General features: G+C 59.4%; 16 protein-coding genes across 16 annotated transcripts in view; 7 read left to right on the top strand and 9 right to left on the bottom strand.

The window, feature by feature from the left end:
* BESB_072940 (ThiF family protein) overlaps positions 1–2,206 on the bottom strand; it is a gene marked incomplete at both ends in the record, with an annotated part of 6,183 nt that extends 3,977 nt beyond the window's left edge. The window contains 2 exons of the mRNA XM_029365667.1: positions 200–280; positions 701–2,206. Coding sequence (XP_029218151.1) covers positions 200–280; positions 701–2,206 — 1,587 coding nt within the window. The remainder of the gene's footprint in view (positions 1–199; positions 281–700) is intronic.
* Positions 2,207–8,611: 6,405 nt separating this feature from the next.
* BESB_072950 (uncharacterized protein) lies at positions 8,612–25,848 on the bottom strand (the record flags this gene model as incomplete). The annotated part of the gene is made up of 10 exons (XM_029365668.1): positions 8,612–12,543; positions 12,939–13,726; positions 14,192–14,574; positions 14,870–16,747; positions 17,281–18,026; positions 18,526–19,095; positions 19,422–20,987; positions 21,401–21,890; positions 22,169–25,024; positions 25,222–25,848. 10 exons carry the CDS (start codon positions 25,846–25,848, stop codon positions 8,612–8,614), a joined length of 13,836 nt encoding a protein of 4,611 aa, XP_029218152.1.
* Positions 25,849–30,147: 4,299 nt separating this feature from the next.
* BESB_072960 (uncharacterized protein) lies at positions 30,148–35,130 on the top strand (the record flags this gene model as incomplete). Its single annotated transcript, XM_029365669.1, has 1 exon — positions 30,148–35,130. The coding sequence occupies one exon, from the start codon at positions 30,148–30,150 to the stop codon at positions 35,128–35,130; it is 4,983 nt and encodes a 1,660-aa protein (XP_029218153.1).
* A 2,528-nt stretch (positions 35,131–37,658) lies between these two features.
* Positions 37,659–45,001, bottom strand: BESB_072970 (putative histone lysine methyltransferase, SET; the record flags this gene model as incomplete). Its single annotated transcript, XM_029365670.1, has 6 exons — positions 37,659–37,779; positions 38,140–38,274; positions 38,665–38,793; positions 39,274–39,406; positions 39,718–39,802; positions 40,490–45,001. The coding sequence occupies 6 exons, from the start codon at positions 44,999–45,001 to the stop codon at positions 37,659–37,661; spliced, it is 5,115 nt and encodes a 1,704-aa protein (XP_029218154.1).
* A 3,153-nt stretch (positions 45,002–48,154) lies between these two features.
* BESB_072980 (FUN14 family protein) lies at positions 48,155–49,182 on the bottom strand (the record flags this gene model as incomplete). The annotated part of the gene is made up of 2 exons (XM_029365671.1): positions 48,155–48,364; positions 48,871–49,182. The coding sequence occupies 2 exons, from the start codon at positions 49,180–49,182 to the stop codon at positions 48,155–48,157; spliced, it is 522 nt and encodes a 173-aa protein (XP_029218155.1).
* Positions 49,183–50,869: 1,687 nt separating this feature from the next.
* Positions 50,870–54,582, bottom strand: BESB_072990 (UBA/TS-N domain-containing protein; the record flags this gene model as incomplete). The annotated part of the gene is made up of 6 exons (XM_029365672.1): positions 50,870–50,927; positions 51,226–51,994; positions 52,361–52,440; positions 52,851–52,962; positions 53,678–53,769; positions 54,476–54,582. The coding sequence occupies 6 exons, from the start codon at positions 54,580–54,582 to the stop codon at positions 50,870–50,872; spliced, it is 1,218 nt and encodes a 405-aa protein (XP_029218156.1).
* Positions 54,583–59,312: 4,730 nt separating this feature from the next.
* BESB_073000 (uncharacterized protein) lies at positions 59,313–61,871 on the top strand (the record flags this gene model as incomplete). Its single annotated transcript, XM_029365673.1, has 5 exons — positions 59,313–59,973; positions 60,334–60,482; positions 60,684–60,821; positions 61,469–61,554; positions 61,781–61,871. The coding sequence occupies 5 exons, from the start codon at positions 59,313–59,315 to the stop codon at positions 61,869–61,871; spliced, it is 1,125 nt and encodes a 374-aa protein (XP_029218157.1).
* A 7,726-nt stretch (positions 61,872–69,597) lies between these two features.
* On the top strand, positions 69,598–73,768 carry BESB_073010 (uncharacterized protein; the record flags this gene model as incomplete). Its single annotated transcript, XM_029365674.1, has 2 exons — positions 69,598–72,471; positions 72,779–73,768. The coding sequence occupies 2 exons, from the start codon at positions 69,598–69,600 to the stop codon at positions 73,766–73,768; spliced, it is 3,864 nt and encodes a 1,287-aa protein (XP_029218158.1).
* Positions 73,769–76,044: 2,276 nt separating this feature from the next.
* On the bottom strand, positions 76,045–78,097 carry BESB_073020 (uncharacterized protein; the record flags this gene model as incomplete). Its single annotated transcript, XM_029365675.1, has 2 exons — positions 76,045–77,675; positions 77,824–78,097. The coding sequence occupies 2 exons, from the start codon at positions 78,095–78,097 to the stop codon at positions 76,045–76,047; spliced, it is 1,905 nt and encodes a 634-aa protein (XP_029218159.1).
* A 1,397-nt stretch (positions 78,098–79,494) lies between these two features.
* BESB_073030 (chaperonin protein BiP) lies at positions 79,495–81,907 on the bottom strand (the record flags this gene model as incomplete). Its single annotated transcript, XM_029365676.1, has 2 exons — positions 79,495–81,392; positions 81,793–81,907. The coding sequence occupies 2 exons, from the start codon at positions 81,905–81,907 to the stop codon at positions 79,495–79,497; spliced, it is 2,013 nt and encodes a 670-aa protein (XP_029218160.1).
* Positions 81,908–86,907: 5,000 nt separating this feature from the next.
* On the top strand, positions 86,908–92,458 carry BESB_073040 (uncharacterized protein; the record flags this gene model as incomplete). Its single annotated transcript, XM_029365677.1, has 3 exons — positions 86,908–89,920; positions 90,255–90,284; positions 90,483–92,458. 3 exons carry the CDS (start codon positions 86,908–86,910, stop codon positions 92,456–92,458), a joined length of 5,019 nt encoding a protein of 1,672 aa, XP_029218161.1.
* Positions 92,459–94,399: 1,941 nt separating this feature from the next.
* BESB_073050 (uncharacterized protein) lies at positions 94,400–103,002 on the bottom strand (the record flags this gene model as incomplete). Its single annotated transcript, XM_029365678.1, has 3 exons — positions 94,400–94,446; positions 94,965–95,693; positions 96,180–103,002. 3 exons carry the CDS (start codon positions 103,000–103,002, stop codon positions 94,400–94,402), a joined length of 7,599 nt encoding a protein of 2,532 aa, XP_029218162.1.
* A 1,416-nt stretch (positions 103,003–104,418) lies between these two features.
* On the top strand, positions 104,419–106,787 carry BESB_073060 (mago binding protein; the record flags this gene model as incomplete). The annotated part of the gene is made up of 4 exons (XM_029365679.1): positions 104,419–104,664; positions 105,404–105,783; positions 106,134–106,224; positions 106,710–106,787. 4 exons carry the CDS (start codon positions 104,419–104,421, stop codon positions 106,785–106,787), a joined length of 795 nt encoding a protein of 264 aa, XP_029218163.1.
* Positions 106,788–113,208: 6,421 nt separating this feature from the next.
* On the top strand, positions 113,209–119,808 carry BESB_073070 (uncharacterized protein; the record flags this gene model as incomplete). Its single annotated transcript, XM_029365680.1, has 1 exon — positions 113,209–119,808. One exon carries the CDS (start codon positions 113,209–113,211, stop codon positions 119,806–119,808), a length of 6,600 nt encoding a protein of 2,199 aa, XP_029218164.1.
* A 2,457-nt stretch (positions 119,809–122,265) lies between these two features.
* Positions 122,266–127,463, bottom strand: BESB_073080 (Zn-containing alcohol dehydrogenase; the record flags this gene model as incomplete). Its single annotated transcript, XM_029365681.1, has 10 exons — positions 122,266–122,377; positions 122,725–122,862; positions 123,202–123,301; positions 123,605–123,789; positions 124,424–124,515; positions 124,936–125,005; positions 125,461–125,651; positions 126,277–126,411; positions 126,685–126,768; positions 127,377–127,463. 10 exons carry the CDS (start codon positions 127,461–127,463, stop codon positions 122,266–122,268), a joined length of 1,194 nt encoding a protein of 397 aa, XP_029218165.1.
* A 1,467-nt stretch (positions 127,464–128,930) lies between these two features.
* BESB_073090 (uncharacterized protein) lies at positions 128,931–130,046 on the top strand (the record flags this gene model as incomplete). Its single annotated transcript, XM_029365682.1, has 1 exon — positions 128,931–130,046. The coding sequence occupies one exon, from the start codon at positions 128,931–128,933 to the stop codon at positions 130,044–130,046; it is 1,116 nt and encodes a 371-aa protein (XP_029218166.1).
* Between the last annotated feature and the right edge of the window lie 6,426 nt (positions 130,047–136,472).

A 136,472-nucleotide genomic window follows, 5' to 3' on the forward strand; every position in this document is an offset into this window, starting at 1 on the left:
TGCCGCAGGTGCCAAGGCTGAGGATGCGTTCGTGGCGCTATACGCGGACGCGATACACAATGCACAGCAACAACTCGACAACGCAATGCTGCCGAACAGAAGTGTCTCCCCAAACGCGTTTCTGCAGGTCCGGTCAGCGCGCGTGCGATGCCTGTGGAAGCAACAGGGCGTTTGACAAAAGCAGAGGTGAGAGCTGTACCTGGAGAGAGCCGACGACCGCATTGGTCGCCGCAATTGCGGGAATGATGGAGCCTGCGATGGCCTGGATAGCCCAGCGCGACTGCGCACACACAAGACCAAACGTGCAAGCGAAACTACCAGAACGGAAGCACGCCTCTTTAGGCGATGACTTACCACAACTGCAGCTGTGCTCAGTTCGCCTGCGACGGTTTGGCATGCCAAGCTTCAGACACGGCGTTTAGGGCAAACCTTAATACGGCCTCAAAGAGCGGAACCTCAGCGACGCGCATACGTTGACGGGAAGCTGAAGCATTTTCCAGCGAAGGCCAGTGTCGTGATCCCTCCGACTGAACGTGTCAAAGGATGCGTTGGTCCGCCGCAAAAATCCGATAAAACAAACGAAAGCCTGACCATACTTCATGTTCGACTTCCGGCCTCCTCCCTCCCGCTTCCCCGCCCCACCCCCGCCCCCCCCTGAGCCACCGGCTTGATGGATCTCTTGTCGCAGCGGCCCTCTCACCTTTCGTGGAATGTGGAAGTTGAACATGCGCAGGTTGGCTGCCGCAGCGACAAAATCCATCGCAAGATCGTCATCTTTATCAAACGGGGTCCCTTCTTCGCTCGTTTCACTTCCTTTTGCTTCTGGCTCCCGCTGCGCCTTTCGCTGGCGTTCAAGCAATCCTGCGAAACTCCGCTCAAACACTTCTTGACACTGCCGGATGCTCCACACCCGCTGGCTCTCTAGTCCCCCGCCCTGCGCCTCGCCTGTTGCTTCTTCTGCCTCGTCGTCCCCGCAGCAGCTGCTGGCCTCGTCCGTGAGGCCTGCAACTCCAAGAGGAACGGGAAGGACGTGGTGTTTCTTGGTTGCTTCTTCGTTATCTTTGCTCAGCTTGATAAGCTCGGCAATTTGATCGTGGAAGAGCTCCTTCATCATCTTCCGACTAAGCACTGCGACTTCACCTTGATCGACGCTTGTCTGCGGGCTGGCCTGCGTCGCCTCGCCTCCGTCTGCGTTGGCAGTTTTCCCGTCCGTTCCTTCTGGGCCCCCGAGCGAAGAGACGCTCAGAAACGTCCTCAGTTGCTCCTTCAAATCGGTGAGCAGATTTTCGTTATCTTCTACCCCGAAGAGAAGCTCGTAGATCATTTTCGCCCAGGCAATACAATGTTCAGGTCTCTCGGGACGCTGGCGCAGAGTACATATAGGGAAACGCTGCTGGTCCCTCGGTTTCGCCTCACAGTCGTAACACAGTGTTTCGTTTTTCATAATCGGTATAACTTGCCCAGAATATCCCGTGCTACCGGCTTCTATGAGGGGGACGTCCGCAGCAATGCAGAGGCCATTCAGATGCCGGCGTGCCTTCTGGTTGTCCAGCGCCGAGATAACGAAGTCGTATGTCTGCAGCAGATGCACTGTGAAGCTGGAAGAAAGGATGTTCATTCTCTGTCCCACAACGCCCCACACGGTTCTGCCATCGATGCAAACTCCGTCCGTGTCTTCTCCTGTCGCTGCCTCGTTTCCGTCTCCTCCGTCTGTATGGTCTGCCCCGTTTTCGAGCCCAGAGGCCGAGGGGCGGGAACGCCCGCCGACGTTTTTATTCCGTCTTTCCAGGTCGCCGGCGCAGCTCTCTTCGTCACTCCCTTCCTCTTCTAGCTCATCGCCTTCCTGCAGCCTCCGAAGCGCTTGAGTTCGCTTTCGGAGCAGGAAGCATCGTTCTTGTGAAGAAAGTAAGGCGGCGCACGAGGAGGCGAGAACAGAGGCCTTGCTCATGCCAACGTGTGCATTCCGGAAGAAGAACTGCCGGTTCAGATTGCTCACGTCAATCGTATCCAGGTCGACTACGCACAGCCGTCTAAAACCAGCCAAGAGAAGATCCTTACACACTTCGCAGCCGATACCTCCTGCGCCCACGACAAGGACTCGAATGTTCGCCAGACGCGGGGCCCCACGAGAAGGCTCCGAAGAGGAGGGCGAGCTGGAGATAAGGAGAGGATTAAACGCTGCACTGGGAGAAGACGCGGGTGCCATGGTTCTGCAACAACGAAGAGCGAGGAAACGACGAAGGAGCAAGCAAGCGGCAGCTTTGGCCGCCAGGTCGGTCCAGGCAAAGCAGACAGACGGACAGCACCGGTATAGGTCACCAAAAACAAGAAGCGGCAGGTCTGGGTTTTCCAACGATTTCAGTCGCAAGAGAGTGTATCTGCGAACGCCAGGAAGGCAGTGAAACGGATTAGCGGACGAAAATAACTTCTGTACGCCGCAGCCATGCGGACGAGGAAACACACACACATCTAGCGCCTGTGGAGAAGCAAAGACCCCCAAAATTGAACCCCATGTATGGCTCACGAAAGCTCCTGTTGTGAGATTTTCGCGCGCAGGCAGGTGCAACCACCATCGATATTGCACACGCTTAGTGTGGAAAACTCTAAGGAAAGAGACGCCCAGCAGCTTGACGGTTGGGTACCGTGGTCCCAGGTCTTCTCGAGGTTCTGTCCTGTCACTGAAGAAATGAGCGGAGACGTGCCATCCCGAACAAGCAGACAGACGAATCTCATGAAATAGGAAATCGTTCGGTCAAGAGGATTCTCTTGTTTTCGTGCGTAGAAAAGGACGCCAGAGACAATGGAGACAGCGCAGGCTAGGCGAGCGAAAGCGTAGAAGAGCGCATGCAACATATTTGCAACTGTAGAACCGATGACGAAGCCTACGAATACCGAACGACAGAGCGTTCCAAATCATTACTTCACTTTTCGAGGAGATCCTCTCTTCTGGGTGTGGTGCGTGAATTGCTGGGCGGACTGAAGGAAGGATGAAAGAGCGTCCGAGGTAGCGTTGCGATGCACACTGGAGTCCGAGGAAGGAGGGAGCCTGCGTCTTCCAGCAACAGGAGAGAAGTGCTGCTGAAAGACGCGGAGAAATACGCCGGTATGTAGGAACAGAACGCGTGCCAGTATCATTTCATCATAGGTCGGTGTCTGTGCCTCCAGTTGAGAGAGGCTGCTACTATAAGCCCGCAGGATGTGGCTCTGCTGCCGTGGCCTCCCTCTGTAACTGCACAGCAAACTCTTCCAGGGGTTGCATGGGCACAGCCGTGCCGAAGCAAGAGACTGCACATTGAGAGACGAAGTAAATAACTGCTGTGGTAGGCGATGATGAGGTGAGCCAGACAAGGCATCTGGCATAGGGAGCAGTCGGGAGTCGATACAAAACACGGGTGGTCGCGCTACGGCCCGGCTACCACCGTTTTCCTCTTTATTTTCTTTACCTTCGTAGCTTCAAGAAGCACGAAGAATAAATTCAAGCTGTCTACAGCATACGGTGTACCTGGCTGGAGAGGAACAGTGAAGTATGCCTCGAGGTTTTGCAATAATATCTTCATGCCTCAGCACTCGTCAGCCCCACCAGCTGGCGACGACCCCATGACGGGGCTCCAGGCGGCATCGGCAGGGCACTGAGCTGCTGCTCGCTCTTCTTTCACTTCGATTGTAACAGTGGAAAACGGTGGCACTCCATTTTACACCGGCTGGTTTACTGAATCTGAACACGCCAGCACACAACTGACTGAACGAGCGCCTTGTTGCCTGGGACTTTTTTTTCAGACGAGCCACTCAAGGATCAGCGCGCGGGAAATATGTTGCCGAGCGAGATGAGCAATCACTTGAACTCCTTACGAATGGAGTATTCGGGTGCTCCACGCAGCTAACCTATTAAAAGAGTCGGAGCAGTCTTCATGGACATCCAACTGAGCGGGCGAACCTCGGGGGAGGGGGAGTGCGAGGAGAGTAGAGTGCTGTGCTCGTTGCTATAGTTTGATGTACAAAGTACGTTTACGGAAGAGTGCGGACAAACTATCGCCGGGCCCCCTCTGTGCCATTATGGTTTACAATATGTGTAATCAAGGAAAGAAGATGAGGATGGCGCCAACCGCACATTGTTTCGTGGGTTCTCAGGGCTGCTGCTGCACAAAGCACCTCTTTTTTTTAACTACTTTATATGAGGAAAACACCGGCTCTCGTGGATGCTACATGCTAATCAGTCCGTCTGGCTGCCGGTCTTGGTGGGCACTCCCGACTAATTACCTCAGATCGCCCGAGCGCGGCTGCTCAAGGACCATCGATTACCCCATCTGTGGACCCTCTACTGAAAAGCACTGGCCCCGTCATACTTCCTCAAGGGCTAAAACTGGTTCTGAACCTTTCTGTCGGTCGCGAGTCGAGCAAGTGAACATAAGGATCTACTGCGTCGTCCTCTAGAAACAGCATGACCGACATCCGTGCGTTTCAAACCATTGACTGGTTGATTGGTACGCATTAGCCTTGAAATTTGCCGCAGCGGAGACAAGGCGCCGGATGGATGCGTTCAAAGAGGGCTCATTCGGAAGACAGGCGCCCTACTACCACGGGCGCACATACCATGTGTTACAGAAGTCGGAGACCCTTCGGACGTAGAGACACATCGTCAGCACCCGGATTTCATTGTCTGTTTCGCTGGCATGTTCTAAAATTGGTTTTCAAAAAACCCCACGCATTTGAGAAACCCGCAGCTCCCATCATGAGAGCAATGAGACCGCGTTAATTAATCACATTAACGGGCGAACTATTCGTCTGCAAAGACGAAATTGGCGCCTGGTCACTCTCCGCCAGAGACTGGAAGCGACGCATGTACACTTCCCATTTATCGAGACGCAGAAGGCGTAAAAACGAGTGGGCGACTGTAGTGCAGCCCTTCCTCTCTCGTTTCTTGAAGCTACTGACTATGTCCGCATCAGATGATTTCGCATCGGTTAGTACCTGGATTGCATTCCTCGCTCAGAACCTTCCGGGCGGCTTCCTGGCCGACAAAATGGCATAGGCTCAGGGCCCAGCAAACGTATTGAAGAGAAACGGTCGAACACGTGTAACATCGTGGTGAATGGTGCGGCAATTTGCCCGCTATGTTTTTACCTAATCTTTCTGGTGCGTCCAAGAAGAAAGTGCACCCCGCATTGAGCCTGTACCGGGTGCCCGAAGGTCGCAGTGAACTGACTGTGACGCATGTGTTTGGGGGCTCAGCATGGGCCTCTAGCGGCGGCTCCTTGTTCCACAGCATCGACGCGGCTGTAGTCGAAGCCTCAATCCCAACAAAAAATCCACAAAAAAGAATAGTGATATTTATCAGACGGACCGCATCGTCATCGCACAACACGTACATCTTCCATGCTAAAAGAGAGGTTGGCTACAACACGGACGCAACTGGTTCCCCTTTCTTTCACGAGAAATTACACTGAACTCTCGAAAGCACGTCATGGCAGGGTCGCGATCTCCAGTCTGCCAGGCGGAGCGCTCTTCTCTGAAAAAAATAGATGCGTTTCCGAGGCGCCAGTGCATCTAGATGATGAGACACAGGAACGCCACAGGCGACGGGAAACCTCAAAGACGGAAACGTTTACGCACAAGTGACAGAAATACGAGCACACAGGAATTGACTCTATAGGACAAAATTGGGAATCGCGTTAGGGATGCCAGCCGACTTTTTCACTTCGCCGAACACTAGTTATTTACTGTGCAAGGCGCGTTCCCGGCGGAACCGGGTTCGACAAGAGGTCTTACGTTACATTGTTTGCCCAATGCTGGCTGCATCGGGCGATGACACGGATGATACCTCGCCACCCACTCTGCATCACACGTGCTTAGCTTTCGCACTCAGCGCCTAGCTGGGCATGCATGGAAATGGAGAAGGCTCCGAGCAGGAATGCCACTACATGGCCAGCGCTCATGGTAGTGCGTGCGTATTTACCTATGTATACGCATAGCTGCTTCTTGCTCTACTATATTACTCTCTCAGCGGCGGCGCAACACTGAGCGTCTGCTCTCTGTGGAGAGGTCGACGCAGCGGAAACCCAAAACAGCCGTGCCTCCGGCCTAACGGGGCCGGGGATCGCTATCCATTGTCTCGGTAGACTGCTGCTGCGACACTGACGCCACAGGTGCAGTGGCTAATGGGCAAATTCGCTCTGTTTCTTTGCTGTTGAGACATATTCCTTTTCTTCTGATGGTCCTAGCTTCAAACGCCGGCAAACTCGTGCGGCTTGTTTCTCCACGCCGCACCACCCTCGGTCCCGACCGTGGGCAGGAAAGCGCACGCATGGGTTAATAACTCTCTGCAACCGGAGGCAAATGGGGGCCCAGTTCTGTACGAATTCGGGCCAGGCGGTAGCCGCCGAGGACAGCCTGCTCCTGGCAGATGCGCGTCATCACTGTATGATACGCCTCTGACAGCCGGTAGGGTAGGACTCCTCCGCTTTGTAGTAGAAGCTCCAGTCGATTTCTGGTTCAGAGAAGAGCAGCAGCAGGGAAGGGAGAGCGAATGAGGCATCCGAGGGGAGGGAAAGGGCGGCACGCAGCGACCGATGTCGAGGAGCCACTCTGCTGCCTGTCAAGTTCTATCTGGCGCTGCACGCCACCCACGCGTGCTTCTTCCCAGGGTGCCAAAGAGAGGACATGCCCCGAGACGCTTGCGAACTGCCTCTCTGCCGGTGTACGGTCGTTTGCTGTGGCTTACCCCATGCGTGACTGTCAACTTCCGTGTGCCTGCTGAGCTCGCGTGCTTCAGTTCGCCCCTAAGGGCTTGCTTGAGTCTGGCCCGGTGACGCACAGCGGTGCAACGGTACTTGGTTCTTCGGTCGGATAAAGTCGTCTATGCGTGCGGCGGTCTTTACCTTGGTAAGCGAAGTCAACTGCAATGCGATGCGCCTCTGGTGCAATGTTCATGAATTCCGTCCCTCGAAGAGGGCCGTGAGAGTCGCCGCTGTCAGGCCGGAAAACGGCACCGCGCCCGAGACGTCGTGCGATTAGTCCTCAACCGGTCTCTAGACGCGCTCCCAGGGTGCCCAGGGCTGCTGCGAACCCAGGCGTCAAAGTCTGGTGACTCGGGTGACTACATATCAGTGAAGTTCCAGCAAAGCTCATCTGCACTTTCGTGTGTGGCTCATTCCGCTGTCAGTCCTCTCCGTCACCAGAAAGAGGCATCGGCGTCGTTTGGGAGCGCGTCTTTGCAGAAACGCGATGGATTTGAAGGATGCCCCCGGCTACGCTCGAAGCGGCAGGCGCCGTATCTCCTCGTGGCGAATCCAACGCCAGTCGCAAAAGACTGGGGAAAGCAGTAGGCAGGTGCAAAGGAACAACACGACAGCACACACGCACAGCGAGGAAGACGCAGAGATACGTCTCTGGAGAGCGAGGTGGAGCATGATGGCGGGAATTTCTCTCCAGCGCGCAGGCGCCCTCGCTGTTCGTTTAAGCGACACTCATCAGCCAGCGCTGCCGCCCAAGGATGCTATCTCAGAACTGAAAGAAAAAGCTACGGTGGATGGAGGGAATCCAGCAGAGGCGACAGCCTTGATGATGAGAAGCAAATGGCCCACGGCCGACGCGGAAACATGTCTAGAGTACGAAAGACAATACAGGAAAGCGAGTAAGCTATTCTCTTTGTAGGGTTCAAGATCTTCACCGCGTCTCCGATGGTCACAACGGGGAACGCCGCTAGGGAATGAAAAGGCGTAGGTGGTCACCGCATCCGAGGGGCAGCGCAGATCCGTACACGAAACGTGGATTTCGGGTACTGAATGACACGAATACCCTGACAGACACGCACATGGTGCCTCGGCGAAAGACATGTCAAGTCGCCAGAGAGACTGCCGTTTATCTGAGCACCGGTCTCACGAGCGCACGCGCTAGCGGAACTGCCAGCCTGTCCGTAGTTGCCTTGTCACGCAGGGAACAATGAGATGAAAGGACACCTGTTCAGTCTGTGGAAACCGCTACCTCAGACGACTTCCCTGGACATCCGCCAGACCATCCCCGCTTGCCCTTCAGCGCCGCTTCCCGGGAGCGAACCCGCCAGGTCTTTCCGATGTGTTGCGGTCTCCGTGGTGACAGCTAAATCTGTGCTGGGCTTCTGTACGCCAGCGCAGTCCAGGTGATCTACATCTATCGATTGCTTTTCGGATAGGGTAAACTCGTCAGCAGTCGTGTTTTTCTCCTTTTCTACCACCTCAAACAGGTAGATTCTCGCTTTCATACCGGGCCGCCCTCATCCGGAGCGCCACCTCCACATCTCTCTCCACTCCCGCACAAGCTTGGTGCGGGCCAAGGAGGCGCGGAATGAAACGCAGCTCGGAATTTGCACGCCGTGAGAAGCAGCGGAACTCTCTCGCGAAAATTTGTGAACGGCCATGCACTTTTCAGGCAGCCTCCATCCACACATACACCGCCACGTGTTTCGCTGTCTCTACAGAGCACCACACGCATTCAGCCAGCCGCGGAGAAGGTCACACAGAAACAAAAGACGCACAGAAGGATGAGAAAGCTGTCACTCTCAACCGCGCACCGCGAGTTTTGTCGCGCTGCGCACCTTCACGGCCCCTGTTGGTCTGAAGCTTTGCATTCTTCTTCATCATCGCTGCGCGTTCTTCGTCCGCGACGGGCGCCGAATGCCTGCGGGCTCTGACTCAGGGGAAGGTCGGGCCGCTACCAGACGGCGGCGCTCGGGCCTTCCTGTTGGAGATAAATCCTCCGCATCGCCGTCAGACCCAGAAAAGAAGGACGAGGAATCGGATCCTGCGCTTCGTCGTCGCTTTCTCGCGCGGAGCGAGCCGCCTAGGTGCGTTTTCCGGCTGCCTCGTCCTCGGCTACCACGCGGGGGCGGCCTCCCTCCCCGGGGCTTGTTCTGCCCTCGCCTCGCGCCTGGCTTTTCGTCCTCGTTGTACTCTTCGTCATCTTCGTCGATCGAGTCCTCTTCGTCCTCCTCGTCCCCGTCTTCGCTCGACTCCGCCAGCGAATCTTCTTCCCCTTTAACCCGGCCCCGCGCCCGTCCTCTCGCCCTAGCTGCAAGGAGGCGGCCGCTTTCCGACGCCATGAGGCCCGACGGCTCCACGAACACCGCTGCGCCGACGCCTCTCTCGCTCTCTCCGCCTTCTGCTACGTGTGCTCGAGTGCCGATCCTCGTGCCGTTCATCGCTTCGATGGGCGTCGCCCCGCGAGAGGTGCAGCTGTCCACGCCCTCGCGGTTCATGGTCGCGTGGGTCGCCCCATTTCCGTCTCCGTCCTTCTTACTCTGCTTCCTGGCCTGTTCTTCCTTGAAGGTCTGCACACTCAGCGCGAGAACCTTTTTAAGGTCTTCGTCTTCCCCGTCATCGCCTCCGGCTCTCGGCTCGTCCCCTTCGGCGTCTCTGGCGCCCGCGCGCGTTCGGCGCCCCCTCCTCCCTGCCCCCGCGACGCTGCCTGCGGGCCTTTCGCTCCGCCCTGAGGCGGTCGCGAGGCTGTCTGCGTCTCGGTGCCTAGAGGCCCTTCTTTCACGGTCCTTAACGCCGCCGCCGCCACCTCGCCCCTTTTCGTCTTCCTCCTCTCGCTCGCTCGCCTCTGAAAACATGACGTTCCTCTTCACGACGCGTCCGCTCCGCGTCGTCCCCAAAACGGGCGCGCCGCTCGCCCTCGCGCCGCTGCAGCCTGCGCCCACGAGGCCCTCGGGGCCGTTGAGCCACGACGACGACGCCGCGCGAGAGTTCTCTGAAGCCGAACTGTCGCGCGGAGAAGCCGAAAACCGATCCCGCAGCCTCGCCTCTCTGCCTAACTCCGCACTCTCCTGAGACACGCCATCCACGTCTCTGAACCCCCCGAGAAACGACGAAGCGGACGAGGCGGAGGCAGACGAAGGAGACGAGGGGGGAGGGTCTCGAACTGTTCGCGGTCGCTTGGTGCGGTTCGCCGGGGAGACATCGTCGCAAGCGCTTTCATCCCCAGTGGGCGCCTCGCCCCCCTCTTCTGGTGACGCTCGCTTCCGCGATGCGCACGCGGCAAACGTCTCGTCCTCAGGCAGAGACGCTTCGCCTCGAGAGCCCTCTCCCGTCAGTCTGCTGGAACCCCCCGCGCCCACTGCTGTTTCTGTGCCCAACGTCGGGCGCACAGCGGAAGCAGAATGGAAATCTCCGTGAGATGGAGCCACGTGCGTGACATCGGGCTTCACGGCTTGTGCTGCCTGACAGGCTGTAGAGTCCTCAGCAGACGCTCTCCCTCCTGCAGCTTCTGAAGCATGATCAGACCTCCTCAGCCCGTTTCGCTCTCCGGGGGGCGCGTCGCGCCATCTAGCTGAGCTCTTCACTTCTTGCGGAGACCCCGAACGGCTTGCCTCCCCTTCAAATCGCCGCAGACGCGCCTGGCGTCGTCGTTCGTCTTCTCTCCTCGTCTCTTCGTCTCCTCGGCCTCGCCCCTCGAGCTTCTCTGGAGCGTCCCCGGAGGTGTGTCGCGCGTGCATTTCGGCCTTCGCCGCCGCCGTTTCCTCCTCCGCGCCGGCAGTCTCCCTAGCTTCCTCGACCCACTCAACGGCGGTGCGCTGGATGCGCGCTTCGAGTTCTCGAGCGAGTGCGAGCTGCGTCTCGGTGTGTCGGCGAAGGTGCGCAAAGAGGTTCTGCGGAGATGGATCCGCGCCGGGCGTCTCTGGCCCCCGGCCTGGCGCAAAGCCCCACGGTTTGTCTGTCGTCGGCGTGAGCGGCGCCTTGGGGAGCAAGTCGCGCCTCATAAGTTCCTCTTCGAGACGGTAAGAGAGTGTGTGAACGGGGTCACCGGGCGGATTAAAGAGTCGGCAGTCGTGGAGGAGAAGGTGGAAGTCAAAGTGAAGAGCAGGTTCGCGCCGATAGTACCCGTTCCACAGGCGCTCGCGGATCAGGGACAAACTGATGGGGAGCGGCACTTCCTTCCAGTATCGCTCGAGCCACGAAGGTGCCGCCCGGCGCGCGCCTCGCGTGTCGCCGATCGTCGCGATGGGGTCGATGAACAACTCAAACACGGGAGATCCTGCCGCCGCAGACGTGTCTCCGCTCTGCAGTGCCGCCGTGGACGCCTCCTCGTCGCCCTCGTCTTTGCCCTCGCTTCTCTCTCGCTCGTGCATCTCTCCACCCTCGTCCTCGTCCTCCTCACCTCCTGCGTCCGCGTCCTCCGCAGCCTGCCTGCGTCTCCGCGACCGCCCCCGTCTCCTCCGCCCCGCGCCTCTCTCGGCGCGCCGCCGTGCCGCCCCCCGCTTGGAGCTCTCGCGGGCGTCTTCCCCCTCGTCGTCCTCCATGAGCATGAGTGCGTCGAGCGCCGCAAACAGCTCCAGCTGGCGCGCGCGGGGGAACTCAGCCTCCTGCAGCTGACGCTGCAGCGTTGCGTGCAAGGTGTCTCGCGCGCCCAAGGCGAAATCGACCTCCCAGGCGTTCAGCCACTGCTCCTGGTCGTCGGCGCCTTCGCTCTCGCCGAGCGGAGTTGCCGACGCCCCCTTTCCTCTGGCGCCCGCCTCCGCCCCTCGGCTGCGGCTCCCCTCGCCGGAGCCCGTTGCAGCCGTCGGGGGGGACGCGCCTTTGAGGCGCGCCTCTTCCTCCTCGTTGTAGTAGTGGACGCGGATGGCCTCGAGGCCGAGGCCCGCGATCTGGCTCCACCGACCCATCTCCTGGGTTCGCTCCGCGAAGAAGGCAGCGCCGAGGCGCGAGGAGTGGGCTTTGTCTCCAAGCTCCTGCAGCACGCGCGCCGTCATCTTCTCGCCGCCGAGGCGGAGGAGCCGCGCGCAGTTCACCACGCCCGGCGTCGGGAAAACTGGCCAGTCGCAGGGCGCCAGAGCGGCTTGAACCGCCAGCGCTCCATCGACAGCCGGCGCGCGGGCCTCGGCGCCTTCGAGCAGCCCTCCCGCGTGCTCTTCGCCGCCATCCTCGCCTTGTGGGGCGCCGTCTACCCTCCCCGCCCTCCCCGCGCTCGCCTCTGAGCCCGAGCTCGACGACGCAGAGACCTCGCGCCCGCCGTCCTGAGCAGCCGTCGTCGCGGGATTCGACGCCGCGACGCCTGAGGACGCCGCCGCAGGTAAAGCCGCCCCGCCCCTGTCTCCAGCCGCCTCGTCCTTCGCGAACGGTCTGGCCTCACCTGCCTTGGGGCCCGCCACCACCCGCACGGCGGAAGCTGCAGCCGCCAAGAGCGAAGGGTGTGGCCTCGCTGCATCCGCGTCTCCCAGCGGCTGAGGCGGCAGCACAGACTCGAGGGCCGCAGTGGCGGAGTCCGTGGGCGCGGGTTTCTTTCCGCAGAGAGCCTCTTTGAGGAGCGCTGGAGGGCCCCGCTTGATGTGCTCCACGCGCGCAGTGTAGAACTTCCCGTCCATGTATGCGCGGCAGTCTTCGCCTTCGCGGAGCTGCGCGAGACGCAGAAGGCCTCTGTTGACGTCGAGGAGTGGAACGAGATAGTCTGCCTCTCCATCCAGCGAAGGCGCGAAGTGGACTTCGAAGCGGCGGCCGTACAGACACTCGGGACGAACGACCGAGAGCTCCAGCACCGCGAAAACCGCAACGGGCTCTTCGTCGACCGGCAGGCCTGACCGCACACACGCATCGAGCGACACACAGAAACGAAACGCACGCAAAACATCTGGGTGAGGTCGGGTGCAGGAGACTGAAATGCGGTTTGTGAAGCAACAGAAAGGGGACGAGAATGAGACACCCCGCGGCGGAGGCAACCCCACCACCGGAAAAGAGACACGACGCCGTTAACGGGGAGGGAGGGGGGGGGAGCCTGCTGACGGCCCCGCGGAGAATCACAAGGGGGCAGCTCAGACTGAGGACCGAGAGACGGCAGCGGACAAAGGACGGCTCAAGAGCCCGCCGGCAAGGAAGGGGAACGACCACGCGATCGAGTAGAGAAAGGAAGAAAGGCGCGACGGAGGGGGGGTAAACGCAGTCTGCCACAGACGAGAGACGTGTGCGCCGCACCTGGAAACTCGTAGCTGATGTTGGTGACCAGCACATCGCAGGGGAGGAAGATCTCGGGCTGCCACAGCTGCACGCGGTCGTGGGGAAGAACAGGATTTTGGTGCAGATGAGGAAAGTACCGAAGAACGTCTCCCAGCTGCGGGACGTAAACGCCGACACTCGTGAAGCAGCAGGGCAACTCGTCTTCAGGCGGAAGCGTGACGGAGTCGAGCAGCGCCTCTGTCTCGCCTCCGTGCTCCTCAATCTCGCTTCTCGAGAAACGGAGACCGGAAACCCTCCCGCCACCTGCTGCTTCGCCATGGTCCTTCGCCGTCTCGCTTGGAGTCGGCTGGTCGCCCTGCGACTCTGGCTGCACCTCCGCTTTCTCGGTTTGACCCGCACGCATCGTTTCGTCCTTGTGAGACTCTGCCGCCGAAAGAGGCTCGCCAGTGCGATCGCACGCCGCCTCCGGCGCCCCGTGTCTCGCTTCTTGCTCCCCAGGGCTCTGCAGCGCCCCGCGGCCCCGGCGTCCCCCTCTCTCGGGCGCCTTCGGCTTCGGGGCGAAGCTGCCGACCGGCGGCAGCGGCAGGACGCGACAGAGCGACGAGGAGGCGCAGCACGAGTAGGGGGGAGAAGGGGAAGCGCGCGGCGGGTCAGCAGACGCGGAGACGAGCGGAGGATTCGACGCAGAAATGAAGCCCGCCGGGCAACGATGCGAGACCGTGAGCCACTCACGACTGCGCGCGGACAGAAAAACTTCGCCAGTCAGGTAAGAAAGGAGCGTCTTCATCTGACGCGACTTGCGACACCTGCGGGAGCGAAACACCGCCAGTGCACGGGAAACAGGGGAGATAGGGACGAACAAACAGACAACTCTCAGGAACGGCGAGCGTTTTGGAAGCAATCAACAGGGGCAGGCAGACGAGGGTGCACGCCATGCAGTCCAGCAGCCAACTACGCTGAGAAGAGTCGGAAGAGAAGTCAAAAAACGCAGAAGAACGAGCAACCCAGAGAGTCCTGCGAACTCCCCCCTCCCCCCCACAGGCAATCTGCGGCAACGCAGGAGGGCGCCAAGTCCGCAGATGCGCTCCAGGGAAACTAAGCGATTGGCAAGGCACTGAACCCCCAGCCGACGGGATTTTATGAAGATGTTAAAATAGAATTTCCGAGTGGGGAAACATCTAAAAAAGTTTTTTAAAAGAACTTATGATCGACCACAAGAGTTCACAAAAGGTACTAGGAAATCTGAGATCGCGTGAGTTCGTGGGGCTTACCAGAAACACACATATCGCCCGTAGTAGAGCGGATCTGGCAGGCACCGCGTTCGCTGCAGAGGTTGGAGTTTGCCGGCAGCGAGGAAGGCTGCCACGCGTGCCTCGCGCATCGCCGGCGAGTCTCCCACGAGGGACGTGGAGCTGAACGCGATCGACAGGTAGGACGAGAACGACGAGGCGGGCAGCGCCACCGCGCTCGCGGGGAGCGCGAACGACGCCGTTGACGCAGGAAACCCGAGTTGGTGAGCAGTCAGCCCAGAGGCAAGATATGATTTCAGCGAACAGGGGTAGTGAAACGTCCGCGGACAGAAAGTGCACTGCACTGTCGGGCCTCTCGTGCTGCAAAATGAGCACGTATGGCTCCGCGCTTCCTCAACCCGCATCTGAGAGGCACACACAAAAACAAGACGCAGAGAAAGTCAAGAAGACCTGTGTGTGACAAACGGGCAAACCCGACCTGACGCGTGGCGGGGCGTCATTCGGCAGCGACTCCGTCTTGCCTTGCGTGTCTGCCTCTCTCTGGAGCCCGCGCCTCCGCATGCGCTCGCGCACGTGGCGGCCAAATCGTCCCCCTCCTTTCCCCCCTCCCCCCCCCCCCCCCCCGCCCCCGCCTCGTGTCTCTCGCTGGCAGGATCTTCTCTCGCCACCGGATCTCGCGGTCTTTGACCGGGAGCCTACCTTGAGGTTGTTGAAGCCGCGGGCGTGGCAGTCGACGTCCAGTTCGCTGACCGCCATGAGGCACCGCGTGTGAACCCAGACGCCCGCCAGCTCTTCCATTTCCCTCTCTTTTTCGTCCCCTCGCGGGCCCCTGCGTCTCGGCTCGCCGCGGGCGCTGCTGGCCCCCGACCCGTCTCTGTGGGCGCCGAGCGAGGCGAGAAAGAAAGGCCCAACGAGCTCGCCGAGCGGCAGATGCAACACGGAGCTGGGCGGCGCTTCGCCCGCGAGGAGTCGGCTGTGGTAGGCTTTCTTGTCTTCCTCCGCGTGACCAGCTTCGTCAAAGTCCTCGAGCGTGTTGATGAAGCGCCAGTCTGGCACCGCCAACGAGCTCGCGCCGAGGCCACAGAGCTTGCAGCGGTGCGCGACGCCGCACAGCGTGCAGTCTTCCAGCGGCGCGGGCGCGTCGCTCGGCGACCTCTGCGCCGCAGTCGAGGAAGAAGAAGAGACAGAGGGAGACGCCGAGGCGGACGACGCCCAGGATGAGGATGCCTGGGTGCGCTCCGAGCGGCGAACGCCTGTAGGCACGAGAGAGGAAGTCGAACCCAGTTCTGCCAACGGCGAGGGCTGAGAAGAGCAGCCATGGGGGGAGGGGCTTCCAGCCGCGCCGCGAGGCTCTGCCATTTCAGCGGCTTGGCTCGCTTCTCCTGCTGGCTTCACGTGACCGGTACTGACCCACTGCGCCTCCAAGGTCGCTGCCGCTGCCTCCCTCTCGGGCTTGAGCAAACTCGCCAGGCAGAGCAGGTGCTGCTCCCTGCCCTCTGCGTCGATGCGGTCGACCGGCAGCTCGCCCCAGAGGCCTTCGGCCTCCTCGTCGTCGTCCGTTCCTGCGGAGCCTCCAGGACCCCCCCGGGCCGCGTGCTTCTTCTTCTCGCGCGCCTGCTTCTCCTTCTGGCTCTGTCGCTCCTGCTGGCGCAGCTGCTTCAGGTCGTCGTCGTCGAGAAGCTGACGCAGGACGCGCTGAACGTTCGCCGGCAGCGTAGGATCCTGAAGCATCGCGATCGGGTTCACCGTTGACTCGCCAGCCAGCCTGCAAGACCGTCGCCCTGCGCGTCGATCGCGCTCAGCCTCGTCTCCTCGCCTGCCGTCGTCGGCGTCGTCGCTCGAGCCCTCGCTGCTCCAGCCCTCGTCTGGCATCAGCCGCCACCGGGAGCCTCGGCGTCGGCTACCGCGTCCCGACGCGACCGCCCCAGGGACGCCGCCGCCCGCGCGGCCTGCGGACCCCGACAAAATGGGCGAGGAAAGGGACTGGAAGTCCGCGACGCCTCGGCGGAGCGCAATACGTGACGAGAGGCGAGTCGACGACGACGCTGGTGGCGAGCTGTGCTCGCCCCCGGCGCGCTGGTGAAGATCTTGAAACCCCACAACGCGTCCCGATCTCGACACCGCCCCTCCCGCGCCGGAGACGCCACCGCTCGAGCCCCAGGCCCCTGTCGTCCCCCCCCTCTGCAAAGAACCGGAGGGAAGAGCACGATGTGACCCTTCCGCATGCTCATCGTCGTGTAACTCGAAATCGCTGTCACTCTCGCGCTCGCTATCGTCCCTGTCTCGCACACGCCTCGATGCCGCCCCCCGCCGCGGGGGCGGAGACACCCGCGACGAGGAGGCGCCGGAGTCGCCCCCGAGGGCGCGTGCGGAGCCCCAGGCTTGGCGCGCGGTCTGCGGCGGCGGGGACGAGAAGGACGAAAAGGCGTTCACCTGCGTCAGCCACGCCTCGTCTTCCAGCGGTGGGCGAACCAGAGCCACGGGCATGCGTCGGCCCTGGAGGAGCGACGCCACGAAAGTCCGCAAGATGAGGATGTTGCCTCGGCTGCTGGAGCGCTGAAGCTTCCAAATGCAGTGCTGCAGAGAAACCAGCGGCAGCAAGAGCCCACAGCGCAGCGACACAGGTGCATAGATCCGACAGAGACCACGCGTAGCGTAGCCCGAAAGCACGCAGACCAGCAGGGGGGGGGGGCAGTGCGCAGGTGCCAGGGAGGGTCGCCGAGTAGCGTGCACAGCGAGCGGTAGCGCCCAGCGTGAGTCGCGCTTCACGTAGAACTACAAGATGAAAGAATTTTGCAACGGAGAGAACGTGCAAAGTCCCAAGTTCCATGCACCGACCCCGGCATTTCGGTCATCGCTCAGGTCGCCCGTCGCAGCGACAGGGCGCTCTGTAGGTCGGCATCAAGCACCGGCGCCCTCGCAGATGTCAGTGTCGCGAAACGAAATCCCAGCGCCGCTACACATCGACACTCAGGAGGCGTTTTTTATTCAAGGCATCAACCAGTCAGAGAGACGCGTGCGCTGGTCCAGGGTCTATCAGTTGCCGCGGAGATCCCACCACTCCCAGCATGAGCGTTCCTTCCTGTATCGCGTCGGCGTTTCCTGCCTACATGCTCAAGTCGATGTCTATGGAGAATCGCCAGGCGCCGGGCCTCGTTGCTGACTGCGACGTCGCTTGTGGCGGAGTAGGCGCGGCCTCCAGGCCTGCCGCCTTCGTGTCGTTCTGGCTGCCGGTCACTTTCCTCAACCCATGGAGCGCCTTGCAAGCTCGCGTGCATGTCTCCTTCCTCGTCGCTGAGAAGGTTGTCTTCGTCTCTCCTCAGCGGTACGCCTGCGGCCAGCTCGCCCCTCGCCCGACTGCGCCCTTCGTCCACTCCTTGTCGCTTCCGCTCCGCTTGCTGGTCCCCGGAATCAACACCGTGCTGCCCGTCTTCCAGTGCCCGTTCCTCGGCGACCTGCGTCTCGCTTGGGTCTCCCCTGCCCTCTCTGGCGGCGTCTGCAGCCCCGCCGCAGTTCCCCGCGTCCCTGTCTCCGACTGGCTTCGCGTCGGTCACTCGCTCGGGCACTTCGGTGCCCTGAGGCGCTTCCACAGTCTCTCGCGCGCCGCCTCTTGGCGCCTCCGCCTGCGCGGGAGAAGCCGGGCAAGCAGAGGGGGCGGAAGAATCCGCCGCGGCGACGCCCGCGGCCACCGCAGGCGCAGGGGACAGGTCCGAGAGGTCTTCGACTTTGCGTTGCTGCGAAGAGCGCAGAAGATGGATCGCCCGGCGCCGAACGCGGCGGCGAAGGAGACTCTCTAGCCGAGAGGCCAGATCCGAAGTGGGCGGCAGGCACTGCCAGAGGCGAAACGCAGTGCGCGCTGCAGAAAGCAGAAAGCAAGCAAAGTCCACACGCGAGTACAAGGCGACTCTCAGAGGAACACGTACGCGCAGGGACTCCTGTAAAACGTGTAAAATCAGATGATAGGCGAAAAAAAGTCTGCATAGAAAACACCAATCCTGGAGCCGCCCGACCCGCGACCTGACATCCGCCGGACTCAAACCGCTTGGGGGTGCCCGCGCAGCTGCAGCGGGTCTGGGGCCGCAGGGCTCTTTTGCAGCCAAGCCGGAATACACTGGCAGGAAATCGAGTGGATTCGTCGATTCGGTAAAGGAATTCCTCGGAGTTTTTTCACACACACTCTCTCCACGCCGTGTTCGCGAGGCTTACCGTCTTGCTCGTCCGCCCATCCCAATTCGTCAGTGTCCCCATCTCCAGCGGCCAGCGCTGCTGCTAGGCGTCCCTCCAGTCGCCTGAGTCTCCTCTCCCTCTCGCCCTCGGCGCCAGCTCTCCTGCGGCTGCCGTCTCCTCCCGCCAACATTCGCCTCGCTGCCCCGAGCCCCCCCCGTCGGTCTCCGCTCGCCGCCCGCGGCCCGCAGGGCCGCCCTGAGCGTCGCCGAGTTCTCGGGTGCCGTCGGGCGCCGCGGCGCCGACCGAACTGTCTCCGTAGCAGAAGGGACACTTGGAGGGGTCCGCGAACTGCCAGGCCTTCTCGGAGCTCGGGCAGCACGGACACGGCGAGATTAGGAGACTGGCGAACGCCGAGGCGTTCCCGCTGGCCTTCTCTCTGCAATACATTTTCTTCAAGAAGAGGGCCGCGTCGCTCCGCAGCGCCCCCGGGAGCCGCCGCCGGAGACAGCGCATGCACATGTGCAGATGCGCGTTTCGGCACCCCACACTGAGGAAGGGCAGGACCAGCGACGCGGGCTGGACGTGAAGCGGATACGGCTGGCGAGCCGCGTCCATCAGAATGCCGCGAGACAAAAGATGAGGCGCCTGGCGCGTCCCTGCGTCGGTCAGAAGCAGCGAGTCGGAGTCGCGGTGCGTGTCGCGGTACTCACTCGACAGAAACTGCTCAAAGAGAGTCACCTCAAACAGAGGCGACGAGCCTGCACAACCGAAGCACAGCCCGGGACAGAAGACGCAACACAGGATATACCGAAAAAGGTTAAAGGGTCAACCAAGTGTCCGGCGACGCGCGACGCACGGAGATATAACTGCAGCGGCACAGAAAGGCCGCAACTCAGAAGCCCACGGGGGGGGGGGGGGGGGGGGGCGGGGGGGGGAGCGGGGAAAGAGAGATGAAAGAAGGGTGTGAACAGGCACCTCGGTGCAAAAGGGGATACCGAGGCAGGGCAAGCACGCTCTGGAAGCGCTGGTTTAAGACCAGCGCGGCGTCGCCGCAGGCCTCGATGGCTGTCTCTGCGTCTCTTACCGTCTGCAAAGATCGACAGGCAGCCTAGGCGATGGGTTCCCGCAAACTGAAGCCCGTTCGGCGCCCAGGCCAAGTCGAGCCAGCTGCACTGCGAGCCCAGTCGCAGCTTGCGCAGGACCACACATCCGCCTTCCCAGTGCCAGGGCAGCGCCTGCTTCTCTTCTTCTTCACTGCCCCCCGCTTCCTCCCACTCAGAGGCCGGCTGAGCAGAGCCCCAGCCGTCGGCGTCTTCTTCGCCGCACGGAGAGGAAGACGCGGCTCTCCCTCCTGCGCTCGCTCGCCCCGCGGGCTCCCCCCACGCCGCGCGCGGGGAGTGGACGACGCCGCCGCCTAAGCCGGCTCTGGCTCGTGCGCGGGCCTCAGACATGTCCAGCAGAAGAATTTCGCCGCGGAAAGTGGAGCACACCATGAGCACAGGTGAGACCGGATGGGGCTTCAGCTGCGACACGAGGCCCTCGGTGACGCCCTGGAAACTCAGCGCGCCCACGCGGCACGTTTTGGGCCTCGGGGGCGGCAGCCGCGCGCCCGGCGCCGCGACCGAGACCGCGGGCGGCGAGGGAAAGATAGACAGCGACTGGTCAAGCGGCTTCAGCGTCTCCATGCGGGCCTTTGACGTTTTGCGCGAGACCGCATCGGCGACGCAGACGAGCGAGTCGTCGCACGTGAAGGCCAGCGCCAGGAGGTTGTACCGAACCCCTGAGGCGTCTGCGGCGTGCCGCGGACTGTCGCCCACGCCTGCCGCGAGGATATCTTTGTCCTCAAAGCCGCCAGACGACCCAGCAGCCGCGCCCGCCGCAGGCCCCCCCTCTCGGCCGCCGGCGCCGCCTCGCACGAACCGCGGAGGGCGACAGGGCGGTCTGCCGCGCCGCCCGCAGCGGCTGCCTCCAGCGGCCTCTCCTTCCGCCCCCTCGTCCGAGTCAGAACTGCCAGAGCCCTCTGACGACGAGGAAGAAATCGAGGAGGACGACGAGTGCCGACCTGAGCCCCCGCCGCCCCCGCCGCGCCCGTGCTGGCTCCTTCCGCCCGCCCCCCAACCGCCGCGACCGCCGGAGCCGTATCTGTGCGAAGAATGGGCCTGCGAGGAGGCCGGCGAGGAGGTCGGCGCAGGGACCGCCCCTCCGCTGCCCCCGGCGGAGCCACTCTGCGGGCGACTCCCGCCCGAGGAAGCCTGCAGAAGCGGAAAGGCACTCGCCGACGAGCACGCGCCGTCGCCGAGGGAGACAGGCGAGAAGGGGAAGAGGGGCGACGACGGTCGCGCGCGCGCAGAGCTCCCTGGAAGGTAGCGACCCTCCAGAAGCCGCTGAATACTCAGCGAAAGCAGGAAAAACTTCGAGGGCGTGTTCGCGGATGCGAGCTCGCCGGCGAACCCCCGTCGCCCCGCTGGCCACGCAGACGAGGCAGAGGACGAAGATCGAAGCCGGGAAGCGTACGGAGATGCAGACGGCGGAGACGACGCGGCCGCGAGAGAGGAAAACGACCAGAGAAACACGTTTCCGTCGTCGCCTCCAGTCACGAGGTCCGCAGAGTGCCACGCAAAGCACACATCCGGGAAGGCGCAGTGGGACGCTGAAAACGCGATACAGCAGTCACAGCGAAAGGAGACGTGTGACTAAAACACAGTGATACACATCGCAGGGCCTCGCCCTTAGTCGAGAGGATGCGGCCAGAAAGGTACGCATCCACGAGAACTCGCGGCGCGGAACGTGTTTGCTGCGCCGCCTGCAAGGCTTCGAATGACTTTCCTCTTATTCCTCTTGCTTCCTAGTCCTAGGAGCTTGAACCTGCGGCCTGGCCTCGCGACCTCATCGCTGACTGAACCACGGTGTGTGGCTACTGGAAAGGACACTCGCCCGCCTCGCCACCCTCGCCCCCCTTGCCGCGATCTCGCCGCGGAGGCGACGGGACTTCAGGCCATGACTGTCGCTAAGACCGTTTTCCTGTGCGTCGCGTCGGCTTTGCTGAAGCCTTTGTCAGCTTACGTGTGAGGTCAGCGAAGAGCAGCCCCGGCTGCGCGTGTTTATCGTTATCGGCCTTGCCGGCTCTTGCGTCGCCGCCGAAGCGCGTCCTTCGCCTCCCGTCGTCCCTGTCCCCCGTCCCCTCTTCCGGACCCTTACGCGCCTCGACGCCGAGGAGCTTCTCGCCGTCTCGCCGCCGTCTCTCCAGGCGATCTCTTTCTTCCTCTTCGCGGCGGAGGCGCCGCAGGGCCCGAAGCTGAGCCGCCGACGGTGTCCTGACTACCAGCGCGCGGTACGCAGAAGACGCCGGCGGAGACGCCGACCGCGTGTGAACGCCCCCGTCGCTCGGGCCTGTCGCGCCTCCACTGGCCAGCAGCGAGCAGGTCAACACGCTGGGAGAAGAGGTCGGGGGCGCGGTGGCGGCGTGCTGCGGACTCCCCGGCGAGTCGCCGCCCGGCTCGGGGGCTTCCAAGCCGAGAGCCAAGAGGAAGGAGCCCGACGCATCCAATGGGACCTGAGGAGCGCAGGATGAGAAGCGCGCGACAAGAAAGACACGAATAAGGGCGCAAAAATGCAGTGACACCCGTCGATCAAAGGCTGTATCTGCGTCGCGTGGCCGCGACGCGTATGCTAGGCTTATATCACGAAACCCAGGGCCGAGGGCGATCCAACCAATCACGCGTTCCACCTCCGGCGTCGTCTGTGTAATATGATTACCATGCGCCGCACGGGTTGAGAGTGTGACTCTTTGAAAAAGCCCTCTGCGTTCCACACCGTCTCCTGATTTCTTACCTTGCTCAGATCCATCGCCCGCGGCAGGAGGGACGTGCCCCACTCGGCTTCCAAAAGTGGCAACACCGGGCTCCTTCCGCCGGGGCCCCCGAGAGGAGGCGTTTCCAGAAGGGCGCGGAGATCGTAGAATCGGATTTTTCGGTCATCGCATCCCACAATGACGAGGGACACAGGGTCGTCGTCATCATCATCGGCTCCTTCCCGCTCTTCTGCGCCCTCGCCCCGCTTCGTCACGGCCGCAAGGGCGTCTGTCTCCTCGCTGTCCATCCCGCCTGCCGGCGCCCCTCCCTGCGCTCTCTGGTGGCCGCCTCGCCACAGCCGCGTTGAATCTCCCTCCTCCCTTCCGCGGACCTGTTCCTGCTCTGAGAACGCTGCTCGGGGGCCGTAACTGCGATCGCCGCGGCCGGCGCGACGGCGCGCGGCAAGGAACCGCGCCCAAGCGACTCTCTCAGGGACAAGCACCGCGCAGACCGGAATCCACCCCGCCGGCAGGATGCGCCAGAGCCGAACTTCGCCCTTTCCGCAGCCCGAAAGGAGGAGGCTGTTGTTCGGATGCAAGTCGATGTCTGTGATGTCCCCCTGGTGCTTGATCAGCGCGTAGATCAGCTGCCCGGTCGCCGCGTCCCAGACCTTCACCAGGCCGTCGTCGCCTCCCGTCAGAATCACTGAGCCCGTGGCGTCGTAGCGCACCACGTAGACCGCGGCTGGCTCGCGGACGAGGCCGATCTGAAATTGGTTGTCCAAGGCCGGACGCTCGCCGCTCAAGAGCTCTTCGTGCGAGATCTGGTGTCCCCAAATGTTGGCCACCCGCTTGACTCGGCGACTCCAGGCGAGCCACGGGCCCGCCGCGACCGCGGTCGGGGCAGCGGCCTGCGTCCCAGCGCCCGAGGCGAACGCGGCCGCCGCGGCTGGCGCGACGCCGCGCGGCATAGCGCCAAGGACGGCGCCATTTTTCACAAGCGAGGCCGACATGAGGAGGGGTGAGGCGGACGGCGAAAACGCATGCGCTGCGCTAGTAAGAATAAAGCCTGAGGACAGCGTGCAGCAGTCCGAGCAGGACGGAAAGGCGGCGCGAGGGGGGAGGGACAGGGCCCGCGAGAAACGCCCGGATCGATGAAGCAGAAAAAGATTACGGCTGAAGGAAAACAGCGGGCCTGGCGAACTGGTCCAAGAATGCGAGGAAACTGGAGAAAACGGCGTGGCACGGCACCTTAGGAGATGGAGTTGCGGCGACGAGAACGACGGCCCTTGAGGCGCCGCCAGCGAGAGGTCTTCGGAGCTTCTTGCACCCGTCGCGACACCGCCGAGGCTCCTGGGCCTCTCGACCGTCGTGGCCAGAAGAGCGAGGTTGGGCGGCCACGAGTGGCGCAGAAAGTCCTCGACAGAAAGTTGACCCGACATCCGCGAGGAGAGAAGAAAAATGAGGTCCGACATGAAGACCTGGAACTCCTGCCTGAGGCCCGGGCTTTCGCAGCTGGAGGCCGCCGCAGACGCGGGCGCTCGCCGCGTAAGCCTCTCCGCCCCCGCAGTCTCCCGGCCTGTGGTGCTTTGTTCCATCCTGCGCCTCCTGTCCCCTTCGGCCCCGGCTTCTTCGCCGTCCAGCCCTCGGCCTGCGGATCCCGGCGTCGTTAGACTCCAGCGCTGCGCTGGGGGTCGCACAGGTCGTGGAAGCACCATGGAGCTTTCTGCGGGAGTCAAAAGACGAACTTCTCCCTGCCAGTTGTGGCATGACGGGAGTTGTTGGGCAGCTGCCTTCTGCCGCGATTTGACCAGATGCCGATACACCGCAGAGGAGAGCTCGTTTTCCCCCTCTGCCACCAGTCTCTCCGCGGCAAGGTAAAGAAGCATCGAGGAGAAAGAAGAAGCAGCCTCGCCCCGCGGGCCTGGCGGGTCCTCCTTCCTCGCTGGCGCCTCCTCCTCCTCTGGCTTGCATTCTCGCTCGCCTCCGTCGTCTGTCTCCTCGCGGGGCCCTCTGGCGCAGGGGACGGGGAGCCGCAACGCGTGAGCCGCATCAGGCAAAACAGCCAGGGCGCCAGGGAAGCGGGAGGCGATCCGCAGGCCTCTCGGCCTCGGTGGCGATTCGTCCCGTCGGGCATCTTCTCTCCTGGGCCTCCGGACGTTCCTGGTGGGGGTGGCACCCCCGGCCGCGGGCCAGCTCGCCCCTGCGGCTTCGCGGCTGCCCGCAAGGTGCCCTCCGCGAACGCCTGCCTCCCCGCTCAGCAGGGCGCCATCGGCCACCGCCCCACCCGGCGCCTTGGGCTCCACGTCCGCGCCCGAACGGGCCGGTGAACGCGCGGCCGAGCGCGCCGACGGGGTCGAACAGCAGGAGACAGAAGAGGAAGACGACGACGGAGGCGGCGGCGAGCAAGCTCCCGCAGCCACCGAGGAGGGGGGTGGAGACGACGGCGCAGAGAAAAAGGTGCACGGCGCCCCAGGCAGAGGACCGGAGGAGGCAGATGCGCACGCAGGCGACTCAGCAGGAAACGACGGCGCGCAGGGAACAGATCCCGTTGCGGGTGCAGACAACCTGAGTGGCTGCTGGAAAAACGCCGGAGGCGGTGTGTCGCACGGCTGGGATGGAGCCTGGGCAGGGGGGAAGGCCGCCGAGGCCGAATACTGCCTGGCGTACCCTGAGTGAGCCATCTCGCCGGGAAGCGCCTGCAGGGGGACGTTGGGGGACGCAGAAGCCGAGAAAGGAAACGGTGACGCCCCACACGGAAGTGGCTGAACGCTGTGTGAGAGGAACCTCTGCGCGAGGCCTGGCTCTCCCGGAGACAGGGGCGCCGAGGGCGCGCCGCCTCCACAAGCCGACCAAGCAGTTGGAGGCGCTGCGGAGGTTGATGAGCCATCGGGCACCTGCGGCAAACCCGCAGCAGGGCCTCCAGGCGATCCTCCGCCGGCAGGGAAGACCCCCTCTCTCGGGCCCTCCATCGCGCTCGCGCCTGCGACTGGGGCAGGCGGGGCTGCAGACCAGAAGGGGGGCGGAGGCCCGCAGGGAGGAGGCGAGAGCGGGTCAACGGGGGGCAAGGCGACGGGGCGGGCAAGGGACTTACGGCGTATAACACGCCCGCGCTGTCGCCTCCCGGAGACGCCAGTGGCGCCGGAGGATGGGCGGATGGCGCAGAGGCGCAGGAGGACAGAGAGGAGCCGCACGGCGAGGCCGACGGGTAGCAGAGAGGCGACGAGTACTGAGGGGGCGCGTGTCCGTGGGAAGACAGCGGAAGGTAGGCAGGAGAGGAAAGCGGGTACGCGAAGGAAGCGCCTCCGGGCTGGAAACCGGATCTGCCCGCTGCAGGAAGCTGCGACAGAGCGGCATCCCCGCGCTCGGGCTCGCTCTGAGACAACGGCGCTCCTGCCCCCGCCTCGCCTTCTTTTCTCGCTGGGCGGTCTCCCTGGCCCCCGCCGGCCTCCTCCAGGTCGAGTGGAAGCGAACAGGCGAGCGGCGAGACGTAGGACGAGGAGGCCGCCAGGGCTCGCAATGTGTCGTCCGCGCGCTCACAGCCAGCGAAAAAACTCAAACCCCCGCTGCTGCGCCGACCTGGATGTGTGCGGGGGTCGCATGTCTTGGGCGGGGAGACGAACGCGAAGGCGCCGTCGCTCCCGCAGAGGTCGTCGTCGCTCTTCTCGTCCCCTCCGCCTCCGGCGAATCCCCGGCCGCCGGGTGGCTCCAGCGGAAGCATCGCAAGAGACAGGTGAGAAACGCCTCTGGATGCCGAAAGAAGAGGGACAGTCTCAAGCTCTATGTAGCCAGCATGCGGTGCCTCTGCTCGCCAGTGAAAAGGCCCGCGAGCTCTCGCTGAGAAATCGACAGGAAACGAAGGACCGCAACAGCGACTCACCGAGACGAGAGGCATAAAGGCCGGTGAGACCACGCGGAAGAGCCTGCGCTTCGCCCCCCTAAAAAAGAACAAATAGACTGTGGAGCAGAACGAACTGCCCTTGGCTAGCAAAATAGTCCGTGAGCCACTCTACGCGGTGAGAAGGGAGACAAAGTATGGAGTTGCTGCAGCGGTCTGCTGGAGCGAAAGACGAGAATCGGCGTTTCAGCCGGCAAAGGCAAGGTCCGAGTCAACGCCCGGGTCTGCAGCTACTAGTGTGGAAGACGGCGACGTCTTTTACCAGCCGACGGGAAAACTGGGAGTAAGGAGAAGAAGGCGGAGGAGACACGAGAGTTGCTCTACAAAACGCGGGGAAACGTCATAGTTGCTCGAGGTAAAAGGCATTGCGCCAACGCTGTGGCGGGGAAACACCTGTCTCCGCGACAGCAAAGCAGCCAATAGAGGAACGCAGGAAACGAAGCAAGTAAGAAAGAAGGTCGGCAGCACAAAAATCAACCAAACTACACAGAACAAGCAACAGCTGCCACGGAGGGTGCCGCACCGCGTTGCAGAGAGACACAGCGACTTCTGGATGGCGGCCGCGCTGCGAACGCGAAAGAGATAAGACGCCGATCCCACGCAGAACAGCGCACGCAGCCTCTTGAGCGGCTCAGAAAACGACAAAAAGTAGAGAGATATTACACAGAGGTCGCTGAAGAAGAGCGAATGTGTGTCGCGAAAAAGGGGGGTGCGACTATGCCGCAAGTAGTGTGTTTGGCAATACCCGCGAAACACAGCCTCCTCGTGACAGGATCAGCGCCTCCTGACCAGTCACTTACCTTTTTCCGCGCGCCATCTCTCTAGAAAAGCTTGCATTCGCCTACCGAACCTGGCAAATGCAGGGACTGTTGAGGGAATGGTGCAAGAAAAGGAAGGGGGAGTCACTCTCGAGGGAAGATGCACCGGAACGTATCTAACTGGACTGCTTCTTCCGCACACCGGCGGCCTTGGCGTGCTGCCCGTGGGGAAGGTACGACCTGCTGCGTCCTCTCAGGTCTCACACGAATATCTGGACTTCAACTGCAAAGAGCTTGTGCTTTTCTGCCTGCGTGAACCGTCCATCCTTCTCACTATCCGGTGGGACGATGCCTCAGGCCGTCTTCCAGTAGTCACCTCTTCTTCAGGATGACGAGACCGTGGAGAAGGCTGGGGGTAGTAGATGCGTGCAACTGGGCGAACATCGGGAGTCGACTAGGGCGCTCGCTTCCCTTCAGAGCCTCGCGAAATCCGAAAACCCGGAAGTGTGTTTTGCTCTGTGAATGCAACAGACTTACCCGCTTAGGCAAGGCACGGGGCAGCGCCGCGTGCGTGTTTGGAGTGCAAAGTGAGGGCCGCAAGACACTTGACCTGTTGCATATCGAAACGCGTCGGTGCGCCACTCGTAGCAACTATTCGAAGTGTGTCGAGTGCCGATGCTGCAGTAACGTGCCCATGCGGCTGCGCGGCGGCCTGTCAGAGTGAACGCCTGAGTTCCCGCGCGGCGCTCTGAAAATGGCGTGACGCCATTTAGCGTCCCCAGTCAACACGCGTGAGACACCCTCTCCAGTCTCGATGGAACCTGGCTGCTGTAGCCGTGGCTGCAATTTCACTCCATTCAGCGAACACGCCTAGCCCTGTGAGGCGCCCGTCGACCGACTGAGCGGCGGTCACCCCTCCGCCCGTGCGCCTCCATACCCCCGCGGTTCGCCGGAATTCCGGTGCGTGGAGGGCCTGCTTGCAGCGCACAGTGTCTCGAAAGGGAGGCGCTGGAGAGAAACCAGATGTAGGATGACCGCGGAGGTCACGGTGTTGCGAGGCGCTGCGATGAAGCAGGCGAGGCGCGGGACTCGAGGTAGCACGCCTCTCAGGATTTAGACAAGATGTCCATCGCAGCCGTCCCAACTGCACCTAAAACGGCTCATAGTTTCGATGTAGTGATTTTTGAACGGGGTAACTACGCGGGCGGGGCTCGTTCCTGACGAGCGGTCGCGCCACCTAGCCGCGAGCGTGCGATCCTTTGCGGGACGCGTGTGGAGGGCTTGCACGAATCGAAAATGAGAAAAATCATGAGTAACTACAGGGTGTCCTCCCCTCACGTGGTTTCCCATCGAAACGGTTCAAATACGTTCCCTAAAAAAAATCTACAGTTCTAAGCCGCGGTGCTGTTCCGACCGGTGGGCGAGGCCGGCTTTCCCCTAATAAAGCTACGAAAGCGAAAAGCACATGGCGTTTTCCGCTTGTCTGCAGCTTGAAGACAATATCAGTTCTCTCAGATCTTTCTTCTTCCGCGCTTGGAGCTTGCGTCGCGCCCGACCGCGTCACTACTCTAGAAGGCCGCCGTCCTCGCAGTAAATCGCCGCAGCCTAGTTGACTCGTTTGGCGCTCGTTTTTGTATGTGGGGCCTAGTAAGGCCGAATTTCGAAGAGAGATCGTCACTGGTCGGAGCCTTCCTGACTCATTGCAGAATGGCCTCAACAGCTCGGCGAATTGAGATGGAACGGGAGTGAATGGCTGCGTAAAGCGTTTCTCTGCCTGCATCCTTCCCACGGGGAGGAGTATTTCCGTCCTTCCTGTCGCGCTCCTCGTTCCAGAAGACACACGTGCTGCACTGCAAAGTTCGCAGCTCGCCGAACCAGGCGCCGCCTCCCCGCCCAGCGCCCGGCGCGCTCGTTTCGGCGCCTTCTCGCTGTCTTCCGAGGTCACCTAGAAAACACGGTTCGCAGCGACCCTGCCTCGCAGTCCGCGCGGTGTGCCGGGGGTGTGCTGCGCAGCTGGTCAGCTTCTTCGCAGCGCCGTTTTTTCGCGCGTTTCACTAAAACAGGTGTTCCGCGGATCCTCTGCTTTTCCGCACCAGAGTTTCCCAAACCTTCTACGGTGCTCTTTGGGAAAACAGTACGAAACATCTGCTAACCCCCGACCTGCTCATCCACGCAAATCTCCGGCCTAGCAGCGGTCCGCGCCTAGTATATTAGCCTTCGCGCAGCACGAAAAGATCCGAGTGAGCGAGACACACGCAGTTTTCACTCTCTTCTCGAGACAAGTGCCTCTCTGATCTACACAGGGTCGCGTTTTTCGCGGGTTCTTTTCTGGTGGCTCCCGTTGAAAGGCCTGGAGCTTCAGAATTCGCTGGCTCGAGTCTTCTCTGCCGCTGGTCAGCGGGAGGAGGGAGAACAGCCACAGTGACACCGGTGCTTTCTTCGTCCTTCTGCTCCCATTTTGGGGGGCTTCTTTTCTCTCCACCTCGGCTGCGAAAAGCAGGCTGTCCTCTGTTCGCCTCTTTCGGCAATAAGAGGCCCTCTCGCCGCGGATGCCCGCCCTCTGCTTGCTTGTATTCTCGCCTTGCTTTGCTTGTATTCTCGCCTCGCTAACGTTAGAGGCGCCTCCTCCGCTCCCCGTCGCAAGGCACGAGGCATCCGGCCTGGCGCTTCGCCTCGTCTGCATTCTTTGTCACCAAGGCTGCTTCGCCTTGATTTGTGGGTTTGAGAGGGCGACTATGCGTTTCTCTCTTCCCTGTGACGACTCTCTTCGCGGGCACGGTGCTCTGCCCATCCAACCCCCCAGCTCACGTCTCTTCTTCGTCCACCATGCCGCCTGTGTGTCATTCTCTCTTCTCCGCGCGTTTGGCCTCCTCAGTCGTTCTTTGGCGCGGCGTCTGCGCAGGGTCTGCTCTTTGCTCGTCTCTGCATCGTTCCTAAAATCCCTGTGTGGCGTCGGTGCCTCCGTGGCAAACAGCTCCCCCCTCCTGTCCGTACACACGAACTCTCGCTGGCGCAGTTGTGCCTCGACGCGCACCGGCGCTTTTCTTCGGCCCGCTCGCGCTCGCCTCTCGATTTTCACTCTCCACTCTGCCCTCCTTTCTCGAGGCTCTGTCCCATCGCGTACGCTGCGTGCGGCTGTCGCAGAGCCGTGCGCGCGCCGCTACTTTACTCCTCCTCCCGGCGACTCGCGGGAACAGAGGGTTGACTACTCGTTAGACGACGAGTCGAGTGTCTTGCAGAGCGCCTCACGGATTTTCGTGCAGATCGTGGCAGTTCTCGGGCAGCGTGAGAGGCGCGGCGGGACGCGCAGGGGGTCGCGCGGTCTCAGTCCGTCGAGGAAGGCGCTGCGAGCAGCACCGCGCAGATGGCGGACTGGGCTTCGTCTCGGGGGGCGGGGGCGGCCGATGCCAGCAGCAGCCCCGTGAATGGGATGGGCACTCGCGGGGGGGAGAGCCTTGAGCGCGAGGCGCTGCAGTCGCCCAGCTCGTCTGTCTCGTCCGCCCCCCCCTCTTGCGCGCGGTCTTCTTCTGGCTGCTCCACCCCTGCGGCCTCCGTCTCGCCGCTCTCCGCCCGCCCGGCTGACACACACGAGGGGGGCCTGAGGGGCGGAGACGGGGAGCGGAAGCCGAGCCGAGGGGAGAGAGTGAAGGGGAGCGCCACCTCTGTCTCAACAGAGACCGTGTCCACGGGTTCTTCCTACGCGTCGTGTGTGTCGTCGTCGTCGCCCTCGCCGGGGGGTTCAGATCCTTCCTCGCCCACGTCGCCCTCTCCTCAGCCGTCGTCTGCCTCCGCGGGGACACGCCCGCCCTCTCCTTCTTCCGGGGGCGGAGGAGGAGAGTCGGCGGCGGGGGCCGCCGCCGCCCACGTCCAGCCTGCGAAGCGGCGGAGCTCCCTGTCGCCCTCCTGTGAGGGGGTCGCGTCCTTTCTGTCTGTCTTCTTCGCTCCGTGCCCGTCTTCGCGGCAGGCCCTGAGTCTACTCCTCCAGCTTCTTTCACTCCGCGAAATCGTGACAGGTCTTCTGCCCGCTTCGCCGCTCCTCCTAGCGCCAGTCGCAGAAGTCTTCCGCTCGCTTCACCGCCGCGCGCCGCCGCGCCGGGTCCGACCCGCCCTTTTTGACTGGAGCGCCCACCTGAGGAAGTCGCATGCGGAGGCGACGAGCATGCGTGCCTCCTCGTCGCCTGCCTCTCCCCCGCCGTCAGAGACTCCCACAGTGGTCTTTTGTACTCCCCGGAGTGCAGGCCTTCTTCCTCTATCTCGGCTCACGTTGTCTCCCCAGCATCTCTCGCTGCTGCCTCGCGACTCGCTGCTCAACCTGCTGGCGCCTCCGGCGGGCGACCGGGGCGAGTGCATCTCACTCGTTCTGGGTCGCGGGAAACGAAGAAAAATACAGCCGTTCGGGCACGAAGGCAGCCACGCGCAGCGAGGCGCATGCGCCTGCTCAGCCTCTGGGCGCGACCGACAGCGCACACGCGTCTCCTCCACAAGGTGCGCGTGTCCCGTGGGGTCGGCAGATGCGCTTGCGGCGGAGGCGAGCCTCTGGGAGATCGACTTTTCCTGCTTCTCTGTGAGGCACTGGAAGCGGCTGGGGGAGGAGGGCGACGATGCAGCGGCCGTCTCTGGCGGTCTCCTCTCGCCGCAGCAGGACCCCGAGGGCGGAGACAGGCACAGAGGCGCACAGAAACCGGCGGCGGCGGGCTATTCGTGTGCCTCAGGAGACGCGGCGCGCAGCGGCGGCGGCGAGCCGAGGCCGTGCGAAGGCCTGCAGGCGTCGCGCGGGGGCGACCTAGACGGCGAAGGAGAGGAGACAGGTCGAGGGTCCCCGTCGGGGGCTCGGCGTAGCCTTGCAGAGGACGCGAAAAAGAAGCGCGCGGAGGGAGGGCGCGACGAGGCTGGTTTTCTGTCTCGTTTTGCGGCGACTGGGAAACTCCGTGGGCTGCGGATTTCGTCCTCCGAAGTGAACATGCACGCCGTGAAGGTGCTGCGCGAGGCCATCACGCGGGAGGGGAGTCAGCGTGGCAGAGAAGGCAGTCCGCAGAGAGGCTCTCCAGGGTTCATCGCTTCGGCTTCGCCTTCGACGTGCTCGCCAGCGGCCTCTGTTGCGGCGCCGTCGCGCGCGGCGTCCACGTCTCGCGGGATTGCGGCATTTTCGCTGCATCACTGCGGAGTGAGTATGGGGGGTTTCCACGCCCTGTGCGTGTCGGTGTTGCCACTTTTCGGCGCGAGTTTGCGCGAACTTTCTGTGGTCAACTGCCGGCTGGCGGCTGCGGACATGTCTGCGCTTTCGCTAGCTCTCGTGCGCCTCCCCAGCGTGGAGGTCCTCGACCTCGCCGACAACCTGCTGCGAGACGAAGGCGCGATCACGCTCCTTCTGGCGCTCATCTCATCGCACCGCTTGTTTTCATTCGAGAATGAAAGAGCGCGAAGCGCAGAGCCTGCAGCGCGCGAAGACGCGGCCGACGAGGCTGAGGCATCTTCCGCGGCGCGGGACGGGGGCGAGGCGCGTCGGCAGTCTCGAGCTGCTGCGGCTCCTCTGAGCGAGGAGGCGCTTCCTGTGCAAGCTGCCGCCGCCTCGCCGGGCTCCGCGGCGGGCTGTGAGCTTTTTCCGGGGGGACGTTTTTCCCAGGTCTCGTCGCCGTCGCCGCCGGCGCCGGCAGGTCTGCGGTCGCTGAATTTGAGCGGCAACGAGATCGAGGGCGAGCGGCTCTTCCGCGTGCTGCTCAAGGCGTACGTGGGCGCATGCGCCGCCGACTTGGAAGTCCTCGATCTCGCCAACAACCGGCTTGACGGCGACGTCGTCCTTTGTCTGCGAGACGCCATGGCGCAGCGAAAGCGCGGGCGACAGCTCTTCCAGGCGCAGCAGCAGCAGACGCGCGACGTCCAAGCCGCCACACAGGTCGAGGCCCTCGTCGCCGAGAGAGACTCAACGAAAGATCTCGACGGCGGCGACTTTCCCCCGCCCGAGCCACGAGGCCGCGCGGCACGCGAGGCGGAGAACGGCGAAGGGGCCTGCGGGGGTCTGGCGAGGAGTTTCCCGGTGAAGTGCCGCGAGTCGGCGAGCGAGCGGGAAGCGGACGCGTGGGCTGGGGCGGTTGTCGACTTGCGAGAGAACTTTTGCGGCTGCGAGCGGAGCAGCAGCGGGGAAGCGCTCGGCTCCCACGCGCGGAAACCCGTCGGGTGTCTCGGCGTCGTGGACAACACGCTCCTCTCCTGCGGCGAGCGGCGGAGACCCTCCAAGCGCCTCCACGGGAAGCAGACGGGGGGCGAGTCCGCCGCGCCGAGCCCGCCAGCGGACGAGAGCGACGCGGCAACAGCAAGAGGCGTGCCCCGGGAGGTAAGCGACCATGGAGGCGGGAATCAGAGAGCAGAGCGAGCCCAGCCGGGCGCGGAGACCCAGGCCCTACCGCCTGCGGTGTGGCGCTGCGGATTTCTTATCGACGTCTGTGACTGCCGGCTGCGGGAGAAAGCGCGCCAAGAGGAGGCTGCGCGGCGCTGCCCATGGGTCGGTCGCCGCAGAGAGAAGTCGCTCAAGGAGTACTTTGCGGCCTGGGGGACTGTTCAGAGGGAGCAGTTCCGCGCGCTGCTCGCCGCCGACGCGGTCTTCACCTCGGCGGTGATTGAGGAGTGCGCCGAAGACGACGAGGCCTGCGACCCGTGCGCGGGAGCCGCGCCGCAGGAGTCTGCCTCTCCCGAACCCGAGACCGGCGCGGAGGAGAAGGAGCTGGTCGCGCAGGGCGAACTGCAACTGTTGGAATATGGCGAAGCGCCGCTGCGACGAGGCGACCGCGAGGGCCCTCTCGCGGTCGGGGGGGAGGCAGAAGAAGAAAAACGTCGCGCTCGGAGTGAGGAGGGGGGGAGGCCTCTCTCTGCGGAGCTGACCCGCTGTGCCGCGGGCCTCCCGCGCCCTCCGGCTGAAGCGCCCGCAGAAGGCGGAGAGGAAGCGGCGGTGTGCCTCGTGCCTGACTACGCGTCTGACGGGCTTGCAGCGAGTTCTGACGCCAGCGAGGACGCCGAAGGAGGCGAGAGAAGCCGCTATGCAGGTCCTCGCCCCGCGTCGCGCCCGTCTTCCCCGTGTCTTGCGCCTCCTTCTCCGTTTTCGGCCTTTTCGTCCGCGTCGCGCGTCCCTCTCGTCGCTGCGCGGAGCGTGTCGTGGTCGCGCGAAGACGCGGCGAGGAGTCAGGACCTCCACGGAAAACATGCCGAGGCTGGCAGCGACGCAGATGCGGCGGACGAGGCGGGCGCGGGGGGGGTCGCGATGGGGCGATACGCTTCTTCTTCGTCAGTCTGCAGCGAACAGAGAGCTGGAGAGCGCTCGAGCTGGACGACGCGCGGCGAAGGCGACGAGGAGGGATACAGCAGCAGCGAGGCGAGCGACCCCGAGGGGGAGAGAGGCTACGAAGAAGACGAGGAGGAAGAAGAAGACGGCGACGAGAGGTGCTTCCTTTTCCGCGGACGCAACCAGGGACCCCCCGCCAGCGTCCTGCTGCGCAAAAAATTCAAGCGCCTCCAGCGGCAACTGGCCAGGTCGGCGGGCGACGAGGACGACCCGCGACTCTCGCCGCGCACGCGGCTGCTGCGTCGGCTTATAGACGGAGAAAGGCGGCGGGGCGCAGAGAGCACTGCAGAGGGCGTCGCGGAGAGCAGCGACTGCGCGGAGACCGACGGCGGAAGCGACGAGGACGATACGGCGCGAGTCGCTGCGCGAGGGGGGATGAAGCGAAGGCACGGAAGGCACGCGGAAGCGGAGAGCGAGTCAGAGGCCACCGAGCTGCGCGGAAAATCGGTGAAGCGACGCGACTGTGGAGGCGACGCCGCGACAGACAGCGAGGGCGAGCGGCTGCTGCGCGGCCATTCAAAGGCGGGGAGAGCAGAAGAGGAAAAAGGAGATGACGCAGACGCGGCAACGCGCAGGCCGCTGACGCTGGCCTCTGGCGATGCAGCGGACGAGCTGGCGCCCATGGGAGCGCGCAAGCGCCAGAAGAAGGCAACCGACGACGACGCAGGATACGAGGCGGAACACTGCCGCGAGGCGCCGAGAGAGGCGAGCGGCACCAGAAGGGGCCCAGCTGCAGCGGGCGCCCCAAGCACCCGGGGGGTCGCGTCGAGGAGCGTGGCGGAGGAAGAAGATGAAGACGAGTCGTACAAGGAAGACGAAGAAGACACCGATGAGGACGAGAGCAGTGAAAGCAGCGAACGCAGCGACGGAGAGGAGGATGAAGCTGTGGACGCCGAAGAGTTGGCAGAGCTGCTCATGGAGGCCACGGCAGCCGCCCAAGAGGCGACTTCGAGCGCTTCAACACGAGGAACGAGGGGGAGAGACGACGGGGGCCGGCGGGACCGGCGACGCTGAGGCACTCTCGACACTGCTGGGTCGGGATCGCGAACGCTCAAGTTGGCAAGCACACGACCCCTGGATGCGAGTCTCCACGATATATGGGCCGTGAAAGGTAGGTCAAGCCCCATTGACATCGCGCTGGACTGATCGCGGAGGGATGCGCTTCAAACACCTGCCCTTCCGCTGCCGGCGCGCATTCTTCGCGTTTTCTTTTGTTCGCTGGCCTCTGCGTCCGCGTGGTTTTCTTGAAGGAGGGTCGCTTTGATTTGACCTTATCCCTGTGTGGGAGCGAACTCATCCGTTGTATCTGACGTGGGCGTGGAGGGGCTCCGCGGCCTCGCCGTCTCTGCGGCGAGGCTGCGCGGACGCCCCCTGGTGCAGGCTGGTGGCGTGGTGTATCTGCATTCACTCGGCGTCTTCGCGTTTTGAAGCGCAGCAAGAGTTGTTTCGGCGTGGCTGCCAGCGAACTCCGTTAGCGCGGCCAGCGTGCTTTTCAAGCACTGAAACGCACAGATGGACTCTCCGCGCGCGGCCTGCTCGCCGCCGGCCCCTAGCCCGACTGAATGGTGCGGCAGAGACTTCGCAGAGGTCTACGCTGGCACGGCCTGGGCTGTTCAGGTGTTCGCTTTGCGTGTGTCTCCTTCTGGTGAAAGCCGCGACCCTCGAAAATAAAGCGATCCGCGATTTTCTGCAGCACGCGCTCTAGCCCAGGGAAGAGACATCCCCCCCCTCCCCTCCAGCACCTAGATAGACATTTATATACATACATATATTTATCTTCACACACTTATATATATTTATTTTCTGGCACATCCCTCTCTTTTAGTCGGGAGTTCGATTCTACCAGCACTGCTCATGGGTAGAGCCGCTCGTGGAAAACGGGGGTGAGATTTTGACCTCTAAGCGTGTTCAGAATGCGGAGTGAGTCCGAGCCGCATACGTCCGCACATACACGCGTCTAGGGTCCTGTCCCATCTACACATCCAGAAGCAGGCACATGCGAAGTGCAAAAGTGAAGACACGCGGCAGGAAACGCGTTGATTGGGCATCCTCGCGGTAGGTACCCCCGTCGCTGCGTGCACTCGATAGGTTTCTCGTCGAGTGTCTGGCGGATAGCGGTCGTATCGCGCATGCGCGCTGCTGTGTCCCGCCGGTCACAGACGCGCATGAATTCGTACAGCGAACTGCGCTGACGTTTTGAAATTACTCTTAAAGCTGCATTACATGCCAATAGATACCGTCATGTGCGACATGGAGCGCATCTCGTGCTGCTTCGGCGCGTTCCATGCTTTTTTTCTAGAGTGCGATACAACTGTAAACTCTTCGAGTTGTCAGTCAACACGCGCGAGAGAGTGGAGGGAGCAGCGATGTTCTCGTCTCCGCTGCGTAGCGCTCCCGACGTGCGTGCAGCGCGTCTCGCAGCTAGGGGCCGTCGCCCGGCAGCACTCGCGATGGCCCGAATACGACGACATCTTCGATATCTGGGATTGAAAGAAGGAAGTTCCCCCTCCTTCGCTTTCGACTTTAGTACAAATATGTATTTCTTCGAAGGCAGCTCAGATCGGAAATATATATCATACATATATGTCGGTGGATGCGTCTTTCGAAACCGGTCACACGGAAGGCGGGCGTGCGTCTCTTCTTGGTTTCCCGTTTCCTCTGTCTCTTTGCGTGTTGCCTCTCGTGTTCTTCGCCCTGCCCTCTATCTGACGACGCCAGTGTTTCGTTCTTTCGCCTCGCGGCTCTCCGCAGACTCCTCTTCTGCATCCTTCGCGAGCTTCTTCGGCGCGCCCTCGTTCTCTCCTGCTGCATTCCTCGCAGTGTTTTTTCGATTTTCTGGCCTCTGCATCTACTCGCTGGCTGGCCTCTCGTCGTCCTGCTCGCCTGCGGCGTCTGTGTCCCGGGGTCACTCCCACCCGCCACTGCTGCGGGGGCGTGGAGCTGCGCATGTAGTCGGCCGCGGCGCACAACCAAGGTAAGTCTGCTGAGCGACGCACTTTCTGGCAGCCGCTCTCGCATCGCCTCGTTCTTTTGCGCGCTTCGTCTCCACCGCTTCTTCTTGCCGGGCTTCACGACGTGGGCGCTGCATCCTTTCGACTGACATGACCTCCGCTCACATGTTCCCGGTGCATGTGCGCGCGCCGCAGAGGCAGACTTCTTTCGACTTATCAGAAAAACTGAAAAGAGACGCAGAGGGCGCAGGCGGAACACGTGGAGGCTCGCCGCCAGCGGCCGGGCAGCCAAGCGCGAACTCGAGAGGCGATGCCCAAGCCCCGCGAGCGAGGAGAGGAAGCGCAGCAAACGACGCGCAACGGGCAAGGGGAGGAGATGACTGGCGCGGCGAGAAGCCGCAATGAAGAAGGAGACAGGAGGCACGAACACACTGCTCAGCCGGCCTCTGAAGCCGCACGGCGGACAGAATGAGGCGGACGGAGAATGAAGCCAGAAAATAGAATTAACAGAGGGGCGACTTGGCGAAGGCAATTGCGGGCGAGGACCGATCGCTAGAGCCTCGCGATGACACTGCGAAGCGAGACAAAGCCTTACTGGTAGTCGTAGAAGAGCTCCTCCCCCGGGAGCAAGTCACGCAGAGCGACGATCGCGACGGCGTTGTGAGGCATCCGCACGGACTCGCAGTTCGGCTCGCAGCTGTGGTTAATGTATCTGAGACGAAACAGACGGCGCAGTGGAGTGCTGAAGAGCGACGCGCCACGAGATCGAGATGAGCGACAAGATCGACACAAACGGCGAGAAAACACGCTGCACTGGAGGCTCGCAGAGGCGCTGCATCCGCGCCTCGCGAGGTTGAACCCTCTCCGCAGTTGCTTGCGCCTCTGCGGGGACCCTTCCTCCCCTTCCTCCCCCCCCCTCCCCCCCCAATCTCTGCAGCGTTGCCTTGGAGCTCGTGCGCTCGCGAGGCAAACGGCTGGAGTGCAGCGACTCCCCGCCTGGCGCCCGCCACGCGAGAAGACAGGCGTCCATTGCGTAGTCCATTGCGTAGTCTGTCAGCATGATCGAAAATACCTTGCCAGGTTGCCGCTGTCTGTAGCGTCGATGAACTTGGTCTTCGAGCTCGCGCCGGCGCCGTCTGTCTGGCCCTTCTCGGAGTCCAGCGAGAAAATGTAGCAGTTGCCGTGTTGCCAGTCGTAGCGCGCTTCTCTGAGAAGAAACGCGAGCACACACTCTCCACGCGCGGTGGAGCATCGAGGCCAGTCGCGCAGGCGCAGGGAGCAGCAGAAGATGCTAGAGCGCCTGCGATGCCGATTCAACTCGCTCTCCATGGTCGCTCCCCCGTCTGACGCCCGTCGCACGAGAAACCAGGCGCATTCTACGGTAGATATATATGTGCCTATGCAAATATATATATACACACATATATATATGTATATAGACTTGAGGAAGCAGGAGGAGGGACAGACACCTGCTGAAGGGCGTCAGTGTAGATCTATGAATGCATGTGTGGGCACTCGGCCGGCCGCGCATGAACCTCGCTCGCGGTCGTTGTCTCCCCCAGCGCAGGTGTGCAGGGAAGGAGTCTGTTCACCGTACCGAATTTCTGCCAGACTGGGCTCCTCGCCGTCGACGCCGCCCTTCCGCTGCTTGTAGGCGTAAGCCTGACCAACGTACTCCATGATGACCTCGCCCGCGCGAATCCAGTCGACAGCGAAGACTCCGTAGCTGCAAGGATAGAAACTCGACGCAGAAAACATCCACAAAGAGACACGCAGTCGCGACGCAGCGCCCGCAAGGTCCACGCTCCGAGCGAAAAGCACACTGGCATCCAAGTTGAGACTCCTGGACATATTACTTAGACTTTAACTTCCCGGCTGAACATCCCTTTTCTTTAAAACACACTTCCCTCCGCGTTTGCAGGCCTCTCGTGGCACCGAGTGCGCGTTCCCTGAGCCTGCGCGCGTTAAGCAAGCGGAGACAAAGAGGCACAGAGAGACATGCGACAGCCGCACATTCCCCCCCTTCCCTCCCCGCTCCCCTACCCCCCTGAAAAGCACACATACAGGTATACGTGCATGTCTTCTGCGGGTTCGATTCGCGATGAAAATCCCGCGACAGACGCATATGCGTTGCAGCAGTTCGCAAGAGAGTGCGTGGAGGCGTTGAATGCGTCGTCTCGTCTCTACGCGGGCGGAGCAGACTCACCCGTGGATTCGCGACTTTTGCAGTTTTACGCGCTTGCCTCTGATGGCGAGTTCGTAGCGTGTCCGCCGGCGATCTGGGAAGCGCTCTGGCGGCGGTACCGCAGGCCACTCGACGGCCTCTGCCTCGAGGAAAGCTGAGAAAAAGAAATGGAAAAAAACTGCATGCAGCTCCGCGCACCGCAGACGCAGCGAAAACAGGCGGAGGCCTTGCCACACCGCACTGGCAAAAGCAGAGGAGAGAGGAAGCAAAAAGAGCGAAGAGAACGAAAGGGAGGCAGGTCAGAACGAGAAACGAGCTCTGCTCTCGTGCTCGCCCCGCTTGTTTGGGTCGCGCCTCCACGACAGGCCCACAGAAGAGAACGGCTAGGACCAGGGCAAGAAAAAGCTTCCCTCGGCGCTCCGCTGCTGCAGATGATTCCTGATCTAGGCGGTTGAGGCTGCGTACCTTGCTGGCGCAGCTGCTCCATTCTAGAAACCTCGCGGTTTCGCAGCAGCTGAGAGGCGAGGTTCTGCGGGAGAGTCCCGTCGTGCTGAGGAGACAAGAGACGGCGAGGCCCGGGCCGTGGAGAGACAGCAGAGACAGGAAAGACTGCGGAAGACGGCGAGCTTGAGGGCGCAGAATAATCAAACGAGACATATGTGCAAAGCCGCGCTTAGAACTCCGCACCGAGGCACGCACGCGTCGACAGTGCAGACAACAGCAAGCGCGGGAAAACGCACACACAGAGACAGAAAGCGTATTTCTGGTAGAACAGAGGTAGAAATCCAAACAGAGAGACAGATGGATACAGATATAGATACATAGATAGAGATAGAGATAGAGAGAGTATGCACACGCTGCAGTCTCGATGAACGGGACGCGGCAGCTGCAAAGGACCCGACAGCCGCCTCAGCCAAGCGACTCCAGAAGGAACTCTCTGCGAACGAAACAAGTCAAGCAAGAGGCCTGTGAGAATCTCACGTTGTCTCATGGCCTTGCTGTTCGGCTTTGCAGCTCGCGGTCGCTACCTCCCCTTTCTGTATGGGGTCTGGCCTTTGCGCGCGCCTGCGCGAAGTCTGTCAGGCGCGCGTCCTTCTATTTCTACTTCCTCACTGAACGCACCGAAACAGATTGTCCCCCCCCCTCAAACGCAGCCTCGCGTTTCCTCCTCAGCCGCGTGCTAACAGTATGCACGAAACTATGAAACGAATGCAAACTCGACGCCTGGCGGCCTTACATTGAGAAGGAAGCCTCGGAAGAGTTTTCTGGGCGGCGGCATGGTGCTGAGACACTGCGGCGCGGCGCCCACGATGTGCGCGGCGTCACCTCCGCCTGTGTCCCCTTCGGGCTCGTCTTCTTCGCCCGTTTTTTCAACGGCGCCTGCGCTCCCAACTCTTGATCCCTCGCTGGCGCTCTCCGCTCCGCGCCTGGCGCCTCGCCTTCCGCGCCCTCCGCGCCTGCCGCGGCCTCGCCCTGCCCGCCCCGCCGCGGCCGCCGGCGCGGAAGGCCCCTCGGACGCGTTGAGCCGTCGCGCCGCGATCTCGGCATCGGGCGGCGGAGACGGCACCAGCCATGACGGGATTGAGTGCTTGCGATAAAGCAACGCGCTCTGCCGCACGTGGAAGTACGGATCCACGAGCGACGCCGCCCCCTGCAGCGACTCGACGAGGACGAAGCTGCGCCGCGGGGGGCGCGGCGCCTCCACGCGCAGCAGCCTCTCGACCGCCAGACGCCGCGGCGGCGACGGCGACCGCCAAGACGGCGGTGGCGCGCCTGAAGGTGCCGACGAGGAAGGTGAAGAGGCTGGAGGAAGCGACGAAGGAGAAGGAGGAAGAAGAGACGGAGACAGAGGACGGGTGAGAAAGGCCGGCGACGTTGAGGAAGCAGACAGAAGCGAGGCCCTCCAGGCCGCCCCGTGGAGGCGCAGGAAGAGCTCAGCGAAAAGAGGATCGCGTTCTTCTCCGCTCTGTCTCGCGGCCTCTGCAGTGGGCCCTCCTGTCCAGCTCGGCGGAAAGGGGGCGCGGCTCGCAGGGGCCCGCACGCCCTCAGAGCCTGTCGGGGACTCGGCTGGCGACGCGCCCGAGGCCGAGGGCGAGGGCGAGGCGGCTCGGAGTGGGTCCCCTTCCGAAGCGCCCGACGTCGGCGCGCCGGCAGCCGGCGCCGAATGGAAGAGCCGATGCGCAATCCAGGTCGCGTCTCGCGCCACCTGCGAGTCCTCAGGCCCTCGGATCCCGCCGTGGGCGCCTGGCGCCTGCGCCTCGCTTCTTCGCTCGCTGGCGGCCTCCTCCGCGGCCGCCTCCCCGCCGCCCCCGTCCCCGGGGCCGGGGGCGCTCTGGGGGCCCCCCGGGCCCGCGGCAGTCCAGGCCGCCGGCTCGCGTCTGCCTTGGTCTCCGTCGGTCTGAGGGCTCTCCTTCGCTGCCTCTTCCTCTCGACAGAAGACGCACAACCTGCGGGAAAGCAGCTCTGCGGCCGCTCCGCGGAGGCGACCTTCGCGCGAGGCGGCAGAGCCGGAGGACGGCGAAGATGCGGAAGGCGCGGACGCCTCTCCGCGTGTCTCTCGCTCGCCGGTTCCCGCCTCGCCTTCCGCCGCCTGTTCATCCAGGCGGAGGTTTGGGCGGCAGCGAGGCGCCCGAAGTCGCAGAGAAAGGGACTCGAGGGCGCGATCGAGACGGCGCCGGACTCTGCACGCACAAGGCGACGCGAGGAGTGTGTGGAGGCGGCATTGAGTCGCGCGAGGAAGCGGCGGCGCTGTCCCCGCTCCGCGGAGAGTCTTTAGATCGCTGACTCGCTCGGCTGCTGCCGCGTGGACTTCGACTGCGTCGCCCTCGTTTTCCTCCTCCTCTTCGAGGTCCCCGCGCGTCCCTCGCGCGTCGCTCGCGCCCTCTGTCTGCTTCAAATTCAAATCCTCTCCCCCCCCTCCTGCCTCCTCAGGCGTTCGCTGTTGTTCATCTTCCACGGGGCCCTCCGCCCTGGCTGCCACGGAGCCGCGTCTCCCACACAGTTCTGCAGGAGCGCCGTCTGGCGTCGCTTCCGCTCGCACCACTTCCTCTCGCGTCTCTACTTCGTGCTTCGTCTTCAACAAGGCACCGAGGTTGGGATGTGTCTCTTCTGCGTGAAGCGAGGCTCTGTGGCTCTCTGCGAGGCCTGGTGACCGCTCTCTGTTGGCTGCCTCCGCGTGGGCGTTTTCCGCTACTTCTGCAGTAAGTTTTGCTGGGCTGCGCGTCGCCTCCGCCTCTGCCGGCGCTGAGGCGGAGGCGGTCTCGAGGGAGGCGCTGAGCGGCTGAGTCGCACCTGGGCTCGAATGCGCCGCGGGAAAGGGAACGAAGAGATCGAAGGCGCCTTCGTCGGTGAGCAGAATTTCGGCGAGCATCTCTGCAGTCTGCGCAGTGACGTCTGGAGGCGCACGCAGGAAGAAGAATTTGTTTCCGCGGTCGCAGCGCCGCAGCTGCTCAATTGTGTACCAGTCCTCAGGCGCCACGACACTCTCGCCGGCCTCGGCGGCGCCCTCGTCGCCGCCCTCGCCGCCGCTCACCTCCGCTCCCGCAACAGCCGTCGGGCGCGGACACGCGGAGGGCGCGCACGCCCGCTCGGCCTGCACGACTGCGCGCCAAGGGAAGAGTTGCTTCGCGGCGCTTGTGATGTGACGACAGAGGTCGCATGCGTCCTCGCAGCAGAGACATTCGGTCCGCGCCTCCTCCGTCTCCTCGTTTCCTCCTCGCATGCGGCCCTTGGCCGCCTGCGCAGGCTTGCTGGCCTCCTCGACGCGCAGCCTCTCCGCATCGCTCGCCAGCAGCGCGTGCAAACGATGCGGCGCCGCGATGAGCCGAATGACCTCGCGCAGCGTCGGTGGGCGGATATCCGCAAACGAAGAAGACGAGGAGGAAGAGAAAGAGGAAGAGGGAGAGGAGGAAGACGTTTTAGAGAACAGAGAGGCAGACGACGATGAAAGGAGAGGGTGAGCCGCGGGCGCGCCTGGCGGCGAGGCAGCCTCCTCCTGCGATCCAGGTGTGTTTGTTGTCGCTTGATTCGGTTCAGACGCCTTCATGCGCGGGACCGGCAGGGCGCGCTGCGGGTCGTCCTCCGCTGCGGAAGAGAGTTTTCTCCCCGCGGCCTCCTCGCCTTTGCATGCGCTCTTCGCCCCCTCCAGGTGCGCGTCCTCAGGCTCGCGTGCCGTCTCGGGTTTTGTCTGCGTCTCCTCCCCCATCTCGGCCTTCACACGTGCGGCAGCCCGTCGGATCTCGCTCGGCTTCAAGGCGGCCGCGGCTGCCTCACTGCTGCTTCGTTCGCCTTCGCCCTCGCGGTGGTCGCGCTCTCGAGAGGCTGCAGCCGCAGGTGAAGCGCCGGCGGCGCACGGGGCCGACGCACGGGGCGGGGGCGGAGCTACGGCCGCGCGCGAGGCAGGAGGCGAGGCCGCGCTTCCAGACATCGTGGGGCTGCTGTCCCAGCAGAGGACCGAGGGAGCGATTTCTTCAGGGTCAGAGGTCTTTTGCGGAGCCAGTCGCTGTCTCTTCCGCTCTCCTGGCGGCCCCTCCCAGCGCGCGCGCCCCGGCGCCGCGCGTCGCGGCTTCACCCCCAGGGACGGCGAAGAAGCGCAGAGAGGCGAGGCCGAGGAGCAGGAGGAGGAGGAGCTGTCAACGCTGGGTCGCGTCGAAGCGCGCTGAGGTGTGGGAGGCGAGGAGGAGGCAGACACTGTGACGAAGCCGGGCATCCAGACCTTGCTTTCCGCTACCTCTTGCGCAGTCTCATTCGTCTGTTGTTCTGCCTGAGCGCGCTCGTCGCCCGCGCGCGTCGTGCCCTCTGCTGCCAGGTCCTCCGCGGCGCCCACAGTTTGCACTTTTCTTCTCTTGGTCTGCAGCAAGCTCGGTCTCCTGTTTCCCCGCTCTCCCCCCCTTTCGCCGGCGGCGCTGCGGCAGGCGACGCTCGCTACTTCCGTCTCCGCGCCCAGTCTCCGCTCGCCGGCCCCTGCGGCTCCACTGCTATCGCGAGCGCCGCGCGACGCCGAAGACGCACAACGACAAGGTGGAGACGCAGGCGACGCAGCGGCGAGGCCCGCGGGGGGCGGGCACAAAGAGCCAGCGACAGCGAAGGGACGCGCAGACGACGGATGCGACGTAGAGGGCAGGGGCGACGGCAAAGCCGACGGAGGAGGAAACGCAGTCAAGCCTCCGCGCGTGGAGTCGCTAAGCAGCTGAAGAGACACGGGGCGGGGCGGAAGGCAAGAGAAGGTGCTTACAGGGGGGTAGGCGCTGTCATGCTTCCCTGCGTCGCCTTCCGGAAGTGCAGTCGGCGCGCAGACAGCAGAAGAAGCGAACGAATGGTCAGGCGGAAGTGCATACGACGGAAGATCGAGGGGAGCTGCACCGGGAGAGGCAGCGAGCGGCAAGCGCGGCGGCGCCAGAGTGAGAGAAGGCGCCTGCACAAGGCTTCCTTGCGGAGCAGTGCGCGAGCGCGGAGGAGACGGGGAAGAAGACGAAGATGACGGAGACGAAGAGTACGCCGAGGACGGAGAGGAGGACGATGAAGACGAATCCGACGAGAGCGAAGACGATGACGGTGACGAAGGCGGTGAGGAAGACGGCGAAGAAGACGGTGAGCAGGGCGGCGAAGAAGACGGTGAGGAGGGCGGCGAAGACGACGGTGAGGAAGACGATGATGACGGTGAGGGAGACGATGATGACGGTGAGCAAGACGATGATGACGGTGAGCAAGACGATGATGACGGGGTGGAGTCTGACGTCTGCAGCGCCATGGTTGAGGAAGTAACATGACAAACGACTCCGCTGCCAGAGTCTCAAAGGTGCGCAGACCGCCGGTCACGAAAAACTAAATAAAGGTGCGTACAGATCTCAGTCTCCACTGTACATCCACTTCGCTGAGTTGTACATACAGCCGATGAATTCGGTCGGTTAAGCACTTGGCACCAGCATTATGCATGTGCAGTCTTTCTTCCTCCAGTCGCCACAGCTCTCGTTCCAGAATGGCCGGAGGCACGCGTAAACTCGGAACGGTTTCCAGCCTCTACGCCAGCTCTCCGGTCCCGCGGCAGTGCGTGAAGGATGACTTTGTGAATATTTAACAGCGCCTAGAAGCCGTTCGGGGTAAAAAGCACGAGAGTGACATATACACGCAGATGGGCTCTACGCATGTATCGGCGGCGAGGCACCGCAGACTGGAACGTTCGGATAGCTCTCTGCGTGCAGTCTTTTCTGCACTCGCAGCTCTGGAAGCCTGACTCTGGGTATGTATCTCGCGCTCAGTGTCCATCGCGGCACGGACGCACACGTGGAGCTGTGAAGACGCAGGCGGTCTTTGAGAAGGGGCCGTCGACGCTCCCGCAGGCCCTTTTCGGCGCCATGCGCACGATGCAGCGAAGCCGTGCGTAGATTATCAATATATCAAGGGTAGGCGTCTTCGGTGCACGAATGACGCCCGAGTCTCTCACAAGACAAAACCGTAAATATCGAGGGCTAAACTCCCGCGTGGACGTGAGGATGCCATCCCACGTGCTGGCGGCCTGCAGATGCTAAGGTGCAGAACGGGAGAGGTCGAGGTCTCATGAGGAAAACGAAAAACTGAGAGTCACACAAAGAGGACGAACGACTGGGAAGAACGTCACCCAGACCGGAAAGGAGAAGCTGGCAACGGGGCGAGGTGACCGTGAGGAGAGAGACAGAGGCGGAGGGGGCAGGGCCTCGCGACGCACCAAGTCCGCAGCGGAAGAGAGTCCACAGCACGGATAGAAACCTCCTCTCGCATGTATGAATGCTGGGAAAGAGCGGAGACCTGCCGCATCCAGGCAGAGAAAAAGGAATTGCCGGCAAGTCTCGGTGTGCGCGAAGTCGAGACCTCCCAGTGAAGCGAGCTGCGCGGCAGAAGGAACGAAGAAACAGAGGGGAAAAGGAGCAGAAGAAAAGAGACCGTTGCGCCTTTAAGAGAGAGCGAACACTCGACCTCTCAGCAGGAAGAAAGCGTCCTGTGCGTTATCGAGCTTTCAAAATCAGCTCTGAAGCCTCGCGTTGTCGCGTGAACTGCATGCGTCAAAACGCGTAAGCGAGCACGCGTGCGTGAGGCCGCCGCGGCTCTCGTCGCCTTTGGCGCTTCGATTTTCTCTTTGCCCCGGGTTAGAGAGAGACAAGAAGAAGAGAGAGGAAAAAAGCCTAGAGCATGTGACCGGAAGCTCTCTCTCCTTCGCTGGCGATTGCCAGCGCCGCGCCGCAGGGAATTCCCTGCGGAGGGGCGTGTCTTGTGAGCAGTGACCCCAGCGGACTTCAAAGGGCCTGCAGGCAGATCGTGGAAACCTGTAGAAACTCTCCCTGCACGTCACCTCCTCGGCAGAAGGGTGACCATCACGCCAACTGTTGACTCTCCGTCTTGAGTCCCGCAGTATTTCCCGTTTTCGAGTGACTGAGGCGAGGCGTATCTCTTCTTGCTCGCGCAGAGCCTGAAACAGATGCCTACGTGTCACTTCATTCATGTTTCTCCTTGCGGCAGACTCTCATCATGTGCCTGTGCGCGGTGCTGGGTCCTCGCTAATCAAGCGCGCAAGAATATCTCAACAGAATCCCCACGACGATCCCGTATATGTGCAAACGTATATGTATATATACATACATCTGTACATATATATATATATATATATATATATATCTATGTATATGTATATGCGTTTATATATCTCGTATGTGGATGGGCTCTTCTCTCTTCCTGTAGTTAGCAACGAGCCTCACGTGCGGGCTGAAATCTACTTTCCTGAATCCTTTACGCCTAAACGAGGGGAGGCGGTGATGCAAAATGTGCAGTGTGCGCGGGCCGCCAGATCTTTCAGCACTCTCGCAGCCTGCCCCCCCCCCCCGCCCCCCGCTGGGCGGTGTGCGGTTCTGGTCGCGCTGCAGGCTTTGACGGTTTTCTCCGCGTAGAAGGACCTGCGGCGGCAGCGGAGACGGAAAGAGCGAGGCCCTGCCACGTAGCAGAATCAGCATTCCTCGGGGCTGTCGCTGTGGGGTGTAAGTCCGAGAAAGTCCGCAAAACGTCAAGACTACCCTCAGACACACGCAAAGGCGTACGACGGCATGGGCGCGCGCGCCTGCAGCCGCATCGGCGCTTACATAGAAATGTATATATTGGGCATGCAGGAGGAGTGTACGTACACGCACATGCACGCGTGTCTGGAGGTGTATCTTGTGAAAAAAAAAACGAGTCACACCCCTCGCGCGTTCGACATACGAAGACGCAGACTCTACCTTCTCGGCCTCCAACTTGACCACACGCAAAAAACAGACGAAAACAGACGCAGGCAGAGAGACACGAAGAGATATCTGGATGTATCGCGATATGTGGATACATCGAAGTATCTGCGTGTATAGCTGTCACTGCACAGCATCACCCCCGCCTGCAGCACGCGCGTCTCTTGTGAGTCCCGAAGAAAGGAGGAGCAGAGGCCTCTCCGCTGGACCGCGATGTGATGCAATGCGCACGAGTCACGTTGCATCGTGTGTTCATTCCATTCTGAAAAACCAAGCCAAGATGCAAAAAGCCGCAATCACGTCGTTTCTTTCATTGAGCTGTAGCGATACAAATCAGCAAAAGACGGGGACGTGCGCACCGAGCTTCTCTCGCGCACTCGCATGCGCCGCCCCGCACCAGAAAATGTCGCAAATCCTCTTCTCCCCGCTCTCTCGCACCCGCCTCTGCGCCGCAGCATCGTTTTCCGCTCGCCTCGATCTTGCCACACACATGCATCCGAGCGACAAGAATACGTGTAAATGTATGCGTGCATCTTTCTGCAGCGCCGCCCTACGCAGACGCGCCAGCGTAGCTGCTGCTGAATAGCAACTCCCCCTTCCCGCCCCCCCCCCCCCCCCCCCCCCGCCCGTCGTGGAGAGTTGACACGGCGGGTGCGGCTCTACCGCGAAGAGCGCAGGCCGTACAGAAGGCCAACGGAGAGGCCTGCAGTGGACGGCAGACCCTGCGCCATCATGCGCATGAAGGAGTTCTTGATGATGGCAATGTCCTCCTGATCGAATTTGCCGTCGCCGTTAACGTCCAGCGGCTTCTTCAGATCCGCCTCCACCTGCTTCCAGTTCACTTTGATGTAGCCGTAGTGGTTTAGAGTCTGCATCCAACGCACGCAATCAAAACAAGCTAGCCAGCAATCATGCACACGCAGCGACCCCCGCGAAAAGACGAGAAAAATGAAGGACACTTATACGCGTGCGTGAGCGTCCGAGTCAAATGCACGGTCCCGAGGTTTCCAAAAGACAGACTCAGGGTGCAGCGAGCAATGGTCGCCATGCAGAATATATGTGCATCGGCAAATGGGGAGGGGACTCCGGCGGAGGTCTCTGGGCTGTCCCCGAGAGATTCGCCCGACAGACACGCGAGGCGAATCTAGTGCGGCAGCCGTAATGCAGAAATCTACTCGAATGCATGCAGAGACGAGTCCAAATGGACAGGAAAACGCAGCTGTAGCAGGCACGCGCGCGAGTAAGAGGTCACATTTACATGCGCACACGTGGGGCGTCTCCTGTCTAGTAGTGAAAATCGAAACAGGTGGTGTACATGACGGAGTTTTCTGCCGGAAATCTAGCGGTTGGCGTGGTGAGAGAGTCCGCGGCGCACCTGGAGGGAGATGAACCCGATTCCGCAAAGGAGGGCGCCGAATCTGAGGGCGCGGTTCATGGCGTAGCCTGCGCAGTATCCAAAGATGAGCCCGGTGCTGATTTCGTCTGTGTAGAGGATGCTAGATCCCAGGTATCTGCTGTTGAGTTGCATCCAGTCTGCAACGGAGGAGACGTTCTGGCAGGCGAGCGCGTACGCCGAGAGGTTTGCTGACACGCGGTTAAAGAAGCTCTCCTCAGAGCGTTCCGCCAGCGGCAAGGCCTCAGCCCGGCCGGGGGAGGTGGCCTCCAGCGCGGAGTTCGACGCGGACATGGTGGTTTTGTCTGGAAAAACGCGGGGAGCAAGTCGGGAGCTGCGAACTGAGCAGCGCGGGCCAGTGCGGCAAAGCCAAGGCAAAACAGGCGAAGAAAACTCCGAAAAACGCGGTCCAACGCGACAGGAAACCTCGCGCGACACTTACCGCCGGCGCTATGGAGTGTATGGACACTGGAGAGGAGCGTTTCCGCGAAAACTTTCGAAAAAAACAAAGCGTCAAGGCAGTAAAAAAGGGGGACAGCCCAAAGATATGGACCGAAAAAGAAGAAGGAAACAAGGATGGAGAACGAAATCAATGATGAGCGTGCGGTGCGCAGAGCACACAACTCTCGGATCTCAGGGCACGTCGCGCAGATGCGCACGCGGAACAGACCGAGAGGGCAAAAGACCGCCGATTCCAAGGCGTGAACCAGATGCAAAAGGGTCGCCAAGAATGTTTTCCCGCAGTTTTTCGATGTTTGTGATCTGCTTGTCGCTTTCTTCAGGGTCTGCTCTTGTGAAGGACCGCATAAAAAAAAGGGCAGTCGCCCAGCCTTTCCGCACTGCTGCATGCCCACGCGCCGCAGGCGCCCCTCCACCCGCGAAGCCGACGCAGTCTTGCAGAGGCGCCTCGCGGAGGAAATTCGTTCTCTGCGATGCAGGCGCAGCTGCCTCGGCGAACGGCCACAGCAGTTTCACGAGAGAGGAGCCCGATTGTCTTCTTTGCATGCGCAGCGCGCAAACCCTCTGAGGCAGCAAATTGGCGAAGCTGGCATACACCAGCACACGCAATAAAGTGCTGCGATGAGGGCACGTATATAGGGCCAGTCGACTAGGGAAGTACGTGAAACAACCCCCCGTCTCGCGAGGATGCGTTACAGAGCGTTAGCTGGCGCTTCCGAGAAGGATATGGTGCCGGTAAATAGCCGCGTATGTCTAAAGGATTTCGCTGCGCAGGTGTGCGCTCGCGATGCCGAGCATGGTGTGCGGCACGGTGCGAGAGTGTATGCAGTTTCTCGTTCGCAGCTCTACGACTTCGCAAAGAAACCAGCTTTCTGCGCTTTGCAGTATCTGCCGAGAAGCAAACACCTGTGGCTGCGGCCTACGCACTGCGCAGAAACGCTGCGAGAAAAAATTACGGAAACAAAAACCTGTAAGCAGAACGACACCCGCAAGTACTCCAGGGGGGTGTATGTAGGAATGGAAAAGGTTCGAGTTCTCTGGAAGGCGAAGAAGCCCTTAACCCATGTAGAGAGTGCCTGCATTCCTTTTTCGACGAGCTTGAGTGCCAGGCCGGACAATAATCATCTTTAAAATCTCTCGCGGATGTCCTCGGGGCCTGCGCGGGTCCAGCCACGAAACTGCCTACGCGGGAAGGACCCTCTCGCTCGTATTTCAGCAGTCATTTTTTTGCTGTGTAGGCAGGTTCAGTGTTTTTGAATCAAACGAGAGGTACGTAGTTTCTGTGGGGCGCGTTTCCCGCAGAGCTGAGAAGAGGGGCCCGACGACAAGGAGTTGTGTGTGGCGTCGGCCGGTATCTCGCGACAAATCTAGCAGACCAAAAATGAGCAGAATCGCATATTCGTCGCAGATTACATGACGGAGTTTCCTTTGAACCCAGTGCCGCTGGCGATCCGCTCCCTCCACAGCTCGCAAGGCCCAGCGGCGAAGCGGACAAAGAGACACTCGCCGACAGAGAAGGGCTTCAGCCGAGAAGGCGATCGATCGCGGCATTCAAGTTGCCGTTAACCGCCTCGAGGGCCCTGAAGAAGCGAAAAAAATTCACACTGCATGCCAAAATGGGTCATCCTGCACGGTCTGCAACACACCGCAAATAGTACCGTTAGCACCCCCGTCGCTCTGCCTCGTTTGTTGCTTTCGGCTCGACTTCGCCATGTCCCCCTTCTTGCATGCGGACGCTTGTTTCAATGCAGCAATGCGCCTCTCAAATCGAGTGCTAATCTTTGGGGAACCACGTGTCTCTGCGTGTGTCTCTTTGCGCATAAGGGAGCGTCTCGAGTTGCCGGCCGGAGAGATCCCCCCGCTGCTCCGTTCGCTTACTCGATGTTTTTTTGTTTTTCAACGAATCCCATGTTTTCTAGTTGCTGCAGCTGGAACTTGAACTTGTCTTCGTGTGTCTGCGCCGGGGGGGGACTCGGCGGGGCAGCCGCCGGCGCGGTCGGCGGCGCGGCGCCGTCGAGGGCCTCGATGAAGGCCTGGATCTCTCCCGCCTGTTGATTCAGCTTCTCTAGCACGCGCGATTCCGCCTCCGCGCCTCTGAAGAGAGTGAAGACGAATTCCTCTGCGTCACCTCCACTCGCAGCTGCGGCGGCCGTGTCCGCTGGCGCCTTGTTGTCCTCGCGCTGCAACTCGAAGCCAATCAACTCCAGCGCGCGCTGGCCGCCCGGGATCCGCAGCAGCTTAGTTTGAATCACTTCGTTGCTCTTGCGCAGACGGAGGAACTTGGGGTCGCGCTCAGGCTTGAGCAAGTTCTTAACAACAGTCAGCAGCGTCAACAGAAACACCTTCTTGCTGCTGCGCACCAACTCCTCGCTCGTGCAGACGCCACGCAGCACCGCCCCGAGGGGACTCGAGCTGTCAGGCCACGGCACGGAGGCCCGCGGGGGCTGGGCGGGGGGCGGCGCAACGCCCGCGCCGCCCTGCGTCCACAGCGTGCGCTGCCCCATCGAAGAGGCCACTCGCTGCATCTGCTGCTGCTGCCGCTGCAGCATTGGCAGCAGCATGCTCCCCATCGGCGTCTGCGCGACTTCGTCCACCTGGAAGCGAATGTAGTCCGGAATCGGCTTCTGCAAAAGAAACTGCGTCAGCTCTGATCAGCAACCAACCACAGACCACAAACACACGAAAACATGGCAAACACAACGGCGCAATAGAATGAACAGAATGGCATGGACACACACAACACAGATACACCTGACCACATGCAGACATACGAGGGCGTAGACGCATGGAGAGATAGAGAACGCAGGAAGAAAACGCCTACGCCCTCTAGGACGCGCGTGTCGCGCACGCGGCGGGGAAGAGACGCCACGAACGCACTCGTGACGCGGTGAGCTCGCCGGAGGCATCGAGCGGCCCCCACGCGCGGATCAGGAAAAGGTTCACTGCAAATACACGCTCCACTTCCGCAATTGGAGGCTCAGACTCGCCCTCGTGTGGCACCCGCGGACCTTACCTTGAGTGAAGTGATTGCAGTTCCAGTGAAGCAGGTCGTAGGTCGCCTCGGTGAAACGCGGAGATATCTGCTGGACGTACCTGCCCGCACAAAGGGTGGAAAGCAAGCAGCCGCCCAACGTCAACCGCACGGCGCCCAAAGGGACGCGAAAAGACACGCGTGGGCGTGTCTGCTTCCCCGCTGCGAGGACGCGGTCTCGAGGTTGCGACAGAGTTCAACGGCCTCGCGAATCACATCTGTGTCCAGGCGGATCATGCAGAGTTTTCCCATCAGAAGTGAAGCATAAAAAAGAGGAATCCCTCTGCGCGACAACACAAAGTCCGGCTTGCGCATGCATAAACAGCAGAAGGCCGTCTACTCGGCGCGAGAGGCCGCACGCGTCGCCTGTCAACGCGCAGCCCCGCCCTGAGTCGACGCCCTCAGGTGCGTCGCGCAGATCGTATGAGCGCCACTGCGGCCCTGCGCAGCTCAAACACAGGCAGGGGCTTACGCGTCAAACGTCGCTCTGTCGATGGTGGTGAAACCCATGTTAACTAGGCGCGTGGGAGACATCTGGTAGTCGCGCTCAACTTGCTCAGGAGGCAGACAGCAAACGCCTCCGCCTGCAACGCGTAGAACAAGCGACACACGTGACACACGCGCCGCGGAATCGACAGACTCCCTTTTGCGCGGTTGACTCCCGAGCCGAAACCGCGCGAAAGGGAGTCTGCCCGCAGACTTGCGGACGCCGATCCAACACTTCTAGCTGTCTTAAGCAGTCCAGTGGGGTGGTGGTGTACTGCAATCATAAAGAACAAGTCTCTGTTTACTCGATTTGAGTGAACACATAAGATCATCGAATTTAACGGTATGCTCCTGAAAGTAACGGTACAAGCTGCGGGCTGCGGCGCACTCCTGGAGGCTAGGATCCCGCGAGATCGAAGCTGACGGCGTCAGGAAATATAAGGTCGGCTTAGTTCTTGAGAAAACGACTTCGGAACCACCAGTATAGAGTGGTACCGAATAACTGCCATATCCTCCCTACACAGCGGAACGAAGGAGACAGCTATATATACAAATATATATATAAATATAAAAAGATAGAATAATATAGATACATACTTGTAAATATATAAGTGTATATATATGTAGTTATAGAAATAAATATAAATATGAAATACATACGTAATTATGTAAATATATGTAGATATATGAATAATTGTACGTAAATATATATTTATAAATTAGATATATATGCACGCATACGTTTGGCACCTTTATAGAAACATGGAGCTGAGCACCCGTCCGTTGGAGAGGCGAGTTTTTCCCAGAACTCACCGTAAAAGTACTCGATGCCGTAGACGACGACCCCCGTGTGCCAGATGCCGTCGATTTGCCGGCCGAGAAGCATCGGAGACATCTGCCGCGCCCTGTAGAGACACCACGCACGCGGAAGCCGCCTCCACTCACTCGAGACCGCGCCTCAAAGGAAGCAGGGCGACGCTGCCAACGCCTCGCTGCTCACGACGACAGTCTTGCCGGTCGCGCCCTCATCTGCGCGTGCCAGTCTCGCGCGTGAGGCTGCGCGTTTTTTCAGGAAAAAAAAAACATACGAGAGAGGCAAGCGCGCGACCCTCCCGTCTGGGGCGAGGGCGCGGGGTGAGGCGCTTTCGCGCGCGGACATCCGTTGTGCGTGGCTTCACAACTTCCCACGGGGCGCCAGGCACCACCACGATCGCCCCCTTCTATCCCTGTTGAACAAGCGGCTGACGGCCTGCCGAAGAGACCTTTCAGCCTACGCTGAATGCCTGCTTCGTTCGCCAGTCCGCCAGCATCGACTGCGTGGCGACGGGTTACCGAGAGAAAGGCAGACGCGTCTGTCATAGATCCGCCGCAGTCGATTCACAGGGGTCAACGCAGGCGTGCATGCACGCGCGCGGCTAAACACAGCCATCCCTGCTGATTGTGACGGCGAAAGACGGAGAAGGACATCGCAGAAGCAGCGCGATACAGATCTCCACACGTAGACTGGAAAATACAGAGAGAGATACGCGGATAACCCCGGGGAACGGGCAGTGGAGAGTGACGGGAGTTGTAGAGAGCACGGAAAGATGACCAAGCTTTCGAAAGACTCACATTCCCCGCGAAAGATCGTAGACGCGCAGCTGAACGCTCCACCGGCGATCTTTGTCTTGCTGCGCCAGCGGAGGCACTTCCTGCGAGCCTGCGTTAGACGCGGCCATCGTAAAGAAGCGGAGGAAAATCTTTCTCTCGAAAAGTCTCTTCAGTGGAAGCTCGCCAGCCGCCGGAGACCGGTTGCGCTGAAGCGCACGGAAGTAGAAGCGCAGCGGTGGAGAAGCGCAGCGGTGGAGAAGCGCAGCGGTGGAGAAGCGCAGCGGTGGAGAAGCGCAGCGGTGGAGAAGGGAAAGATGTGACGCGAGGAAGGCGTGCGGCGCCAACAAAAAAAAGCAGCGAGTCTCCTCTCCAGTGTCAGCCCGCGGAGGACGCGGAAACTTAAATCCTCCTGTATCTGAGAAGAAGGCGGAGTCTCCCTTCAGTGAAGACAGCGATCGTGGCTATCTTTCTGTGAAGCTATATACCTCTTTGCGACTGACTGGGAGGCGGCCGCGAAGTAGTCCTCGCCCGCCTGAGAGCCGATGAGAAGGGAAACCACAAAAGGCCTGGATGATCAGGAAACCAACGCCACGAAACGAAAGGAAACCTTGCCAGAGGGATACAAACAACACGAGTTGTCGGGCGACAGCGCTGCAACCCCCGTCCAAGCCCCTTGTGCCGCACGAGAGACGGCAAAATAAAAAAAAAGGCCTGTGTGCGCCAGAGTAAATGCACCCGGAAGCTGCCTCGTTCAGCACGGGCAAGGAAAAAGAAGTGCAGGGCACCGAGAGAAAGGAGAGCAGGGAGCGAGAGCAAGGAGTCAGAAAGAAGTCGAGATCTGGGGGCTCGGCTGCGACGCAGCGCACGCGAAGACGAGATGAACGCGGAGAATACGGGATGGAAGAGGGACTTTCACGGGCAAAGAAAGCCAGCATGGAAACAAACGGGGGACAGGCGCCTCGGGGAGTCAAGAAAAAGAGAAAAACACAACCTCGGCGTGTTTTCATGCAATGAGAACCTCAGCGAAGAGATGATACGAAGACCGCCTGTCAACTCCGCAAAATGGCAGTCAACGGCACTTCCGCAAGAAGTAGCCTGGTCTGAGGCTACTTTGCGGCACGTTGCGAGAAAAGGCGTTGCAGCAGAGAGAGAAAAGATATCAACGGACTCCCGAGCCGTACACATGGAAAAATGTATTACCTATGTTGTAATGCGCTCGAACAACGGCGTCTTCGCTGACTCTCGCCGCATGCAAGGAACTAGCTGGTCAACCTTAGGACACAAAGTTGAGAAGCGCCCACGGCCACGCAGTTATCAAAACAATGAACGGAGTTGCATTTTGAAGGCATGACGCTGCAACAATGCACCGACTCATTTGTCTTAGGCAGCTACTAGTGACAGCATTTCAACAGGCCCGCACACCACCATTACGGGCCTCCACACGTATACATGTAGCACAGTCACAAGTAAGGCAGGCCGGCAAAGGCCTTCCGTAATCTTGTTGCCACAATATGTGTTGATTTTTACGGTCACCTGGGCGAGGTATAGAAAAAAACAGGTCCGGCATTATGACATTTTTCCCCTTCCTCGTAGGTGCCAGGGGCGCGCGTCAAGATCTGGAGCCTGTGAATCTTCAGGAAGGTCGTCGGTGTTTGAGATACAAGCGCCTACAAAGCCCGCCATCTACGTTAAATGCCTTCAGGAGCGCTCTAGAAAGAAGGAAATGAAGAAGCACCTTGGTGCTGAGAGGACCTCTCAGGACGAAGTTGTACCTGGGCGCTCTGCGATCTTTGCAGCGGACACCACCGCGCAGCAATGTTCATACGACCGAACCTTCTCGCTGATACTCATATGACGATTTTGGCAAGTCCTCTCGCAGTCGCTGAGACGGCGTGGCTGCTTTTTCCGCTGGAATTCTTCTGAGTGTGAGGACATGAGCTAAGTAGACACGAGGAACTTGGCACGCGACAACAGATTTATGTAAGCGACTGGTGCACGCTACGGCTGTTGTGCCTCCTGTGGAGTAGCGGACATGGGAAGTGCAGACGGAAATGGTCCTTCTCGCATGGTTGAATCAGGGACAGGCAGTAGATTGTGATATGGTGGCTGCACTCGATGGAAAAGTGGCATTCGGGTAAAATATTCTCTTTCAGCAAGCACAGCGCAGATGACTCCCAAAATCCTCATTCCATGTGTAGGCGCGGCCTGGTGAGACGCACGCCCATCTTCACTGTCGAGCATGCAACGACGGGTACACGTTTCTCAGTTGTCGAAAGAAGACTTTCACAGGCGCGTGAGGGTTTGCAACGTTGCCGACGTGTGTTTCGCAGAAGAGGCTGGTGAGGCAGAGTCAGCCGACCTACGAAAAACTCCAATTTCTTGGACGCAGTATGCTTGCAGCGTATCACTGACAAGGAATTTTAGTGCCAGGGCAAACACCAGCTCTTTGGGAAGACTGCAAGGTCCACGCAGATTTTCACGTTGTTATACCGTTTGCTTGAGTGCGCTCTCGACCGCCCACAAGGCCACATCAATATTGTTCTCTAGTTGGGTATATACTCTTGCCTAGCGGTGTCATGTGTAGGCGATGCAGTCTCGGCTTCACAAGATGACTAACGACCAACTATCAGGTCCCCTCATACAGGCTGGTAGCAAACAGCAACTTCACCGCGCAGGCGAGCTGGTACGATGCCGTGCAGCTGGAGATCCGCCTTACGCGCCTCAGGTCCTGAACAACTGAGTCCGTGTCCAGTACGCTTCTGAGCACGTTGAATCCCCAAGTAGCAGACTGCCTTTATTTCGAAAATGAACCCGCGTAGGCTCACAGAACGGTACACACCATACTGTCTCATCACATTACGCCTGTGGGAAGGCCAATTTCAGACAAAGAAGCCAACCGGCCGGCCAGAAGCAACGAAACAGTACCAACGGTCCTATTGACCCCGAGCTACTGATGCACTGAGAGGGGTTAAACACACTTGCAGTGTCGGAAGGGGGGTTTTTCTGTTTGTCTGAGGCGCTGCTAAGAAGATGTTTTCGTAACGCCTTCTCGCAGGCACGAAAGCTCATGTCAAGCGTTGCGTGCATCTCAGCTGTTATCGAGGGAGAAGTGTTTAAACCTGCTGGCACTGGTACTCAGAGCCTGTGTAAATCGCAAGTCCGTCGGCGCGGCACTCTAAGAGTCAATCGTCTCCAAAACTGGAACCGCAACGGCTTTTTTCCCGCAGCATGAGTGTTCGCAGTGTCCTCAGCTGTCTGCGACCTGTGTCCCCGGGTTTTCCTCCCGAAATGAGTCGTGTGGTTTCTTGCCGACTACGAAGAGCTGTGTAGAATTTCTAGGAAGCCAAGCTCCAAACACATGTTTCGAACGAGCCAAACATATTTTTGTCGCAGGTTCCCCACGACGCGTCCCCCTTGTGGATGCCGTGGTCGTTTGTCTTCGGCGGGCGTCCAGGAGGGCCGCTACTCTGCGCTAGAAGAGGCGAGCGAGTCTCCTCCGCTGAAGGCAAAAGCGTTGCACGTCTGCAGCGAGTTGACTCTTCGCGAGTCCTTATACACGCTCCGGGAGGCGACGTGCAAGAACCGTTGTTCTTTGCATCCTAAGCTGAGTGATCCACAGTTGTCGCAGCGCGAAAGTCGCTGGGAAACGCGATTCACAGGCCTCCATTCGGTGAGTTAGTCGCCGCCTTGTAACTATAGCTGTTCTGCGAGTTTTTTCCTGTATGCGGTGCGTCGTTCGACGCGAACGATGAGGTTGGGCAAACGGTGCCTAGTCGGCGCCACGTGGCGGTGCACAGGCGCGTCAGGAAAGGGCGCTTCTTGCAGCTTTCTAGAGGCGGTTCGCAAACAGAGACAAGCCGTTCTGTTCGCGGCAAAGAGTGTGATCGCGAAGCCGCAGAGTGAGAGCAGGAAAGCGCTGCATGCGACGCCTCCGCCAGACTTTGTTGTGGGGGTCGGGCGACCGTTGCTCTTTGGAGCCCGTCTGCGTGGGGGGCTACGACCCCTCGGGACAAGGCGCGGGATCTTTCTTAAAGGAGGCGGTGTTTCGGTGGTTCACGGCGCGTTGTGGCTGCGGGGCCTTTCGCAACAAGCCGCAGATAAGCTAGCGAAGCGTGGATGGCGCCAGAAAGCCGGAAAAAGGCCTCCGCAGTGATTTTGCGCAGTTCAGGAAGGAAAAGAAGGTCATAGTGCGAACCTGCAAACTGGGCAACGTCCCAGGCGAACGCGTTTCCGTTGAACGCTGGAGTGTATTGGGGGCGCGCGCGCTCAAGCTCTGCGTTGATCCGAGGCTGCCGATCTTTGCCGAGGCTGGTGATAGTCGATTAAGCGACGGCTGTGTGTTCTGTATGGGTGTGGAACGCCGCAGCATTTAAAGGACGGCAGGAAAGGAAAGTGCGGTTATTGCCTACCCCTGGCATTATCGCCGATCTAATTCGCCTTGTGATCTTGGCAGCCTCGTAGGGGTCTCGTCAGGTCTGGCTCATTCGAAACCGTCACGCGAGATCTCCGCGCTCCTTCGCTTCCTCTTTGAGGCCGCCCACACACCACACGGCGTAATTGGCGAGGAAGTTGGAACCAGCTGCCAGAAGCCACACCACCGCCTTTTTCGAGCCGACGTTGCGGTGCTGTGCCGGCGGTTCGCAGATTCCAAAGCTACCCGCGGTTCCGCGTGAGGACGTCAGATGCGCGCCGACGAGGACGACGCACCGACACACCAAAGAACCGACTTTCCTGCGGGTTCCGCGCCTCCCTGGAGGGCACACGTGTCGAAATACCGTATGGTTTAGGGTTTAGGGTTGTACGTCCCCCTGAGTGAAACTGTTTCTGTCTGTCTGTTCCTGCCTGTTCGTGACTCGCAATGGTGGGGCAGGACTCCCCCGACGGCGACTTCATGACCTTCGACGAGTTCTTCGGCGGGCCGGGGACTCAGACGATGAAGAAGATCGGCCTGCTGAAGCGCCAGAAGAGCAAAACTGGAAAAAACGAACTGCTGCGCGTGCTGCAGAATCAGCGTGTGCACATGGACGAGAGTGCAATTCACTTTGTCGCTGCGCCGCGCGCGGGCCGTCGCGCCGACGCGCGGAACTCGGTCTTCAAGTTGGCTCAGAGATTCCGCGCGCTCCCTGACAGCGAAAACGTCGCATGCATCCACAAAATGTTCAACGGCGTCTTGGAAGACGAGGAGTCTGGCGACGAGGACTGGGAACCCAGCTTCCGAAAGATGCCCGAAGTCTTGAAGAGCAAGCGCGCCACGCCCATCCTGGAGGACGCGTCGCCTGAACACCTGATGGATGAAGCCAACTCGATGGGCGACGACGCCCAAGCAGCTCCCCAGGGAGTGCTGACCTACGATCAAATCAACGAGGACCAAACTGTCGACAAGTTCGTCAACGACGCCACAGGACATCCCGCCGCCGCCAGCCGCGCGGCCGAGGAACGCCGAGACGACGACAAGGAGGACAGTGACGACGACGATGATGACGATGATGAAATCCACTTTGCTGAAGAAGAGATGGACGGTACGTGACTCGGGAGGCAAACATCTTCGCATCCAGACGTTCAAATTCGTCGTCGAACTCGCAGTTCGGGCGAGAGGCGTCGCCTCACGTCTTTCTGGCGACACTTTGTTGAGCTCCAAGCTCACGGAGGCATCAGCCGTTTATACACACTACAGCGATTTTCCCGCCAGAATCCCCCCCCCCCTCTCCCCCCGCTTCTTCTGGGGGGTTGGGTGCGGAGCTGATGGGCATATACTGAAGGAGATTGCGCGGCTTGCGGCGTGTCCGCCCGAGGGAGAGGAGCGTCGCCTCCGCGTCGCCATTACGCCGGGCGAGTTGCGTGGTTCCGTGGTGCGTTGACGCCTCTCCGTTGTGCTGCAGCCCTCAACTCGATGCAGCGGGAGTTCATCAACAGGAACCTCTTCGCCTGGTTCACCGACGTCCGGCACGCGTACGAGACTGGCGTCAAACTCGTCAAGGTCAACGCCCTCGGCCATAAGTTCATTCGCATCGTGGAAGTCAAGGACTTTGTAAGTGGCCGCTTCAGGCGTTTAGCGAGGGTCTCCGTCTGTGGCTCGGAGGTGCATCAGCCTCGGGCCTGTACGTGGAACAGGAGAGGAGAATGCGGTCAGCCCCATCTCCTCAGGAGCTCGTTTTGTCTGAGGCCAACTGTAAAGTGCGGCAAATAAGCCTAGCAGAAGTGTCTGTCTGTGCGGTGCGATCTTCCTCAGCTTCTCTCCATCAAGCAGCCCCACACGCTGAGCACGGTTAAGATCGACAGACAAGTAGCTGTGACGTCCATCGTGGCTGTTCGCCTCGGGAAGGAGTCCAGGCAGTTCAGCGCCATGAAGAGCCTCATTGAGCAAGGCGTGGCGTCAGCGGAAGATGAGTAAGTCGTAGAATCAGCGCCAGGAGTGAGCCAGTCCCGCCTCACTTCAACGGTGTGGTCTATGGGGACGCGATAACCACGCAGTGAAGCAAACTCTCCACTCTGCTCCACTCAAGAGGATTCCTGTTGTGAGATTCGCACACCCAAGCTCTTTATGATGGCAATTCACCACCACCCCACTGGACTGTCTGAGACAGATAAAAATCTTCGATTTCAGTATCACGGGAATCAGGTTTGCTTGGAAGCTGTAGTCATTATGAACACATAAACGGTAACAGGTGCGGAAGTGAGCCGCAGCCCAACTCCAACACTCCCTCTCGCTTATACACACACTGAGAGTCTTTTTTTGGAGCAAATCCAAAGTCAGGAACGCTTCCCTGATACTGAAACACAATACGTTTAGCTGTCGCAAGCAATACCGTCGGGAGGCGCTGTGCTGCACTTACAAAGAACAAGGTTGACGGTACCTCGTGACCGGAGTACCCCTATTTCTCTGCTATGACTAGTATGACTGCCATCTCCACGGGGCCAGAAATTCTCAACTGGTTGGGTGCGTACTTGGCGCTCTGGGTGCTTACGCAACAGAAAACGAAATCCCACACGACAGTCGAGTCGTGACGCTCTGAGCTTTCTGCTGCTGTTTCCAGTCCTGCGCCGACGCAATGCGCGGTTGTTGAGCTACCAGGCAATCGCACGCTCTCCCTTATCTTCTTGTAAGTCTGCAGGGCTTCTTGAGGCCCTATGCGGGGAAGCGCCACGCTGATACTCGCGCTATGTGTGTTCGCGACTGCGCAACTGGGTTGACACTGCTTGCAGCCCACGTGAGAGAGGCGCCATGAGTGACAAGTCTTTACAGTGGGGTAGCCTTATTTCTTCGGTTCCACGATGAGAGCTGCGCCATCGGCTAGCGCGTTTCCCATATGGTATGTCTGGGCGCAGGGACGAAGAAAACAGGAACGGCTTCGTGTTTTTCTTGCGCGTGATGATCAAAAAGGCCCTCGCGGCTGCGTCGACACTCCAGGAGAGCTGAGAGTACCCCGCGCTGTCAGGCACCTGAGTCAAACACGCGCGATTGTCCCCTGTCAGGCCGTGCCCACTCTGCATCTACGGCTTGTCTCCCAGCACATCTGTTGACGGGCGAGAACGGGCTCCATCCGCCATCAGCGGTGTTTCAACGGGGAATCTTGAATTTGTGTTAACCAGGTGTAATTCTCTCCGCTGCCGTGAAAGTGTGGCGGTCGAAATTTATGCAGCCATCAGGCTGATTGTCTCTGTGGGCACCAACGCCCCCGCTGTCCATTCCTCCCTCCGTCACCAACGCGGTGTGTGTGCCTGTCAGTTCTTCGTGACGGCGCAACTGCCTGGTGCCTGGTGGAGTCCGTCGTGTCGCCGACACCACACGCGGGTCATTGAGTTCTTCGGCTAGGCGGCTCCGCGTGACTGGACGGCTTGGTCATCGGAGTTCGTAGCGGCGGTGTGTGTGCACTTTGCCGTGGGGGCCTCCGGTCCACAGCTCTCGGTCTCAACTTGAAAAACTGTACGAATCGGCATCTGTTTGCAGGGTGCTGTGTGTCGTACACGCCCGAGGACTCGCCATCCTTCGGGTGAGCCTCGTTTGGAAATAGCTCTATCTGCGTCCTTGAAAGTCCGTGGAACAATGTGGGCGTCTTCCCAGATGCCACCACGGGGTCGAGTCCTGCGGGGACTTCCCCAAGGAGACGTCTCATTCTGAGAATACCACCGAGACGCTTGCACCCCCTTGGAAGCGACTAGAATGATCTGCAAGGCCATGTTCCGCCCGCCACTGATTAGCGTGGACTATCCGTAGAGAGCACTGTCCCCACCGTCGCTATCTGTGCAGCCATCGCTTAGCGTAGTGAGCTCTCAACACGATACTTCGCCTGCATGCCAAGGAAGCGGGAAACGGTTACGCCATCAAAACAAAATTAGTTGGCGCGACTGCTCTTCAGCCCAAATTCCACACCCACGTTTTCCGCGCCCGTGATGGCAGCTGCACTCCCGTATAAACATACGGTGAGAATTGAGGAGTTCGGATGCCCCCCGCGTGAGGTGAAAACTAGCCGCTGGTACCGCCGGCCTCAGCGGTCGAGGGCCTTGTATTCCCGCTTTGAACAGGTCCGAATAACAAGATTCTCCGGGCTCGCGAGTGCGGTTACACTCGTTAGTTTTGGTTTGTCATCCACCAATTTCAGGTGGCGAAGCTGCTGGGGTCGCATCATCCGGCATACTCACAGGATCACGAAACGTCAGACAAGCAAGGAGCGAGCTTCCCCTTCGTCGGGGGTCGCCCTGTCAGCGTCATCTCTAAAACGAGGCAGGACGCGTTTTGCCACGCAGGTCACAGTAGGAGCGACCGCATGCATATATGCTACTCCGAGGCAGCCATCATCTGCCGCGGTTCACGAGGCGGCGTATCATAAAAGGCGCGGGCACGCCGAAGCGTGCCAGAAGGTTCTTCTGTTTTCGGCTCTCCCGACGTCCCCTGTCTCGCCCAGAGCGCGCGGCTGCCCTAGTCCCGGACCCCGAGCCGGCGCGGACGCGTGAGGCAGGGCATCGAAGTGATCCTCACAGTGGCGCGTGTGATGAACCCCGGGCGCCTGACTTGCGTGCTCACACACCCGAGTAGGCAGTCAAACTGGCTTTTCATCCCTTCAATCTGCTGTCGCCTTTATTTTAGTCCGTCGCGAGGATTCCACGTTCTTATCTTCGATTTTGACCAAGGCTTCCTTCCTCATGTGGCATGCAGCAGCGCCAGTACCTCAGCCCCTGTGAGGTGCCCCCCCTCTTGTAAGAGCCACTGCTCGTCACTGAACTCACCTCTTTGAAATATCCCACTACAAAGGTGTCATCTGCTTACGCATTTAAATCAAGTTATCCCAGTGGTTAGTGGTCTATGCTGCTGTGTGCAGTTGCACTCCGGGCGGGTCCAGTTTTTGAGTGGTGGTTTCCCGGGGTGTTCGCCATCTGCCTTTGCCCCCCGCGACACATCACCGGTCGACCTGTGTTCAAATGTTCGCGCAGCCTGGCCGGATTAACGTCTTCTTTAGTTGCCCTCGCGCGTGTCACTCAGCTCTCTATGTCCTCTTCTTTTGGATTCTGCGTCCTTCTACCGCCATGTTTGTTATGCGCTCCCGAGCCAAGTCTCCATAGTGGCAACAAAGAGTCATGAGGGGCCCACACTAGGGATAAACGAGCACGGTTGATCTACGTTTCCGTTCGCTTCGAACGACCGTCTCACCTGACGCGTTTGTTTCATTTCCTGCTTAACTGCGGCTGCCACTGCCATCTGGGGCACGTGCGTCTGACAGATAAGGAACATCTGGAAGGTCATGCCGAAGAAAGCGCCGCGCTGTCTACCGTGTCAATGGAATAATAAATGCCACGAACTCCATTCTTCGTGAAATGAAGTGACACTGACTCTCCGGCGGCGTGCAGCTTCGTGTGAAGTGTCTCCTGTGCTGATTCCCTTTCTTTCCATCCGCCCCTTCCTGCTCCCCTCTTCTCTCGTTCGAGTTTTCAGTCCTTCTCCCTCTCACGCACTTCATCCGCCTCAGTACGCCTTCTTCATGTTTTGCTCGCGCTCACGTCCTCCAGCCCCCGCGAAACACTCTCCCTGCTGGTACACGACGGCAGCTGTACCCTGAAGGGCTCACAGTGCACATGTCTTTCCTGCCACACCGTGGCAGCCCAATGTTCCCTGTAACCTCTCCTTCTGACATAGATGGATTACCTCCACAGAGTACCTGACCCGCTTGGAGAGCCTGTTCGAGGGCCCTGCTCGCAGCGCAAGGCGCTGGGATCTGAAATACCGGCTACTTTTGCTGTGGACTGTTAACACTGCGTAGAGCGGACAGGCAGGATGGGTACAGAGAATGTTGGCGTACTGTCCCAAGTCTTGAAGGTCTTTGTTTACCGGATGCACCTGTTCCAAAATGGAGAGGACGAGGTGATGCATCGAGACGGTCGCATGGCCTGTATTGCATGCCAAAGAATTCAGGAGCTACAGTAAAAAAGTATAGACGCCCTGTACCACATTTGGAATGCTTGGCTTTCAGGGGTGCCAGTCGTTGCCGTAATCTGCCTCTGCCTTCCTCCCCCGCCGCCACCAATGACTCAGAAGTTATTCAAGCGTACGGGGCGCTCGCTAGTGGCTTTGCCAACCAGTGTCACCCGCGTTCTCCTCGCTCAATAGTCTGAAGATGTGGCTCCCAGCGCCTAGCGCGTGTGCGTTCCTGTGGGTGCACGTGGCAAATGCAATGTGATGAGAAAAGAACAAAAAAAAGGCGGTCTAGTCACCTCGTCTGGGCGTGGGTGCAAGATCGTTCGATCGATGGCTGTGTTCACGTTTGGTGTTCTCCGTTCCCTCGATATGGAGCAACAAAGGAGAAAACTGGGTCGGCGGCTGTCCTGTGTACGAGTGCCTAGTCAGCGTCATACATCTTGCAGGAACCTGGGCATGGCGAGACGTCCATCAGCAGTCCCCATTCGTTGCAACCTGGAACTCAAGGCAAATACAATGTCCAGTAGATTCTGTTGACTCAATCCACGCTGGAGGCGGACACGGGGAAATGGAGCGGAGCAGATACGGATGCGTTGTCACAGCTGATTTTCTCCAGTCTGCGAACTGCATGTCTTACTTCGGCCGTTTCAGCCGCCATCCTGGGAGAATACACCTCTGTCAAGTCAGTCTCGAACGTAGCTGTTTCGCAGTGATGTAACTGCGAAGCAGCTATGTTCGTAGTGGCTTGAGGGGGGGGTACAGATGCTCGGTACAGACTAGACTGAATCGATGAATGCACGAGGCGCGTCGCATGACCCAAAGAGGCACGTGCAGTAGAGCTAGAGCGTTCAACGTCATACCAACTCATGAGTGTGGCGGCTGGACCGCGAGTGTGCAAGGCCTTTACGACTGCATGGAAGGCGGATTTCTTCCCTGTGCGGAGCCAGGCAGGGGGGCCGCCGAGCCCCGTAGGACTCGCGCGTTTCCATGCCGGCGGAGACAGCAGCTGGAATTCTACGAAATTCGGGCGAGAGCCTGAGAGTGTGGCTGAACGGGAGACGAGCGTCAGTACTGCACACACACCGCTCTAGATCTGAGAAGGCTACAAGGAAGTGCCGTCGTTGAAGACCTTGGAAAACAGCAACCCAGGTCACAAGTTTAGCGGCGCGCTTCTTCCTTCGTTCCGATTATGGACTATGGCTGCTCTAGTCGGCCTAGCAGCTTCCCTGTTATTCTCTACGGACGGGTGCGTGCCGAGTTTAGTTCGAAGAGATGTGCATACATGAGGCATGCTAACGCGACAGCTGTTTACAGCTGGATGAAATCGGATGGACTGGTGAGGAAGCCGCAGATCGGGAAGCCGTCGAGCGGTGGCTGGCAGTCGAGAGGGCTGGCTAGAGACTTGTTCTCCTCTGTCATTATATCGCCAGTTACACTGATGGAACTTAAATCGGGCATGTGGTTCTAGAACAGTGGAAGGAAGCTATTAGAGAGTGGTCGGTAGCGATATCGTAACAAGTACCGATCCAGAGGCAGTGACCGAGCTTCACCGCATTACGTCTCGTCACAAGCTTGGCGTAGTAGATGCCCGCCCGTCAGCTGGTGTCAAACACTGTGAATACAATGGGTGTCATCTATGTAGAATTCAAAGCGGCACACCCTGCAGCGTGACTGTTGACGATATGTCTAGCTTGCATGTAGCTGTAAGCAAGAAGTGGGCCTGGGCAACTCCAGAAGGGAAGCTCAAAGGTCTTTTTCAAGCAATGCACTCTTCGCGCAGCAGTGAAATACGTGCCTATCCACATGACGTCCCCGCTGCTGGTATAACGCCTCATGTTCCCCAAATTCCCCCGCCGCAATGCTGTCTTGTTTCCAGAGCTTGGGTATGTCTAGTAGCCGTTTTAGTCCCGTCTTTGCGGCTCACGGACAACAAAGGTGACGCAACGGTTGAGGTCCGGCATTCGTCCGTGTCGGTCGGATATGCAGTAAGAAAGTGCTTGGTCCCTATACACTAACGCTCTCACGCCTTGGTTTGTTCTCCTGTAGAGGCCTTCCTGCCATTTTCTGTCGCTGCCCGCTTCTGGATGTTAGCAGGGAAGGCGCGCGTGTGCCGCTTGCCGTACGAGCGACAGCAGGGGCTTCTGAGGGTCTCGGGCTGCTCTCTGTGAGTGTGTGATTAAGGTGCCCGATCCCGGCTGAGGCTAGCTGAGCCCGCAACACCAGCTTGGGTTGAATCGGCCCTGTGTGCTATGGGGTGACGCTCGTCTCAGTGTGAATACCAGCCGTGTTCTTGCACTGCACGCTCCGCACTGTCAGGTGGAGCAGCAGTGTGTTTTGATGTCGCAAGGGGCCCCCCCGTGTGCACTGAGGAAGAGGCAGCAGGGTGGGGGGAAGAGGGACCAGCAGCTGGGCCGAGGCACACACTCGCGTCAAGGCACGCACCTCGTCCCTACGACCCCGAATGTGTTGTCGATTCTTGCCTCGGCGACATTCACGGCCTGGGCGCGCACTGGTGGAAGGCGATCGGCAGCTGGCGGAGGGCTGCCGGCGAAGGGCTGCCGGCGAAGGGCTGCCGGCGAAGGGCTGCCGGCGAAGGGCTGCCGGCGAAGGGCTGCCGGCGAAGGGCTGCCGGCGAAGGGCTGCCGGCGAAGGGCTGCCGGCGAAGGGCTGCCGGCGAAGGGCTGCCGGCGAAGGGCTGCCGGCGAAGGGCTGCCGGCGAAGGGCTGCCGGCGAAGAGGCCCTCTCTCGGCAGCCCGGTGCCCCCACTTCGCAGCGGCGGCCTGGCCTCTCGCGCCCGGCACACCTCTCAGGGCAGCGCGTTGTCTGGGGGGGAAGTTGCGAGCGGTGTCCCATCTCGGGAGGCTTGGCGGGTTCCAAGAAACAGGGAAGACAGGAAGTCCCGCGCGCGCTGGAGAGCAAAAGGGTCCCCGCTATTATTCTTCCCTAACCTATCGCCCTGAAAACCGAACGCACAGTCTTTTCTAGGCGCTGGCCTACGTTTCTGGCTATCTATCGCTTCGTGTGGTTGCCTCAAGTGTTTTGCCCGAAATACCCCACGCCGCCGCGCGGCGCCTCTCAGAATCCATGGACCTGCGTGGTTGCTGCGCCTCCGTGCAGACCCCCTCCGCTCACCCCCCTCCTTTCACCCTCCCTCCTTTCACCCCCCTCCTCTCACCCGCCTGCTCTCACCCGCCCCCCCCCCTTCCCCATCCCCCGTTGCTGCTATGGCAAAGAGGCTGTCTCTCGTCCCTCGCAGAGCGGACCGGAACCTGCACGGCCGGTAGTGTCGTCCCTGCACTGGTGGGAGGGCGAAGACGCTGGCAGCCCGACGGTGCTGAGCAGAGGAGATATTTTTGATATGTTTTGCTTAGTTTCACGCTCCAGCTGGTTCGCGCCTGCAGGTGCAGTTCGTGCCGGCTGCGGAATTCGTGTTTCGGGGGAAATAGGGAATTCCCAACGGTGGATATCCCTCACAAGAAGCCGCTCCGCCGCGCGTACGACAACAGAACCGTGTTTTTTCGGGTTACCCTCTCTGTTGGCTGCCGTGCCATATCAGGCCGCGCTTCTCGCCGCGGGGTGGCAGACTCGTGCACACCTCTCCGGCACCGAAGAAGACCCTTTTCGCATCCGTTTCTCCGTTTTTCGCAATTGTTCTTCCACCTCCAACCTACGTTTCCAATCCGTTTTTTCCTGGTGACCCCTCTCCTTTGCGACTCAGAGTTCACAGATGCCCTGGGCAACGTCTCTTTCGTCCGGCTGCTACTGAAGCCGGTACCACCGGGGGTCTGCACCAGCTCTAGACGAAGGGCCTGTTCGCGGCGTGGGGAAAAAAGAAGGCGGTTTGCGGGCAGAAGGCACCGCGGGAGATTTGTAGCGGCTAGTGATTTGCCCTGCAAGCCGCGGGTATCCCCGGTTCAAACCGTTCACGCGCACTCGAACGGTGTCCTCGCAGTTCTGCATGTAGGTTCACGGAGCGCGCGGCCAGCCGCCTCCTTTTCAGCCCCCAGGGCTGATCTCCAATTCTGAGAGGGACACAAGGCGCCATGTCTTCGCGCTCGCTTTGACACATCCTCGATAGTCCGACCTGCCGCACACGCCTCTGCCGCCCGGTGGGCCGCGCCGGCGACAGTCGCCGCCCGACGTTGTTTTCGCGAGGCGGGGCGAATATTGCGTCGCACCGCCTTTTTTGAAGAGCGGTATTTGGAGCCGGCAGGACAAGAACAAGACGGAAAGGGCAAGTGAACAGATGGTCGGTGAAGCAGGAAACAGGAAGCCGGGGGCTGTTGCAGTGGGCGTTTTGGGCGGTTCGTGTGTGCCAATATAGTTTGGGGGCACTGTCAGACTCAAGCGTCGGATTCGCTTGCGGTGAATTGCCGCGCTTCACCGAGACGACTGCGCAAGTCGTAGCAAAGCCACTACACCTGTTTGCGCAGCTGTTGGGAACTTTCGACCAGAGAGGTATCGACAGACAAAGCCTACGGCTCCATTCTGTGCTGGGCTGTCCGGACTGCTGGTAAAGCTGCCTTGCGGCGTGTTGGGCAATGAGACTGAGGAGCGACCGAGCTCCGACGACCAGTCCAGTCTGGCCCGTAAGGGATCCATTTCCACTTTCATAGCTTGGCGCACTTTTGCTGGTCCTCCCGACCCCCTACTTGTTTTCTTCCTGCTTCGACGAACTGCGGAGCGACGCCCTCACAGAAGAGGAGAGTCGCAGCAGCTTTTTTCCGGAGCGCTAATGAGGACGCTGCAGCCGCTTGCGCCGGCTCAGGCCGCCGGCCCCCCGAAAGGCGTCCCCTGCCTGTCGTCCGCGGAGTTGGCGATCCTCTCGTCTCTCCTCGTCGGTGTGGCGCCGCCTCACACGCCCGATGCGCAGCGGTGTTTCGAGGACGACGAGAAGGTTCCGCTGAAGCCCGCGGCCCAACACCGGAAGAGCTCGCCAGACACTCTGCGCCCGGAGAGCGGCCTCAAACTGGAGGTCGCAAGTCTCCCCCTTCAGGGGACGCAGAAGGAGGCGGGGGAGGCCGCGAGACCGAAGACCCCCGAGCTGAGAAACACTCTGGCTGGCGACGGGTGCTCCACGACCAGCTCTTGTGTGGGGCTGAGAAGGGACTCCGACGTGAAGAGTGCTGCGCGAGGGACGGAGGTCTCAGGCACGGACACTGCAAAGAAGCGAGAGAAAAAGAGCGTGCCCGACCTCCAGGATTTCGAAGAACGCGCAGATGGGACGCTCCTGGATTCGCACCTCCAACGCAGAAGTCCGGACGAGAAGACCCGAGGCCAGCCGCGGGACTTGGAGGGCCTCGATTCGTCTCTCACCGCGGCCGCAGAGACGACTCTCATGAGGATAGAGACTGCAGCTGCGGCTCCATACGGCCGCAAAGCGGGGGGCACCGACTCTGCCTCCATTGCGGAGAACCTGGAGGCCAGCAGCGCCGTGGCCTCTGAAAGGAGCGCGCCCTGCAAGTCTGGGGAGCAGCAGGCACTCGTGGATTTGCTGATGCAATTCGTGAAGCAGCACCAAGCGGAGACCCCAGGTACAGATGGACGGCAAGAGACAGCAGAGCGACGCGGGGGTGGTGCCGCCTCCCCGGAGACTGCCGCCGCAAACAGGTCGCTCTCCGCCCTGCAGGCTGCGACCGGCGCAGCTGCGGTGGACAGAAATAAAGGGGCTGCAGACATCTTCAGTCTTCTGGCCGCTGCTGCGGAAAACGCGGGGGGGCAGGTGCCAGGCCACCTGAACCTCTTTGGCGCGTTTGGCGGCCCTGACCGCAGAGGAGCGGAGGTCACTGTGTCGCGGGGACTCGGGCGCCTCGATGAGGGCTTGTTTGACAGCGACGTTGACTCGTGGAAGTCGTCCGCAGGACGAAGCGCACGCGAGTCCATTGCCGGCGCTCTGGGGTTAGCGCGCAGCAGACGCCTCAGCGGCTCTGAGACAGACAGCGTCCACAGAGAGCGGGAAGGGGCTTACGACTCCAGTCCGCATGCGCAGAGGCCCGTGCGTAGAGAGGCGGGCGCCGCGCCCGCAGAAAACGCCACAGACACGGCGGCGAGAGGGTTGGAACGAGATCTCCTCGATGCGAGTCGGCTTACGGCTGAGGCCGTCGGGTTGGACTTCCACGCGCTGAACGAGCTGCTTTTCAGTTCCGGTGCGCTGGAGGAGCTCGAGCGCAGCGGCGGCTCTCTGGAAGCGCTCTTCAAGGACTTGCCCCCGCAGGGCCCAGCCCTGGGCCTGGGGCCTGGCGCACGGACTGCTGTGGCGGCGGCCTCGTCGGACCGGCTCTCTGGCTGGCAGCACGTTCTTAGCAAAGAGGAGGCCGGGGAAGGAGAGGCCGAGGGCGTTCGACCTCCCCGTACAAGTTACGGACAGCAGCACATGCAGCCCAGCTCCCAGATGTACGAGGAGTACCTGGTTCAAAATGCCAACCTGAGAAGAGCTCGAGGACATGAAGCGGAAGGCCCTTCCCGTCTAAGCGAGGCCGCCCAGGAAGGGCCCCCGGCGCGGAGCTGGGATGACGCGTTGTTCGGCGACGCCGAACGGAGCGCTGGCGCCGATGGGCAGGAGGTAGTCCAGCGAGAGCCCGGGCCCTTCGAGGGGAGAGGGACCGCGAGCTCCCCCGCGTTGGCCAAGGGCGAAGAGGAAGAGCTTCTCAAGCGAATGTGCAATCTCGGGCGAGCCAGGACGCAGTCCGGCGCACCCGCGCTGGAGCAGGGGGAGGCCTGGTCTACGTGCGGCAGTGACGCGGCCCAGCTGCAAGAGACCGGCGGGGTGCAAGCATTCGCCTTGGGAGCGGCCGGCGAAGAGACTTCCAGGGCGGCGAGACACAGAGGGAGAAGTCGGGCTGCAGCGGGCGCGGCGCCGAGTCGCGGCCCCGGCGGCACAGGATTTCAGGCTCACACCGGAGACGAGACTGGATCGTGGCGGGCGGACGACGCAGACGACGACGGCTCCCTCGGAGGCTTGGCTTCCTCGAGGCATGAGAGTGGGAGGGGCGCCGTGCTCGACACCCACTTTCAGGATTCCTCTGCGGGGTGGCCCTCGCCGGCTTCGTTCCACGATCTGGAAGCAGAGCGTGAGCGACAGCGCAGTTCGGCGAGGAACGGCGGCAGCACTCGAGGCGGGGGGGAGTCGGCGACTTCTCGAGGCTCACAGGACCGTCGGGACCTGCCGCCCGTCCCCCCAGCTGGGGTTGAGCCAGACGCGCTGGGCGCGGAGGCTGAGGAAGAGGCTGGATCCAGCGGAATGATTATGGCGGAAGACGAGCCTCTCACGGACCAGCAGGTCGCTCTGCTGAATCACATCTACGAGGTTCTGAGCAAGGCCGAGGAGTATTTCAGCTTCAAGTCTGCGCTGTACCAGCTGCACATCAAGCGCCACCTGAAGAGCTGCGTGTGTGCGTCGTCGCGCGGTGGCCATGCTCATAACAGCACGAAGGCCATCCGCCTCTTCCCTTTCATGCCGACGGTGCCTATCAACGGCGTCGAGCAGCGAGCCCTCCTCAACGTCCGCAAGCGCCTCCAGGCTGGCAGCAGCTCGGTACTGGTTCCAGGTGGACTTGGCCAGCATGTGATAGAAGAGCTCGACGAGCTCCTCACATCTCTTATCAATAAGGTAACACTCTGTGTTGATGCGTAGCGAAAAAGGAGCTCGTCCTCATTTCCTCTCTGAGCTCCAGCGGTTTTTGCTGGTCACCTGAGGGGGGTTCCGTCTGCTCGCTAATCCCGAGTGGGAAGTCCAACTCACAGGCTGCGGAGCATTCCATTTTGCTGATGTCGCAGGGCTGTCTATGTGCTCCCCGGGTGTGGCCTGTCTTGCACCCCACAGACTGCGAGAGGGGTGTCCGTCCACTCTTGCTTCAGTGTGTGTGGAGTTGAAGGTGTACGTACGGCGTGCGGGCCGTGTTTTTCGCTGTTTTCAGCTGTTGTTGATCATTGTCGTCAAGTACCAGACGTGTTTCATCCACGCTCCCGCGCGAGCTCAGCTTCGAGAGTTTCTGGTCTCCTTCGTCTTCCCTGGTGACGCCGCCACGCAGCTGCTTTTCCGCGACCACGTTCAGGCAGTCGTCCACGCGCGCATCCGACACTTTAGAGACTCTGTGGGGCGCACGCTGCGGCAGCACCAGCCGATGAGCCGCGGGCGCCGGGGCCTCGGCGGCAGTGGCTGGGCGGGCGCGGGTGAGGTAGCTTTGGGCCGCGGCGCGTCGGGCGCCTCTGCAGAATCAGGGTTCGCGGCAAAGAGGGTCGGCAGCCCGGAGATGCCGGTTCATGGCCTTCCAGCTCCGGTCGGCGGACGGGCGGGCGGGCGCGTGCAAAGGGACAGGGGCGAGGAGGAGGCGGAAGAGCGAGGGAAGCGAAGAAAAGCATTCGGCGCCACGGCGGCGGAGTACCTGCGCGCCGCGGCGACAGCCACCCAGACCAACGCTGCGGCGGGGGTCTGTGCGGGTCGTGGCCGCCTCCCCCAGGGTGAACTGGCCGAGGGCTTCCTCCGCCGAGGCCCGGAAGACGCGAAGCAGGAGCCAAGCGACCTGGGAAGCATGGCAACGGTGGACGACAGCAGCGGAATGCTCGCCCGCCTGAGGCTCGAGAGCCACTATGGTCACGATATTTCCGAAGGCGCACCTCTGTGGAAGGCAGGCAGACAGGGGAACCGTCACCCCCCCGCCTTGGAGGAAGGCCGGGTGGGAGGCGCGCTCTTGCCGGATAATCCCGCAGGGGGACGCAGAGGCTGCCGAACTGGGGAGGGGGAGGGGGGCAGCCGCGCTCTCGACTGGCACTGCGGGCTTCCAGATGCGTTGGAGAAAGCCAGCCGCGCGACGGACCGAACGACTTCGACAGGCGCTTCGGTTGGCGACTGGGGGAAATGGCGAGGTGACGTCTCAGACTTATGCCCGGGGGACAGGCGCAGCTGAAAGGCACGGCTGTGGCGCCCCTTTTTTATATCGGTTTTGGGGGGGGTGAGGCGCAGCTCACCAGTCAGTGGTAAGCGAGCGCCGAGTGTGGAGGTTGTAGCGTTTTTATGAAAAACCCACAGCATACAAAAGCTGTACGAAACATTCACGCGATCACCGTGACAGTCTTCACCGGATGTAGGTACAAAGGTATGGGTAAGGGGAATTGAGATCAACCAGGGATCGCAGGGGGACGGAGAGGAGCGGCCAATGTCATGGCCCTCGCGTGCATCTGTCAAAAAGGGCGCTGGGACAGTCCAGGAGAAAAATCTGCTCAAACAGCCTGGGGGGGGGGGGGGGGGGGGGGGGGGGGGGGGCGACGAGGCTGGCCACCTCTCTCGAGCTCCGGGCCTCATAAAGGGAGGAACGCTGGCCTGGTAGCGCGAGGCCCTGTCAGGCAAAGCAGCGACGGAGGCGAGGATCATATCAAGGAAGAAAATGTGGTGGTCTGAGGAAAGGGCAGATCAGGGAGGATGTCGCGTGACGCATATGAACAGCAGGCCTGACGCGGAGCATTCTCTCTTGGGCCATCAAGGAAAAGCCTCCACGAGGCAACGCTGGCAGAAAGTCATCAGCTCACCGTTTGCGTGGTGGGCTCGTGATTCCCATCTGAATCGTCAGATGTCGGGTATTATGCAAGTCGTAGGCGCAACTGCATCAAGAGCTGCGTAGCAGGCCGGTGCGAAAAATCTCAGCACCGCAGTATTGGCCAGGGCAACGCGAACTGATTTGACTGCTGGTAAAAGGTATTCTCATAGTATGTATATACGATGCTACCGCTGTTAGGGCGTCGAAAGAAAGAGGGGCGGGCTCGCGGGCCTTCCGTGTGTGCGATGAGGATGCAATCAAGCTTTTTGTCCGTGCAACGCCTCGCACTGTCCTGCCTCACGTCCTCGTCGCCGTTTTTTATCAGTTATGTCGAATCGGTGACGCACACGTTCGTCGAGAACGTTTACAGCTCCATACTATCAAGTCACTAAATGCACGCTGCCTTGGATGGTAGGCACAGTGGATAAAAATAGCCTGTCAACGAGGTTGAGGGTGATTGCGCCTCAACAGCTGTTTCAGGTTCGCCCCCTCGACAGCATAGTGTGTCTCTGCAATTTCCGGCGCCCGTGCAGCAGCCGGAGTAAAATTGAATCTATGTGTGTCCCGGTGGTAGCGCGATGATGTGTGACCAAGTTCGTTGGGAGTCGTCGCTGCTCGTGTAACCCGAAAGTGGAAGCAGCACCACTGCCGTTTCTGCGTCATTGTTATTCCACACACGAAACCCACGTGGCCCATTCCTCTGCCTTTCCAGTGAAAGGCGAGGTAGCGGAGCATTCTGTGCCTCAAGCGCTCAAGAGGTGGGCGAGGGAGTCGCGCCCCGTTCGTTTGGCGGGTCTGGACTCACAGAAGGCTCAGACCCGTCAGTGGAGTGAAACATGTGCCCAAGTCCGTTCATACGCGAGACGTTGAGCAATGGATGTGAACTGGCATTCCATGGTTCAATCGTCTTCCAGTTCCCTTCGACGTCTTGGAGGACACTGTTTCCCGCGATTCTGAGTGGAACAAAACCGTATTGTTTTTCTCTTGGTGTAATACAGTTGGAGAGAGTGTTCCATATCATGCTTGTCTCTGTCTATCTACCTAAAAAACTTAAGTTCAACTGGCGCGCTGCAGCAGCCAGGGGGGAATCTGTATCTGTTGGAGTCCGACGTTTGTGGGGTATGCTGAGTCGCTTGAGGCCAGGTCCTGGTGTCTGTTGTTATTGGCTGTAGAAGCCATGCAAGCGTTCTTGTCGGGCCCCCGTGGTCTTTCTGTCGGAATTCGAAGACTCTCGCTAGTGCATCGTCTCACGATGGAGACAAGGCGGTTCCTTGAGTGGCTCACTGTAGTCTAGAATCCCTAATGCCCTTGTCGATTTTGTCTAGTTGTCACAGTGTCTTATTCATTCATTTAAGATAATATTGGTGCAAAAAAGGGCCTCAGCGGCCTCCCTGTGGGTCATTGTCCACCGCTGACGCGGCAGGCATGTCTGCCAATCGTCAGACTTGTATACAAAGAACGTTCCCTGAATACTCTGCACAGCGGAAACATTCGAAACGTCGACGCTCGTGCGGCATTCACAAGCAGTCGATGCCATGATTCCCCCATCCAGCTGTGTTTCGGATCGAAAAGCCTTACTGGGCGTGATGCGATTTAAAAAGTCTCATTGTTTAATACACTAGAAAAATACGAAACTGGAGGGAAGTTAACTAAGACGTATACACGGCAACCACAAGATTTTCAATGATGTCGGTGAGGCTCACATTCGCACCCGCTGTAGACATCGTTGCGACACCGTCATGAACAGCATCCGCGACAGACTGCGTGAGCCCAAGAGGGTCCAGAACGTTGTCGACGAAAAAGCTCATCAGTGAAGCATAAAGGTCTCCATTGCCTGTCACGTCTCCGGCATGTCGGGCAATAGCGAGAATTGACTCTTTGCTGGCCTTGTCCGCCGATTCTCCCTGTATTATCGTCACGGTTCTCGCGGGCCCTGAGAAAGGCCAGCTGCCTCCGCCTGTTTTCTCGAACTTGGCAGCGAACAAGGATGCAACTACCTCAGTCAAGCCCAGAGGATCCAAGACAGTATGAACTACTGCCTTACTCACAGCCATGTAGAGGAGCCCTTTGCCAAACTTTTCTCCTATCTGAAGTGCATGAGCGAGGATCTTCAGGCATGCCTCGGGGTACAAGAACTTGATGCCTCCGAGAAGGATAGGAATTTTGGGAAGATCAAACTTGTCGACTCCTCCCAAAACAAATTTGTCAAGCCCCCCTCCCATCAATAGCGGGAGTTTCAGCAAATCAGAGCTTTTTAGCGCCAACGCAGCCAGCGCCTTCGGGGTCAGCAGAGCAGCGGCAAAGGCCTTGGCAGATGTCTTCGTTAGAAGAAACGCCTTGACGGCTGCCGCCTTCAAAAGTGCCTCTTTCTTCTCTAGAAGCAACTCCGTGACCACCTTATCCAGCTTGAAGGGGACTAGGAATGTGCAAAAGAAAGATTTTGCAAGGCTGACGTAGAATTTCTCCGAACCTAGGGCACGGCCAATCTCTGCAGCGAATGCGAGCAGATCTTGCAAGTCAACATCATCTCCGGTCTTTGACCCGATTATGCCTACCAGAAGGCTGACAGGATTCAACATGCTTAAGTCGCCTTCCCCCATAGCTGCCTTTGCTTTCAGGATCAAGGCAGCCACTTCCTTGACCAAGCCCGATGGGATCAAGAATTCGTCACAGAAGGCGCCTGCAAGATTGGCGTAGAGCTCCGCAACTCCGAATTCTTGGCCTATCTCATGAGCCACACCCACAACGGCCGCCCGTGCCGAAAGATTCTCTTGCGCTGAGCTCAATTCTAGAGGTTCAGCACTGCTGGCTCCAGATGAAGTGTTGAAATCTCCAAGAGCTGCCTCAATCATTTTCATCAATGCAGCGGCGGCTGTGTCCTTCTGATCATCATCATTCGGCCCGGTGGACGGGGTCGCCAAGCTCTCCACTTCTTGTAAAGCCCGCGGAGCATAGCTAGTGTCGTCGCTTGTCTCAGCTCCTACAAGAAATGGAATACCGTCTCCTTCGAACGGAGCCACCAACTGCTGAATAATCACTGATGCAGGGTTCTCGGCGTCTGCCAAAATCCGCAGTATTTCACTTCCGAATGCTTCTGTCACGCTGGCTAACTGCTCAGAAACTGATGAAGGCAGCTCATCGATCAGTTGGTCTGCAAATCCTAAATCAAACACATTGCCTCCAAGAGCTCCATGCAGGCTTTTGGTGAAGGCGCGAATCGTTTCTCTAGGTGACTCTGACGCCTGCAATCGGCGCCCCCGGAGTCGCCGACTGCTGTCGTCTGCGGTTGACAACACACACAGGGGAAACCAGCTTCGTAATCACCACAAATTGGAGGAAGGTATATTGTATTCCCGAGCTAAGAATATACCGAGGCTACTTCCTGACGAGACGTCTACGCCTAAGTTGAGTCCAGTCAGTGAGCGTACCGGAAAAGTCTAAATCATTCGCGATCGTTCGGATTGCATCGGTAAGGAACAGATTGGTGTACGGAGACGTGAGACCGAACGGAAGGAGCAGCTTTTGGAGCAGAATGTCGGTGAAAAGCAAACCTTCATTCTTCCATAAGAAAGGCAAGAAAGGTAGCATTTCTGGGCGCTGAAGAGACTTTTCCAAATCTCCCGCCGCAGCTGCCTGCAGCGGCTGAGTGCCACTAAGACTGAAAACCACCGGAACGGCAAGGAACAGCGATCGTGGAGCCATTGTGTAAGACTTTCCCAGAAACTACAGGAACAGTGTACATGGAAGTTACAATGCCAACACAAAGTTATTACAACTGACTGAACCACAGACAGTTCGGCAGCGCCGACGGCTGTTGCCATGACTCATCGATGCTCGTTAGTTCCTTGCTGCTCGTGTGTGAGTTCCGCATCGGAGATGCGATGCAGTGTAGTGTCTGCTCTCGGTACGGCAACTGTAAACCATTGTGATTTAAGGCGCGTAGCCAGCCTTCGCCGACGCGGACAAAGCTATGTTTTTCGAATAACGCTAGGGGACGGCCCTGCGTCAACTGCAGATCAACACTTAGTTGATCTGCAGTTGACGCAGGGCCGTTCCAGCGGAAAGCCGAGATCTGCCGAGTGTAGATCTCGGCTTTCCGCTGGAAGCCGATTGTTGCGGGTCATCGCGCTGGCCCCGATGACCTGTAGAATATCAATTCGGGAAGTGGTTGTGAAACTCGGTCAGCCCGTTGTCTCTTAGAGTATAGCGTGCTGCCTCTTTCGAGGGCCCCCAGATGTACCTAATACCGGGAGCAAGTATCCATTCAGAGTCAGGCAAGTACATCGTTATCGGGAGAGCGGGGAACCGACGCTGCAATGATGAAATACTATGAGCATGACTTCCGCGGTTCCTGTCTGGAGGTTTCAAAAAATAAGCGTGGACGGTGGGAGAAAGACCTAAATACTTCGCATCTAAAGGACTCCGTTCTCGGCTCCTAAGAGGCAGACCGTCGTAACGTGGCAAGTAGCCATACCTCTTGACATCTCGCCCGATAGTGGTATAACAGAACCAACTTCCTACGAGGATTAAGCAACGCAAGCGTCATGTTGAGTTCTGAGAGATTCGAGAATTCGGTTTCTTCTGACTGAACCTGGGTACACACGACCTAGCCATTACAGCTGAGCGACGCTTGTACCGGAAACTATCTGCGGGCAGTAGGGTGCTGGTGTCGTTTCGAAACTGGAACCCTGGAATCCCTATTCGGGACTGTCGTGTCAGACGCCGGGGTTTGGCCACTTTTTCCCAGCAGTAAGACGCTGTTGAAGGAAGACACAACCGTGTCCGCAAAGTGTATTCACACGACAGAAAGACAGAAACAGTTGCAACTTGAAACGCATATAGATGTTGAGAGAAAGACACTGAGGGCGGGAACTGAAAGTCGCACATTCACCGTCTCTAGCCGACTCCGGAAAAGCTGAACTCGCGTGCGTCGAGATCTCTGGATGCTAGAAAAGGTAGTAAACAGTGTGACGCCATCAAACACGTGAAAGTTCACAACCAGTGCACACGGCAGTGGTGCACACATGTCCGCGCTCCAAAACGAAACGCTGCTCAATGGACCACTCTGAGAAGACGCTGCTGTGGTGGTGACGAAGCATTTAGAGCTCATCATGGCCACCGTAGTCGTCATCATCAGCACCGCCGGCAGCGCCACCCGCGCCAGGCCCTCCGGTTTGGCCGTACACCTTGGAGATGATAGGGTTGCACACAGCTTCGACGTCCTTCAGCTTGTCACGCATCTCCTCCGCCTCAGCATCGGGGTTGGTGGTGAGCCACTCCTGGGCCTCGTTGACCTTGTCGAGGATGGTCTTCTTGTCGTCCTCCTCGATCTTGTCCGCCAACTTGTCCTTGTCTTCCACGGTGGTCTTCATCGAATGCAAGTAGCCCTCGAGCGCGTTGCGGGCATCGACCTTCTCCTTGGTCTTCTTGTCCTCCTCGGCGAACTTCTCGGCCTCCGCAATCATGCGCTCGATCTCCTCGGGAGTCAGACGGCCCTTATCGTTAGTGATGGTGATCTTCTCGCTCTTACCAGTGCCCTTGTCGACGGCAGACACGTTCAGGATACCGTTGCGGTCGACGTCGAAGGTGACCTCGATCTGGGGGACGCCGCGCGGCGCCGCGGGGATGCCAGTCAGCTCGAACTTGCCCAGCAAGTGGTTGTTCTTCGTCATCGGGCGCTCACCCTCGTAGACCTGGATGAGCACAGCGGACTGGTTGTCCGAGTAGGTCGAGAAGGTCTGCGTCTTCTTGGTGGGGATGACGGTGTTTTTGTTGATGACTTTGGCCATGACACCGCCGGCGGTCTCGATACCGAGCGTGAGAGGAGTGACGTCGAGGAGAACCATGTCCTGTGCGCCCTCGCCAGAAAGGATACCGGCCTGCACGGCGGCACCGTACGCGACGGCCTCGTCCGGGTTGATGCCGCGGTTCGGCTCCTTGCCGTTGAAGAAATCCTTGATGAGCTGCTGAATCTTCGGGATACGCGTCGAGCCACCGACCAGGACGATCTCGTCGATCTGGCTCTTCTGCAGATCAGCGTCCTCGAGGACCTGCTTGACGGGTTTCAGAGTCTTCTGGAAGAGATCCGAGTTCAGCTCCTCAAACTTGGCGCGGGTGAGCGTCTCAGAGAAGTCGACGCCCTCCATCAGGTTCTCAACTTCAACCTTCGCCTGGTGCTGGGAAGACAGCGCACGCTTCGCGCGCTCGACTTCTCGGCGCAGCTTCTGCAGGCCGCGCTTGTCGGAGCGGAGGTCCTTGTCATACTTCTTCTTCACCACCTTGATGAAGTGATCCATAACGCGCTGGTCAAAGTCCTCGCCTCCCAAATGCGTGTCGCCAGAGGTCGCCAAGACTTCGAAGACGCCGTTGTCAATGACAAGCACGGAGACATCGAAGGTACCCCCACCCAAATCGTAGACGAGGACAGTCTTCTCGTTCTTCTTGTCCAGACCGTACGCAATGGCTGCAGCGGTCGGCTCGTTGATGATGCGAATGACATTGAGACCAGCGATCGCGCCGGCATCCTTGGTGGCCTGACGCTGCGCGTCGTTGAAATATGCAGGGACGGTGACGACAGCGTTCTTCACCTCCTTGCCAAGGAAGTTCTCAGCCGTTTCCTTCATCTTGGTGAGCACCATGGCGGAGACCTCCTCAGGTGCGAGGATCTTGGGCTGGCCTTTGACCATGACGCGGATGTACGGCTTACCATCCTTGTTGATGATTTCGTAGGGAAGCAGCTCCTTGTCTCTCTGGACTTCCTTCTCGCTGAACCGGCGACCGATGAGACGCTTCACATCGAAGAGCGTGTTGGTCGGGTTAATCGTCGCCTCGTTCTTCGCCGCCTCACCAATCTTCCGGTCGTCGTCCGTGAAGGCGACGTACGACGGGGTGATGCGGTTGCCCTGGTCGTTGGGGATGATATCGACGCGGCCGTGGCGGTACACACCGACGCAGGAGTACGTCGTACCTAGATCGATTCCGATTACGACGTCCTTCACTGGAGACGCAACAAGAAAAACAAAGGACTCGATGACAACTGCGCAAAAAAAAAGTGGCGTGTCATTAGCTCAACCGCACTCACCCATGACATGCACGCCCTGTATCTACTCCGCCGCTACAGACACACCTGAGGGGACAGCTGTCTCTTAACACAACGAAAAGAGCCACATGAGCAAGATCGACAAATCGGCACAGGCTTGCGTGGAGTAAGTGTCATCGAACACAAAATCGACAGACATGACAGTAAACGAACGCCTCCAGCGAGACAGCACAGACTCTTCTGCGGACTGCCCGCACGAAACGACGGCGCAGCCATAACCCCCAGTCTGTAACACCGAGGAATCTGACGGGAAAACCCACCTAAAATGTAAGAAGAGACTTCATCGTCCCTTTCTTACCCTTACCTTTTTCTTCGCTGTCTGCCTTCTCCTCAGCGAAGGCAGGATTCAGGGAAGGAACGAGACAGAGGAGAGCCAAAAGGCTCACGAGGGTGAGCTGCCTAAGGGAAGCCATTTCGCCTGAGTCTATGTTTCCGCCCACGTGGCAAAAAACACCACCTAGAACGCTGCAATAAGACGGGAAAAAAGACGGGAAAACAAAATCAACCAGCCTACACAGGCACTACGGGGGATGGGCGCCCCTGAGGGTGCAGACCTGGAGAGAGGAGAGTGCAGACAGACCGTGGATCACACGGGACAGAACGACGCGAGGAAAGTATACAAAGGGAGACAGGATGTGGGAGAGAAAAAAAGGAAATGCGTAGTAAGAGAAAGCGCAGAAACAAGTCTGACCGTTCTCTCTGCTACTTGCTCTTCGCTTCTTCGCCGTAAGCCCCCGAGGGAACACGGCGCGTTCCAAGCACCCAGCAACTGCTGGCCTTCAGGACACGCGAAACGGGAAGGCCGTCGTCTTGGGTTCCCACGAAGAGGAGGGAGAAGACAGGACGCGGGTGAATAGACACAGAAAGCGAGACGCCTTTCTGAGCGGGAAAAGTGAGAAAGAAGTGGCGCCACTCGAAAACAGGGCCACAGACAAGAAGGACTTTCATGACACTACAAGGTGAGCGACACACTGGAGAGGACAACGACGGAATCCACAGCACCAAAGGGACATCGCGGAGAGCGACGACCACCTCTTGACCTCCTCACACCCCCTCCTCTCCTCGCGATCCATGCGGCGGACGCCTGACACAGGGGGGAAAAAAGGCTGCGGCTTCCGGGCGGGCGCGCGCACGCTCGCGCGGGGGCGGATTGAGAAGCGCCACCTCCCCCTCTTCCACCGAACCGTGTGTCGTCGTGTCTATTCGCGCGACACGCGCAATCAACTCCCTGCCTGGTCTCGCTCGCGAAGTGGACACGCGCATTCTCGCCCGACAGCGCCTCTAAAATACCTGCGCAGACGTTGTGGCGTCTGGGCAAGTCAACGGACAAAGATGGCCGAGCCAGAAGTGTATGCAAGTCTTGCCTGTGGCGACGCGGCAGGCCTTCGGTTCGCAGCGTCCCTTCGGGCCGCCCTCACCCGCTCGTCTCTCACGATGATGCCTGCAGCTTCTGCGTTGGCCGCGAAGCCGCGGAGGGGCAGTGGGCAGTGGTATGAGTCCAGCCAGGGCGATGGCAGAAGATTTTCTCTCTGCGTCTCGTTTGAGTTTCTCTCATCTGTGGCGGGCCCTGATCGCACAGTGCGGTTAGAAGGCACCAGAGCGAGTCACTGGGAACGAAGCAAGCGACCCACCAGCACAAGCAGAGAGAGAGAGACAGCAGGGGGACAGGGTCGCGCATGGATGTTGCCGTGAGGCCGCGAAAGACAGCTGCATGCTGAAGGACGCCGGTTGACTGGGATCTCTTTTGCGGTCGAGGCCCGTGGCTTTTGGATGTGATGATCGTCGGCCTTTGGTCTTCTTCGGTAGCTTCGGTCACCCGTTGAGGCGAGGGTTTCTGGCCAGACATCGGCGCGTTAGACAGGAGGCACTCGGCTGTCGGTCTCGAGAGACGATCAGTGGAGCGTCTCGTCAAAAAAGCGTAAGGCCGTAGTGACTTCCAGACGCAAAGCGACGCCTTACAGCAGCGTATACTTTACTGAAACCTGTCCTTCGAGGGGAAATCTGGTGACAACTCCCTCTACGTGCTCCTACAGGTACAGCTTTGAGGCCCGCAACGGCGGAGAGTATTAGGCAGTGTCACCGCAGACGGGGCTAGTAGAGCCTCGCGGCACAGAACACGAAGCTTCCGATAAGAAATAAAGAGGCCAGCACAGTAGGGGTAGCGATACATTGACTCACACCCTGCCTCGTGTCTATGTGTCCAGTGCGCGCGGCTTGAGGGGGTATCTTCGCCGATGCTTCGTGGCCCGCTGTTCGAAAGGATTGGGGGTCCCTCGTATCCTTGAGCACAGTTGTGTCGCAGCACATCTGCGCAGGACTCGTATTCACCTGAGCGGACGACGAATTTGGTGCCGGTCTCCCCCGTTGTTTCGTGTGGGAAGGACGCACGGCCTCGCGATCCCCGCAAACTCACGAGGCAGTGGGGCTTGCACTTAACGCGACGTTTGTGGAGCAGATGTATGTCTGATATAGAGCGCACCCGAGAATACACAAGCATGCATCTGGCTAACTGAATCAGCTGCACGATATATCGTCGGAAGGGTGAGTACATTCTTTTCCAGAAGCGTCGGCGCAGAAACCGTGTGGAGGATCCCCCCGCTGGCACCGAACCCGACCTTTCCTCCGTTACAGACAGAGGAGACAAAGCAAGCAAGACACGTTTCTGCATGTTGATAGAAGCTGCTCTTGTGCTGCATCGACGGCGGCTGGCGGGCTGCTCGTGCCCCATTGTCATTTCCAGGGGGAAAAGCTATATCAAACAACCATATATAGTTCTGGCAACTCTGCCACCATTGGCAAGAAACCTCACGTCAGAAGAGGCAGCGGAATTGATGAATGCAACAGCCAGTCTGCATAAAAGGTAAGGGGTGGAATCACCAAACCGTACTTCTACATCCCGCCATCGCTGTTGGGGTGCCCTGTGAAGGAGCGCTGCCTGCTTTAGGGTTCAGGGTTATCCTATCTGCCGCGAACAGCACAATGCCGATCTAAATTCAACAACCGCTAGACAATACAAAAGAATACCGCCTCCCTACTGTGTGGAAGTCATCATGGAGCTCGTGTCTTCTTGGCCTTGCCACCACTTAGCTGCATCTGGGCTGTCCATCACATACGTATCATGCCATACTCCGGGGATAATGGGGACATGACAATCTCTTCTTGATAGCGTCAATTCACGTTCCACTGGTATTATCGTGAATTTGAATTGAAGAAAGCTGTCGTGTCAACAAGAGGTAACGTGAATCCCGAAAAGCTACCTCCCCTGCTTCAGTTGATGCACCGCCACATGGAGCTGCTTTCGCGGGTTACCAGTTTGCCGCCGTGAGAGCCTGGAGGTGGATATTTCCAAGCACCCGCTCCGTCGTGGATTGTCTGAAACACCCTTTGAGTCCCCAAGTGGTTTTGCTCGTTTCCACAGAGACTGCTTCTTGACTAATCTGAACGACGAACAGCAATACACGCAGAGCGACCGCCCCAGATGCTGTCGACTCGGTGTCACGACTCCTTTAAGGAATTGTATGAAGGGCCATCTGGTTACACCTGCGAGGGCGCGAGGGAAGGGAAAGTGGAACGGAACTGCTGTCGTTCTCGCTATATGCCCGACAGGAAGGCCCCCCATGGGACTCTCATCTGCATCGCCTGTCCGGAGGAGGTTGCACAGCGTAGTGAATAGTCTGCTGTTACTTGCAAGGGGAGGGGAGGAGGCAGTCGGTCGACGCCACTGTGATGCTCACGAGAATAGGCGGTTCTGGATGCGCCCATGCCCTCGCCGACATCACTTTCGTAAGATGTCGATGCCAAAATTGGCAGGAGCCCGCTCTGAGCGTTACACTCGCATAGCCTAGGCAAATAGACAGGTTTTGCCGATGGATTCTGTCTTTTGAAGCCAGGCTTTGCTTAAGGTGACGAGTCAACTAGGCACGAACCATACGACGATGACATCTCACCCCGCGAAACATGAGAAGACTTTCGGTCTCGTGTCCCGTTATTCTACGACGTAGAACACAAGGCTTCTGGTACTGTGAGATCGTGCTTGAGACGAGAAGGGAAGTGAGTCTTAAAGGAGGGGGATGTTTAGCCGGGAACTTTGCCATTTTGCCTCCTACCGCAGGCACGTCCCCGCTTGCCATCGACCCGGATCACGTGCGATGGCGCCACGTCAAAAGAACGCTACAGGTGTTTCATTTTCCGCCTCATGGCGCTGCAAAAAGGTCTCCGCTGAACACGGACACGCTGAACCCTTGTGGCCGATCTCTCAAGAACGCTGCAGACGAAACAGGGAAGCGTAGTCAAGCATCCGACCCGTCGCACGACGAGCAGCAGTGGCTTTTGTGCGCCTCGTTTCCCACGGGCTACGCTATGCGCTGTTTTCAAAACCTAGTAAACCAGCAGAAGTCCACGGTTGCCAACTTTTCAGCGTCAAGGTGCAGTTTTATCCATCTTTGGCGCCCTTATTGCGTTTCAAGGCTTTGTGAAAAGGTGGAACACGTTTCAGGCGTGTGAGTCCCGGGGAGGTGTCTTGACAGCCGCGGACTCACTCTTAACGTTCGATTCTTTCTGAATAGTGACGCCATTGAGCGTCAGAGGAATCATCACCACATGGGTATACCCGCTTTTGGTTCGCCTTTTGTTTTTTTCTTCTGGCGCGTTAACCACCGTTTTCGCCCGGTCGCAAGTTGCGACGTTTGCCGTCGAGGGCGGCAGCCTGTCTGCATGCACGCCATCTTGAACTCACTTCACACGTAACGATGGTATCTTTTCTGGGGTCGAATGCTCTCTTTTTCCTTTTCTTTTCATCGCGTTGACATTCTCCAGGAAGCCAGCTTCATGCGGAGAAGAGGAAAATCGCGTCACAGCCAGACTGCAGAAACAATACAGGGCTGAAACCGCCAAAGTGGCCTCGCTGCGCAGCGCACACGGCGCGCATGTCACAATGGAAGCTGCCTTTAGCCATGCCCGCCTTAAATACGCACGAGACCCTAAACTTTGCCTGAGAATACACATACACTGTCTTCCTGCATGCATATAACTATCACAGGATTACCATTTGGCGTAATTCTGCTCCCTGCCGCCTTGCACGTACCTAAACGTGCACATGTATATGTATTCCTAGATACCCCAGCATCTGCTGGAATGCACTGCTCGCTTGCATTTCCGCAGCTGTCCCTTCACCCTCTGCGTCAACTGTTTGCCGCCCAACCAATGCTCTGCCTTGCGCATTATCAAATCCTTGAGCGACTCGATGGGATCTTCTCGATTATTACTGGTCGCAATAAATGGATACGAACGGGCATTCTTCCGTCGGCAGCCCTGTGCGCAGCAACGGCCAGAATTTATTGCCTTTCGCCGACGCATCACTTGCTCTTCGTGACCTCGCTTCCTTCCTCCCAAATGTGCGCGTCTTCTCCTCGCCATGCCGCTGTACGGCCCTCTGCCCTTCACAACAATTTTTGTCGATTTTTTTCGCGTGCCGCCACACCTTCGCCGCCTCATACCGGACGGCCGCCGCCGACCTGGTGACTCTCTTCCGTCCACAACAGCAGGCGAGCGACCCTGCGGGTCGCCCAACCCTGCTCAGTCTCAGTCTTCTGTTTCTGTGCAAAACTCACGTCCTCCGCCTTCGCCTCCGCAGGCAAGTCTGTCTCCGCCAGCTGCTGCACCTCCCTCCTTGCCCCCGGCGCGGCCTACAGGGCCCCCCGGGGCTTCCTCAGCGCCCTCGCGTCCCCCCGCTCGCTCCCCCCTGCCGGCCGCGTGTGCCCCTGCGGCGCAGCCTTCTGAGCGCGGAGCTGCGGAGGAAGAGACGCTCCTTCTTCCGAAGGGAGCGCCTTCAGGAGAAGCGAGACAAGGCCAACACTCGGAGGGAAACGCGGCACGGCGGGAACGACAGCTCGACGCCCGTGGAGAGAGCAGCGAGAGAGGAGACTTTCACTTCTACGCGGAGAATCCGTGGGTCTTCCTCCTCTCGCACCTCCACCAGGACCACATCAGCGGCCTCCACGGGCTCTGGCGCGAGGGCCGCATCTTCTGCTCGGCGGCCACGCGTCGCCTCCTGCTTCTCCGCTTCCCTCTCCTGGCCCCCTGCGTGGCTGCCCTCGACCTCCACCGAGTCTACCGTCTTTGCTTTCACGCGAAAAACAGCGCGCCAAGGGAAGGGAAAGAGCTTCGCGGCGGGCGAAGGAGCGAAGAAACGCAGAAGAAGGGCGACACGGGGGACGACTCTGAGGCGCAGGAGGGTGCGCAGAGCGCACACTTCGATAGAGAGAGGAAGCTCACGATCAGGAGGAGGAGGAACGCCGAGGAAGCAGCTGCAGCCTCGCGAGCAGAGACGCCAGCGCGACTTGACGCAGCGGCAGCGGGGAAAGACTGGGGAAATCTGATAATACCTGACGGCGACAGCAGGCGCCTCCACGACCCAGACCTGCCTCCGAGTGCAGGCCAGAAGGAAAGCCGCGAAACCGACGGCTTGGGAGCTCGGACACCGGCAAACAGCCCGACGGCGAAACTGAGCGGCGATGCGCACGAGGATGACGCAGCGGACAGCAAGGAGATAGCGCATGCAGAGGAGACGCTCTCGCTTCGAGGATCAGGGAGTCGGCCGCGAGGAAGAAACGAAAAGGAACAAAAGGATGCGCTCATCGTGCGACTCATGCTCGTGGACGCCCACCACTGCCCAGGATCTGTCGTCTTCGTGCTCCAGTCGCCTGCCTTCGGGGTGTACGTACACACGGGTGACTTCAACTGCAACCCAGACACGGTTAATGGATTGATCGAGAACGTCAAAGATGCGATTTCGTGCCTGAAACGCGACGCGGAAGCGTACCTCTGGCCCTTGCCTGCTGCCCTTCCGTGCGCCACACAAGCCGAGCAATCGCTCTTTTTTGTGCATGATGGGAACGGACACGACGCCGAAGTGGTTGCAGAGGAGGCTCTGTACAGAAGGCAGCAACAGTCGCGAATCGGCCGAACTTCGATCGGACGCCAGGCCTCTTCTTCGTCTCTTCTGTCTGCCTCGGCTGTGGCGGTGTCTCCTTGTGCATGCGACTCGTCTGGATTTGCAGCCTCGTCGTGCCCTGCTGCTTGTGCTGCCTCTCCTACTTCTTCCTCAGAGTCGGCCTGTGATTCGTCCGCCGATGCGTGCGCTTTGTTTTCCTCTTCTCTCTTGTCTTCTTCCTCTCTGCGTTCTTCTCAGCTCGTTTGCGCATCTCCCCCAAGCGCATCGGAAGGCGGAGACTGCTGGTCGTGCGCCGGCATCGGCTTTCGCGAAGGACAGCGCGACGCGATTGATCACTTGTTCCTGGACAACACCTACCTCCACCCTGTCTTTGATTTTTCGTCTTCGCCTGCGAGCTTTTCTCGCCTTCTTTCGAGGATCCGCTCCATTAGTTTTCTGCTCTCCACGCGCGCGATCGCCAAGCAAACCCGCGAGAGGCTTCGAACGGCAACGTCCTGCGATGCCTCTCCACCATGCGGCCCTTCCCACGATGTCCCCTCATTCTCCTCATCCTCAGCGTCCCCGATTCCATCGGAGGCCTCGCAGTTCTCTTCGCCTCCGGCTGCGGCGTCTCTATGGATTTTGGTCGGAGTGGACTCGCTGGGAAAGGAAGCGTTGTTGCAGGCTCTCTCTGAAAAGCTGCGGGTGCCTGTTCGCGTCTCCGCTGTGCGCTTCGACGCGCTGAAGCAGCTAGTCGCCGATTCTTCATCGCTCGCCCGCCACTTTCGCCGAGGGCTGCCTGAGGACCTCGAGCGCGCGCTGGCCTGCCGCCGCCACCAAGAGCCTTCCTGCGCTTCCCCGAAGAAGAAAAAATGCAGAGAAAAACAAGCCGCGCGCGCACAGGCGCCTCCTTTCCACGGGCTGCAGACAGACGTGCGACAAACCGACAGGCAGCGGCACGCCAGCTGGAGTGTACATACAGCTGACCAGGGAACGGCGCCGCACGCATGCTGCCCCTGTTCACCGTGTCTCCAGTGCGAGTTCTGCACCGCCAGCTCGCGCGAGGAAGGGCAGACAAGAAAAAGGAGAAAAGGGGCGTGCAATGTAGAGGCTTGCGAAGAGGCAAAAGCGAATGGCGACCGGAACGAATCATGCAGGCGACTACATGATGGAGAAGCCAGAGGGCGCCAAGTGGATATCCCCAGTGAGCGAGAAGAAGGCGAACTCAGCGAAGAAGAGATGGACGAGATACTCGTTGATGAAGAAAGAGATGAATGGGGGCAGAGAGGCGGAAAAAAAGAAATGTGTCGAGTGCAACTGTTCGCTGTAAGCCGACGTCTGCTCCGCAGATGCCTCATGTGCCTGCACAGACAGTGGGAGTCTGCAGTGTACATGCACCGTACTTCAACGCAGCGAGGGGCACGAGGACTCTGCGAGCCGCGTACAACGGAGAAAAGGATCCTTTCGCGAACCGTCGTGGGCGTCGTGTGTTCGGGTACGTCTCTCGCCTTGTGATGCTTCACTCAGTGTCGCCCAGAAGAGGTCGAAAATCTAGAGGTCCTCAGGCAGCCACGGCCTCAGATACTTTGCTGAGATTCTCCAGTTATCGCCGTGGGATTAGCTCCTTCACACCCTCGAGCTGCCGAGACCGACTAGAGCCTCCAAGCAACCCTTTGTCTTCTGCGAATCTCGACGGATGCCCAGGGTGTTCAGGGTTGAGGCTGGGCGAGGCCTCAGAGTTTTTGTACCCGCTGAAAGAACTCCCACAGCAATTCATCCTTGATATTTTGCATCAAATGCAAACTGTACGCTCTGCTGCATTGATATAGAAGCTGGCCCCTGGCCAGGCGTCTGCTTAGGTACGAATATAGCACGCGGAGGGCTGTCTGTTGCGATCTACAAGGGCATATGCCCAGATTTTCGAGTGCATCTATTCGGAAAACTGGACTTCTGCGAGCGGCGACTATCTCTTCATCGGCTTTCCGAGGTTGATTGCTCCTTCCAGATCCATTTGTGGAGGCACTTTTTTGTGTTCCTCTCTTCCGGTTTCTCTCCAGGCGTATCTGGCAGTGGCCCAGCTCGCGACGACCCTCTCTTCGCGTCTTCTCTGCGGAGCCTTTTTCCTCTCTCTTCTTCCTTAACAGGGGAGGCGGCCGCAGACGAAAGCGAGAATAACGTCCCGCCTTTGCTCTCGCTTCTGCACTCCTCCCACTCGGACTTTTTTCACCTCTGTCGGTTCACCCTGGCGCTGAAACCGCAGGCGGTGTCTCTCCTCTCGCCAGTCCCCTGTCCGTACGCCCGAAGGCAGACTGCCGTTGCAGAGGAACGAGACTCTGCTGCCGCGTCCGCGGCGGTTGACGCAAATCCTTCACTGCTTCCTAGCTCTTGCTCCGCCAGTGTCGCTTCTGCGTCCGCTGCTTTCTTCTCCTCATCTTCGGATCTCCCCAGCAACCAACGAACGCCTCATTTCGTTTCTGCCTCTGCGACGGCTTGCTGTTTCCCTTCATCTGTGCACTCCTCGCTTGATACTCCGTTTGGTCAGCCTCCTCTTCCTCTCTCGTCTTCTCCTCCTCCGCTTCTCTATTCCTCACCTGCTTTCCCCAAGGCTGGGCCCTCGACTCCCAATATAAGCCGAGCAGGACTCTCCGCGTGCGTTGAGGACCTGGAGGGGGAGAGCGGCGAGCTCTCATTTTTCTCGGTGGGAGACATGCTCATGCAGGAGCACTTCTTGCAGGACTTCACGGAGGAGGCGCAGCAGTCGCACTCTCTTGGAGGAAGGCTCGCGCCTCTTTCTTCCTCTGCCTCTGCCGCGACACAGGGGGCCATCGGCGCCGCTTGCGCGTCCACTGTGTCTCCTGTGCCTGCCTTTTCTCAGTTCAAAGAATCCGTTTCCGCGTCCCCTTCGTCCCCGCCGGGATGTCCTTCTCCGCCCCCGGTGTCTTCGCATTGCGCGGCTCCCGACGCGTCGTGGTCTTCTTCTGCTTCATCATCACCATCATCTACTTTTTCTTCCACTTGCTCGCCTTTGCCTCCTGGTGCCGTGTATACCGGCCCAGGGGCTTACGACGGCGATGAGGGCCTAGCGCTCTTCATGGAGGCTTGCGGCGTGCCCTCTGTTTTTCTCGCTGCTGGGCGATCCTGCTTTTCGGCTCTGCGCTCCACGAAGAGATCGCGCCTGGGGCCCCGCCCCAGCGGACTGCCGAGAGAGAGACGGTCGACGCGGGGGTACCCTTTCAAAAACGACGAAATCTTTGTCTGCCCGCGCCACGGCTACCTGATTGAAAAGCAGAGAGAACTTTCTCAGCGCGAAAAAAGCGGCGGAGCCCCCCCGGGACAGGCGCCCCTCGCTTCCGCGCACTGTGTAGACACAGAGACATATGTCCCTCTGCAGGCCAGAACGCACGCGAGCGAGGCTGAAAAAAATGCCAGAAAGGAGCACCACACTGACAGTCCTCCACTGCAGGCCGCGCAAAAAGAGGACCCGACACAGGCAGAAGCTGACGTAGGCTCCACGGAAGGAACCTCTTTTGCAGAGTTCGAGCACAAAGTGCAGTCCGACGCTCCAGGCCCCAGAGCCAAGCGTACCTACACCCGAGGCGCGCGTTCTGGCGACGAGGCGCGGGCAGTTCCTCTGCTTTCTGGCTCGCATCTGGAGGGAAACCGAAGCGGGCCCCCAGGCCAAAATTCGATTCGAACGGCAGATACCCGCAGGAGCTCCGTGGATTCTGCCCCTCTCTCCATTCTTTCTCAGTCGAGAGCTAACGCAGCCCATGGGTCACTCCCCGCCGCCAGCAGCGCCCGCGTCTATTCCATCGATGATTCAGACGACGACGCGCGCGTGGAGGAGGCCGAGAAGATTTCTCCGAGGGAGGCGCGGATAGAGAATGAAGAAGACTCAAGAGCGCCAAGCGAAGATGAGAGTGACGACAGAGCCGCGGGAAGGCGCCGAGGCTTCACACCTCGGTGGATTCACGCCCCGCGCAGGTGTCTCCTTGGCAGAAAACAGGGCAAGGGGCTCTTCAGAAAAATTTGAATTTGCTTTCGCGTCCGCTTGAGTGAGTACTTCTCGGGTCTTCGGGGTGCCGCTTGAGACGCCAGGCCGGCGGCAGTATATGCGGGCGGCCTTCGGCATCTCCCACGCAAAGAAGCGCCACAAGCCAACCTCTAGCAACAACATATATATATATATATATATATATATATATATATATATATATATATATATAATCATAAATGCACACTAGGCGTGGACTCGCCTACATGTTCACAGTTATCAGGTATAAAACGCGCATGCAGGTATATGTCTGGATTTGTTTTTCGGTGTCCGCCGAAGGAATCGCCGCGCCGGCACCGGCGTACGTTTCTGCGGTGCAGTCCACGTCTAGACTTTGCTCACGAAAGCCTCGCAAAGCCGCCTCTTCGGCGCTGAGGGGCCGCGTACCGCGAGATCAACCTCGACTTTCAAGGCAACGAAAGACTTCAGTGCTGGTTGCCACGCACAACTATACATATATGCATATAGTTTATATATGTGTAGATGTGTGCACATCTATACGTATACGTATATATGCACATATATATATGGATCTATGCAGGAGCGTGAAGGCTCACGCCGTCTTCGCAGGAGTCTGTACGCCTCAGCGACTCTCCGCGTCTTCTGTTTGAGCGTCGAGGGGATCTTCTATTTGCGCATTCTGCATCTGTCTCCGCGTACGTTCGCGACAAGGCACCTGGATCTTTGGCTTAGTACTTTTTTTTGCGAACTTCAATTCGTTTTGCTTTCCTTTTTCGTTTTCATAATATGATATATTATGATATATATGGCATAAACTATCTCCCGGCGCGGCGTTGGTGAGACCCCTGGGTCTTCTGATTGTTTCGGAGTGGGCGCTGAACAGGTTGGGGTCGCTCCACGCCAGCCAGGAAACCAGTCAGCGAGCAGAAAACCGCATGCAGCTGTCGTGATTTGCGCGGATTCGCAGCCGGACAGCGTCCACTCATCCGCGGCAAAGCGCGGTAGAGGGCCGCGTGAACTACCCGCCGGCCCGCGACAGTTGGGGAAGGCTTCCTGCCGCGTTGGAAGGGGGGGGGCAAGACTCGAAGTGCGTTCTACGCAGCAGCTGAGCGAGCGCACACAGGCTCTGCGCCTGGCGTGTGAAGCTCTCGCGCGGTCATTGAGATAGCTTATCATACCCATATTTATATATATAAGTAGATATACATTTCTGCCACTAGAGAGACATGACAACGAGAGAAAACGACTCGTTTCTGTTTCAGAAGGACTCGCCACCGACGAGGGGGGGATGGGGGTGGCGACGCCTGCGCACGAGGCGATGCTGAGGCAGGGAACGCAGTTAGACACGCACGTCCCTTTTCCTCAGTGTGAACAGACACGACGCCGGTCCTTTCGTCCGCCTAACAGGCCAAAGAATCTTAGCCAGAAAGTTTTCCGTGCCGGGCAACACGCACAGCCTTACATATGAGCATATACATACATAGATATGCACATAACTATGTATATATATCTAGAGATGCACTTATATATACATATTATACGGGTATATGCACATGCATATGGACGTATGCACACATATATAATATATATACCTCTGCAGATATACTCGTATGCATGCACGTGCATGCAGATATATGTGCATGCATTATTTGAGCGAACCTCTCATCGTGGCGCCCACACCAAGGGCAATCGAGTGAAGAGGAAAAGACACTCCCAAAGAGCGAAAAGGAGCCGGGCGCCGATAGGAGGCCGTGGCAAGCGCTGGTGGAGGCTCGATAACTCAAGCGCGAGTGAACTGAGCTGTCATCGATGAGGCGCGCTTTTCCGAGCTTCACAAACCATTCTGCGGCGGCAGAATGGTCGCTTGGGGGTCGCCTAGCGCGTCTGCTGAGTCGAGAGCCTCTGTTTTCTGTCGTTCCTTCTCTGCGTCTCCGTCCATGCGCGTCGTGCCTCTCGCAGCTAGAGAGGACCTGCCAAGAGCTCGTCGTGGAGAAGGGCCAAACAGTCTGGAAAAAGCACACACCTCGAGCCTTTCTGACTGGAAATGCGCGCGCCACGAAGGCAGAAAAAGAAACTTGCACAACGCTTTCACTATCCGCGCAAACATGCAGCCGTGTTCGCGATCAACCAAACGCATGCGTAAATCTGCCTACGAGCACGCTGGCGGCAAAGCGCGGGAAGAAGGAGGACAGCCAGAGACGAGAACTGGCAACCTGCTTCTGCTCTTTACAAAAACAGACTTCGCAAACACATGTGTTTCAGGGATCAGGCGACATGCTCGTCGGTCCACCGACCCCGCCTTTGCGTCGATGTAGGGTTTAGGGTTACGTACGCGTCCACGTATCGGCGTACTCGCTACCTAACTAAGGCATACACCCACAAAGCGCCGTCTTCACATGCATAGGCATGTTCGTGCCTTCGTTTATCCATTAAGTCTGAATTTCGGTCTGATGCCGACGTAGATTGCTGCAGATGGCCATGGGAGCTCTCATGTTCGCTTTTCTTGAACACTTGGGACTCTCACCTCGGAGCTCCGTCGCTGCGGCGCCGTCGCGGCTTTCTATCACGCGGGCCGTCTCGCGCAGACGCGTGAATACAGACCGGAGGAAGTCTCCTCTCAAGGAAGCTTCTCGTCTCCTTGTCTTTCCTCTCTCTGCTGACGAGTCGCTGGAATCTCCAGCGCTGTCCCTCCAGCCTCTTGCTCTCTCCTCCCCGTGCTTTCCTCTCGTTTTCCTTTGTCCTCCTTTTTCGCAGTCGTCCTTCGCAAACACGTCGTGTCTTGCCTCGCGCTCGCTTTTCTCTGAAGCCGCCGGGGTCTCCTCGTACCACGACCGCGGAATCCCGCGACGCAGCGTCGCCTCAGCCTCTCGAAGAACGCGCTGCAGCCGGTCGCCCCCCTCTGTGTCTGTCTCTTCTTGTCGCCATCTCTCTGCCGGCGCTGCGCCTTCGCCCTGGAGCCCCGCGCGCCTCGCGTGACCTGCCTCGCCTGCCTGCCCACTCTTTGGTCCTCGCCGAGCGTCTCCGCTGGGGGACGGCGGTGTACGTACACCGGCGCCAACCTGCCGACCGGGAGGGAGGGGAGTCGACTCGGCTCCTCCCCTCTCATCGCGGATCGCGGCGATGCACGTTAGGAGCACACGACGAGGAAGCGCAGGGAGGCTCGTTTCGAGTCGAGCGACGGAGGTTGCAGCGGCGTCCAACAAGCGCGAGAGAAACGGGCAGCTGGGAACTCTCGTGCCGACAAATACGACGGCTGAAGGAAAGAAAAAACAGAAATGGTGAACTAGCAGCAGATGAACGATCCCAAGCTCTCGCCTCTTCTTCTTCGTGACCCTGCGAATCTCTCTACGTATCTCTGGAATCACGCACGAGGCGTCGTTCTTCAGAGAGCGTCTCCATTTCGTTGTTCTTCCTCTTCTTCTTCACGTGTTCAGTCAAACAACGCTCAGTCCAGCGACCTACACACAGATCCCGGCAGGCTCGCTGTACGACGCACGAGGATGCATGCACCGCCGAATCCCATAGTCACGAGGAACCAGGCAAGAAAGAAATGCGCATCTAAGAAGCACGTGTGTATGCTTGGCTTTAGAGCACGCGACATCACCCGTCTGTTTGTCTCTCTCTCCGCGTCGCGTGGCTGCATCTCTCTCTTTCTTCCTTTGTTTGAAGCCTTTTTTGTGTGTGCCCTTTCCTCTTCGAGCCAGTCTGGCGCACGTGCGCGAGTGAGAAGACGTTTTACCATTAATAAGAACTCTGAGGATGAAGGCTGGACTTCTTCGCAGCATGGAGTTGAGGCTGCCTTCGATCACCCAGACGAGTCTCTCTCGACTTCTGCGCACCTCAGCCGTCTCCTCGTTCCCCGGGAGGTTGCCCTCGCGCCCTTCCGCGATCTGCCTCTGCTTTTCCGCCCCCAATCGACTTTCTCCCTCTTCCACGCATGCGCAGCAGCAGACGGCGAGAGCGGCGGCGAAGAGGAGAGCAACAGGCGTGCCCCCCTCCGCTTCCTCGCGCGGATTCCCGCACGAGCCCTGAGAGAAAACACCTCGCGCGAAGTGCGCCGGGCAGCAGAGATAGTGCTCAAGGAAGGACGCGAGCTCCACGGAGTGCTGCGCGACGACAAGCGCCGCCAGGCTGCCCCCCTCGCCCCAAGCGAGAACTGAGACGCAGAAGCGACAGACTAACTCAACCGCAATCCGCTCTTCATCGACGTCCGGTGTAGAGACACCTCGCAGGGCCTCGCGCAAGTCTTCCGCGTTAAAGAGACGTCTGACAGCCTCTGTCGCTTGAGCCTCCGCGGCTGGCGAGACGCTTTCTGCAGCGACTCCATTTCCTGTTGCGAGGGGCGTGCGCGTGTCTGTTTCATCAAGTCTCTCCACCGCCATCGCACCCTCGGAAGCCGCTGAGGCGCTGCCGTTGGAAGCCGACGCGGAAGAGAGGGATGCAGAGACCTGCAGCCGGCGCAGCGTCTCCTCTCGCGCGACCTGACGAAGCGCCGCGTCGATCTTTTGTTGAACCCCAGGCGAGGGCCCGCGCCCGCCATCTTCACTTTCGCTTCGTTTGCTCTGCTGAGACACCGCGCGCTCAAACGCGACTTCCAGGAGAGCCTCCAACAAGCTGTCCATACACCCGAGTAAGGTGCTCGCCCCCTTCGCCCCTTCGCGGGAGAGAGACTCGAGACTATCTCTCTCGCTCAGCCGGTCGCAGGGCATGCGCGCGGGCGCGGAGGTCTCAAAGCAGCCGATCTTCGCAACACTTTGAGGCTCGCGCGTGAGCAGGGACGCGGGGATGTTCGCGAGGATCTCGAGAAGCATCAGCGCCGACGTGTCCGCCGCGACCGCGCACTCGCCCAGCCCCTGCGCCTGCTGGGTCCCCGCCCCGCGCGTGCCTCCTGTCTCCGCTTCTGCGCCTGGAAGAAAGGGCTGCGCGCCAGTCTCCTTCACAGAGGAGACCGTGCGCTGAGCGTAGGGCAGCAGACGCGAGGCGAGCAGCTCCATGCGAGCCGTGTCGCTCGCCTTCGCCAGCGCGGCGCCCAGACACGACAGAAGCTGTGTCTGCCCCACTGAAGGCGCAAACTGCGACAGCAGAGGCGACAGAGACTCCGCGTCGCCGTGAGGCCCGTCTGGGGCTTTGGCCCGCCCAGCAGCGTCTTGTCTCTCGAATCCGGGGAGAGTCGAGCCCCCAGGCGGCGGCCGGGTGGCGAGCAGGAAGAGCGCGTCGAGGAGGCTCGCGGCAGCCGCTCCCAAAGGCGAGCGGCGCGCGGGGGGGCGACTCCCCGTCCCTGCTGCGCCTGCGCCTCCTCGCCCCGGCGCCTCCGTTTGGCTGGCTGCCTCGGCGCCAGGCGCGCCAGAGGGCGGTCGGGAGAGAGAGACAGGAGACACGGCGGGCCTTCGCATCGCGAGGAGGCCAACGAGCCTCCAGAGCTTGATCGCGAGCGCCTGCAGCGCAGGGTGGGGGCTCGCGCTCCAGCCAAAGAATCGCCGAAGCAGAGCCGCGGCGGCTACGCGGCAGCCTTTGCGCTCGCTGCGCGGGCTGCAGGCCTCTTCAGCGTCGGTGTTTCTCCTCCGTGTCGCTCCGCGTCGCTCCTCGCGGCTAGCATCTGCCTCAGCGCCGCCCAGGAGTGCCAAGGACGCCTGCAGCAGCCACGCGGCCGTCTGGTGAAGGGGTGCGCTGGCCGCAAGAGGGAAGAAGACTTTTCCCTCCTGCGCCCAGCCAGAGAGAGCGGACGCGGAGGCGCTCCACGAGGCCGAGGAGGATTTCGGGGGAGCGAGGAGAGCGGATTTCTCGCGGCACTCGAACGGGTGCGTGAGGGCCCACTGTTCAAGTGTACGGACAGCGTACAGAACGGCTCTGCCTTGCGTGGACAGGAGCGACGCGCCGCTTGACTCCCAGCCAGACTCGCGTGCTGCATCGGACAGAAAACGCCCTGCGCCTTTGTGCGCCTTCATCGCTTGACGTTTGCCCTCGCGCGCGTCCCCCGTTTCCACGTCCCCCTCTGCGTCGCTCCAGGTCAGTTCTCGCGCCTCTGCGCTCTCTCCTTCGTCGCTCGGTTGCGTCTTGTTAATGTCACTGCTTCCTCCGTCCGCCGAACGGGCTGCCTCGACCTCCTCCCCCTCGTGTCCATCCTCGTTTTCTCTTTCCACGGCGCCTCCGTGAGGTGCCTCTCGGCCCTCGCGAGCTCGCTGAGACGGCCCCTCCGTCTGCGCGAGGAAGGACGGCACCTGGAAGATCAGTTTGAGGAACAAGCCGTCCACGTGGTGCGCAGGGACTCCCTCGCGGGGGCCGAGACCCCTGAGCTCGCGGCGAAACGCCTCCCGCTCCGCCGGCGAGCCGCAGGCCAAGAAGCAAAGAAGACACGCACGCGCCCCAGAGGTGAGCGTGTCGCAAGTGACGCGCGACCCGCGGTCTTCCGCTGCGCGTTCGGAGTCGAGAGCTCGGCCGCCCGATAACTGCGCCGCAGACAGAAGACCGACAGACTCCGAGGACGAGGACGCGCGAGAAGAGGCGAGGCGAGGCGGACTTGCCCGTCCGGCATAGCCGCGCATAGGGTCGTTCTCTGCGCTGGGAGTCCACGCTGCGGAATCACCACGCGAAGAAGGAGCGCGAGCGAAGGACTGAGGCGAAGAGGGAGAGACGCCGGAACGCGCGGGGGACGAAGCATGCATACAGTCGCGCAAGAAAGTTTTCAGATCAGGGCTGACAGCGAGGGCCTCAAGCTTGATCCACGCTCTCAAGAAGCGCCGGAAGGCTGTCGAGGCGTGGAAAGCGAAGAGAGAGCGAGGGGCGCCCGCCTCTTCGGGACTGGGAAGAGGAGCCCCACACGCCGTGGACACGCCATCCAGCCAGACGTCTCTGAGCTCCTCCGCCGTCGCGTCCCCGACTTCTTCTGCGCTCGCGCGCTCGCGATCTCCTCGCGGCTTTTTCGCGCGGGCGTTGGAGAGAGAGGAAGACGACGGCCGCTCGGCGCTTTGGCCGCTGTCGCCAGAGCGCGGCGCGCGGAGACTCCCAGGTGCCTCTCCTGCAGACGAACGCATTCTTTTTGGGGCGAAGAAAGCCCGTTCTGCGTCAAACGAAACGCACCCGCCCTGCCGCCTGCCTCGACACGCTTGCTGCGCATGCTCCAGCAGCAACGAGAGAGAGAGAGGAAGGTCGGCTCTGCTTCCGCCGAGGCTCTGGCCTCGATAGAGACTCATCAACGTATCGGCGTAGAAGCAGAAGAGCTGGGAGACCCGATGGAGTTCATCTTTCATGCCGTCCTCCGAAATGTCTATCGCCGCGTGCTTGGCTTCCCCCGGGCCGCACGCGCTGGTCTTTTCAGCTCCCCCTGAGGGCGCCAGCCAGCCTTCTTTTTCGTGCGTTTGCCCTTCTGGGGATCTCCGCAGGCGAGACGCCCGCGGCGCGCGAGGCAGGAGGCTGACGAGCAGCGAGGCAACCCGCGCGAGGTGCTGCGCAGCCAAGCGAAGAAGCAGCAGCGACAGGAAGCTTGGGAGACTTTCGAGGGGGGCCTCGCCCCGCGTCGCTTCGCCGGCAAGCGAACGGACAAAATACGAGAGTAGACCCGCCAACGAGTCCTCCCTCTCAACTCGGGAAGGCGGCAAGCCGGCCAGAGGATGACAGAAAGAAGAGAGCGGGTGCCGCAGATCGTCGCGCAAACACAGACAAAAGTCAAAAGCGGAGGAGCGGAGACATTCAACTCGCGCTTCGAAGGGGCCCACTCGAGAGTCAGACGAGACAGGCAAAGAAGGAAAGCGCGCGGACGAAGCAGCAGAGGCCGCCGACGCCAGGGCCGAGGCAGCAGAGGCAGGAGAAGCTTCTGCAGGCGAGCGACAGGAAGACAGCGAGGCTAGGGACCCCTGAGGAGGAAAGGGAGGGGAAGTCCTGCCGCAGAAAAAGGGGAGAGACCGAGAGCCAGCAGACAAACGAAGACGAACGAGTGCAAACAACCGCCTCCAGGTTCCCTCCAGCGCGCGGGGATGCCTCTCGAGGGCCGACGAGTGTAGACAAGCACCGGAGAAGAGAGAATACAGCAAAGTCTGAGAAACGCCCCAGGCGTGGGCTTGCAGGAGGGCCTCGGCGGCACGCGAGCCCGCGCAGGCGTCGCCGACTGCAGAGCGAGGGAGAGACGCGCAGGGAGACCGTGCAGAAAACGACGGGGGAAATGAGACACGAGAAAAGGACAGATGCGAGAAGGAAGAGGGAGGGAGAGGCGAAAGATCTTCACGAACGTGCGCGTAGAGCGTCAACGCTGGCCGCCGAGAGGAATGAGGGCGAGCAGCCGCTGACGCCTGGCGAATCAGAGCCGCCAGAAGACTCGGGCCACGCGACAGGAAACTGCTTCCCTGCCGACTTTCTTCTCTCGAGAGTCCTTCCCCCCCGCACAGAGCCTCCGCGAGGCACCGCTTCCGCTCACACAGCAAACGGTACCCTTCGCTCTCGCACGGCGGCGGCAAAATGCCGCATCCCCACGCGCCCTCGTTGACGCACTGGGCAGCAAACTCGACGCCTCCGCCGAGCCCCTCTTCCACCGTACGTGGCCCCTGAAAGGCGCCTGCGGCAATCGCTGCAGCGACGTCCACGAGCCTCTCGAGGGCGCGCAACTCGCCCTCAGGCTTCGCAGTGTGCGAGAAGTAGAGGGCCAGAAGAGCCGTTTGAACCGTCTCAGCGAACAGCTCCGACTGCAAAGCCCCGAGGGCGAGGAAAACCTCGCCGGCCTGCGCGGACACAGGGCCTTCGTCCGCGACACCCCCAGCCGTGCATGCGTCTCGCGCATGAGCTGCGGCGTCGTGGGGGTCTTCGGGTTCTTCAGACTCTCTCGCACGCCTAGCGGCGGCACACGAACCCAGAGAGCAGGGCGAAGACAGCAGCAACGCGGCGTCGACCAGCGTGCAGGAGACGGCAGGAAGAAGCGCCGCCAGAAGGGCCACAACTTCGCCAGAGGCAGGCAGGCAGGAGAGTGGCGGCCGCGCGCCAGTCTGCGCGACAGAAGGCCGCCACGGCGTGGGTAACTCGAGCGAGGCGAGAGAGTGTCGCAGGGCGGCGAGGAGGAGAGAGACAGAAGGGGAAAGGGCGCAGAGGAGCGCAGGCAGCCGCTCAGCGACGGCTGCGAAGAAGGCTACAGCGCCTGCGAGGGCGAGCGCCGTGGCAGGGGACGATGGGCTCACGCGAAAAGAAGACGCACAGGAGGACCGCCGCGCGGAGGCGCTTGCAGAGTCAGACAAAGGGCGCGGAAGCCGGCAAGAGGACGAAGAAGACGGACAGGACACAGCACGAGAGGAATTCGAAGACTTGGGGGAACAAGAAAAGAGAGAGACGAGCGCGCGCCGCCCCCTGCAGATACACCAGGTGCCAGCCTGGCCGGGGTGCCTTTCTTCTGCCTCTGCCTCTCCGTGGTGGCACCCCCCGCGGGACCCTGGCAGCGAGCGGCAGAAGAGACAATGAACAAGCGAAGTGTGTTGGGTGCGGCCGTCTTTTTCAACAGAATCATCTTCCGGTTGGCGCGGGAGGGTCCCCCGCTCTTCCGCGTCCTTCCCTGAAGCGGCGGCAAAGTCCCGTTCGTCTTGAACGGGCGCCTGGAGCGAGGTGGAGAGCTCAACCAAACTCTCAAAGCCGCTGTTGAACTCGCGGCACGCTGAGAGGAGGTCGCTCGCGCTCGCATCTTCTGGCCGAGGCCCTGGCGCCTGCACCGCTTCCTCTAGCCTTCCTTCGCAGCGTCTGTTTGTGCTTCGCTCCGCGCTTCCGGCTGCAGGCGGCTCTTCTGAACTCCTCAATGTGGATTTACTTTCCTGGCAACCCGCCTCACAACGCGACGAGTTGAGAGCGAACGAGCGCCCGCCATGCGCCTCTCGCTGCGGGATGTCTGCATGGCGAATCGTATCGACTTCGGCGACACGCTCACACCCTTCTGCGTTGTCTCCTGCCCTGCGCGTCGAGAAGGATCGCAGCGAAAGAAAAAGAGAACAGAAAAGCGTCGGGTTCGTCCAGGCTGACCGCTCCTCCCCCCCAGCACTGTCCTTTCCAGCAGCCCTGCCCTCTGGAGCTTCGCCGTCGAGGCTGGGGCTCTCGTCGTCAGGGGGCACTCCCGACCGATCCCGGCGGAGAGGCCCTTTCCGCTCCCCGAGAGTCTCCGCCGCAGCGCGGAAGGCGTCGGCGGAGAACCCGCGGCTGCGGACGCCCCGCAGAGTGTCCACGACTTGCCACAATTGCTCCCTGTCTTTCAGAGATAGCGACGCAGAAGGAGGGCATTTGGCGCCGAAGCGAGAAGCGAGGCAGGCGCAGGGGAGTTGCGGGGGCGCTCCGTCCTCAGAGTCGCGCCGACTGAGAGGATCAGCTGGCCACGAAGCGTCGGCTAGGGAACAGTCACTTGCAGTCGCGGGCACTCTGTCCTGCAGCCGACGACCGGGGGAGGAAGACTCCATCTGACTGCTTTCGCTACTCAGACGAGACGCACAGATGCCAGGGCCCGCCGGCAATTTCATCTTTTTCTGTCCGCGAGCTGGTGAGAGGCCACGCTCTGACGCCGCCCCAGACGTCGGGGAGAGCCCTGCGGCTCGACTCGCGGAACTCATCGCACTGGAAAGATGGGGAGGACTTCCGCCCAGAGGCCAGGCGACTCCTCCACGCAACTCAAAAGAAGTTTCTTCGGGAAGGCGGCGCGTTTTCAGCCATTTTTGCGCGAGGGAACGCTTGATTCAAAGCCCCGCTGCCAGACAGACAGCGCGAACAGCTGCTTGTCTTCTGGTGCGGCTGGTAACGCGCGGACTTCGAGTGTATATACAACGAGAGCTGCACGAAACACGGAAGCGGCGCACAGCAAGCGAGAAAGAGTAGGGTAAGCCAACAAGGGAAAAGGTAGACTCCCCTTAATGGCGCACACGATCCGCTCAGTGTACCGAAGTGTGCACGCTTGCGAGAACAGGAGGGAGAATTGCTGCGGCTCTTCCGGTTCTTCGCGACATGTGCGAGTCGTGTGACAGGCGCTCAGCCCGGCATGGCAGAAAAGCAGGCACGCTTCTAGCCTCACAAGAGAGTACGCATCTGCCAGAGTCGCTGTGTCCTTCCTTTCAAATGGTGCAATTGCCCGGACACAATCGAGAGGTAGGGGGGCAGACAGATGTCACCGCCAGTGCTGTGCGAAACCCGCGCAGCTGGGGCCTAGTTTTCGCGTGCGAAGTCGCAGCAAGCATGGTGTTGTGTTGCAGAGAACATGGCCGCCCGGAAGAGAACTGTCAGAACGCTCGGCTCTCACCAAATATGAGGGATCTTTGAGCCCTGTAAGGGCCTTTTTTTCCATGTCTTCTTCTGTAGTTTCCCTTGTGGCCCCTCTCCTTTCCAGCTCAACCCTCGGAACGTGAGGCGCGAGGACAGTGTTCAGCGAATTCTGCGGTAGCCGGCCGCTGTAGCTAAATAGACACGCAACTTGGAAGTCGAGACCCAGACAAACAACTTCCGGAGTGCCTTTGTCCGCTTCTTTTGACTTTGCCGTAGCGCCGCTTTTCCTGTCCGTCTGGCTTCGCTTTCCTCCGTGACGACTCTGCTGCCAGGTAAAGCCCAGCCTCTGCAGCAGGTCCCACAGAGGCTTACGAGGAGACAGAGAGTAGCTTGCCGCGCCCGTCCGTCCCTCCCTTAGATCTTTGCATTCCTGTTCGTTTTCACTTTCTACCCTTTCATCTGCCCCCGTTTTCCTCGTTTGCCGCATAGGTAGGTGCCATAGGCGGCACCACCACAGCGAGGATGGGACGACGGAGGCCGGCGCAGGTCAAGTTCGGTCGCCCTTGTGTCGATCCGCACGCCTTTTCCCCCTCTCCTCCGCCCTCGCTCTCACCTGCTTGTGCCCCCTCCGTGTGGGTGCTTTTCGTCAGGATCGCGGTCGCCGCGGGTTTCTCTGCATCATCCGGCAGCCGCTGTTTCGGTGGGTGCGCGCCGTTCCTTTTTTCTTAGCTGCCTCTTCTCTGTCTTTTCCGGGTCCCACGCTGTCCCCCAGAATGCGCAGATTTCCTGGCGGTCGTGGCGGCGAGAGTCCTACATCGAGAGGCGCCCGCACCCCCAGCCGCTTTGCAGAGGAAGCCCCCCGCGCCGGCGATGGCGGCATCCGCGTGGAAGAGAGAACTGACATGGGCGAGCGCTACCTCGTTGACCTCACCACGGGCGAAAAAGTCATCCCCGGATCCCGCCGCCCAGACGGCACCTACAGAAAGGAAATTCGAGTCCGCGCCGGGTACACGCCTCTGGTAAGAAAAAAAGAGAAAATATGCACATACAGGGCAATGCGGGGCGCCACTCGCGACAGAAACGGAAGGTCTGGGTCCGCCTAGACATGCGTGTGTGGACTAGCACTCCAGCCGCGCAAAACGAGCGTGAGAGGTAACATGACACATCTAGATGTCCACTCTCCCTCTGGATAATACAGGAGAGACGGCTTCATTGACAGGCCGATATATACATATCTATATATAGGTATTTTTACAAACAGTGTATTTGTATGTATATATGTACTGATGTAAGCCAACATATATATAGGCACAGAGGAGAGGGGATGGCCTCGTCCGTCGGCGCGCTTCGCCTTTCGCTGTAAAATTGAACCGCGATCCAGGGCTGAATACCTCCAATCGATTTAACCAAGCTGGATTCCGCGTGACATTTACCAAAGGTTCACATCAACTGCCTTTTTCTGGGGAGCATCTTTTCACGTCTGTGCACGTACATGCATGGCGCGAGCGTCGGCCGGGAAGAGAGGGCCCAGAGGCTCGGAGCCGTCTCCGCGGGTGAAGGCAAGCGTGAGGCGAGACACTCAGCGAGCTACAAGTCACGGCGGAAGAGTTGCAGCGTACAGCCGAGAGCCAAGCTGGGCAGTGGAGTCGCTTTTTCCCCCCCTCTGCGCGGGATCTCCATTCGAGAGTCCGCCTCGTCGGCTTGTGTCTTTCATGCAAACATGCCCTGCCTTATTGCGCCTGCGCGTTTGCTCTGCAGGATGAACGTCGGACGTTTCAGACGCGGCAGCAGCTCTCGAGGAACGAGCGCCAGGCGACCGGCGCGCGCGGAGGCGTGCCTGGCGCCACCTTCGCGGGCTTCCCTCCGGGGTACGCGCCGCCGGCCGCCGGCGCGTCCCCCAACAGCAAGTCGCCGGGGAGCGCGGCTGCCAAGAAGACTCGGAAGGGCGGTGACGAGGAGAAGAAGAGGGAGCAGAGAGCAGAGGACTCCCACGACGCGAAGAAAGCAGCGGACGCGGAGGCAAAACTCGCCGGGCAAGGCGTAGACGCGCTGACCCAAGGCATGCAGGACTTGAGCGTCCGCGGCGGCCACGCCGACAAAAACCCAGAGGCTTCAGAGAGCGACACTCTTAAGAAAAAGTGAGTCTCGTGATGCCTAGACAAGAGGACGCGGGGGGGCGGGGGGGCGCGACCACAGTCGGTTGACCCATCACTCACGGCCCCCTCGCCCTCAACTGTAGTTCGCGATCCATCTGACTCCAAGAAGCGTCCGCATAGAGGCCAGCGCGCCCCATTTCCGCGGCAGTCGAACCCCTGAGACGCGACTGCTTGAGAGGGAACTAAAGATGAATCAAACTGCCGCGTTCGCCCACGAGCCTGTCGCCTCTTCGCGTAGGTGTTGGCAGCCCGTTTGCATGTAGATTTAGCTTCATTTCGGCAGCCGCGTGCACATGTCTCGCTGTTGTGTCTCGGGAATCTGCATTCTGCAGAGTGAGGAACCTGAAGAAGAAGCTCAAGGAGATCGAAGCGCTCCAGCAGAAGGTGAAGGACTGCCAGGCGCTCGGCGCAGAACAAATGGCTGTGAGTGACATTTTCAGTCGTGCTTCCGGCGCGTCTGTCTTCTGCTTAGTGCGGAGGCAAAGGGGCATCTTCAGACTGGACGGCGCCGGCCCTCTCGTGTATCTTTAGAGGGGATGCGAAGCTCGCTTAAGGAACTCGCTGACCTCCACATTTGCGTGCTCGCTATTTCATGGGCGTGTTTTCGATGCTTATGAATGAGTGTTCATGCGCGCACGTATCGTATCGATGATCAAGGGAGGCGCAGTGCGCGTCTTTTTTTCGCCGGCTAGCGCGGAAGCGCACCCCGTGTCCAGCCCATATATGGCCACCCCTAAACTCGCGTGAATCGCGTAGAGGATTAAAAGAATTCTTTAGTCCAGCTTGGTTGCAAACCCATTCAAATGTACATCGAAGATGTTCGCTATAATTAGAACGCAACACAAGGTAATATAAAGTGCAATACAGAGAACCCGTTTTCGCGGTGTGTGAGCCGGTGTCATTTGCAGAAGCTGCAACGCAAAAGCGAGGTCGAAACGGAGTTGTCTGAAGCGGAACGCCGCCTGGCCGAGCTGGAGAAGCAGTGATGGAAAGCTGTCTCGTCCGAATGGTTTTTGTTGTCGAGAGTGTATTAGATTCTGTACCTACGTACCTACGGGAAGCCGCTCAAATTGCTCCGCGCGGCTCTTGTTTCGCCGTCTTCGGGTTAGAGTGAGCGGCCGTTGTGCACACTCGCGCGCTTGTCTAATTCCCGCATCGCCATGCATGCACGCGCGCCTTTTCTCTTTGTCAGAGACATGCCTGGGGAATAGGACGATTTGCCAGTCATTCTGGATGCACATTTCTAAGAGCGGGAAATCGAGAGGGTAACTCATGCTGAGAAGAGGAGCCCACTTTAGGCTCACGCGGTGAGGGTCAAATGGTGAGGCGCTGGGGGTGGACCCGCAGGTGAGGTGATGCGGTGTGTGAACGTGTCTGACATATCATTTTGGGGCGGGAAGTCGCAGACACGCAAGGACGGTAGGCAAGGGAGGCATGCCTTCCTCCGCTGACAGCTGTATAGAACCGCCACGAGCCGAACCTGGGCAGCACCCTTCTCATTCTGCCACAACGTAAACACGTGTGCGTGGCCTTTCGGGTTTTCTCAAGGGGAACCCTTAAGTCAGGGGGGAGATGTGCACGGACTCAGCGAATTCTCAAAGGCTTTGACGCATCAGACCGCCTATGCTCGGGCGAATGAAGCGTGTAGTTGCTGGCGAAAGAACAAGGCTGCAGTTCCTCCAGTGTGCCTGAAACAAACAGACCGGCAAGAGATCTGCCCTGCTGTATTCCCGTTTTTCGTGAGACTGAGGAGGAATTCCATAGCAGACCGAGAGGACCGTAACGTGACCGCTGACAAAGGCGGATCTCAGATATGGAGGGAAATGACTTTTGAGTAAACTATTTTGATTTTCCGCGAGTTGTGGAAGCTTGGTTTCCAGCGTGAACTATGCCCCAGAACTGAACTCGGTATAAGTCTTGTACGTTTGCGGTGCCCTTCCCCGGATGGGAGGGGCCTAAGCTCGATGCCTAAAGATTGTGCGAATGTTAATTGAAACTCGAAGGGTTTCCCATATCATGACTATCGGTAGCCGGCGCCCGCATGACGGGGAAGCCTCGAGCTTTCGAGCGTGTCTTCTTGAAGACCGATACGAGGCCGGGCCGAGCTGGCGCGAAAAGTGCATAGACGGCAAAGAGTTGCCATATTCGCCAAGCTAAAGAATCCCCAACGTGCGCTGGATGCTAGAACGCCGTAGGCTCGTACGTGACTGCGGATCTTCTACGAATTTGGCATTCGTGCTACTGCAATGTTCGTCAGCAGCCAGTCAAGCCGTGAACACCGAAAAAGCCGGCTGCCAAGAAGGTTCGGGTGGACCGATAAAGATATGCATTCAGGAATGTGTCCTCGGGTAAAAGACATTCGAGTGCCAGAATTTGAGAAACGTAGTCGAACGATATTTTCTGGAGCTCAATTAGCTGTCTGTGTACCTACGCCACGGGCAGTGAAACCAAAACGCAGTCAAGGAATCACCACAAGCACAGAACACACGATGCACGCAATAGCAAACGTCAACTAGGGAGGCGTGTGTTAGGCTGAATCCCTGAGCGATTCCCAGAATGGTACGGTCTACTCGCGCAGCAAAGTACTACTTCGGCAACCGGCAGCGTTTCAATTGCATGTGTGTATTGGGGAGCAAGTGTCTGTCACGGTCTGCATCGAAGCTGACAGTGAGAGCGCCGGTCTTTTTCGGTTCTTTAGTCAACGTGGGACGAGTTTTTCTCAGTAGCACGACTGAAGAATAGGACCCATATTCGCCGTTGGAGGAGCAACAAACGCATATTTCACGGCTCTTCTCGCAGCTAGAGTTTTCTGCGTCCTCTCTCCGCACGAAGCCTGGGACCAGGGGGAACCGGGGTGAAGCCACGGCCTCTGCAGACATAACAATAACGGGAAGGGCATGGCTGGAAGCGGGGCATGATGGCTACTGCATGTTTCTGCCGTTAGGCTCGCATTTGTCTGATTCAACTTACCGTGTAATCTTGGTGTCCTTTATACGCCATCGTTGTGTCGCCACAAGTGGCGCGCCTGCAGCGTGAGGGCCCACTTATTGAGCCACTCACCCTCCTTGCATTCCATCTGACTGCGTCGTTGTCTGGTGCACACGCCTCGCCCTCACCGTCTCTGTGGCGGTCTCTGAAAGGAAAACCTTCGCTTGCCCCGGACGCGGTGCCTGTTTCGTCCTTCTTGCATGCTCGTAGCTCGCGGAATCTCAAAACTATCTCTTGATCCTTTGCGACATAACCTGTTGGGTGGGATTTCCCAACGTCCGCGCCACAGCTCGCCCGTCGCCGCTTCTCAGCTTCAGAAGCGCGGGCGACTGCTCGGGAGGCTCTGGAACTATGTTCAGTAATTGAGAAAACGTGCCCATATACTAGGGGCTGCTCGGGCATGCCTAGAGTTGCCGGCGATTTCATAGCAGGGAAATTGGCTCCCTGAGACGCTGCAAACGAGCGTTGATGAGTCGAGCAAGTCCTCATGTTAGTTCGATGCTGTGGCAGAGGCGTACGGCGAACCTCGATAAGCTTTTCACGTGGAACAGCCCCTGGCTGAGTCCAGCGACCGCGCTCGTCCAACTCCCATGGCTGACGCGATGGCGCTGCATAAGCAATGAAGCTGTAGTTTGGAGATGGTGTGCTTCGACTGTGGGAGTGCTCGACGTAATCTTCATCGTCGCTCAAGGAGTCGTCGCAAGCACTGGCTAGAGAATCATGACAACAATACAGAAATATGGCGTGTGGCGCTCACAAACACTTGCGGAAAGCCAAAGTAACAGGACAATAGAGCATAGGGACGGAAAACCTCAAGCGAAAGGGAGAAGGGAACCCAGACTGGAAAAAGAAGCTTACGCAGGGTAAAAGGAACGAATGACAGAATTGAATAAGGACTTCCCAAGGAAGAGGAGTGCAGCGGACAGAAACGGCCAACTACGAAATGACTTTCTACTTACAGAAAGGTTACCTGGCTCACTCGCCACCGCTGCGCCTGCGGTCTGATGCAAACAAGGAGAAGGGGACTTTGAGCCGACACATTCCGCAGAGTCAGTGAGAAGAGGCTGGGTAACTGCAGACACGTCGTGTCCTGACTTTTTATGGTAACCATCCGCCAGGTTCGTATCTCTTTGAAGCATTCCGCTGTCGCTTTTGCCGTCTCCGGCTCTTCCTGTCTCGCTGATGTGACTACATGCAGACACACGTCTGCTCGTTTTTGGCGACCTTGGCTCACGCATTGGTGGAGCGTTTCCATCGGGGCGCAGCACACAGATACGCCAGCCCTCCTCTCCCTTTCCGTTTTCATAAAACTCATCCACCTTCGGTTTCTCTGGTGACAGCTCTTCTCTCGTGCTGTCTGTGCGAAGAGCTGTGATACCGCAAGTCCCTCCCGAGGTGTCCCCAGGCGTGGGGCTGTTTGAGCGTTCTTGCGACGAATTGTCCGCCTCTCGTCGCTGTCGCTCAGATGAACTCGCCTCATCGTCAGGTCTCAGCGCGCCTTCAACTCGCCAAGGTTGCACCGGCATGTGCAGGGCAGTGTCCCCGACTTCATTCGATTCTCCTGGTGGAGACGCAAGCGAAGGTGCGCTTGAGACGATGCCTGCCGGCGCTTCTCGGAGACACAGAGCATCCTCAGTTTCAAAATACCCCCCACACTGCTCGCCTGCCGTCCGAGCACCTCTACAGCTCTCGGATGTTTCGCAGCCTGCGGGACTGCAGGAATTCTCGTCGTGCCCCGTGGCAAGGAGTCGCACATTCGTCGCAGGTCGCCTGCGCAGAAAGCGTTTGGTTGCTTCAGAACGCGGAGAGGAAGTGAGAGGAGATGGGCGTTCAGTCGCAACCTCTCGAGTCTCTTTACGGGCCCTGCTTACTTTGCACCCCATGTCTAATGTGCGGCTGGGTACTCGGGCGCAGAGCACAACGAGAAGGCGAGAACCTGGAAAAATAACTTTACAAAAATTCGGAGCAATATGCGGACATCTGCAGGCATTTCTCTGCCTCTGCGTTGTTAATGCGCAAACCGGAGCCCTCGCGTAGTCTGCCCCCTTCGAAGTACGGACAGGCCATCTGCGCCTCAGCCGATGGCCGTACTGGAGAGGAGTTCGTGCTTTGCACTGGGGAGACCATTGGGAGACAGAGAATCCGAACTGCATGGGCCACAGCGCTAAAATACAGATGAGGAAGTGCGACAGCGGTCACTCCTCTTCCTCATCCCGCTGTCCGTCTCGGCTCTTCCGTCCGCCAATCAGCGACTGCCAAGAGTACAGGCTGCGGTCGCTCTCTGAGGTGAAAACTCCGCGTGCCCGACAGACACGGCCTTGCAAACCAGATTCAGACTACAAACATTCAGCTGATAGAACAGTAATATACGAAGATGACGGTGGAACCAGAGATACAGTTGTAGCCTTCGGCACAGGTGCACTCTGCCCCCTCCCCGCACACAACACTAAGAGTGACTTTGGAGAGCTCAGGAACACTGACAACACACATTGACGCGTGCGCTATCCTTCGCTTCAGTAAACAACATGAAAACAAGATTCCGAAGAGGACGATTGGATCGCTGACAAGACCACCCAGCCAGCGACCCAATAGTCCTACGGAGTCTTGGTCTAAGAGAAACCAAATGTGAGGTGAAGCTTTCTTTCCTCAGCCGATATGAATGCACTTCTGCCTTTCCGCGTATTCACAGCAACACTCATGTAACTGTGTGCCTTCAGTGAATGAATGCAGCAGAGACTGCCTCCATAAGAATGTCGGGGAAAATACAGTGAGCCATGGCTTTGCGGCCCCTTCGGAGCCACAGACTGCAACACGTTCACTCCATACGCTGAACTGAACCCGAGGGCAAAAACACGGTTGCAAGCTTACCAGAACCCAAAGCTTCCTTTATCCTTTCAAGTATTCGGGAAATTCCCCGATGCTCTCCGGCAGGCTATGACCCGCGATTATGCCGGTGAGGAGCCAAAAATGCCAAGCAACCGAATGGGGTCGCAAGCCCCCAAAGCATGCTTTCGAGGTGTTGCCGTCGTCTTTTTGCCTGTACAGGCTCAGTCTGGACGTTGTGCTGTCTTCGGCTCTTCTTTGAAGGGAGAATCAAGATGTTCACGCACGAGCGAACTCCTCTGGGGGGGTTCTCAGCAGTTGACCCTCTTACGGACGAGGGAGCCATTTCATGCAGTGAGACTAAGAGGTACCGACGTTTCTATTTAGACCACCAACCCATAGCGCAGTTGCAGCCTCGGGGCATCGCCAGACTGCCCTGGCGCTGACGGCTGGGCGGGCCTCTGCAAGCTATTTATCTGGAATCAATGATTAGACTAGGTCGTCGGAACATCGCACACAGCATATCGATAGTGCATCCCCGCGATGTGATTTCCGCCATGTATTTCAACGGCTCGGGCGCCAGCAACTCGAAAGCTGCTTCGAGCTATTGATGTGGTTCACAAAAGAATCTCTCAGGTTGTTCTATGTGCGTACTACCGTAACTTTCTTTCTTACGGCCGTGTTAGCTACCGGACAATAATGCCGACCTGACTGACTTACAGGTCCGCAATCAGCAAGTCCCATAGGACACCTGCTGCCATGTACGTCTTGTCGCGTCTGCACATATGCTGGCGAGACTAGCAACGAGACTACTCTTACACATTGCTGGTTGCCATAGAGCACATGATGCTGCCTGTACAGAAAAATCCCCACTAAGCTCGTGCGCAGCCGGGCGTAACCTGCAAGTCGCGGCCGCCAGACGGCTTCCGCTCGTGGTGAACCTCACAAGCTTCGTTGACCCCCAGAGGTCTCAAAGATTGCGGCTGGACAGGATTGCATCTGTGCGCGCGAGCCCGCAACTCAACGGTGACCGCTGAGGGAGCTCGCGCTTGTCTTGTCAAATGCCACCTCCCCTTTCACCCATTTAACTCTTTTTCTCTACCTTTCCGCGACAAAATACTTCGGCTTCTGTCTCCCACCCCTCTCAAGACTTCTGAAGGGATTTGTCCTCTTTGCCAGTCATCTAGCGGGTGGCCGCCAAAGTTCCACGCTGTCCGCGCGGCGTAGCTAGTCGCGGCAGTTTCACGCGCGCGTGAACTGCGGCCTCGAAAAAGCTTGAACAGGCCTCCATCAGATGTCTTGCAAGCTTGTCTCGTCGTTCCTCGACTTTGTGTCTTTCAGAGCGTCTCAACCGGGATGTATCTCTCTATGTCCTCTGTTTCTGACTCACTGACCACAGGGACTCAGGAATCTGAGCTAAAATAGCTGGGCCGGCGGGGCTCCTTTGCGCCGTCTGCTTGTCTTGCTGCTACCGACCGTGAATAACGCATCGCCCTGATTCGGGCGACTCACCCTCCTCTTCTTCGTTCGCACCACTCTTTTTCTAAGTACTGTTTTCTAGGCTTCCCAGCCAAGTTCATGGCGTAACACGGAAGGATGGTTTTTTTCGACGCTGCTGAGTCCGTCTCTGCGCCGGGCACGCCGCCAAGCTGCGCAGAGCCCCAGGATGTCATCTGCCAGCATGAGCTAGCCGCGCCCGCCATACCGTCAGTGCGGGATGTCTACGATCCGGACGAGGATCTTTTATCCGAAGATGAGCTGGAGGCCGGAGGTTTCGCAAATAACAACTGCCGAATCTTCGCAGACGCCCCCCATTTTTCGTCTCCTGCGCCGGGGGCACACGCGTTCGCGGACAACCCATATGTCCACAAACCGCCTGAGAGCTACATGCCATCTCTCAAGGGCGCTTTTGCGCCCATAAACCAGGATATAATGTCTCCTGGTTTTTTCCCTTCGTCGGCGCAGTCTCCACTCCGGTCTCCTGCCTCCACACACATCACCAATTTGGATGTCACACGTCCTGCCGGTCAACTGCCGTCGGATCTTCGCACTTCACCTGCGGAAGTCGAACTCGAACGATCGAGGGACTTTGTCGCGGACGACCGTCGGACGGCGTCTGAGGATGTTCAAGAGGCGTCGAATAGATGCCTCCCTCACTTTGGCGCTGTTGCCGGCGACGAACCGCGGAATGACTTCGCAGGTGCCTTGCTAGAGAAACGCATCGAAGCAGAACCGGAGATGTGCGGCCGCATGAACAGAAGCCATTTTTACGACGAAGACAGCACCTCTCCAGAGCTATCCGGATGCGAAGAGACCGCGGGTCTCCGCCACCAAAGTTCCGGTCTCTCTTCCAATGCACCAGAAGCCGGCGCGACCATTGCAGTTGCTGCAAAAGTCGGCACGGCGGTCCTACCACCACACCTTGCGCTCCACCCGAAGGCCGACGAAAAAGACGAAGCCACGCCACCTCTTCAGGAGACGCAGTATGAACGCGCAGCCCAGGGGGAGGCTGCTGAGCAGTCTACCGTGCTGCAGGACCCCAACACTCTGCTTCACAAAGCTCAGCTTCCTCTGGCGAACCTCGACTCGGCAGACGCGACCCTTGGGTCCAGCGCAGAAGCCCTTGCTGCATGGCAGGCGAGTGTCTTTTCAGCGTCCTTCCCGTCCTTTACAGCGCTTCGCCTGTCGACGGCGAAGGCACGCTTTTCAGCTCACGCAGCAAGCTCCGCAGTGTCTCCTGCCCCCGCCACGGTGTGGCCCGGCTGCGAACGCCCCCACGCTGACAACGCAGCATTGGATGCTCTATCCCACCAAGACGGTGCCGTTGCAGAGTTTCCTTCCTTCCATTCGGATGCCTGTGAGGAGGACTCCGACGCGGGAAACGGTCCGCATACGGCGAATTCCGCCAACCCGTTTTCTTTTGCGTCTGTCACGCCATCAGCCGCCGGCGTGCCGCCGTCCACGTGCTCGGTCGACTACGCGCCCGCTCCTCTGCCGATGTTGGCTCGTCCTCCCTCGCTAACGAGCGGCTTGTTGAACACATGCGCAGCCGTGCCCCTTCCTTCGCAGCTGGGCGACACCGAGAGAGACTCAGAGGGGCGCCTCGCCGGGCCCTCTTCTCCTCGCCGCGCCGTTCATGAGGAACTCCGTCCTCCAAACAATCTATGCAACACGCCGCCGTCAACGCCTCACGCTTTGAATGTGCCCTTGCTGGGTAACCGGTCCCCGGTCCCCCAAGATCGCCCCCGCCGTCCTACGGGTTCAGGCGGGGCTTTGACCCACGGCGGCGCCATTCACTCAACCAGCAGCGGCCCGGGGTCTTTCCTGGTGCCCATGAACTCAGAGGAGATGATTGAGGACGAGGCCAGCCAAGACGAGAAAGACCGACTGGAGCTACAGGCCAAACTGGCGCAAGTGCGGCAAGCGAGGCGCGACGAAATGGAGAGGCAGCTGCGGCTTCAGGAGGAGCAAGATGAGCAAGAATTGAAGCTTCAGCTGGCCTCAATGAAGCAGAGACGAGCCGAGGAGAAGGCCCTTAAAGCTTGTTTGGAGGAATCCACTCCCACTCCCGCCCTCACTCATGGAACCGGTTCACATTACGACAGTGGGAGCCTGACCGAACATACGAGAGTGCCTTTTGAAGGAAGGATCTATCAACTCTCTCACGCTGAAGCAGCAGAGCCAGAAAATGAGTCTTTCGTGCCTGACCGTAACCAAACCGCCGTTTTCGGCTCAGACGCAGGCGGCCTTGGAACGACGGATTTAGGCTCGCGCTTGGCCAGGACGAAATATTCTGAGAAGAGCTCGGCGGAGCAGGAGGGGAGATACCATGCCACTTTCGTGTCTTCTGCAGCGCCGAACCTCTCCGAGGAGCGGCGCAGCCTCGAGGATGCTCACGGGATCCCAGCGTCCGCCGCAAGTCACACGGGCGAGCAGCCCGAGGACCAGCGGCAAATTTCTTTTAACCCGTTCGTGGCGACCGGTGGAGCCGCTTGCACAGATGCGTCTCCCACCAAGCAGCGCGAGATTAGGCTTCCTTCATTCGGTGGAGTTCGGAGCGCAGGCGACCTCGGGGTTCGTTCTGCCCATGGGTCCGCGGAGGCCGCAAGCACGGAGAAGCAAGAGACGCAGACAGGCACAGACAAAGCCTCGCCCGAAGAGCCGGCGGGAGCTAAAGCGGAGTCTGGGATGTCTTCGCACCCAAGCCTCCAGGTTCCGCTTCCTTCTTTCCCGCTCGTGACGAATAACGGCCAGAGGACGAGCCCGTCCCGCAGAGGCGACACGAAATCCTCGCAGGGCCTGCAGGATCTCCCTGCAATCCCGTGCCCGGATACGCCGGAATCCCATCTCCATGCGTCTGGTCTCGAGGGCGTCACGACTTTCTCCGCATCCCAGGCAGGTGCCAACCCGTCGGCTTGCTCGCCGATGAATCAGTGCCACGAGACTGTTTTCTCTTCGGTCGATCTTCACGCGTGCCCTCTGGCGGCTCCTGAGGAAATCACCTCCCCGCGCGGACTCCCGCTTTCACCTGCCAGAGTGATTCACTATGAAGAAGTCGTCAGAATTCCAACCTCGCCCAAGTCCTCAGTCGCCGCCTTTTCAGGCTCAACGTGTGATGCAAGAGACTCTGTGACTGTGACTTCAAATGCTTTCGCCGCCCTGCTGCCCAGCAATCCTCCAGACCAAGGAATCGTGTTCTCCGCCCCAGGAAGCCCCCGGGGTCTCGCCCGACTGCAGCCCGCGGGCCTACAACAGCCCCTGTACTACTACAACTCGGCGACAGCGACCCACGATCCTCTTCAGGAGCTGACTCTGCAAAACGAAGAGATGTGCGGAGGCATTGCCAACCTGGTGTCGGCTGCCATCCTGCCAGCTAGCTGCAGCGTGCTTGCCTCGTCCGCTTCGAATCCAGCGAGCCCCGCCGTCGTGGCTCGTCCTCCGTCCCCGTGCATTAGTCCTGCCTACACACAACGCGGCACGGAACACGACAGAGGCGTCTTGCACACAGAGCCGGACACATCTGCAGCAGGATCTCGATACATTCCAGAGTCTCCTGTTTCTGCTGCTCCTGCGTCCACGAGCCCTCTCACGTACTGCGCGCCGCTCCCCAGCTCCCAGCTGCTCTCGAGCCCCCAAGTCCAGGCTGCGCCGGCTGCCGAGATTTCGTCAGGTGAAGAGCCGTCGGTAACGGCCGGGGCCATAACTGCTGCCAGGCCGCGGTCGCAGCTCCCGCCCCTTCCGCTGGCTTACCTGGTTGGACCTCTGTCTCCCTCTCAGACCCTTGCCGCGGCTTGTGAAGCCCCGCTCGCCCCACAAGCGGCCTCACTCGTCGTGGCGCGTGAAACGCGCCCGTCCCAGCTGGCAGACGCCACCCCGGCGGCGCTGCCTTTTGCAGCCGCTCCGAACAGTTGTGGGGCGCCGATTGCCACTCAGGTGACCTCTCCGGGCCGTGCCTCTCAGTTGTACGCGCGCTCGGCCGTCCTGACTGCTGTGGGAGAAGCTGAGCGGGAACGCCGCGGGAGTGCGCAGTGTGGAGTGACGTATGGATATCAGCAAGAGGTGGTGCCGCACATGCCCCCCCACGCGCAGAACGGGGCACGCGGAGCTCAAGAACTTGTGCAGATAAGCCAGCCGTCGGCAGCGCTCGGATGTCAAGTCAATGTGCAACTCGGGACACCAAGCACCACGCTCTCTGCCGGCGCTCAATATTTCCACGCTTCCGGGTCGCACGCCCCTTACTACTATATGCCGACGTGCCCCCCGCCTGATGGATGCTTCTACGGAGCGTCCCTAGCTCCGGGAGGCTTTGGCCCACTCCAAACACAGGACGGTGCGACAGACACGTTTTCTGATGCCTCCTCTAGCATTTCATCGACCCACCCAGCCCCCCTGAACGCCGCCGTCCCCTCCACCCGCCTCACGACAGAAGTCCCTTCTCTGCCTCAGCATCTCGGACCGTTCGTGTCTCTTTCGTGCGCGGAAGATTCGTTTAAACCCTTCAAGCGTACCGTGCGCTGCCGCTCCCGCAACGCGAGCCGTCCCGTGTCCCCTGGTGGTGGCAGGCATGCTGCGGGACTCACCCTCCACCCTGGCGGCGGGCCGCTGACTCGTCAGCAACATCTCCCAGGAGACAACGCGGGTTATCTTCTGCATGCGTCGCCCCAAGATTCCCTCGGCTCTCTCCAACTTTTGCCCTACGCAAGCGCCTCCGCTGCACTCGACCCGTCTCAAAACTCGTCTCCATTGTTCCGGCGTACCGAACTGAGGCAGCAAGGCAGGGGGAGATCGGTTACGCCCGGGAAGCGCTTTCTGGGTGGCACGACGCGCCTCTTTGGAGGCTCAAAGGCTCACCAGCCCCCCTCAGCTCAGCTCGGGGCTGCATCCGACAAGCCCCTGGGTGCACATGCTGGTCAGTCTTCCGTGCGGCCCCTGTCCATTCTCCCCGCTGCAGGCGGCGAGCCTCTGCTTCGAGGTGAAAACGGCCTCCAGCAACCTCAGCCGAACGCGTTTTTCGGGCCTGCCTCCCAGGGGAGTAACGCGGGATATCCGGCCCTGACGCCGCCCATCCCTATCCTCATCAAGCGCGTCGCGCCCCGGGACGATACAGACGACTCTCAAGAAGACGACGACTCCCGTGGACTCCGACGCTCCAGAGCACCTTCGCTGGTCGGCAGAATGGCGGCCGCAGCCACCGGCACACTTCTCAACGTGGGAGGCAGAGTCGTCGGCGAAGTCGGGAACGTGGCGGCCGAAGTCGGCGGCACGGTAGTCAAGCAGCTCGCCTCGATGATCCAAAAGGGCTTTGACAACCTCATGGAAGGCGACAGCTCAAGTGGCCCTGAGCCGGCGTATGGAGAGGCGGCGCTAGAGGAGAACGCCGACATGCAGCGAAGGACAAGCTTTGATGGGGCCTGTGGCAGCAACGCGGAGCTCAGCCGCGCACAGGCTTTCATAAGAGACACGCAGGAGGCACGCTCAAACGGAAGGTGCACAGAGAGAGACCGCCGCGCGCTCAACCGAAGTGCGTGGTTCTCCGTGGCCCCCGCAGTTGGCGCCGAGAACGCGTTCGCCTACCCAGAGCGAAGTTTTTCTGGGGAAGACACTGCAGAGGAGCAGGTCAAGCTGAGCCAGACCAGGATGGAAGAAAAAACTGCTTTGTATGAGCAACCCCCCTATAGCGGCCCCGGAGGAGCCTTCCCTGGAGCGCCTGAGGCCTCTTTGGGCCCGCGAGAGAACTCAATCAGGCCGCCTCTGTCTGCCTCGTTTCCGGAGAGCGAAAGCACTCGGGCTGCACCGCGTGACTCCGCTGGGAAGGAGAGGCCCTTTTATCCACTCTCGCGCGAAAACGAGCGTCCACAGGTCTCTCACCCGAGCTATTTCAGCGTGCGTGAGGCGCAGCGTCGAAGCCCCTCGAATGACTCTGACCACTCCAGCGTGCGGATGTACGCAGAAGAGGGCCGCCTCCTGCCTGTTTCGCAGCCAAACTCGGTGGCCAGTGGTTTGGCTTCCCCTGAGGATTCACACGTACTGAGCCACGACGAGGGATCGTACAGGATGTGTCCCTTGGATCCCCGCGAGAACCTCTCGAGCCACCACGCAGCTGCCACGAGCGGATATCCCACTTTCCAAGAAACTGCGTCCTCCGAGCATCACTACGCCGCGCAAAGACAGTACTCACAAGGCCAGGACTCCTTCTACGGCTCGTCTTCGTCTGCCCAGGAAGCGGGGATCGCTCCAGAACGGCGTGCAGCCTTCTTCACTTCACAAGAGCAAAGCAGCCACTGTCGGGGCGCCTCCCACGAAGCGTACCCACCAGCTGAAGCAATGATGCCCGTACCCCAGGCCCTCTACCTCAAAAAATACCACGCTGTCGGCCAAACAGTCCCTTCCGAGGTCTCCGACGAGCGATTCTTTTCCTGTCTTCGGGCTGGTCAACAGGCGCCAACATCTCGCTTGCCACCGCTGCCTGAGCACCGCGCTCAACATCCAGACGCGGCCCCGGGAAGCCTTCACATGCAGTCGCAGAGAGGGAAGCGGTGCCTGCCGCCCCTACCTCCGTATGCAGAGAACCGCGGTCGCAGTCTGCCTCTGGCAGAGTGCGGCGGCCAAACGGAAGCCATGAAAGAAAAGTTCGAAGCCTGCGATAGAATCGTCGGCAGGTGGATCGAGCGAAACAAGTCAGTTAAGGGACTTTAAAGACCTGAAGTAAAAACAGGTGGAGGAGCAGCGGAACTTCTTAAAAGGTTATTATCACATTATAAGTAGCTATCGTCTCTATACAAATGATCCGCGATCCAGAACTGTATAACTCAAATCGAATAAACCAAGACATTATAGTTCTTCAGAAAGCATTTCCATGTGTACCCTAAACCCTAAAGATAGATTTCAATGCGAGGTGTGAGGGCGAATGTATTGTTTTATATATTTGTTAGCAACGAGCACCATCTGGGGCAGACCCTGAGGCCCCGGAGCACAAAAAGACATCGTGCTAGCAAGGGCGAGGTACATTTATCATGGCGACCTTTGCTGGCCGCGGTCAGCTGTTGGCAGTTTCTGGTTTGCCGCCATGAGTATAAAAGGGCTACGAACATTCACACAGAATCGAGCCTAAGAACAGCAGCGCAGCTGTCCACGGAATTGTTGTGGGAAAGAAAAAAATTATCGCCTGTGCAGCTGCTCACTCGTCCGTTTGTTTCTCTTGTTTCCGGCACGAGGAAAACTTTACCCCAAGTAAAAAAAATCTGATGACCGCCTCGCGCTACTTGAGACTTCGAGACGCGAGCGAACGTTTGCAGACGTCTTGCAACGTTGGCTGAGGCGCGTACAGAAGGAAAGGGGAATGACCGCTCTTTCCTCTTCCTCAGGAAGCGCTGAAAAAACGCTCCTACCGCGGGGTCTGACGGTCGCACTTTTTCCGTTCGTTGCGCCTGCCTCCAGAACAGGCAGCTGAGCTGAAATTCCTGTAGCTTACCCACCTGGTCAGTCTGCTCTCTCGCCACTTCGTAACAGAATAGGCTGAGCGACACCCCTCCCGGTCGGGAGCAGCGGCTCCACTTCGGTATATAGATGCCACATGCGTCAGCCGTTTGCCGGCGCTGCAACGAAAGCTTTGGTTTCATGCAAGAAATTTAAACCAATTAAGTAGGATAGACATTTAGCATCGGTCATTGACATATGAGGATAGAGGCTACTTTAAGTGCCAGCGACATGGCATTGCTGGATTTGATCCGCGTTTCTTAGCACGAGGGATACCGCGAGCCACACTCCAAAGTTTCTGTTTGAGAACGTTGGGCCTCCCTTTTTCGTACGTGCTCATGGCATGCAGTAACACATATATACCAGCTGAAGCAGAAACACATCTTTCGCAGCGTACCACCGGCGCCTATACGATTTTCTTCTGATGTAGTGACTGACCGCGGGAGAAGCAACCCTAGCCTTACGAGGAGTCCTGTATTCCAGTTTTACCTACACGCCTCCCGAAAACGCGGAGACGAATCCATTCCGGTGTATGCCTTCCAGGTCGTGCGTTGTACTTTGCTTTAGCGGAGGAGGCTTTGCTTGTCCGCTAGACACAGTTGAATTCCTACGAGACCGGACGCCACCCCGACTCTCGATCTGGTTCATCTCCTGCCTGCTCTATGCGAGAGCGGATCCGTTCTGTGTCAACTAGACACCACCCGGGGCTTGTAGAAGACGCGTGCAGCGACGTCGCTTCGCTGATATTTCGCGAGTATTCTATCCTTGTGTGTGCAGGCAAAGCAGCGCACGCCGTGCTTCCGTGCAGACGCCAGTGTGTCGCTGGATTAGCGGAGACCGGCGCGAACGCAGTTGCGACCTAGAGCTGCGATTCTGCCTACGGTAGATGCCGCCGGCTCTGTAGACGGCTTCCGCGACGTACTCGTCCCAACTTAGTGGTGTTCGCGATCCGCAAGTTGAAGCTTTCTGCCGTTTTCGCCCTTGTCGGACGTTGGAGAAAAGATCGAAGAACGCGTCAAATGACACTGCGGAGAAGGCGGCTGCGACTACACAGGCTGATGAGGAGAACTTCCAGTCCACACACATCAAAACATCCACTCCTGGTCACCAGAGTAAGGACAGCATCGCCCCATCAACTTTGTGAGACACAACCTGCCACCCCAAACAAGACGCGAGAAACGACGCCCTCCCGAGCTTCACCAAACAACCCGCTTGTGCAGACCCTTCTCCCTCTCTTCGCGCTCCAAGGACCGCTTAGCACGCGTACAGAAAAAAGGATTTCTCGCTCGCCCACGAGACAGTGTCCGCAAGCCTCTCGCTGCTGCTGGAAAACTACAACGGCCAAAAAGCAACGCTGGCTAGCCACAGCCTTGCCTCCTTGAGAACGGGACACCGCGAGAAGTTTACGAGGGTTTCCTCTGGCCCCCAGCTCTTCAAAATTCGAGTGTGCGTGTGCCGCCCGCACCCCGACCATTCTGCATTGCCGCGCGGGGTGAGATGACAACGCGTTTTTCTGAATCATGTATTGAGAGTTTTGTCCATGGAACACAGTCGCGCAGCTCTTCTCACACAGTGGCAAAGCATCACCAGAGACGCTTCTGGTTTTCCACGTGAGCAGGTAGAATCCCTCCAGCAGACTCGACGAAGACACCGGGGAGGCGAAACGGCGTCTTTCCTCTACTCGCTGGCGATCTTCATGACCGTGCGGATGCCGTCGCCAGCATGCAAGAGGCGAATCGCCTCGTTGATGTCCGAGAGCTGCATGCGGTGGCTGATGTATTCGTCTAGCCTGGGGACGACCAAGGCAACACGACACGCACGAAATTTCGCGCCCCCATCACGCAGAGGGCGACTCCCCTGCTCTACACATGCGGCGCGGATAGAAGAGAACAATCGGTGAAAGGCTAGCAGGGCGAGACGCTTTGAAAGAGTCCCGCTAGTATTCCACTGCGCCATTCGCCATCGCCCACGCTGCGTCCAAACTTCGCTCACCGGTTGGCCGTCAGAAGATACACACTTATTAGAAATGTACATATATATAAATAGGCCTTTCGCGAACGCATCCACCTATGGAAAGCTTTCGTGTGCTGCAACAGAGACGCGGCCGGCTACCGCTTTTTTTCGCTTTCTGCTTACTTGATTTCATTGTTAAGGTACATCTGCACGAGCTTGGGCACCTCGGCGCGCGACTGCCAGCCACCGAACGCCGAGCCCTTCCAGGTGCGACCGGTGACCAGTTGGAAGGGACGCGTCGAGATCTCTCCTGAGGCCACTCTGGAAGTCACACGCCGCAGCACACACCCCAAATCTAAGAGACATCGCAGACAGACCGCAGCCGCTGCGCCGTGGTCCAGGCAACGCGAGGCCTCAAGGGATGCCAACCCGAGGTGAGGGTGCGGCAGCCGCGAGAGCGGCCGCCAGACAGACAGAGAAGGGAGGAAGGAAGACGATGCGCAGCAGAGGACGCAGTCGAGAGTACTCTGAATACTTTCCCCCCTTAAGCGCAAGAAAAACACGTCGAAAACTTGCCGCGAAAGAACTCGCTGGTGCTGCCCAGTTCCACAGTGTCATGAAACACGAAGCCTGCTCTCGTCTGCGGGGCGGTGTGCTTACCCGACAACTGTGGAGACACCCCAGCCCTTGTGCGCACATTCGAGGGCCGCGCGCATCACCTTGACGTTCCCGATGCACTCGAAGGAATAGTCGACTCCGCCTGCGAACCCATCGCACACAGGAACGCGCCGACAGCTCCTGTTTGCCCTGCAAAGATCCACTGCGGCCTACGTCGTTGAGAAAGGACAACTAGAAGGGGCATATAACAACAATGTGAAGCGCCTCCTTGTGAGACGACACCCGCGTGGATGCATGCATCTATTCAGCCGGAGAGATATACGGCAAGGCGTGCGCGCACGCGGTTTTCCACATTGCTAGTCGTGTGCGGGCGACACAAGACCCTCAACCCTCACCCCCGCGTCTGGATCTTCCACGCATGACTGCTTTTTTTTCAAACACTTACCGTCAGTAAGCTCGATGATGACATCTTGGATCGGGCGGTCTCCATGGTCGGCGGGGTTGACGCACTTGGTCGCCCCGAACTGGCGGGCGAGCTCGAATTTCTGTGCATTTAAGTCGATGGCAATAATTTCTTTCGCCCCCCGGTGCTTGGCGCCCTCGATGCATGCGAGCCCGACGCATCCAAGTCTGCATCCACAAAAAAAAGACAAAAACCCGTGTCTTCACGAGGACATGAGGCGAGACAGACACACTCGCGCGCTTCGGACCCGCATGACGCGGTGGCAGAAGAAAAAACACAGGTAGAGACAGACGACATCACGAAGACAGCGACCAGTCTCGGGGCTGCATCGTGCCGTGGAGCCTGCATCACGCCACAACGAGTCACGAGTGCGACACGGCCCCTGCGTGTGCCTCCTCCGCCTGCGACAAGCAAGGCTTCCCCCCACAGAGAAAAAAGATACAGGCCATCCAGCCGAAGCATAACGTGTGAGGACAAAGCGCAGCTGCTGCACGAGAGGGGACATCGCAGCACCCCTGACTTGGCTGAGATTCGGGCACAAACAGCCGACTTCACAAAGGTCTGCTAGCTCAGTAGCTCTGGAGCCACGTCCCTGAACCCTACACGGCCCAGTTTCAATTCCATGACGGACACCACGAGAGAGGGCCTCGTGGGGTCACCCTGCTGTGCAGCCACGGCAGCAGGCACTGGAGGAGAGCCCGACGAACCTACAAGCCGCATCGCTATCGTGCATCCTGTCCACAGCCGCGTTCGCTGAGAACGATTCTTCGTTCCTGGCTACCCCAGAAAGCTCCAACTCACCCGAAAACGGCCACAGTCGAGCCCGGCTCAACATTCGCACTGTTCCACACCGCCCCTAGGCCCGTCGCGACCCCGCATCCGAGAAGGCAGACCTGCGCAAAACGAGCGACGCGCGAAGCGGCGATGGGTTTACGAAGAAGAAGCTGATGCCAGAAATGGACGCCTACACTCCTAGATTTCGAAGGAACAACCAATTCACAAGCTCCCAAGCAATAGATCTTGCCAACAGCTCCACGAGATGATGCGGCCTCATCCAGAGCTCGAAGTCATGACGCAGCGCTCAAACTGCTCCCCCCTCAAGCGGGAACAGGCCTCAGACAGAGTAGTGCCTGACGCTTAACGAAGGACAGCTTTTTCTGATCACACGTGGATCTCTGTGTGCGTATACACCTGAGGCATTCCCATGGCGCCTGCACTGCCCCGTTCCGAGATTTGAGTACGCCAGAAGTTTTTTCCAACCGTCAGCGACGCGGCTCTGATATCGTCCTTTTCATGGTCTAGGCGGTACGGACCTTCTCAGGAGCTGCGTCAGGCGCAATGACGGCGACAGACTCCTGGTGACACACAGTGTACTCCGAGAACCTAAAGCGGTAGCAAGCACGAGGAGAGGAGGCCGGCACGCAAAGAATGAAGCAGAGCGAGATAGGGAGACAGGAGCTGCCTCAGAGGGGACATGCGTAGCCTTCGCCGAGTATATTCAACGCCTGCTCACGAAAGCGCCTGCTTTCCGCCGCTTGTCTCTCACGCCGGGAAAGACGGATGCAACAGCTGACTCGCAAACTCTCAGATACAGACGTGCAGCCTCTACACAGTTCTCGGCGAACGCATGCCTGAGGGTTGAGCACAGCCCAAGGCCGGCGGTCTCGTGTTTTTCTTCTTGAATTCAACACATTAATTATATTCCTTGAAGAACGGTTTGAGGATTCGAGTACGGGGCCTTGCGATGAAGGAAGAAGAGACTGGGTGCTTGTTTTCGTTGCCCTCTTCCGCGGTATTCGCGCTGGAGGCTACTCCTCTCTGCTCTGCGCGTGCCTTACGTGGAAGTCCCCATGAAATGATAGATGGGGGAACCGTCGGACTTGAGCGTAAAGCGAGGCTTCCCGTCAGCGGCCATAACGCCCTGACCCGTGAAGGCGCGGATTTTGCCACACAGATTCGTCTTGTGCTTCTCGTAGCCGACACACATCGGGCACTTGCGCCCCTTTAAGTCTCCTTCCAAGCACTGCGCCTGCAACGAAACAGCACCACGCTAGACGGGAGACTTCGCTTGTCGCTCGCGACTCGAAAAGACCGCAGAGACTGCCAGTCGCAAGCATATGTAACGAGAAAGAAGTGATGCACATTCGAGTCAGCAGTGTGCATTTCAAACGCTGCGGCTCCACAAAGAACGCTGTTGATGAACTTTTCCACATCCGGGGCTGTACGGATTCGTGCGCAGACGCGCCCACACACGTGGTCTTTTCGCCGTGGGCATGATACCAAAGTACTAGAGGCGATGTGATCTAGAGACAATAACGAAACATGAGACCGAGCAACCGCCTACATACGCGCACCCGTGCGTACTGCGCATTCATCTATATGAAGCTGGAACACCCAACACGAAACTCAGAGGCGACCGCTCTTCAGGCACTGAATTCGTCAGCACATCCGGAAAGGTGCGTCTATTCGGTGGAGAGAGGGGGACCTTGGCAGCGTGCTGTCTCTTATTCGTCGTCCGTCTTTGCGTCTGTGCCGCCTACTTGACGATTCTCCTGCGGACGCCTCTCTGAATTTGCAAGCTCATACCGCTCCGCGTCCGCTTCCCGACTGCTGCCCGCGAGGAAACGTTCACTTGAAAGCGTGAGTGGGCTTACCTGATAGCAGGGGATGACGAGATCGCCGACTTCGCATGTTGTCACGCCCTCGCCGACGCTCTCGACGACGCCTGTCGCCTCGTGCCCCAAGATACACGGGAAACGACCTTCCGAATCCGCGCCGCTTCGCGTGAACTGCAGCAGACACGTCAACACGGCAGCGATTGACACAGGTGTGGAACGCATCCCGCTCGCACAGCCACGAGTTTCCCTGAGGAAGCCCCGCGTAAGCAGCTCATCGATGGTATGCCCGTGCATACGCGCAGGCGTCCACAAGCGCAGGTATATATCACGCATACATGAAAAGTGGAGGAGAGCTGGGTACGTGCCTGAGCGTTGTTTGCTGGAGAGCGGACGCCGCTCTCACTCCTTCGCCCAGAGGCCTGCGCCAGGCCGACTGTGACTTACTTCGTCGGTGTGACACAGAGCCGAGTACAAGATCTTGATGCGCACTTCGCCCTCCTTGGGTGGATCGACGACCACGTCCGTCAACTAGGAGACAGAGAAACCAGAGAGCAGACAGAGCACCGCGATGCGTGGGGAAAGCAACAGCGAGGCGCACTCGCCAACGAACGAACGTGGGGGAAGGATGGATCACGCGGCTTCAGAACACCGGGAGACCGCGAGGGAAGGGCGCCAAGCAGATATATCGAATCTACGCAGACAGACATGTCAGTTCGCGAAAATCTCACGCTAAGAAAAGACACAGATGACAAGGAGCGAAGTGGAACACTTGCGAAGGAACGGCGACGAAGACGTTGCGTGGGAACGTCTTCGTCGTCGTAAATGGCCCACGACAGGGAAGACCAAAAGGTACACATCATAACCCTACGACGTAGAGAAAGAGAGGGCCCACCGAACGGGCTGTAAGCACACATTCTGACAGCGACGGAGCAAAACACACAATATCACAACTGGAGATAGCTTTTGGTGTGTATGTACACTCATCAACGAGGGCTACTCCGTCGCTCGAAGCTCTCTCCCACCTGCTTCTTTGCTCATCTACACAAAGCTAAATTCACATGAAATCTCATAAATGAGAAATAAAATGATGCAGCGGACAAAGTATGCATAGCTGTTTCTTCCTCTCTCTAACCCACTTGAAGCGGCTCGCCAGGACCGAAGCACACAGCAGCTTTACAGGTGAGGGGCTGCCGCCCATTCTGCGCCTGTCCTTCCGTTGTCATTTTGCGTTGATCCTCAAGAAATTGGACTCTCACAACAATTAGTTTGTTTTCTGTCCTCCGCGTCGTCGTTCGCACCGCTCAATCGTTTGGGCTCCAGGGAAAGGAGAATGACGAAAGTAATACCTCCAGAAATATGGATCGCCGACAGCAAGTTGAACACTTCCGATATGTCACACAGGCGGCAAGTGTTCGCGTTATCACATGCACGGGAAACAGCTGATACTCGGAAAAGAGACCACGCCGAAATACGAAAAGAGCGCTTGTTATACGTACGCACAGGCGAAAGCCACACCGGGATCTGAAGAACACATCTGACAATTCGGGACAGCAACCGGCGAGGGCCTATACGCGCACGCGCTACGAGCGCCACTGATCGCTGATGAGTGATGTGCAGCTCAACTCCGGAACAGAACACGGATGACCGGCGCGCCCATGCTGCGGTCGCCAGCGTAGGAGAACTCGGTACAGCAGGGTAGACCGAGGAAGGTAACTCGACACGCAGACAAACCCCATATTCTTCTTGGCTGGAGCATGCCCAAAAGAGCTGAGACACGACGGCAACCGAGAGTGATACGCATAGTGTCGTACTTACAGAACGGCGGTCACAGCTAGGGACAGCTGCCTGCGACTCCGTCTCGGCGCATGCACGAAACGGAGTGTGTTTGGGCAATGGCTCATGGCCATTGCCCAAACACAGTCTAATACTAACGTTTTCACCTGGAGACGGATCATTGTTAAATCTGTGTTTTTCCTTTCTGAAGGCCATCACCTCCTCCTAGCGTTCGGACTCAAGAAGAAGACAGGGCGCGCCTCTGTGCGCAGGTACGGCGCTCATCGATGCCTACTAAGGCCGCTCCCGCATCGGCCAAACTCGTGTCTGCTTCTGCCATGTTTAGGAATTGTTCCGCCGATACTTTCTAATCTTTTGTTTTCTCTTCTCGCGGCAACCCAGACGAGGGGAAACTCGGGCGTTCCGCTTGCGGAAAAAGGTGCGGCTGTACCGGGCACGATGAGCTCTCGGAGTCTTTCTCATTCAATCTATGGCAGTTCGCGGGTCCCTGCACGGGTAATGCTACAGTGATTCCCGCAGTGTGCATGCGACACCATGTTGCGGCATGGTCAACAATGGCAGTTTTTCCTTGGAGCTATTTCCGCCGACTGCGCCGAAGTCAGATGCGGACGTGCAGAGCATTCGCACTTGGATGCCTCGGATGATCCGGAATAGTGGCGCAGGCTGTCGTCGCGCCTCCAGTTTGACACTGGACTTTCGACTATCGTTGTCTCTGGATGGTACCTCTCTAGCATGCAGCTCTCCCTCGAGGTTTGCCTCCGGCCTCTTTGGTTTTCATCCGCTACTTGTTGTGTTCCCCTGAACCCCTCCCCAGTCCCGGCCTCCTGTCTCTGCCCGTCTCGCCATGCTTTTGTGGACTGCCAGTAGAACGCATGCGTGGTTTACTTGAGCAAAGCATGTATGCTTCTCTTGGTTCGCCCCGGACTGCGCCGTCTGAAGCCACTGGCACTGTTTCTGGGGGCGGGGGGGAAGGGGGGGCGGAGGTCACTCTGTGGGAAGGGGAAGGCCCGGTGACGGGATATGAAAATACGCCTGTTGAGTCATTGCTTTGCACTATGGTGGAACCAACGCCACCTCTTTCGTCTCCCTCATTTTGCTCAGTTTCCTCTGCGTGTCCTTCATCGGAAGCTGTTGTTCAGCATTTTCTGCACCGCCTCGACCAAGTTGAAGAGAGGCCGCACAGTGTCGCAGAAGTGTTGCTGCACGCCCTCACGCATCCTTTGCTCTGCTTTTTTAGTGAACTTCTTGGTCACCCAAAAGTCGCAGGCGTTCGCCGCCTAACAGATGATCACGACTCGTCCCGACTTTCGTGCGTTACCCCCGCCCTGCCGTCCTTCGGACTCCCTGAGCTGCTGGCGACGATGTGCCTGTTTAGCACGGGGACCGTTGAAGACTATCGGGAAGGCCAAGCTCGACGACGACTAATGCACAAGACAGGAGCGGCAAAAACAGGTGGGCCTTCTCTTGCCTGGGCAGCTGAACAAGTTCCGGCGCTTCCGCCCCTTCTTTTGAAGAAGCTGCGGATGCTAACCACGCTGACGCTGGCATCCTATGCCCGCGAAATTCCTTTCGAATTCCTAGCATCTGCTTTGTCCGTGCTGGAGGAAGATGTTGCGCCTGACGCTGCCGACGCAGCTGCTATACAGTCAACGGCTGCACCTCACGGGGCAACTGACCGTGCTACAAGTGAATCCATGACCCAGCCAGGCGAAGGCGTGAGTGTGGAGGCTCTTCGTGCATTTCTAGAAAGCGCGGTAGCAGCTAAAGCGCGCGTGAGTCATGGGGAGGCCGTGGCAGTTGTCCGCTGGTGCACTGCCTCGGGCTGGCTGCGCGCACGAGTCGACGAACACCGGCAGATTGTCTTCGTCGAGGGCGTCATAGGAAGAGATGTAGACAGCCGTGATGACCTTGAACTCATGGAGGAAAGCCTGAAGGTGGTCGCGCGGCGCGCTTACACAGCGATTGAAGCTCTGCAAAGTAGCATTGGCAAACCGTATTTGTGGGAGCGCTAGACCAGAGTGTCAGAGTCGAGCCTGGTTGTACATTAAATCGATGCAAGACTAAGAGTGGGATGACCGACCTCAAGTCGCTTTTCCAAGAGTTCAGACAAAATGTGCGGGTCCCCGCCGCAAGGCTGTGCCCAGACTGAGGCCGGCGGATCTGCACATGACGGCGGAGGAGCAAGCACGGCTTTTCTCTCTTCACTCATCCGTAACAGCCACGCTTTGGCTCAAAAACACAGCACAACGGGATTCTGGTGACGTGCAAGGTGCACTGTGATTAGTTGTCTTCTGTCTCTTCGGTGACCTGGTGATAAGAGGTGACTGCGATTGTTCAGGCGACACCGCGACCTCTAATGAGCGTGATGCGCGCGCGCCGAGCAGTATTCTTTAACACATCCATGCGGCGCAACACATAGTACTAAATGAAACATATCACCGTGATATGGCGGACGACACGGCAACCCAGCCTCGAGTGGCGAACAGCATCGACCTGGCGTGAGTTCTCCATAGAGTGCCTTCTGTGACACTTTTGTGCGCCGCCTGCTTCGACGAGCTGACGTAGAAGTATTTCCTTTTTCCTTCCGCTCGGATGAGCTGTGTGTGCCGAACCCGTGAGTTTGGTTATGGAAGATCCACAGCTGAGCCGGAACAAGCGAGCAGCCATATTATTTCAAACCTCTGGGGAGAGTGCCTTTTGCCAGCCACGAGTATGAAACACGCCCTGACACAGTTCACAAGCTAGTGAAATCGAGGCCGTCTTTGGGCGCCGCCTGCATGCTGCCTGACTAACTCGCCCGTTCCGGTCCACAGTACCGTCACGCGGTGCTGATGCACGCCGGTCCGTGCTCAATATATGCAGCACCTCAAAGGCACTACGTACCGAGCCGTGCTTGCGACGGATTTCTCAATACATCATATACCGTCCCGCTGCATTTCGCGATTCACAGACCTGCTGGAGGTTGCAGGAGATTGCACGTCGCTACGTGTGACACTCGATAGAGTCGGTTACGTTCGCATCAACTGTGACCATTGGTCCTTACCTTGTACACTGTGTCCGCCGGGAGGACAATGGGAATGAACTGAGTGAGTCCCACTAGAATCTTTCAAGCGAAAGGGTGGACACGTCGCTGCTGTGCGAGTCCCCTTCTTCCTCGCATTTGTTCCTGCGTGGTGTCTGTGTTGCCAGGCCTCCCACAAGAATACTGCGCGGTGGAGACTACTTCGCCGGTTGGGTTGGTGGGCATCTCTATCCCAGCCTCTTCGTCACCGGCTGTCTGAACTGGGTCGCTAGTAGCAGGCCTCACTGGGCTTCCTGGCTTCGTCGGAGCAACACCGGCAGTTCTGGGTGCATACGGCTGAGGAACGCAGCCGCAGAGCAACAAAGTGCGCTGAGAAAGACGACTATGTCTACCGACGTGTTGTGCCAACATGTGGGAGCCAGAGAAACCCCAACAGGCCCAACTGGCAACAGCCTGTGTAACCGCAGACCTAACGGACGCCATGTGCCGAGTTACAACTCCAAAAATGGGTCCGCGCTCGTCCCTTGCTGACGAAAATACATCAAACAGCGGATCACGGTTCCACACGGTAATGGTTTACATCTTCAGCCGCTTCGCTAGTTTCTGGACGGATTCCTCTATGAACTCATCCCAGCAGCAAGAATGCGGCAAAAATCGCCTTTGCTTGGTGCAGTTGGCGTACCGACCTCAACCAGCACCAGCATATGCGAAGACGGGCGAAGATACAGCAGCTGCGGGACTGTGGACGGAGGAAAGCAGGTATGGCGCTGACCATTGCCCCCCCCACAAAATGCATGTACTCGCAATCCAAGGGTGCCAGAACTTAGTGAACTACGAAAGACCGCAGTATGCATGATGACTGCACCTTCATGGACCTCGGTGGCAGAGCGACACTAGACGTATGCCGTTAAAGTGGCAGGGGAGCTCACCTGTGCAACTGAAGGACAATATACATGCGGCGGCTGGTTTTTCTTGGCTGCGCATTGGAGCAGCACTCGAACGTCGAGTCACCGTATAATCCTGGTGGGGCCATTCATTGGTATACAGATGTCACCTGCGGACGAAAGTCCCAACAGGACAGCCCGTTCTCTGACCCTGGCGTGGCGCGCACTCCTGGGTAGTCAGCGACTGTCGCGGGCGGATTCGTAGCCAAAACACCATTGTACACACACGAGACGTCATCCTGGCAAGCGATTCTGCTGACCGTCGCCCTTCGGCTGTCGACGATGGCAGCCTGGTCGGGGGCCGGAAGCCGACAAACAAGGGAATGCCTCGCATCATGGTCGAGGATTCTGGCGATGGCGCATTGGGGGACGCCCCTAGTCGAATGCCGTTGCCGGCTTGTACGTCTCCCCATGTCTCCCTTACGCTGCGGCCGCCGCTGCTTAGGAAAGCATGACGGACCACTAGCCCCCAGCGAGCTCGGAGGTGCCACGCTTCCCCAGAACACTCATGAAGCGACGAAAATCACAAAGCAAGACGTAACGCATGAGCCAAATATCGGTGTATACGCCACAGCTGCAAGCATGTGTGACATGCAAGCACGCACAGGTTGTTCCCGCCGGGATGGTTGACTGGCGAAAGTTAACAGCAGCTCTCGCCGATGGACGTTGCAAGGGGCACACCTCTCCCACTTGCCACGGGTGACCGTAGCTTAGGTTTCTCCCCGTGAGAGGTCGAGGAAAGCAGAGATTGAAGAAATATTCGAAGAAGTACCATCGAAGCTCTGGAACGCCGAAGCGCGTATCACATAATCCGCCTTCACAGAAATCGACTTAGCGCACAGTGAGCTCGTTTTCAGTTGACGCAGCGATCTCTACGGGAGTCTGTACGAGCCGTGTTTGACGAGCAAGAGGGGGGCAGGCGTCCAGCGCATCGGTAAGCATCCGATTTACGCAAAAATCTGCTGGAAAACATAGCCGGGTCACACGCTCCAGGGGATCACACGGTGGATCCGGGCAATATATGGTTACTGCCACCGGGGGGTCTTAATGACTAGAGTAGCGTTGACGACATCCCTGGTCACCCTCGGCACAGAGAGTACCTTACTAAACAGCACCCCGCGAGGCATTTCATAATGACAGAAGTACATGAATGAGCGATTGAGAGTCACCAATCAGGCGCCGGAATTGCCACTCCCATTGATGAATTGTCCTGTTTGCGGCTTGCCTACCTGGAAGCGAGAGCACACGTACCTACACGCATACCCTTAGAAAGCTGTTGACCGCCATAATAATTTTTAACGATGCACTGTTAGCTTTCCGGTGTATCTGGAGGCTGTTTGCAGGTGGAAGGAGACTGGAGTGCCAGCGATCAGTGAGGGGGGCTGACCTCATGAGAAGACCGGGTCGCTGTCGGCGGATGCCTTTAACAGCGATAAGGCGTCAAATGCCGCTCCGGTGCCTGGGGCACGGGGCTGCCGCCTGTGGAAGCTGTCTCTTGCCAGCAGGGATCCTGGATGGACTCTGCGTTGGCGGGGCCCGCGTCAGTTCTCTGATTGCCTGGCAGAAGGATTACGACCCATACGGCTCGACTACGATGAGGACTTCAAAGGTACTGGTGTAAGCTACTGGAATATACTACCATGGAGCAATCCAACAGGTCACGTCACCATTATGCTCGGGGTTTGACACGCCATCCGCGTGGCGGTGGATACGTGATACGCAGGAACGTAATGCGGCTGCGGCGGGTCCAGCATGCCGCAGTTGTGAGAGAGCCGTTACCCTCCCGTAGGAGCCTGCGGTTCGTGTCAGCGTCTGCGGCCTCACCCGGACGCTCATGTGCGTGCGTCACCTAACTATGGCACGTAGCAGCAAGAAACAGCGCCACCACATGAGGCAAAAGCAACCCCTCACCCAGTTGTTGCACCATATTGTGTTCAGCGCTTCACTACTGGTAAGTGTCGGCGCCGGCTACCGGGACGGTAGCGTAAGCCGGGTTGGAGCCGACCCTCTACGTACTGATTCTCACCTATGGTGCCTCTACAACTTATTTAATCACTGGCCGTAAAGTACTGCCTACTTGGTTGTAGTAACTTCCGTATTTATGGCTTCTGAGATATTCGCGAGAATGAGGCACATGCTCCGTGAGCGCATGGACAATGTAAGCCTGAGATACGCAAACCGCCGGACACAGGAGTATCACCTTCCTTTTCTAAGATCAGATGTGTGGCACGAGTTCTAAGATCCACTTGCTAGCAGCCGTAGCCATGGCACCTATTCCTACGGGACGGCGGCGTCCGCAGAGCACCGGGTGACAAGGCCACATGACGACGTTACCATTGCTTCCATCCCCATGTGGAAATAGGCCCTCACGATGGGATCCTAGCGAAAGTTGGATTTCAGTCACAACTCCTGAACTCGCCTTCGATGAAACGCAAACCTCCCGGGCGCACGCGTTCGTACCTGACCAGTGCCACCACTTGAAATACCATTCTGAGGTGGGCACGCGAATAGAACAGCCGAGTTATTATCCTGTCCCAGAAAGGGCTGCCGCTTGTGACCGATGGTTTATTGGATACCTCACGGCCTCCCACCTAGACAAGGGGCCCTGTTCAGCTACGCTGTATGCCCGAACTCTCTGCGCATTCCCTACACCATTCGTTTGTGGACCCTCTCTCAATGGGGGTTGGAGATGACGACGCTGCACCACTCCAGTAACAAAGTTCGTTATCGGACGCCTTGTTGCCTCCCGTAGGGAAGAGCGCAGCGACACCTCAACGTGGAACTCTCGTTGGCCAGAGCACGTGCTTATCGCTACGGCAGCGTCGCTTACAGTTGATTGTGCACCCTTGATAGCACGTGGTATCTTCCCGATGCAACTAGAGTTCTGCACTGCAATCCCATTTGCTTGAATTTTCAGATTCTTCTGACGCTTTGAAGCACGAGCCGTTCCACCGGTGGCCTGCAGCCACGAACTCACCGCATCAGAGAGAAGTCCGACTGTGCCAGACGTGCATAATTGACGGTCCAGACAGAAGCATGACTACACAAGTGAAGAATAACTGGTAGCACGAATGGGCTTGAATCTTCCAGCGCAGGGAGCCGCGAATTCGTGAATTCGCACGCTCAAGGCACAAAATTTCCTGGATAAGGAGACCGAACATGCGACCGCCTCACGAAGCCTTGCCTGTTTGTGTCAAACATTACGATGGGTCGGAAAACTTATCCTGGTGTGTATGATAATTCACACCGAGAAGACGGTTGACAACACTCTCACTCAGCCTCTACCACCTGCCAGCGCTGCTATTTTATGCCGTTGCCTGCTGTCCCTTTGCAGCGGGGCTCGCCCGCAGGTCACCAGGTGATTCCGCAATTCCCAGCACCGTATCAAGCAGGCCGGAGTATCGTAAAAAAAGGCGAAGCGGTCGCAGCTTCTTACAGTGGCGGCGATGGCTTACGTGATGCTTGCATGCGGAAACTGTTGCTCACGGTTGCAGTTGCGTTGAGACGGGACGCATGACAGGACCAGAGGCGCATACCATGCTTTCCCTCCTTCCCTCCACATTGCAAGACTCGGCCTCTGCGTGATACTTCGCGTGCAGGTTCGGCAGCAGGAGGCGCCAGAGTGGCAAATCTAGTTGTCGCGTCTTCGGGAAACCATAGTCACCTTCAAAAGCCATTCAGCCACTTTCGGACTGCATGTTGCGCCGCAGCAGAACTTGAAATCATCTCTCCCCGGATGAAACCGCGGCTGAACATTCATTTTTTGCGGAAGAGCCGGTCTGGACGACCGGGTCATTATTATTTCATCCTGTCGCCAATTTTGCTGCCCACGCCAGGCTACGCGGGCGCCCACGAGGAGCCATATAGCGCGCCGGCGCAAGGAATTGAAATCCACTTCGGTTTACAATAGTACCGAGGTTTGCAAATCTGTAGTTATCTTTTGAGCTGCTTCCGAGAAGATGACGACACAAAAGCTGCCCCAGAGTAGTCTGCTGTGGTTGCCCTCGTTGGCACGCGTGCACGGATGGATCTGGGAACGTTACCGATCTGCCGTCGCGCAGCCTGCACCACTGACTCTTGGTTGTACATTTGTTGCCCCGGTACCAGGAACGCGGGAAGTCGCAGTGTCGTCCGGAGCATCGGTAAACCGCCGCCACCACACGGTGAACGACGACCCAGAGGCCCGCCGCGCGCGACCTTTCTCGGACTGCTCTGCACTCTTTCGTGCGAAGCCATGAAAGAAGACGAGAGGGCCACAGTCTGTTGACTCTGGTCCGATGAAACAGGGGGAGCGCGACCTGAATGGTCTGCCATAGAGGTCTGTGATGCTGACCCGCATTTGGAAAGCGTCGTCCGCCACCTGCCACATCAACGCACCGTGCTTCAAATCTACTCAGCTGACCTGCGAGGCGTATCCGTTCAGGCAACTTGGTATCTATCCGCAGTCCTCACAGGCTAGCTGCAAATGACCA

Source organism: Besnoitia besnoiti, assembly GCF_002563875.1.
Source record: "Besnoitia besnoiti strain Bb-Ger1 chromosome Unknown contig00007, whole genome shotgun sequence".
In the NCBI taxonomy this organism is placed as follows: Eukaryota; Apicomplexa; class Conoidasida; order Eucoccidiorida; family Sarcocystidae; genus Besnoitia; species Besnoitia besnoiti.